This window comes from Saccostrea cucullata, unplaced genomic scaffold (genome assembly GCF_032062105.1).
Source record: "Saccostrea cucullata isolate Sc308-1 unplaced genomic scaffold, CSIRO_AGI_Scuc_v1 ctg48, whole genome shotgun sequence".
Taxonomy (NCBI): Eukaryota; Metazoa; Mollusca; class Bivalvia; order Ostreida; family Ostreidae; genus Saccostrea; species Saccostrea cuccullata.
This window is the reverse complement of record NW_026930219.1, coordinates 232,643-376,821: the sequence shown is the minus strand read 5'-3', so window position 1 is coordinate 376,821 and position 144,179 is coordinate 232,643. Positions and strand designations below refer to the sequence as shown.

General features: G+C 34.1%; 7 protein-coding genes across 11 annotated transcripts in view; 4 read left to right on the top strand and 3 right to left on the bottom strand.

The window, feature by feature from the left end:
• Nucleotides 1–16,202: 16,202 nt before the first annotated feature.
• Nucleotides 16,203–19,507, top strand: LOC134283281 (mammalian ependymin-related protein 1-like). Its single transcript, XM_062765725.1, has 4 exons — nt 16,203–16,417; nt 17,973–18,094; nt 18,204–18,409; nt 18,648–19,507. The coding sequence occupies exons 1-4, from the start codon at nt 16,325–16,327 to the stop codon at nt 18,854–18,856; spliced, it is 630 nt and encodes a 209-aa protein (XP_062621709.1). The 5' UTR covers nt 16,203–16,324; the 3' UTR covers nt 18,857–19,507.
• A 6,079-nt stretch (nt 19,508–25,586) lies between these two features.
• On the top strand, nt 25,587–68,072 carry LOC134283296 (uncharacterized). The gene is made up of 49 exons (XM_062765758.1): nt 25,587–25,623; nt 29,531–29,656; nt 29,955–30,120; nt 31,602–31,689; nt 32,091–32,218; nt 32,669–32,748; nt 33,041–33,114; nt 33,447–33,553; nt 34,839–34,956; nt 35,323–35,642; nt 35,914–35,980; nt 36,107–36,136; nt 36,387–36,704; nt 37,005–37,082; nt 37,439–37,591; nt 37,720–37,800; nt 37,899–38,008; nt 38,267–38,390; nt 38,561–38,683; nt 40,799–40,900; nt 41,101–41,190; nt 41,310–41,538; nt 42,096–42,196; nt 42,427–42,560; nt 44,186–44,296; nt 44,582–46,508; nt 47,144–47,283; nt 47,794–47,862; nt 48,539–48,644; nt 48,960–49,063; nt 49,240–49,342; nt 49,488–49,601; nt 49,770–49,974; nt 50,515–50,671; nt 51,084–51,240; nt 51,513–51,728; nt 52,952–53,021; nt 58,107–58,224; nt 58,549–58,738; nt 59,928–60,073; nt 61,620–61,743; nt 61,866–61,980; nt 62,264–62,553; nt 65,274–65,372; nt 66,063–66,231; nt 66,457–66,557; nt 66,857–67,012; nt 67,334–67,452; nt 67,753–68,072. The coding sequence occupies exons 1-49, from the start codon at nt 25,602–25,604 to the stop codon at nt 67,976–67,978; spliced, it is 8,301 nt and encodes a 2,766-aa protein (XP_062621742.1). The 5' UTR covers nt 25,587–25,601; the 3' UTR covers nt 67,979–68,072.
• Nucleotides 68,073–73,406: 5,334 nt separating this feature from the next.
• Nucleotides 73,407–89,655, bottom strand: LOC134283295 (abasic site processing protein HMCES-like). Its single transcript, XM_062765757.1, has 9 exons — nt 89,418–89,655; nt 86,326–86,463; nt 85,549–85,776; nt 83,827–84,239; nt 83,616–83,677; nt 83,089–83,169; nt 82,192–82,257; nt 78,642–78,751; nt 73,407–74,372 (listed from the first exon to the last, which is right to left on the bottom strand). Exons 1-9 carry the CDS (start codon nt 89,435–89,437, stop codon nt 74,258–74,260), a joined length of 1,233 nt encoding a protein of 410 aa, XP_062621741.1. The 5' UTR covers nt 89,438–89,655; the 3' UTR covers nt 73,407–74,257.
• Nucleotides 89,656–89,786: 131 nt separating this feature from the next.
• On the top strand, nt 89,787–106,786 carry LOC134283294 (serine/threonine-protein kinase N2-like). The gene is made up of 21 exons (XM_062765756.1): nt 89,787–90,034; nt 94,065–94,380; nt 95,793–95,878; nt 96,172–96,340; nt 96,767–96,921; nt 97,361–97,602; nt 98,081–98,235; nt 99,042–99,151; nt 99,982–100,125; nt 100,241–100,316; nt 100,409–100,540; nt 100,632–100,795; nt 102,075–102,283; nt 102,540–102,612; nt 102,934–103,113; nt 103,556–103,707; nt 104,504–104,723; nt 104,994–105,101; nt 105,204–105,284; nt 105,687–105,746; nt 105,921–106,786. Exons 1-21 carry the CDS (start codon nt 90,002–90,004, stop codon nt 106,062–106,064), a joined length of 3,009 nt encoding a protein of 1,002 aa, XP_062621740.1. The 5' UTR covers nt 89,787–90,001; the 3' UTR covers nt 106,065–106,786.
• A 6,809-nt stretch (nt 106,787–113,595) lies between these two features.
• LOC134283292 (large subunit GTPase 1 homolog) lies at nt 113,596–115,700 on the bottom strand. Its single transcript, XM_062765753.1, has one exon. It carries the CDS (start codon nt 115,624–115,626, stop codon nt 113,734–113,736), a length of 1,893 nt encoding a protein of 630 aa, XP_062621737.1. The 5' UTR covers nt 115,627–115,700; the 3' UTR covers nt 113,596–113,733.
• A 227-nt stretch (nt 115,701–115,927) lies between these two features.
• Nucleotides 115,928–132,519, top strand: LOC134283289 (hyaluronan mediated motility receptor-like). 4 transcript variants are annotated; one of them, XM_062765747.1, is made up of 20 exons: nt 115,928–116,066; nt 116,609–116,704; nt 118,567–118,643; nt 120,614–120,703; nt 120,919–121,107; nt 121,538–121,739; nt 121,991–122,109; nt 122,302–122,480; nt 122,933–123,019; nt 123,248–123,364; nt 124,987–125,057; nt 125,280–125,428; nt 126,566–128,550; nt 128,773–128,886; nt 129,177–129,311; nt 129,639–129,730; nt 130,530–130,663; nt 130,798–130,960; nt 131,437–131,541; nt 132,275–132,519. In XM_062765747.1, the coding sequence occupies exons 1-20, from the start codon at nt 116,021–116,023 to the stop codon at nt 132,286–132,288; spliced, it is 4,164 nt and encodes a 1,387-aa protein (XP_062621731.1). In that variant the 5' UTR covers nt 115,928–116,020; the 3' UTR covers nt 132,289–132,519. The 4 variants fall into 4 exon arrangements, with proteins under 4 accessions (XP_062621731.1, XP_062621729.1, XP_062621730.1 ...); XM_062765745.1 differs by having other exon boundaries at nt 121,988–122,109; XM_062765746.1 differs by having other exon boundaries at nt 121,988–122,109; nt 129,639–129,734; nt 130,534–130,663.
• Nucleotides 132,520–135,866: 3,347 nt separating this feature from the next.
• LOC134283290 (centromere protein J-like) overlaps nt 135,867–144,179 on the bottom strand; it is an 8,326-nt gene continuing 13 nt past the window's right edge. The window contains exons 1-2 of one of the 2 annotated variants that reach the window (XM_062765749.1): nt 144,086–144,179; nt 135,867–140,739 (exon numbers count right to left, since the gene is read on the bottom strand). The exon at nt 144,086–144,179 is cut by the window's right edge and continues 13 nt beyond it. In XM_062765749.1, the coding sequence (XP_062621733.1) occupies nt 136,530–140,633 (4,104 nt within the window). In that variant the 5' untranslated portion in view covers nt 140,634–140,739; nt 144,086–144,179 and the 3' untranslated portion in view covers nt 135,867–136,529. The remainder of the gene's footprint in view (nt 140,740–144,085) is intronic. The other variant, XM_062765750.1, reaches the window with a different exon arrangement.

The window sequence follows — 144,179 nt, the reverse complement described above, 5'->3', positions numbered from 1 at the left end:
TCATCAATTCAATGTTGTCTATTACTAAAATCTAAGTCCGGAAACTTTATTTGAAATATATTTTTTAAAATTGCGTTAAGTGCCTCCATGGTAAAAAATGTTGATGTAAACTTTTAACGCACTTTGAAAAATTTTTACAAAGTGCGTTAATGTTGTCCCAAATTTGACGCACTTTGCAAAAATTGTTCAAAGTGCGTAGATTTTGTCCCAATTTTAACTCACTTTGAAAATTTTTTTCAAAGTGCGTAATATTTTGTTGTATCTTATGAGAAGTTTGACGAGTCAAAAAAACAAGGACAAAGCGTACAGACAGTTACGTCTGGTAGATAGGAATCGATCTTGGTGCTGAGTATCGAAAATCTAGCATTTCCAAAATGTATTCTCTCTGGACTAGGATAAGATAGAATTATACAGTCCTAGCAGAATTCAGCATCGATTAGATTATGCAATTTATGTAGATACATATTCTAGTAAATACATCAAATTTCTATAGGACCCCATGGTAATGTTAGGTTACAATAGCACCTTTAGAGAGAATATTAGAGGCATTTTCGTCGATAATTTGATGTAGTTAATTCATCAGGATCCACTTCCCCAATTTTTTTTCGCTACCCAAAACAAGTCCACATGTGAATATTGTGAGATCGCCGAAGCCCTCAATTATTATATTTGGAAATCCTACTCACGCATATTATGGTGTAACATCGACACACCAAAGAGAAGTATATAAACATAATGATCTCAAAAAGTCTTGTTAAACATCAAAATTAATTTTTCTTGTATACATTGCATAATATACATATCATCTTTGTGGAATATTAAAATCATAATTTGCTGAATTTCTTTAGATAATCAAAGTTTATAGTACGAAAACTCACAGCCATAATTTCATGAAAATTCGCAACCCTGTTTGGGGCCTTGTATTTCGCAATAAAAATACTAGTAGTTGAAGTGGGTCACAATTAATAAAAAATGAACATATTTAAGTCGTTATTTTTATAAATGTGGTTGTCAGACCATCATCATTAAGTGTATCCCTTGTGCCCACTCCCCTAAGGTACGAAGTCCTCTGTCAAAAAAATGTTATAGTATAAATAGGAATGTTTATCCTTAGAGTAAATCGTAATTTTGTATGTTTTGTTGAAGGAAAAAATAGTCTGTTTAAAGTATAAAACCAACATTAAAATGGATTCTACCAAACCACTGAATACTGAAACTTGCTAAAATCATGAAGAAAATGGCCAATGGTCTACCTAAAATATTAAAAAACAAAAGAAATCTAAGAATAATTCATAAACATTGACCCCCGGAAAATTTAGAGGTGGAATCAAGGGTCTAGGAGGACTTTTAAAACATACCCAGTCACACCCGCCGTGAGTCCTAATATATATTGATCACGTACCGGTAACCGGAATACTAGTATTCCGTGGTAAAATTTACCCTTTAAAAAGCCTTCAAATTGCTATGAAACAAATACGACTCAACGATAGTTATATATTTGCCTACTAGGTCATTATAACGACCATAAAATTTGGGAAATGCTTACTTTGAATGAGATTGTTGAAATTCCTGTAACATAAATCTGTGATTAGCTTGGCTCGGTTTAAAATTGATCGTATACTTAGGACATGCTTAGATTAGTCCCTACCGAATAAGCTGGGAGATAAGCAAGCGATAGTGAAAATTTACTATACATAAATAAGGAAAAAATGACGATGGAAAAAAATTGAATTCATCTCGTTTGGGATTAAACTGAGTTGTTATTTTTCTTTCAAGTCCACTGAGACATATATAATCCAACTGCGAATGATAATAACTATTGTTAATTGATAATACATTGTCGATATATTTGAGTATATATCGAATTGACGGCTCCAACAAGTGTTTTCTTCTCTTGTATCCAAAAGCGTAACAGACGAACGGACGGACATCCCGATTACAATAAACCCTCCTGTTTTTTTTAAGCGGGGTACAATAATGGACTAACAATTCGTATGAAAAACGTCGGTAAGCAATTGACTCAATAATACTTGTAAATGGTAATTGCTAATCAAAGTACTGAAAGTACTGAAAAGCGGTTAGCATGCTTTCATCTAATATGTACCGAAAAAAGTGCATGAAATGATGATATTTAAGTATGCATATCTTTGTCCAATGTCATCAGAGAACAAAAAACAAAAACAAAAAAAAACAGACATTCTGTTTTTGTAATACTTTACTTAATAGTAAAACCAATAACATTCCAAACAGATGTCACAGATGGATGCAATCTAATTAAAATTAGATGTTCCGAATCAGCTACTGCTTCTCAAACATCTAACAACATCCTATTTGGGGTCATGTAAGAGTGAATCTTCGATTAGCCAAAGAAAATGGTTCCTCCGAAATCTTGGCTTATAGTTCAGATGGGTTTCTTGTTTTCACCACCGAACCAAAACACCCGAGGAGTTTTGTAGTAAACAAAATATGCATTGCAAAAGCTGTGTTATGTATGACGTGTGGGGTATCTTGTATAGTTTGTGCTCTTTCGTTTGCATTATTCACGTTCAGATGCCAGACTGCAGACTATACATGAAATTTATTCCAAAATTACTTTAATTCAACGTAAGACAGTATCAATAACGATGATATGTAGCCGTGGAATTAATTTGAGAATTGTTTACCGAGGGTTGAATCTACATGGCCAAAGTGTTTGTGTTTACTAGTACATGTATTCATAATCGAAAGGTCGCTCTGATGTGACCCCGAATGGGATGTTAGATGTTTGAGAAGCGGTAGCGGATTTGGAACATTTAAATAAATTTTAATTAGATTGAAATGCATGTTTCAAAATTTAAACATGAGATTTCTTCAGTTTGAAAGACAGGAAGTGCATTTTTAAAAGTTCTCTCTTGGTGGCATCCAATCGTTCTCTGGATGAAAACAATTATGTTGATGTTGAAAATTTAATTGTCTTTCATGCTCTATTGAATCTGAAATTAGGTAATTGTAAAGCCTACTATAGCAAACAACTAAAAAAATGACAAGTTAAATTCTTTAGATTAATGGATTTGGAGTAGTGTAGATCTACAGCTGGCTAGTCAGAGAAAAAAGGATGGCTGAGCAGAGACTTTGTAAATGAATTGATATCAGAGAGCTCCAGATGTGTAGGCTCACTGCGGGTGTAACCTGTCAACGAGGGATGCGGTTCATACTTCATGTAAGAAGTCACGAAATGAGATGAAATGGGTTGGTGGGTGGGGCAATTGTCCAAGACAGTGCTTCTGGTAGAGTCAGCGGCATTTAGCGGCATTTCTCCAAGACAGACCTTCTGGTAGAGTCAGCGGCATTTGTCCAATACAGACCTTCTGGTAGAGTCAGCGGCATTTAGCGGCATTTGTCCAAGACAGACCTTCTGGTAGAGTCAGCGGCATTTAGCGGCATTTGTCCAAGACAGACCTTCTGGTAGAGTCAGCGGCATTTAGCGGCATTTGTCCAATACAGACCTTCTGGTAGAGTCAGCGGCATTTAGCGGCATTTGTCCAAGACAGTGCTTCTGGTAGAGTCAGCGGCATTTGTCCAAGACAGACCCTCTGGTAGAGTCAGCGGCATTTAGCGGCATTTGTCCAAGACAGACCCTCTGGTAGAGTCAGCGGCATTTAGCGGCATTTGTCCAAGACAGACCCTCTGGTAGAGTCAGCGGCATTTAGCGGCATTTGTCCAAGACAGACCCTATGGTAGAGTCAGCGGCATTTAGCGGCATTTGTCCAAGACACACCCTCTGGTAGAGTCGGCGGCATTTAGCGGCATTTGTCCAAGAGAGACCCTCTGGTAGATTCAGCGGCATTTAGCGGCATTTGTCCAAGACAGACCCTCTGGTAGAGTCAGCGGCATTTAGCGGCATTTGTCCAAGACAGACCCTCTGGTAGAGTCAGCGGCATTTAGCGGCATTTGTCCAAGACAGACCCTCTGGTAGAGTCAGCGGCATTTAGCGGCATTTGTCCAAGACAGACCCTCTGGCAGAGTCAGCGGCATTTAGCGGCATTTGTCCAAGACAGACCCTCTGGTAGAATCAGCGGCATTTAGCGGCATTTGTCCAAGACAGACCTTCTGTTCTTTTTCCATGGATTTACTGATATACAGTAATTAATGGAGAGATGGTTTACAATTTTATGTATGAAAGATACTTAAATAGTATAATAATATTTGCTTTTCCTTAATGACAGGGACTTTCTCAATTAGTAATATATATATATATTTTTTTTCATTTGATTTGGTGGTATTTCCAGTATTATTAAAAAAATATTACCCCAGTAATTAAATATCAGTTTAAATTGTACAAAGAGCTCTTTGTACTTTGGTAGTATATTTGAAATAATTCAATTAACAGCTTTATCTTGGTCAACACTAGCCATAAGTATCATGCTAATTATCAATTTGCAGTTAATGATATCTTGCAGTCAGATACAGACAAAATTACCACCATTATAACAAAACAGAAGATGATTAGGGAAAAGGTGTCAAACATCTGGCTTCATGCATTTGATATTGCTCGATTATCTGATTATTACTTATAAATTAAAAGTACAACATGTATAACATATTAATTATTAAGTTATATTTATGAAAATATGTCAAATAAAATACAAATGTACTAAATAAAGAAAATAGTGTAATTACTCCATAAATTACAGTAACAGAAGAAGCTTTACTTTGAGAATGCTTCAATATTATCTCATTATAAGTAGGTGTGTCTTAATTTATTCAACAAATAAACTCTTTGAGCAATAAATAAAATCTACAAAACTATTGGTCAATCAGTGTAATTTTATCTACAACAATACCCAAATAAAAGTCGTGATAAAGGTTCAATTATCTCTTACTTCACATCATCGCCAATCTTCTTCAACCAATGACCCTTGTTTAAAATTTCTACGTATTACAGCAATTACTGTCAGTCAACACTATCATGTACAACTGTCAACTTTGCAGGATTTAAAACGAAAGTAGAATGGTAGATGAATACCGATCTCGATGAGAATTAAGACAAAGAAAAAAATCGAGGCAGGGTATAAATTCTAGGTGGGCAGGGATGAGAATCTAGAAATATATTTATTATGGCCAATATTCAGTAAAAGATATAAAATTCAGATAGGTTAAAATTCTGTAATCATGCAGTTTATTCCGTAAAAGATATAAAATGCAGCTTATTCCGTAAAAAAAGATAAGTATGCAGCTAATTCCATAAAAGATATAAAACTGGGATAGGTTAACATTTTGTACTCATGCAGCTTATTCCGCAAAAGATTAAAAATGCAGCTTATTCCGTGAAAGATATAAAACTGGAATAAGTGAACATTTTAAAATCAAACAGCTTATTCCATAAAAGATATAAAATGCAGCTTATTCCGTGAAAGATATAAAACTGGGATAGGTTAACGTTTTTTAAATCATGCAGTTTATTTCGTAAAAGATATAAAACTGGGATAGGTTAGCAATTTGTAATCATGCAGCTTATTCCGTAAAAGATTTTTTAAAAAATGCAGCTTATTCCGTAAAAGATATAAAACTGGGATAGGTTAACATTTTGTACTCATGCAGCTTATTCCGCAAAAGATGTAAAATACAGCTCATTCCGTAAAAAAGATAAAAAATGCAGCTTATTCCATAAAAGATATAAAACTGGGATAGGTTAGCAATTTGTAATCATGCAGCTTATTCCGTAAAAGATTTTTTAAAAATGCAGCTTATTCCGTAAAAGATATTAAAATGGGATACATTTTATTATCATGCAGCTTATTCCGTAAAAGATTTAAAATGCAGCTTGCAGCTTATTACATAAAAGATATAAGACTGGGATAGGTTAGCAATTTGTAATTATGCAGCTTATTCCGTAAAAGATTTTTTTAAAATGCAGCTTATTCCGTAAAAGATATTAAAATGGGATACATTTTATTATCATGCAGCTTATTCCGTATAAGATTTAAAATGCAGCTTATTCCGTGAAAGATATAAAACTGGAATAACTGAACATTTTAAAATCAAACAGCTTATTCCATAAAAGATATAAAATGCAGCTTATTCCGTGAAAGATATAAAACTGGGATAGGTTAACGTTTTATAAATCATGCAGTTTATTTCGTAAAAGATATAAAACTGGGATATGTTTGCAATTTGTAATCATGCAGCTTATTCCGTAAAAGATTTTTTAAAAATGCAGCTTATTCCGTAAAAGATATTAAAATGGGATACATTTTATTATCATGCAGCTTATTCCGTAAAAGATTAAAAATGCAGCTTATTCCGTGAAAGATATAAAACTGGAATAAGTGAACATTTTAAAATCATACAGCTTATTCCATAAAAGATATAAAATGCAGCTTATTCCGTGAAAGATATAAAACTGGGATAGGTTAACGTTTTATAAATCATGCAGTTTATTTTGTAAAAGATATAAAACTGGGATAGGTTAGCAATTTATAATCATGCAGCTTATTCCGTAAAAGATTTTTTAAAAATGCAGCTTATTCCGTAAAAGATATTAAAATGGGATACATTTTATTATCATGCAGCTTATTCCGTAAAAGATTAAAAATGCAGCTTATTCCGTAAAAGATATAAAACTGGAATAAGTGAACATTTTAAAATCATACAGCTTATTCCATAAAAGATATAAAATGCAGCTTATTCCGTGAAAGATATAAAACTGGGATAGGTTAACGTTTTATAAATCATGCAGTTTATTTCGTAAAAGATATAAAACTGGGATATGTTTGCAATTTGTAATCATGCAGCTTATTCCGTAAAAGATTTTTTAAAAATGCAGCTTATTCCGTAAAAGATATTAAAATGGGATACATTTTATTATCATGCAGCTTATTCCGTAAAAGATTAAAAATGCAGCTTATTCCGTGAAAGATATAAAACTGGAATAAGTGAACATTTTAAAATCATACAGCTTATTCCATAAAAGATATAAAATGCAGCTTATTCCGTGAAAGATATAAAACTGGGATAGGTTAACGTTTTATAAATCATGCAGTTTATTTTGTAAAAGATATAAAACTGGGATAGGTTAGCAATTTATAATCATGCAGCTTATTCCGTAAAAGATTTTTTAAAAATGCAGCTTATTCCGTAAAAGATATTAAAATGGGATACATTTTATTATCATGCAGCTTATTCCGTAAAAGATTAAAAATGCAGCTTATTCCGTAAAAGATATAAAACTGGAATAAGTGAACATTTTAAAATCATACAGCTTATTCCATAAAAGATATAAAATGCAGCTTATTCCGTGAAAGATATAAAACAGGGATAGGTTAACGTTTTATAAATCATGCAGTTTATTTTGTAAAAGATATAAAACTGGGATAGGTTAGCAATTTATAATCATGCAGCTTATTCCGTAAAAGGTTTTTTTAAAATGCAGCTTATTCCGTAAAAGATATTAAAATGGGATACATTTCATAATCATGCAGCTTATTCCGTAAAAGATTTAAAATGCATTTAAATTCTAACATTTAATCATTCATGAAATTTCCAGAGTTATAGCCCTCAATCACGTTCATATCAATATTCGGGAAATTGAAACAGTATCTATTTGGTTTTTCATTTATACGGCAAGCAAAAATTTCCGGTAGTGATTATATACAATTTATTTCACAAGAAGCGCTTCATACCGCTTTACACAACTTACTAGGCTAAGTATATTAATTCAATTTTCAATCAAAACTCACAAGAATGACTTTTAACAATATTGGTGTATACTATCTTTTAATTTTACTTCTCCAAGCAGATGAGCATGACCTACAATCATTCTCATAGGGAATGCTGCTGACTGTACCAGAGCAGAGGGTCTGTGTTGGACAAATGCCGAGATTTAATATGTATTAAATTCTAACATTTAATCATCCAGTGTTATAGCCCTCAAATCACGTTCTTATGAACTTCGGGGAATCGAAACAGTATGGTATTTGGTTTTTTCATTTATACAGCAATCAAACATATCCGGTAGTGATCAGGTCCAGTCCAAAGACTATTTCTACCTACGTAGCTATTAATAGCTACCTAGGTATTTAAAGCTACCAAAAGTAGCTATTTTTACCTACTTTATATAATTTCTGCATTTTGCGACCAAAAGACCAAACGGCGCAACATGTTAAATACCATATTTTTTGGTATGGTCACACTTATGATGAATATGACCAAATTTTTGCCAAAAAATGATTACTTCCTGAATCGGCAATTTTACATTAGTTTCTATGCAAAATTGATAATATACAAAGTTTTCATTTTTTGGCCAAATTTTTGTCATATTCATCATCATTGTGACTGTATCATGAAATTGTGTGCTCACCATGTTGCGCCGTTCCTGCATTTGGCCATAAAATGCAAGTAATGCAGAAAGTAGGTAAAAATAGCTACTTTGGGTAGCTTTAAATACCTACGTAGCTATTAATACCTACGTAGGTAGAAATAGTCTTTGGACTAGACCTGGTGATAATAGACATTTTTTTCACATGAAACGCTTATTTGTTTTTGTCAAACATTAAAAAAAACAAACATATTTGCTTGAGAAACTCTATAACTATGCCTCTAGGAACTGAATAATATTTATTTTTTTTCCATTTCTGGTTTGATGGTATATCCAGTATTCAAAAAATATTACCCCGGTAAATTTTAAATATCAGTTTAAATTGTAGGCCTACAAATAATGTTTTGTACTTTGGTAGTATCTTTAAAAATAATAAAATTAACAGCTTTATCTTGGTCAGCACTAGCCATACGCATCATGCTGATTAGCAATTTACAGTTATTGATATCTTGCAGTCAGATACAGACAAAATCACCACCATTATAACAAAACAGAAGATGATTAGGGAAAAGGTGTCAAACATCTGGTTTCATGCATTTAATATTGCTCGATTGTCTAATTATTATTAATAAATTAGAAGTACCCCATGTATAACATATTAATTATTAAGTTATACTTATAAAAAGTTGCAAAATAAAATACCAATTAAAGAAAATAATGTGTTTACTCCATCAATTACAGCAACATGCAGAAGAAGCTTTACTTTAGAATTATAAGTAGCCTTGTTTAATTTTTTCAACAAATATGAAGATCTGTCTTGGAAAAATGCTGCTGACTTTATCAGAACGTCTGTGTTGAACAAATGCCGCTGACTCTACCAGAGGGGTCTGTCTTGGACAAATGCCGCTAAATGCCGCTGACTCTACCAGAGGGTCTCTCTTGGACAAATGCCGCTGACTCTACCAGACGGTCTGTCTTGGACAAATGCTGCTAAATGCCGCTGACTCTACCAGAAGGTCTGTCTTGGACAAATGCCGCTAAATGCCGCTGACTCTGCCAGAAGGTCTCTCTTGGACAAATGCCGCTAAATGCCGCTGACTCTGCCAGAGGGTGTGTCTTGGACAAATGCCGCTAAATGCCGCTGACTCTACCAGAGAGTCTGTCTTGGACAAATGCCGCTAAATGCCGCTGACTCTACCAGAGAGTCTGTCTTGGACAAATGCCGCTAAATGCCGCTGACTCTACCAGAGGGTCTGTCTTGGACAAATGCCGCTAAATGCCGCTGACTCTGCCAGAAGGTCTCTCTTGGACAAATGCCGCTAAATGCTGCTGACTCTGCCAGAGGGTGTGTCTTGGACAAATGCCGCTAAATGCCGCTGACTCTACCAGAGAGTCTGTCTTGGACAAATGCCGCTAAATGCCGCTGACTCTACCAGAGGGTCTCTCTTGGACAAATGCCACTAAATGCCAATGACTCTACCAGAGGGTCTCTCTTGGACAAATGCCGCTAAATGCCGCTGACTCTACCAGAGGGTGTGTGTTTGACAAATGCCGCTAAATGCCGCTGACTCTACCAGAGGGTGTGTGTTTGACAAATGCTGCTAAATGCCGCTGACTCTACCAGAGGGTCTGTCTTGGACAAATGCCGCTAAATGCCGCTGACTCTGCCAGAAGGTCTCTCTTGGACAAATGCCGCTAAATGCCGCTGACTCTACCAGAGGGTGTGTGTTTGACAAATGCCGCTAAATGCCGCTGACTCTACCAGAGGCTGTGTGTTTGACAAATGCCGCTAAATGCCGCTGACTCTACCAGAGGGTCTGTCTTGGACAAATGCCGCTAAATGCCGCTGACTCTACCAGAGGGTCTGTCTTGGACAAATGCCGCTAAATGCCGCTGACTCTACCAGAGGGTCTGTCTTGGACAAATGCCGCTAAATGCCGCTGACTCTACCAGAGGGTCTGTCTTGGACAAATGCCGCTAAATGCCGCTGACTCTACCAGAGGGTCTGTCTTGGACAAATGCCGCTAAATGCCGCTGACTCTACCAGAGGGTCTCTCTTGGACAAATGCCGCTAAATGCCGCTGACTCTACCAGAGGGTGTGTGTTTGACAAATGCCGCTAAATGCCGCTGACTCTACCAGAGGGTCTCTCTTGGACAAATGCCGCTAAATGCCGCTGACTCTACCAGAGTGTCTGTCTTGGACAAATGCCGCTAAATGCCGCTGACTCTACCAGAGGGTCTGTCTTGGACAAATGCCGCTAAATGCCGCTGACTCTACCAGAGTGTCTGTCTTGGACAAATGCCGCTAAATGCCGCTGACTCTACCAGAGGGTCTGTCTTGGACAAATGCCGCTAAATGCCGCTGACTCTACCAGAGGGTCTGTCTTGGACAAATGCCGCTAAATGCCGCTGACTCTGCCAGAAGGTCTCTCTTGGACAAATGCCGCTGACTCTACCAGAGGGTGTGTCTTGGACAAATGCCGCTAAATGCCGCTGACTCTGCCAGAGGGCCTGTCTTGTAGAAATGCCGCTAAATGCCGCTGACTCTACCAGAAGGTCTGTGTTGGAAAAATGCCGCTATATGCCGCCGACTCTACCAGAGGGTCTGTGCTGGAGAAATGTCGTTAAATGCCGCTGACTCTACCAGAGGGTCTGTCTTGGACAAATGCCGCTAAATGCCGCTGACTCTACCAGAGGGCCTGTGCTGGACAAATGCCGCTAAATGCCGCTGACTCTACCAGAGGGTCTGTCTTGGACAAATGCCGCTAAATGCCGCTGACTCTACCAGAGGGTCTGTCTTGGACAAAGCCGCTGAGTTTATCAGAGAGTCTGCCTTGGACAAATGCTGCTAAATGCAGCTGACTCTACCAGTGAGTCTGTGCTGGACAAATGTGATGGTATGATGTTGTTTGCCATGATTTTCGTGACAACTTACATGAAGGAATAGCCAGGGATGCTTACTTCTTCTAGGCAACGGATCCCAACTCTTGAACTTTCAGGAGTCAGCTTTTTTTCTTAAATCGATCATTGATCATTCTGTATTTTGATACAGATACTGAATACTTCCGTTTAGTAATATTATGAACTAATACTTCTACGGGAAGACTGGCGAGTGAACAAGATTATCAAGCTTTATGAAATGTACTTTATTGACTTTTCAAACAAGTAAATGTTCGAATAAAGTAAATGGTATATGAGAATCATTTAAAAGAAGTCTTGCACAATATGTCTAGATAAGGACACATAATGTGTATTTGCCATATACTCTTCATGCAATATTGTTCTCAAATAAAACATGTGAAAAGGAAAGTTGTCTAATCAATCAATACTAGTATTTAAAAATTCAAATGTACACTAAAAGTCAGTGTAACTTAAGAAGTTATCAGTGTCACTTTCTTCAATATGTCGGTTAAAAATATACACTGATTTCTTTTCTATCAATGTGCATCTAAACACCTGTATTTTAATTTAATTCTTCTTAAACGCTCAAAATAATAATCGACAAATTGGACAAATTCAAATTTAAAAAGTATTTTCTCAGCTAATAATACGTTCCTTAGGAATTGATCAAATTTTCAAAACTTATAAATAAGCATTAAGTATATATTTTAAATTTTTGCTAATTGCCAAGATTTTTCATACCTTATTCATCTGTGAATAATAATATCGGTTGATTTTTAAAAGAGAATCACAATGCCGATTAAAATTAATATATATTTATCCATTTTTTTTTCAAAATTAATTTTACTACTTTAAGTGCTCCATTATTTTTTTCAAAACTAAAAGTAAGTGATCCCTTATGATCGTTTGTCATAAATTATCAAAGACGGAGTAGAGAATTTACCCCTGGGAGCAGAGCTTTTATAATCTGTTTATTAGACAGAGAAGAAAAGAGAAGAAAACAAACGTTTCATTGTGGAGGTAATCCTATTGTTTCCATAAAAACGTTACAAAAAGTGTAAAACGTACAGATGTATTCGGTGTTTTTATAAAAGCGTTTTTCAGGTATTACTTAACTTAATAAATGGTGTTTCTTAATACTTTTGCAAGGAAAATCAAACTCGATCGAGAGATTTGCTGATGTTTTTGCAGTCTGTAATAACCTTCAACCTGCTGTATAATTAACCGTATCGTTCAACTTTCAAAAATAAACTAACAGTTGCTATAAATCGCGATCGCACGATATACATGTAATAAGGACCAAATTCTCAGTTCTTTGAAGTTAGTGTTCTAAGTATTGTCAACGCTTTGGTAAATACTAATAAGAATTCGATATAATCGTTATAATAGCCACTCTTCACCCACAGCTTATTGTCAATCTCTCACCAGGGGGCGTATTACGCCAACAGTTTACAAATCATAGGAAGCGCTTTGCTGAAGTTACCGTTGTCGATAGGTAGCGCCTTGTGGAAGTTTCCGGTTTTGGTTGCAGAAGGATAAGGTTACGTGCCATAAAGCGATGTCGATAGGTAGCGCCTTATGGAAGTTTCCGGTTTTTGGAGGCCCATGCCATAAAGCGGTTAGCTAGCTAACCGCTTAAAAAGGTCTTGTATCGACCATAGAACTTACGATATGATGACTTTAAACGAGACTATTGATATTCTTGTTTCACCAACTTGTTTGTCAATAATTTACCTCGTTTTAGAAATTGTTCATACGTAGAGCATGCTGTATCGAATGAACTGAGATATATACAAGTAACAGCTTTTTAGAAAGCTTGCCTGACTAAATCAATCAATTTATCTGCATGAAGAGTGATAAACCTTTTGAGCTATACTTTGTAGGTTTAAAAAATATCCTAGGTTTAATAATTTGAGAACCTTATGTAATTGAAATCTTGATTTTACTGAACTTTTAGAATAATCATCTCTACACTGCATACTAAAGAACTTTGTAGTTGAAGGGGGGGGGGGGGGGGGGGGGTCTGCAAGTGGAGTGATCTGCCCTTGGATCTAAATTGATTTCAAGCTACATTGTAAAACCTATTATAAAATCTGTTATCAAATCACGCATTGTGAACATTTTAAAAGATGGATATAGTTAAAAACACATTTTGTTGGAGTGTATTTTCTCCTCTGAAGTAAACAGTTGTAATGTGTGTTCATTATTTTTTTTTCTTGAAAGGGGAGGGGGATGAAACTATCATATAATACATGATATATTGAGAATGAAATAAGTAAATTCAATAGTTAGGCTTTTCTTAGAAAGAAATATCCAAGATTATTCACATTGTGTGCATCTGAACAAAGACATATAATAGATCATGCATCTGGAGACGATGGCGTGAACTGCGTTGTTTATTATTATTGGACTCGTCCATTTATGGAATAAACCAACCGCGGGATCGGTAAACAAATTAGAAACATCTTTTCTTTAGTGTTACATGTCCATATACCATGTATACTGATGTATACGATATGTTGTTTTAAAGAGTGGTATAAAACTTGTAGATAGAATTTCTGAAGCATTAGAAGGAAGTTAAAAGAACAAACTTTATTTAATTCCATGGAAGTTAGCACACCCATTCATACAATAGAACAATCCAAGGAAAAGGCGCGAAGATAGCTTACTAGTGACATTTGGCGCGAAAAGAGCGATTCACCCCTTTTGTAGAATATAAATGGACTGATCCAGTAGTATAGAAATGCAGAAAAAAGGATACACGGACATGTTGAAACGGCAAATCATATGGAATAATCTATTCCATGCAAAAAGATTAAAGGAAGTAAACACTGCAGTATTTCGCATCAGTAATATCTTTCTTTTTCCTGAAAACTGTTTCTTTTAAAACGCAGGTAAAGAATTCCAATGTAAATCAGCTTGCACAAAATCTAGCTCTTTAGATATGGTCGCACATTTTCGGATCTTGGAAATATTAATCCTTATACTGCCTGACGCCGTGACGTCAGGCAATAAAGGTGATGAAGGTATATTGCTGCATAAGAAAGGGAAGCTGACGATTGAAAAGTTAAAGTCATCACGTTTATCATAGAGTTTGGTTGTTACTTGTTAGATTACGATTATAACGTCTTTTCCAAGTAAAATATCCAAATATGAAACAGATGTGTTAGACTCTGTGGTATCTTTTATATCAAACTCACTGGGATATAACATCAACATAAAAATGGTAATTACCATTGTTTTTTGACAATACGTCGTCGATATATCTAAATGTTGAGTTGAAGGCCACAGCAAGTGTTTTCTTCTTTTCGCGTGTAAGAGTTTGGACAAATTCTGATTCATATGAATACAAAAATGTCCCCTATTAACGGGACACAATTGGTGTCCATGGGAATTCCAACAGATTGTTAGAAGACCTTGTCTTCAAAAACAACATAGATATTGTCAATCAGAAACTCAAGCATCTTTTTAGGTCAACGTCAAATTACTTGTGTGTACAACCAGAATGTTTTTAACAAAATAATTTTGCAAATGACCAATGACAAGATAAGTAAATTTTCGAGTTCCATTTTTATTGAAAAAGCAGCTGTCCACGTTATCAAAAAGCCTGGACTTTTATTTATCGAGAGGAATGGTTGTATATAAAGTTGAAAAGTCGAAAGTTTTTAAGCTGTTGATTTTGGTAAGATCTTGTGATTTTATATATAACAAATTCTGCTTAATAGGAATATAAAAATTGGTCAGCTTAAAGAAGCACAATTAGTACCTTTCGGATTTTTCCAACAGTGATTTGGGATTAGGAAGGATTGGTGTCCGAAGACTACATAAATATTGTCGAGGAGGAACTCCAGAATCCTTTTTATATCAACTTAAAGAGTACTTGTACAATCAAAATGACTTTACACGGACCAGTTTTGGTGATACAGACCCGTAGGAAGCAATTTCAAAAAAGGGGGTGGGGGTGGGGGAGCACAGCCATATATTTTCAGTTGGGAGCACAACCTAAAAATCCTTGTCAAGCTGAAAAAGGTCATCAGACATTTTTATTGAGGGGGGACGAGTATATAGTATCTATTGTTTTCTTTAGTATACTTTATATCGGCAAAATTATTGGGGCCATATGAGGACCTATCATAAGATTTGAAAATTACCGACTTTGCTAGAAGTAGTTGTCCTTGGTATCAAAAAGGCTAGTTTTTTTATTTATGGTCGGGAATGATTGATAAAACATAGAAAAGTTGCATACGTTTTGATTTTATAGACTTCAGAAAAAAAATTTGTATTTTCAAGTTTCTAAAAGTTCCTAGAGTTTTTTAGGATCCAGGATGACTTAAATAAAATGCAGTGTAACTAAAAATAGACAAAAATGCCTTAACTTTCGGCATGATATCATTTTCGAAGATATAGAGTTACGCCAATGAAAAAGGGATACGATTGGTCTAATAAACATATGCTCAAACAGTTTTGTTTTGTTTTATAGTCTGTATGGAGATATTGACAAATGGGCAAGTAAAGACAAGTAAATAGATTCGTTATAAGCTATTCGGCTAATTAGCTTGTATAAATCCCTTATCATCCTATTTCTCTTGCTTTTAGGCATCGAAGTTTCATTATCTTTTTGAAAAATATATATTTGCAATTGTGAATCCTTGTCATTAAATTAACATCCAATTAAATACCAGGGAAAGTAAATAATTTTAATTATGAGTATTATATGGGTTAAAAGACACATTAGATATTAATACTAGACGAAAACACTTGCAATAAATGCGTAGTGTCAAATTTCACGAAACTTTGTACAGCGAAGGTCACATTCTACACAATGTTACCACACATCAGATCATACAAATCATTTCATGTCGATAACCACAGATTATCACAAACAGGTAGATAAATTCATTAAAGTAATAGTCCCATCTTTATAATTTGAAACACATAACGGAGAATAAAATCTGGAGATAACGTAAAATGTCGACTGAAGTCCTCGTGTTCTTGTCTTAGGCAATCAAAGGTCCCTTGTTATCATAAGTACCCCTATAACTGCTGATCACTGCTGAAGAACCTTGTTATATCCTGTCCTGTCACGCGAGGTTCTCCCCCAGTCACTCCCCCTGTACGTTTACAGAATGAAGGGGACATTGGTGTTCCTCTCACTCCTCGGTCTTCATCTTATAACGGCCCAGGAGCCAGGGAGATGTATTGTACCGCCTCAATTCCAGGTAGGCAAATTTTATCATGTAAAAAAAAATATCTCATAAATTAGATTAAATATAAAAGAAAATCATTATAAACTTGGCTTTAATCATGAGCATTTTTTGTTAATTTTGTCGTTTGAATAAAAAAATTATGATCTTCATAAGAGGTCCGCTTCTCAAAGAAGGATAACTCAAAATTACTAGTATTAAGGACAGATGATACAAACAATTTTTTTTCTTTGGAAGAGACTTAATATCATGTCACAAGTTTAGAAAAGTGGATAAATCTTAGAATTTTTTCTCTTAAGAACTGGAAAATGAAATAGACTTGGAAAATATTAGTAATATTTCAATATAATTACAAATATGGACAAAACACACTCAGTAAAGGTTTACAGATGAAAACAAATTTCAGAATATGTTACCTTGGTGCTAAAAGTGTAATTTAAACTTTAGAAAAATATACCAAGCCGGGTGAATTTTATTAAGAAAAGCAAAATCGTAAAAATCAGCCTATGGTTTATTGATGATTTTTTGTCATCTTTATTTCCTCATAAAATTCACCCGGCTTGGTATATTTTTCTTAAGTTTATATTGTACTTTTAGCACCAAGGTAACATATTCTGAAATTTGTTTTCACCTGTTAACCTTTACTGAGTATGCTTTGTCTATTTTTGGTTTTTTATTGAAATATTAGTAATATTTTCCAAGTCTATTTCATTTTCCAGTTCTCAGGAGTAAAAACGCTATGAATTATCCACTTTTCTAAACTTGTGACATGATATTAAATCTATTCCAAAGAGAAAATTTGTTTGTATCATCTGTCCTTAAATAAGGGAAATTTAAGGACAGATGATACAAACAAACTTTTGTCAAAAAATTTGAAAATAACAACTTGGTTCATGTTTTTATGAATGAAATGAATAAGTTTCATCAGGTATTTTTTTATTTTTTTTATTCAAAGTTGCACAAAAATGGAATTTGAAGTGAAAAATATTTGTATAGAATAATAAGGATGGTTTCAGAAGGGCAGCATTTTTAACATCACAGAAGGTTTACAAATTCTTTATACAGTGTATTCTAGAAATCTATTATTTGCATAATTTGCAATGACATTGGGTCAAAAAATATATACCAATCCAGGTATCCATTTTTTTATATCATCTGTCCTTAATGGGAGTAACCTTTATGTATATGGGAAATATGTGCTACAATAAAGTGTAAGCTTGTGGGCTCTTTTTCGTGTGCTACAATAAAACCTCATGCACTTAGTTTTTACATCACCTGAGCCGAAGGCTCAAGTTAGCTTTCCTCGGCGTCCATCAGTCATATAATCGTTCCACATTTTTGACTCCTCGAGAACCACTGGACCACTGCAGTTTCAACCAACTTGCCATAAAGCATCCATGGGGGAAGTGGAAAGTTTCTAGAAACGAAGGGACAGTCCTTTTCATGGGGAGATTATTATTAAGAATTAAAATTGAACGACATCTTTCAAAAGTCCTTCTAAAGAACCAAATGGGCCAATTAACCTCTTGGTATAATTATTGTAATATAGAATTTAATTCTTGTCCAATAGGCTAGGATTGCCCAGCTCAGCTATTATGAGAACCGAGTTAATAGGTTCATGTTTGTGTATGATGCTGTCAACAAGAGGGAGGCCATTTTTGAAGAGCTGAGCGAGTTTACACCTGGAAGAAGGTAATATAACTAAAAGAAGTTTGAGTTCGGGAGGAAAACTCGGTGTGTGGAGACCTTACAAATGTAACTTGATTCACTGAACTATATTTTTATTATCCTATTTCCCTAGATTTTACGAATACCTTATCTTCGACAAAGAAAGAGTGGAATACAAGATAGATCTAAGAACTAGGAACTGTACAAAAGCCCCGGCCAGGCCCTGGAGGGATATAGGCATCCCCCCGAACGCCACGTTCGTGAATGAGTACAACCTGGGTGGCCCAGGGGAGAGCATTACGATACAGGAATGGTCGGATGCTGTCCCTTTACGACGTAGTAAGCGTTGCTTCGTATAGTATCTGGGATGTTGTTTGAACTCTTTCTAGCCTCTTTATGACATTTTTATTTCTCGGAACGATTGCAAATAAAGAGAAATGTTTTACTCAGACATTTAAGGTGGTTTTGACTTTGAAATATGCTTTATTTTCTGTTTCTTGTGTTTATTTTTTCCAACAAAACTTTGCCATCCTCGTTTGAATTGATGTCATTCAGTTCTTCTTCCTCCATTTTTCAGATGCCCGCCTCTACATGTCATTTACACTGAATAACTGCGTCATTGTAAACGAGGATATCCTGGGAAACGGCGCCAATATCACGGACTCCGTGTCCAACCGGTTCTATGACTTTGTGGAAGGAATCGAGAATCCGAATGTCTTTGTTGTCCCCCCATCATGTACACAGACAAAATATCAACAGGCGGAACCATTCAGTCTATGGCCTTGAAATGTTGCAGGGTAGCTAGTATTGATAGGTAGTAAAAGGACGGTCCAGTAGATTTAGTATCATAAAAAAGTTTTTTAGATTATTATAGATTAAGATCGTAGATACCAGTAGAATTTATGGAATAAAAGAATTACATGTTAGAGATTACAAGTATAGTGTATAACTTTAATATCATTTAAATGTTCAAGTATTCTTGTGAAGACAATTTCACTCAGTGCATAAAAACTCGTGTTTAAAAGGGTAAATTTTGTGTATATATTTATACATGTATATAAAAGTATATTTATCAACTCTATATTTATCTATTTATAAATGTGATGCTATGTAACAGAGGCGTCATTATTGGACTGGGTTTAGTGCAATATAAAATTTCCTATAGGAGTGTAGGGAAGCTCATTTAAGCTAACTTACATGTGATATGTGCGTGGGTGCCAAAGGTGTGTGTGTCAGTTGTATATTATATGAATGTTTTGAATGCAAAAGTAATTTGTCTCTGACTTCATGTAATTGTGTTAGAGCATTTTAACCTGAGAATGTAGGTATGAAAGAGTATTTCTTTGTCCAGTTTTGTTGTACCTGCAAATACTCAGATAAATCACAATTGTATAAATCTCTGCACAAAAATGCAATTGTTTTATTTTCACGCCCCGTACGGAAGACTATAGGGTATGTATTTTTTTGCTTGGATACCAACAATCAGTCCCTTCGACCTTGACCTTAAAGTTTGATTTACTTTTGAAAAAGAAATACCTGGTCATAACTTAATTCTGAATAGCTGGTATTCACAGGTACATTTCTTGTGACAAGACCTTTCTTTTGATACCATAATTCCTGAGATTTGCTGAGATTTTGATGTGTATTTGATTAATGATAACTTTTTGACAGTTAGTGCTAGGACTTTCGTCCATCATTATATTTATTGTGGCAAGACCTTTCAATGGGTATAAATATTTTGATCTTGACCTTACAATTTGACCCACTTACAAAAAAAAATCAATCTTGGCCATAACTTTTAAACAGCTAGAACTAGCACTTTCATTCATATTTCACAGGTGTTTTCCTTGTGACAAGACCTTTCTTTGGATACCAAACATTTGACCTTATCCTGTTAGAGTTTGACTTAATTGCATTTATGACACTTTAACCCTCGTCATAATATGCCATAAAGAGGCAATAGTGTTTTACAAACACATCTTTTTTTAAGTTTCAAGCTTTCGGGATATTGAAAACGTTTCATTACTACATGTATTTTAGTTCTTATCAATCAGTGGCATATAGCAGGTGGAGCTTATTTATGTTTAGTATGCGAGTGTATTTTTATTCTTTAACAATGTATACGTAAAAACTAAAATCTTCTTCTCTGTCAACTCTTAAAATTGTAGCTCAGCAACTGCAAAGATTTTTCGAAGCTTGGCCTAGTCTATTTAATCCTACTTTCGAATGATAATTTGCACAAATAAATACAAGATGTGCTCCGTAAGCTTAAATTTAAAGTTTCTCAAATGCAATTCAAACTCCAAGGTCAACAAATGAATAGTGCTGTTCCTAAAGAAAGGGCTTATCTCATTAAATATACCTGAGAAATACGAAAGCCCAAGGTATGGTAACCGCTGAATCTGGCCCCTCATTTGATGTAAAAATTAGACCATAGTTAAAACTGTGATAGTTTGTAGGTAAGAACTTAAATTGGTGCATGTTTTAAACCTAGAACCAATTTTAATTCAAAGCATACATGGAGGCCACAAGAGGGAGCAGAAATAAGACGCTTTCCCGAATTTTCTCAATTCTGGTGGAATTTCGTCAAATTTGACTTTAATTTCGGAAAAAATAGAGCACAAGCTTGCCTATCTGAGATTTTTACACACAAGATGCATCTGATACTAGTTTATGAAATATATAAATTTGGTTGATAGGCAAGCTTGTGTTCTATGTTTTCTGAAAGAAAATGTGCTGTAAAATTGATTAAAATTTGCATTAAATTGAGAACATTTGGAAATTGACATATTTTCTGACCTTCCTGCGACTTCTGTGTATCCCATAACTTAGAACCAATACTGAGTATACTCATTTTGTGGCCGGGGTGATAAGTGGTTTTCAGTCTATAAACTGTTGCATCATTCCAAAAGACATCCCAAATCAGGGGCTAAAAGGAATCTTACCCTACCTTGTCCTTTTTTATGTGCGTCAAATTCCAGGGTCAAGGTCAAATTAAATGTACCTAAATGCAGGACTTGTCATAAGAAATAAATATTGGAATTGTTCAAAAGTTATGTCAAAGGGTTAAAGTTCCGTATGAGGATATATTATTTGTATCAAATGCCACTTCATTGCAAAATGACCCCAACATCAGCGTGTTTGTTGGTTTAGTTTGAATATATTTTATTAATTGTATAAATGATATACAGTGAAACAATTTTATGGAGATAACGAACAGTATTCAGCATCAAAAATCCACAAAACAATTCAAAACAGGAGCAGAGCAAACGCGAACTTCCAAAATATCAGAGGTGGGATCAGGTGCCATGGAGGAGGGAGCATCCCCTGCGGACCGGTCACACCCTCCATGTGCTCCTTCTCATGATCGGGAAATGACGGGAAAATCCGTCAATTCAGTGTATAAATAATGGACTAACAATTACTATGAAAAACGTCAGTCAGCAGTTGGCTCAGTGAATCGACCACAGAACTTACGAAATGATGACTTTAAACGAGACTGCTGAAATTCTTGTTTCATCAAATTGTTTGTCAATAATTTACCTCGTTTTAGAAATTGTTCAAACGTAGAGCATGCTCTTGCGTTTCGAATCAACTGAGATAAATAAACTCCGTATGCAGGTTATGAATGTATATTGCCGCATAAGTAGGGGAAGTTGACGATCATCACGTTTATCATAGAGATTACCATTGATTAACGTCTTTTTCAAGTAAAGGAACCAAATATATGAAACAGATATGTCAGACTTTGTGGTATCTCTTACCTCAAGTTCATCAGGATATATCGTATTGACATAATGGAAATTAGTTCAAATTACCTTAATTAATTGACAATATGTCGTCGATATCTAAATGTCGAGTTGAAGGCCACAGCAAGTGTTTTCTTCTTTTCACGCATAAAATTTTGCACAAATTCTACTTTATATGAATACAAAAATAGGTCTGGTAATAACAGGGCGCAATTGGTACCCATGGGAATTCCAACAGATTGCTGGAAGACATGGTCTCCAAAACAACATAGATATTCTCAATCAGAAACTCGATCGAGCATCTTTTTGATGTCGAACTTCAGAGTACTTGTGTGTACAATCAGAATGTTTTTAACAAAAAAAAATTTGCAAATGACCAATGACAAGGTAAGCAAATTTATGATCGAGTTCCATTTCTATTGAAAAAGCAGCTGTCAGTGATCGATATCAAAACGCCTGGATGATTCGAACTAAAGTTCTAACAACTTCCCAGGTTCTTACAATAAATGGCTACAACTGTTAATGTCTATACATAGAGGGCAAAAATTAATATGTATGTTTGTTTTAAATATACAATTTTACATGATAAATATATAACTAATTTAGTACATGTTGGGTCAGAAACTCATAATTTTTTTTACAGATTTTAAAAATATATATATACTGGTGTCTCATTATATCGCGGTACTTAAAAGCTTTTGCTTAAAAAGTGTAATTCCAATTTTTTACTTGAACTCTCATCAAATGATATTCATAAACCAGACTTTGGCCTAACTTTTCAGTGTCAAATTATTTCCCAAGCATGCATCGTTTAATTTGTAGTCTATTTTTAAAACATGAAGTCTTATTTGCCTCCTAAATTGGAGAGTCTCATAGAATCGCGGTATGGGAAAACATGGAAACTTGTGGTTGACAAGGAATTCAATCTTAATTCTTAAATTTGCGATGTAATTCTGCATAAAAATAAACAATTATACAAACTAAAGACTTTCAAAACATGAACTTTATTATGGATTTTTACTGTATTATAAATTCTGTGGTCTAAATAAAACAAGAGGCCCATGGGCCACATCGCTCACCTGAGAAGCTTTGACCATTCTGTTCTTTACCAGATTTCACCCTTGTTATACATAATGCATCCCCACCCTACCCCACTGATCATAATTTAGACATTTTGAAATCTACACTACCCCATGATCCTTCCATGGGCACATATGTTTCAGCTTTTTTGGCCCAGTGGTTCCTGAAAGAAGATTTTCAAAGATTTTTCCTATATATTTCTATGTAAAACTTTGATTCCCTAAATGATTCCTACAATTTAGAATTTACACTACCCCAGAATGCTTCCACATAAGCTTCACTTTTTCTGGCCCAGTGGTTCTTGAGAAGAAAATTTTCAAAGAATTTTCCTCTATATTTCTATATAAAACTTTGATTCCCCATTGTGGCCCCGCCCTTCCCCCGGGGGTCATTATTTGAACAATTTAGAATCTACACTATACCAGGATGCTTCCACATAAGTTTCAGCTTTTCTGGCCAGTGGTTCTTGAGAAGAAGATTTTCAAAGATTTTTCCTATATCTTTCTATGTAAAACTTTGATACCCCATTGTGGCCCCGCCCTTCCCCTGGGGGTCATGATTTGAACAATTTAGAATCTACACTATACCAGGATGCTTCCATATAAGTTTCAGCTTTTCTGGCCCAGTGGTTCTTGAGAAGAAGATTTTCAAAGATTTTTCCTATATATTTCTATATAGAACTTTGATTCCCCATTGTGGCCCCGCCCTTCCCCCGGGGGTCATGATTTGAACAATTTAGAATCTACATTATATCAGGATGCTTCCATATAAGTTTCAGCTATTCTGGCCCAGTGGTTCTTGAGAAGAAGATTTTCAAAGATTTTTCCTATATATTTCTATGTAAAACTTTGATTTCCCATTGTGGCCCTGCCCTTCCCCCCGGGGTCATGATTTGAACAATTTAGAATCTACATTATATCAGGATGCTTCCACATAAGTTTCAGCTTTTCTAGCTCAGTGGTTCTTGAGAAGAAGATTTTCAAAGATTTTTCCTATATATTTCTATGTAAAACTTTGATTTCCCATTGTGGCCCCGCCCTTCCCCCGGGGGTCATGATTTGAACAATTTAGAATCCACATTATATCAGGATGCTTCCATATAAGTTTCAGCTTTTCTGGCCCAGTGGTTCTTGAGAAGAAGATTTTTTAATGACCCCACCCTATTTTTGTCTTTTCTTGATTATTTTCCCTTGCGAGGGGATATGTCCCTTCATTTTAACAATTTAAATTTCCCTTTACCCAAGGATGCTTTGTACCAAGTTTGGTTAAAATTGGCTCAGTGGTTCTTGAGAAGAAGTCGAAAATGTGAAAAGTTTACAGACGGACAGACAGACGGACAGACGGACGGACGACGGACACAATGTGATCAGAAAAGCTCACTTGAGCCTTCGGCTCAGGTGAGCTAATAAAAACGAATGGAAATCTGTAAAAATTACGTTTTATATAAATACAAACTTTTCCGAAGCATGTTCCATTCATTTTAATCATCACAAAAATTTACATTTAGGTAACAGACAGATAGTTTTATCCACAAAAATCATATGGGCTATGTATCTAATTTTTTGGAATATACCGCGATACCATGGAACCCTAGTCTCGTTTTCCCCAGACTCTCGCTCTGGAGACTTCGCTCGGGCAAAGTCTCGAGAGTGAGAGTCTGGGGAAAACGAGACTAATGGAACCCGCGATATAATGAGAATTGAGTATAAATATATTTGAATGATTTCAACATTTTGTGATTCAAAAATGTTGAAATCAATAAACTTACAAGTTTACCTAGCTATCCATTCTTAAAATTATAGCTCAGCAGCTGCAAAGCTTTTTCAAAGCTTTGAAAAATACTTCAGTCAACTTTCAAGTGTTTGTGAAACGTACACTAATTATCCAGACAGCTAATGACACCCCTGCATTTGAAATATAAACTCACAGCCCACTCACTCGAAAGTTTTGGGCAAGGTTTAAGTTTTTGCGGATAAACAGACAGACAGACGGACAGGACAAAATAAAAACATGCACAGGTGAGTCAACAATAACTTAGACCCTATTTCATTTTACAGCATATTTATATATTTCTAATTTTTGTGACTAGTTAGAGTAAAGTGTGAGCCACAAGTCAACCCTTAACACCCACCCCACTTCCTTAAAACTGTGATAAATGTGAAATGTAAATTGCGTTTTCATGTATACAATGTGCGATATTTTCTGTCTTATACTTTGTTGTGACATGTCGAGGAAATTCGAACTGGTATTGATGCATGATTACTGTATAAATGCATATTATGTTTATTAATTTTATCATTTTACAGCATATATATATATATTTCTAATTTTTGTGACTAGTTAGAGTAAAGTGTGAAATCAAATATGTCCACAACCCTTCAAAATCTCTAGTCAACCCTTTGCCCTGGAACACCCACCCCACTTCCTTAAAACAAAAATCATAATTTGCCGCGCCTAAATGGTTATCACGTGGATCGGATGGATATTTCTAAAGGTATTCCGAACGCCGTAATATGATACGACGCCATATTTGAAATATTGCGTGTTTGAACTGAAGAACCATGAAAAGGAAGTAAATAGGAGACGACTGGTAGGTTATTCCCGGGGTAACAACTTTCGTTTTAGTTTCAGCGAATAGGTCAGTGGTGTCGGGGTCGTTTTGATGTTGAAAGAGCATAAGCAGCTTAGATCTCATTGTAGTTATGGAAATAAAATGTTTCTTATGTCAGTTATGATTATTTACTGTAAATTTGATCTGTTGACATCAGTTTATTTTAAAGAAAGTATGGAGACAAAGGGCATGTTGCAAAGGTTCAAATAAAGATAAAGAATAAAATAAATAATGATTAAGAGGTTACAATATCGGTGTCGTGGCTTTTTTGGTGTAGGGTCATCGACCACCACATTTAGTCCTACAGCCAAGGCCTGGCCAAGGTCAAAATGCCATGTGTTGACAGTGCTTCTTTGTATATGTTGTATAACTTTAATGAGAATAATTATTGTTTAAATAAATTTCTTTATATTACATATTTTAATAATTCATATAACATTAATATACTGTGCCCAATTGCTCGATTAAATTTTTATTTGATAAAAACATATTGCATGATGATTTTTTGCCACATGTCTGACAGAATCTACCAGGAAGTCTTTGGGCATACTGATAGGGGCATTTAAGCTTTATAATTTAATCATTGTCCCTGATTCTTATAAATTTTAATCAAGGATATAAATATATGTTCATTTCAAATATATAAGAAGACAGTACAAAGGTCCTTGTTTTAATTTACAAAATATATATATAGATCTATATCAAGTATATTTATTAATAAGGTTAAAAAGTTAAAGAATCTTTACTTTTTTCTTTCCCTTCACATTTGTGCATGCACCAATAAATCTCTTTGTTAAAATATTTGTTCTTTCTGCCATTAATGTTTGATAATTTATGTCTGCCGTTTTTAAGGGGGGGGTCTCCCTTAAAAATAAAACCATTAGTCAGCAGTATTTCAATGATCCAGCATATTTTCATTCTCAAGGTTGATAAATCTTTGAATCAACATGTTTACAAATAAATAGTTGAATTAAAGTTCCAAGCAGAACAAAATTTTATTAAGAATTTTTAGCTATTTTTTTTTCAGTTCACATTTGTCATTTATTTAGCCACTTTGATAATTATTTTTAAACTTGGGCAGTGTTCTAGTGCACATTAATGATTATTATATTTGCACATATGAAGTATGAGTTATTGTCAGTATAAGAAGGGAAAATTTTCCCCAGAACAGGGAAAAAAAGATTCTCATTTGAGCGATATTCGTGCGATACTTTGAGCTGTGGCTATTTATAGGTTTGGGGATTTTCAGACTGATAAACATATTCACCTATGATACTATGTATGTCTGCAGTACATGACCAAAAGGAAGAATATTTTGTGAGAAATATTAAAATAGTAAGTTGATTTCTTAAAAATTTTAAAAGTCACTGGTGAATACTGATTTCCCTTTGATTTTATGTATGTTCAATTTCATGGTTCAGTGGTATTACATGGCAACAACTACACAGTCCTCTGTTGTGCTTTTAATTGCTAGTTTATTCAATATTGAGATCTCTCAGTGTAAAGTTGATTGTAAGAAAAAAAAAAGAAAAATCAATTCAGAGTTCATATATATACATTTATATATGTATATGTACAGTCATCTTTCAAGTGTTGTATGTTTAATTTTGGATCATGTCTTCATTATTTTACATGTAATAAGTATTGCAATTTTATGACCTAAAGATTCACTGTCTTTTTTTTTTTATGTTAAACAGTCAATATGTATTATTAATCACATGATTACATATTTTAAATTTGAAGAGATAAAAGGAAAAAAGTTTTGGCTAAAATCGTCATGATCAATTTATAACATTTCTTTAAAATTAAATGTTTGGGATTTTTGTCATGATTTGTATAAATACACTATAATAGTGGAAATTTGTATCTTTCATCCTTATACATGTATTATGCATTGGCATCATTTTATTTGTTAGGAATCATTGATTTTTTTCACTTCACAGCAGGAAATGGTGATAATTAACTATAATAAAATGGTTACTAGGCAACGATGACAGATTCTGAACAAGTTGTCATCTTTTGCTAGCAAAGGGTGACAATCTGCTCCGAGCTCTTTTCTAGTGAAGATGGCTGACCTTTAACGATGTTAATTCTATTCATTACATGTATTGTTTTTCCAATATTTAGCTGTTTCTCGTTTATTCAGCTTGTTTCTTGCTGTTTCATCTTTTGATTTGGTGCAATTTAACAATATCGTGTTTCTGTTTTATTTAAGATGTGTTGAAAAAGATTAAAAGGCTAAGTACATATCATATATAACAATACTCCCTTAAAACAAATTATTGGTATTAAAGTAAAATTTTTAAAAAAGTACCTACATGCAGCAAACATTAAAAATTGATTTTTTTTTTATATGCTCCAATTGATCTGTCAAAACAACCCCTAAAAGATAACATGTTTTAGTACTTTAATTTTTTAGATTTCTGTGAAATATTGATCCGATTGTCTATATCATTGTTACAGCTCTAGGTTCATCAGTTTAATAACAATTTAAGCCTTTTTAGATTAAGAACAGCTGCAATAAATTGATCTAGTCTTTGGGTGTTTTATGACAACATCAGTCAATTTCTAAGCCTGGAATTTTTTTTTCAGGTTTTTCATTGTGTTAGATAATTTTAAAATTTTATTTTGAATTTGAAATGGTCATGAAATTTCTTAATTTTTTTTTTAAACACTTCAGTGGGTTCAATTTTAAGAGAATTAAAAGGAAAAGATAGTTGTTGCATATTTTATTAATTATACATCTTTAAATTAAGTGACTAAAATTGTTTTATTTGACATTCAATTTCTTTTTTTTGTTTCTTTCCACACTTTTGGCACAGTCACAATCATGTTTTCACATTAAGCAAATTTTTTATTGCAAACAATAAACTAAAAATTTTAAAGGAAAGAAATTGCCATTTTGTTTATTTGCTGGTTTAAAAAAAATAATTTTCCAAAAAAGAATACCTGCAAAGTTAGCCATCTTGTTAATGATTTTTTTTTTAACTGGCAGTGGGTTCATATTATAAAGAATTACACTGATGACCTCCTAGCATAGGATACCCCCCCCATATGTACATAGGATTTTAAATTCTTCTCAAAATTGTTTTAATTTTTGTGAAATTTTTTTTTTTTTTTTTTCCATATTATGTCAACTTTTTGGGTAAGTAAAAAAAAAGTGGCAATAGTGTGGTTTTACTTTCAAAAACATCATATACCTGTATACACCAAAGACTGAAGTCTCTCAACAGCCATAGTAAATATACAACAGTATTCTGTAAACATCTCTTGTACTTTGTCATGCAGTGTTCTAAAAATAGCTTTGTCAGTCTTCAGCATTATCATTTTATGCCAGAAGTTTAGTAAGTGGGAAGTGATTGATTTTATGATGAAGAGTTTTCCTCTCTACAAAGATAATAAATTGAATGGATAAAACAGATAGCGGGATTTTGTGACTTTTAAATTCTGTTGATATAAATGGTAACTACCGGTAAATACAATTTTTCCTTGTTTTTGCTTATAGTGAGTGCCTTGCCTTTCAGAGCTTGTACAATTACTTTGGAATATATCAAATAGACTGAAGGAGGCATGTCTCTTGAGTTTATTTATGTTTAAACTGAAATAATTATTAACTAATTAAAATTATTTTTTCCTTTGAAGTGTGTTTTCGTAGGCTTCAGATTAATTGTTTAAAGAATTTTTTTGATAAAAGTTCGTATTCTCAGTCCTAAAATTGAATAGATATATCATAGTCACAGAAAATTGTTTTGAAAAAGATAGGAGCATTATGAAAAGTCATTAAATAAGCCGCCCCCTGACTGTGAAAGTTTAACAAAATTTCCTGAAGAAAAAAATCTGACTTTTGCAATTGAGAATATACCTGATATGCATTAGACTCTGTGTAATTCAGAGTTAACCATTATGACCTTTAAAATTGACTCCTTCCCTTTAATTGTATGTTTACATGACTTTGCATTGCCTTATCTCCAAAGAAACTAAGGTCCACCTATGTAAGTAAATATTCATTCTGTGTTATAGTGAAAGAATTTTATATCGACCCTGCAGACAACATCATGTCAGACTCCGATAGTGAAGGTGTACCAGACCTGGTCGAGTCATCAGACGAGGACGTCACAAAGACAAGTCAACCCTCTAAACCTGCAAGTAAGTCAAATATCAACCCACTAAACCCGCAAGTATGTCAAATTGTATCAACTCACAAAACCCGCAAGTAAGTCAAATTGGATTAACCAACTAAACCTGCAAATAAGTCAAATTGTACCAACCCACTAAACCTGCAAGTAATTCAAATTGTATCAACCCATTAAATGTCAAGGAATCCAAAAGTTTGAGTATGCAGTTAACATGAACACATTCCTAGCTTAAAACAAATTCAATGTCCACTTTTTAATACTTGAAATTGCATTGAAAGTTATATTAATAGATTTTTTATGAATATCAGGTGAGTATATGGAGATCTGGTTGAAGAAGAGTGACCGTTTTCTGGACCGACAGGACAGCCAGATCCACGTCCTGTGTTTGGGACCTTTCCTGCTGGGACTGAATAACTTTGTCCAGAAGCCCTGGATTCAGGCACTAAAGGATGTTAAACTCCTGGAGGGAAATAGGTTGGTACATGTAAATAATGCACTTGGTAATTTCACTCCTTGCAAACAAAACTTTAGGGGTTCATACATGGCACACTAATATATAGAAATTCCTATTTTCATCTGAGTTACTATGTGGTTATATAATGTGATACCCCCCCCCCTCTTTTAGTACAAGTCCAGTTAATCCCCCCTTAGTACAAGTCCAGTTAATCCGGTGTGTTCCCCGAATGGCTACTCAAATAAAACAACAAGTAATTATCACACTCAATTAAGGGGCCCTCCCCCCTGTTTTAGGATACAATATTTGATAAATCAGATATATTTCCCCCCTTAAAAATAAATAAATAAATATAAAGTAGATAAAATGAAGATTTAAGAAAAATGAAATTTTTACTGAACCTTTAATTTAATTTATTTTCCCAAACTATTAATAGTATTGATTGAGAACTTACAAATTATTATCCCCCCCATTTTCAAACTCTTTTAGATAACTTAACACAGGTTTTTTTTCTTAAGATAATATTTATGTATGATAAATAAGTGTTTCTATAGAGTTTTGTTTAATTAATTTTATTTATTTATCATTTTTAATTATCAAAACATTCTATGAGTCATCATACAAATGAAGTTTATGAACTTCTTCACCTTGCATAGTAATCTTTTAGTAGCGAATAAATATATGGAGATGGACTAAATAAATTGTAAATATGTGTGATATGAAAGTGAAACAGTGCTTATCATATAAGATGTGAAAATCAGTGCTGCTAATGAATAGAACTTCAAGATAGTTTATGGTTTTTAATATGTTTTGTTATTTATATAAAAAGGTATGTATACAAAATATTTATTCATAATAGTGCTCAAATTTAAAAAAAATGAAATAAATATCAATTTTATGTTGTTTCTATTCTGGTAGATTATTCATACAGGTAAGTCTACCTGTACCCCTTAGAGGGCCCCTTAATTGAGTGTGATAATTACTTGTTGTTTTATTCGAGTAGCCATTCAGGGAATAAACCGTTAATCCCCCCCCCCTTTAGTACAAGTTCAGTTAGTCCCCCCCCTTTAGTACAAGTCCAGTTAATCCCCCCCCCCCTTTAGTACAAGTCCAGTTAACCCCCCCTTTAGTACAAGTCCAGTTAATCCCCCCTTTAGTACAAGTCCAGTTAATCCCCCCCTTTAGTACAAGTCCAGTTAATCCCCCCCCCTTTAGTACAAGTCCAGTTAATCCCCTCCCCCCTTTAGTACAAGTCCAGTTAATCCCCCCCCCTTTAGTACAAGTCCATTTAATCCCCCCCTTTAGTACAAGTCCAGTTAATCCTCCCCCTTTAGTACAAGTCCAGTTAGTACACATTTACAACCATACTCAGATTACTCTCATTAAAAATGAATTTAAAGAGTATGAATAATTGTACATACTCTTGCTTATGATTTTAATATCTATAAATTGTGTGAATGATTCAGTGTTCTAAGATTTGGATTATTTATTTTTAATACAGAGAGAGTGAGATAACCCCCTTGTCTTGGACAGAGTGGGACTCGGTAGATTTGGTGGAACAGGTTTTCTTAGTGATGCAGAGAAAACTAGTATGTTATTAATAAGCTATGCAAGTTCAGTTTTAAACTTTTAAAGGAATAACGTTTCAAGGTGTTGATTTGGATAGTAGAAATAATGTCACTTTTTTAAATAAATGATTTTTCTTTGTCTCTCAAGATTTCTGCATACCACTGAAGGCATGTAAAAGATTATGTATATATCCTTAAGTTTTTAGTGCTGTACAGAGGTTCAAGCTTTTAAATTTATTATGCTGTAAATTTGTCAAAAGATTAAGATTCAGCTTATTATGAAAAAGTCAAAGATTAAAATCAGAATAAGCATAAAGAGTTACGCATCATGTTATTTTGTCAGAATATAAGTTTTCCCGCTATCATTCTGCAGAAAATTTCCCTGATGCTCAAAATTCTGAAACAAGTTGATTTTATTTCAGAGGAAACAGTCTTACTTAATGGCCTGCCTTGATCTGGTAGACAAAGTGGAGGAAGGAATGAAGGAAAAAATCCAGGTGGAAGGCTGTATTAAACTGGTAGAAGACGCGGAAAAGATTGTGAAGATGTGGTATGTAAAGGCTGAAAGATAATGTTAGATTGTTGACTAAATTAATTTAAGATATTTTGATCAGGCAAAGGAGGTCAGCAATGGATAGAAAAACACATAAAAAAGTGAATTGTTGTTATTTTTGCAATGTAAGGAGTCCGTGTCTGCTGTTAGAAGTACATGTATTAGCACAATAAGGAGATCAGTAACTTGGGAGTGTGTGAATATTTTTGAATTATTTGACTTATCAGGTTCTCCCAGCTTGAAAAGTACTGCATAAACACCTAATAAAAACATCAATCCTTTAGAGTTTTTTATTTTAGGAAAGGAAGATAAATAAAAGTTCTTTCCTGTTATTTTCTCCAGATACTGTAATTTTGTTGCTGACTTTTATAACATTAAGCGGATATTTGCATGGAAGCAGGTCTTCCTTAAAAATGAGCTTATTATGAGTATTTCCTTTTCTTGTAGGAATAAAATGAACAAGTCCTCCTTGTGCAAAAAGAATGAGAAACAAACCAAATTTGCAATCATTTATGTTGCCAAAGTTTGTAAGTAGAACTGAGAGAAGTGCACTTGTAAAATTCAGATCACAATGATACAAATGTTTGTGGTTTTAAAGTTCATTTGTTAATTGCAATATGAAGTTATGAAGTTTTCATCAGGAAAAAGTGAATATTTTTTCCCCTGACTGATCCTGAATGTTAGTCTTTTCGATCTTAAACATAATGGTGATTGAAGACATCTTTAGTATTAATGAACATGTAATTTTTACTAAGTTAAGAAAATTTGTGTTGACATTCCTGGTACAGTTTGCATGTTACTGATTTATCTCCCTTGTAGATCATATTTTGATTCTTGGAGTCGGTAGAGATTCTAAGGACATGGGAGAGGAGTTCCGAAGGAATCGACGAAAGGTAAGACATTTTGAAAAACATAAGCTTTGTAAAGAGATGTAGATTAGTTTTGTTGCTTAGAAATGGTAGAGTGTTTCTCACACAACAAAGGAACTGGTTATATGCAGATGGGTAGGGACAAAAGTTTGTTCAAGTTCAAAATTGTTTTTTATCACCTACATATAACCTTGATCTTTGAGTGAATTCCAAGGGGATGCATATTTTATTGTACTCTAGTTGAACATGCCACAGCTCTTTCAACTTGTAGGCAAATATTACACAAATACCTACATGTATATATCAAAGAGATCTTAATGCACAATGAAATGAAAATAAGTAACTGTTTTTTGTAGAGTCATTCAGTTGATCCGTCTAAATATAAGGACACAGGGAACGAGCAATATCAGCGTGGTAAATTTGAGACCGCTGCTGACTACTACACCAAGGCAGCCAAGGCAGAGTAAGAATCTTAATTAGAGCAAAGCTCGTTGCAAAGCAACGAGTAGGTCTTCCGTCATGTTTGACCGGAAGTAGCTTTCATTTTTAACCAAAACTAAGAAATAATGCCTAAAAATGGTTTGAATCATCTAAAACTATATTCATTAATGCAGAAATAAGCAATTTTTGCTACTTCCGGTTAAACCAGAAGTGACAACGACAGACTGAAAATTAAGTTTTAGGCTTCCAGTGACATATGTTACCCCAAAACTTGTCAAGAATGGCATAAATATGCGTTTTTCGACTACTTCCGGTTTGGCCGGAAGTGACGACGCCGGCGGAAGTGACAACGACGGACGGAAAATTAAGTTTTAGGCTTCCAGTGACATATGTTACCCCAAAACTTGTCAAGAATGGCAAAAATACGCGTCTTTCGACTACTTCCGGTTTGGCTGGAAGTGACAACGCCGGACGTATTTTTACGGCTTCAATAGAATAATTTTGACATTTTGAACAAATTTACTTCTATGAGGTATTACAAATTCTCAATACTTTTTGAGATATAAACGAAAAACTTTTGGCCCCCTTTGGCCCTTAATTTTAGGGGCCATCCCTTTTTTCGAGATATCATTTGAAAGATCTTTAAATTCTACACTACTTTTGTTCTTCATGCTTTTACAAAATATTTCTAGGTAAAAAGTTATCGTAGAAAAGGTGTTTAATTTTTTGAAATTCTTGATAGGACTGTTTTCGGACCATAGCCAGCGTCGGCGCTTCGTACTTCCGGTGGTTGAGATATACCAAATACATGTCTCCAAAGGTTGCTCTATCAGCACTGAAAATTTGATGCTTCTGCGTTGAGTGCTTTTTGAGAAAACTGCCGGACAAAATGACCCTCTAAAACTCACTAAATCGCGAAAAACTCCGAACCGGAAGTGACGTCATCAAATTTAAAAAAAACGCCTTTAGTTCATATTATTTGTCATCAATGCTGAAAGTTTTATGAAAATCCATCGACGCATTTACGAGAAATCGCGTGCACAAAATTGGTAAGAATAATAATAATAAGAAAAGTTGAAAAGAAACAACAGAAAAATAAGAAGGTCTTCCGTTGAAACGGAAGACCTTAATTATAAGGAAATTTGTTTCTGACGGGGAGAAAAAATTCTCATCGTAAAAGTACCTTAGTAAATTATTTCAAAAGTGACATGCTCATTGTATCGTTGAAATATATGTATATATTGAAATTATGAAAATATTGACTCGCATGTGCTTGCTTATATGTGTAATTCAATATCTCGTTGCAGCCCATTTAATCACATTTACTTTGGAAATCGGGCACAGACTTACACAAAGTTGAAGAAACATGAGGATGCATTGGCAGATGGTCGAAGGGCTGTCACACTGAAACCAGACTACTGCAAAGTAAGTAGGATGCAGAGCTGTCCACTATAATTACAGAAATTGTGTATTTATCCTGTATTATAATGGATTAAGGATTAGACTCTGAAAATTACATTTCTGGACTTTGCTTCATTTTCTGATTTCTCTTATGTTATAGTTTTGCTGAAATGATGATAAGGATTTATGTTAAGACCTTGAAGACACTTTTTCTATCATAATTAATATTTTAAAAACATGCAGATAAATATTTGTGCACTGTAAAGCTGAATTTTACCTGATTGTAAAGCTACGATAAGTAAAATATACTGTGGTATTATTTTTAATGAAAATCTTAGCTAATCCCAAAATGTATGGATTTATAATTTTGTCATGCATCTTTCCTTCCAGGGACACTATAGGTATGCCCAAGCCTTTGCTGATCTGGATAAACTGGATTATGCCATAGCTGTCAACAAGAAAGGCTACATCTTATGTAAGAAGTCACGCAACAAGAATATCAGCGAAACCAATCTCAATGAACTAGAGCAACAAGGGAAGCGACTCCATACAGAGAGAGAACTAAAGATTCGAGAGGAGCGGGTTAGAATGGTACTGGAAGATAAAGAATTTGCTGATAATTACATCGATGAAGAGCTGCCTGCTGAACTGAGAAATCTTCCTGGAAGGAAACGAGTGATAAAGCTGACTGATGCCATCAAAGTCCTCAAGTAAGGACATTGCTCTTTTGCTACTAGAGATATTATTTAACATATTGATAGAGTAAGTCATTGACACAAGAAATTTCAGGGACTACATGTGTATTAGAGAGTTACTTTTGTTGCATCCAGGGTTTCTTTAATTTGAACATAGACATACATGTATTTCAGAGCATATAAATTATTATGACTTCATTATAAGCAGCTTTGCTCTGCATTCATATGTGTTCTGTAATTTTTTGTTTGCAAATTCTATAAGAAGTTATTCTTTTCTGTTTTTAAGTCAGAGCACTAAGTCCAACATAGAAATCCCTGATGTTCCTACCAGTGATTCCTCGGCTGATGAAGAGGTGAGTATCATTATTAAATAAGGCTCAGTAAGGTAACATTTTAGCAGTTGATGTTTGAAGTTTTAAGATAAACTTACAGAGGTACCTGTGATAGTGCTAGTTATTTATGTTCTTAAATATTTCTAGGAGCCTGTCAAGAAACTGCCAGAAAAGAAGGTACTTCATCCCAATCATAGATGTTGATTTTACAGTAAAACACACATTTAAAGAACCAACGGGGACAATATTCCTCTGTTTTAAGTATTACTTATTATGTTAAAGGAATGAAAATTACTCTGCTGTAACATCAATTCATTATAAGCATGTTTTGTATGGGCATGTTTTTCTGTATTTGATAAAATCTACTGGAAACAAGACAAGTCATTATTTGAATTTTGTATGTGAAATTTTTTTCTGCACAAAAAAGGGAAAGAATAAAGTGCAAGAAGAATGTGTAGCTACAATTGAGCCAGACCTAACTAGAGAGCTTAGAAGTTTTAGTGAAGAGCTGGAACAGAAGAAGAGAGATCTGTGTATGAGTATAGAGGTCCTGGAGAAGGAACAGGAGTTAAGGAACCTAGAGAAAGAACAAGAAATGAGGAGTCTAGTGAATAAGTTCCAGAGAGGAATTGAGGACAGTAAAGCTAACCTGGCAAGATTTGGCTTTGTGGTGGACGACAATGTGGCAGATGATGCTGACGATGACGAAGAAGATGGGGAAGGAAATAGTAATAATAACGCACAGGTAATTACTGATACCTGTGATACTGATACCTGGAAGGAAATAGTAATAATAATGCACAGGTAATTACTGATAGAACCACATCTAGATTGATACACAAGTAGAATTTATCAGACATTTTGATCAACAGTTAAAAATTTATTGCAAGTGAAATATGTGTACAAGGGTAAGCCCATAGATTCGGGGTGTGTTCAGAATGGTGCAGATACATAAAGCTAGTAACAAATGTGTAAAGAAAATTCATGTATCAAAACAGTGAAAATATTTTCATCATAGAAAAAATGTTGTCATGTTTACTTTTAGACTAAGAAAGAGAAGAAAAGAAAAGGGGATAAAAAGATCAAGAGACAAGGGGAGAGCCCTACTCCAGTTTTAAAACAGGTCAGTGTGCATCTTACTTATTTCAGATTGCTGTCTTTAAAACTTCAAAACGTGGTCAAAGTTGCAATTCAGACAAACCTTACAGTGACTCTATTTGATATTCTTGCTTCCAGAATTAAATACTCTGGTGAAATGGTATCACATTTCCATGGGTCAATAATGTTTTGATTTATCTTTAATATTTTGGAAAGGCTAGTGGACTTAACAACTTTGTCCATGGACAAATAATATGACAAAAAATTGTGTCTGTCTCTGCAAGCTTAAATAGAATTTCATATAAATAAATCTGCTCAGAATTTGTTTTAAACATTGTTGATGTTAATGTTCCACATTAATTTGATTTATTTTAACAGCAGAAGAGAGAAAAGGCCCCAGAAGTGAACAAAGAGGCTGCAGAGTTGAAGAGATACCTAAGAGATGGATATGAGAAGTACTCCAACGGAGACTCACAGAATGCCGTAACAGAATACAACAAAGCTCTTAAAATGATTAACAAGCACACACTCAAGGTAAGAAAGCACTAACCCAGAATTAAATGTAAAGTCAGCCATCGTGTCTTGTGCATCGGTTGTAAACTTTGAATAGAAAATTCTGGTGTACATGTATGTATAATAAAGCATGTTAATTTCTTTTTTAGCAATTGCTTATTGAGAAAGTGAATGTGGTGGCCACCAAATATGCCTATGGAATCTCAGCAGTAACAGCAGGAATTTATAAGGTATTTCATTCAGATCATTGCAAAAGAAAAAAATTGTTTACATGTAACAAAAGTTCAGTTTTGTGAAAAATTTTCAATGTGAGTTAATTTCCTTGTAGATGATCATGGAGGGAGTTGAGAAGTTTAACGACATTCGATCAAAGCATGCAGATGTTAGATTTCCTCTGGCATATTATGGACTAGGGAAAGCATACACATCTCTCAACAGGTATACATGTAGATGTTTTGTGTTATTTGTGTGATGTGGTTTTTAATTCTTTTATTGTGTGTGTCTACTTACATGTATCGCTTCACTGGAAATTTATTTTATTCACCAATTAGCTCCTTAATTTTAGATTATTTTCCTCCCTTTGAAATTTATTTTGACAATAAGTTGAACATTATCTCTGCCAGAATGTAAGCAATATAGGTTCACTTACTATGTACTGAAGCAGTGATCTTTTATGAAATGTAAATATTTTTGTAGATATGGGCAGGCAGTAGATTTTATAAAGCACGGCCTTCACATGGTAAAGAATGTCAAGTGTTTAGTCTTCTACTGGCCAGGAACAACCGTAACCATTGAGGAAAGTGTGCCAGAAACACTGCTTGTGAGTGTTAAAATGCATGTAATGTAGAAAATTTCACATAGAAAGTATTATACTTAATACAAACCTTATTGTAAGTTATTGCAGTGAGTTAGCAATACTGTGTGAGCCAATCTTATACTAGTTGATAAACCAATACAATTTGACAAGTTTAAAATGTTAACGTTTTACAGGCATTGCTGACAGATTTATTGCATTTGGCCCTGAACCCCCCTCCTCCGGATGCTACATGTAGAATACACTGTGACAGTGATGATGATCGAATTGTAATCTATCAATCAGACCATGATTATAAAGTAAGATCCATTTTTTTATTCTATTCGTGGTTTATGGACACTAACAACTACATGTATTTGAAAGATTTACATGTATGTTAATATTTTTGACAGAGTCTATTTAAATTGGTGTTATTTTTCTAAAAAATATATACTCAAACTTTTTAAATTTCTATCTTGAATGTGAAAAACACAGATGGTTGATGAATAAGTTCACCTTTTAAGCTTGGAAATGAATCCCACAACATGTTTTATAAAATTGCGTTTTAACTGCTAAAGTCATGATGATATAAAACTTCTTGTGTATGACTGCTTTAAAATAGTAAATTAAAACTAGTTTTAATAATGTGACACTGTATTTTATTCTTAATCTGGTGATAATTACCTTCATGCGGTTATCGATATTTTGTAATAATGATTTTATAATCTTTGAAATCCCTGTATGCTCTTGATTATTATTCAGATCAAGCTGTTGGCATTTACTCTGTTTTCTTCCATAGCTGTTTGTGTCCTTAGTAAACTTTGAATATCAGCAGTTTCTTCTTAAAGCTGAACACGACTCGTAAATAAGCACACACCATTTTCGATAGCATTATCAACGATACATCAATACTAGGGTATACTCGTTGCATTCGTTACACCTGACTGCTTTATTGTCATGGGAATTGGCTTGGAATTGCGACCCATGTTCGTGCTGGTTATCTTGCATTGCCTTTGTTTATATTTTATTGCAGTTACGTTTATCTGTGTTGTTATTATACTGCACTGATTTATACAACTATAATTGTAAATTTATTTGGTATCTTACTTTCCTGCATTAGACGAAGTATTACGTTATTATTCCCATTACCGAGTCCAGTATAGCATACGTCCGTCTACCATGGTGACGACTGATCACACTGACCAGTGACTAAGTTCTGCCCTATTTATAGGGGTTTGCAGAGCAGCGAGACTCGGGAACAAAAATGGCGGACATATTCCTTTTACGAATCGTGTTCAGCTTTAAGAACTACTTAAACCAATTCAAATAAATATCAATAAATATTTAACATACAAAGAAAGGGAAAGGAACAAGAACTATATATTTCATGGTCTCTAACTTCATGGGGTCATAGGAGTGGAACAATTTGTGAGCCCTCAGGGCCCAGGCTGGGAATAAGCTAGGTCATATGTTGAAATTAACATACCGGGTAATACCTTTCAAAAGTAACAGCTAGCCAGTTCACATGATTACTATGTAGACTTATCCCGTGACCAAAATTGTAAACTGGTTCAGACTTTAGTCTTGGGCTGATTTGGTTAAGTATTGAAGGTATTTTATAATGGATTAATTTAGGCTATCTAAATTTAATTCCCTGGTTCTCAGGCCTATTTTCTCCAAAACAGATGCGGGAGGGCGGTATTTTATTTTTCATTTTATTGGCAATAAAGTAGATGAGGGAGGTATTTTTTTAAATTTTAATTTCCGAATTTTCTTTAACATAAAGATATTTTTTTAATCACAGATATACTTTCCATTTCTGGTCAAAATTTCTGCTTTATCCACTGCTTAACAGCGTGTAAACATCGTAGGTAATGTCCTCGAATGTATTTTCAAACGAAGTAGCCAAAATCTCATTGTAAATGGCTACCGGAAGTGATATTTGAATACTAAACTACGAAACAAATGAGGTCGGAATTTTTTTTCCCGGATTGGTCTCCGCAATACCAACTTTTTATTTTATCAAAAATTCAATAAAATCGGCAATGCGGGTACCTCAAAACTGATGCGCGCGGGCCTGAGAACCAAGATTTCAATTTTATATGGTCTTAAGGATAATCCAATTTTTGCTTTCTTTTGTAAATTTTTTCTTAATGCTTCATGAAAACAGTTCTAGTTCAAGAAGAAGCTAAAGTAGTTATACCCTGAGAATCTCATAAGAGCAGAGTCAGGGTTTTGTTGATCCTGGCTATAAAGAATAGTCAGGGAAAGATATCTGTCAATATTCCAAACTTACAAGTATTAAGAAAAGAAAGTTAGTCCCTTAGAATTCAAAATCTTGTCTGTGGCAAAGCTCAAATTTCTTCAGAAAGCTTTGTCCATTTTCTAGTAAGAATATAAGCTTTGACTGTTCTACGTAAACATTCGTGTTTCAGGGATTTGTCAGAGTAATCTGTCAGGCCAAATGTAAAATAGAGTTCCATTATAACTGTTGGAGAGTCTTCAAATCCAAACAGGGAGAAAAAATTGGGGATAAGGTAAGAAATTATGGCATGTTTTAGGTACTGTACCACCCAAATGTGGGAAAGTTGGGCATTTTACCATTAATTTATCAGTTTCCGGTGTAATTTCCTTGTGAGACATGGACAATCCCATTAGTCAAGCTGTGTATAAGACTGGGACCATGTTAATGAATTAATTTATAATAACAGGTGTATTGAATTGTATTTGTTTTAAGGATATGTTGGAAAAACCATGTCCCACCCCTAACTGTGATACAGTCATTGTGAAAATATCGATCTTCAGACCAGACACTAATGAGAAAACTGTAAGTATTACAAAAGGTGTAAATCAGCATCAATTACTTCATTCCATCGGTAAATGTTAAGTTTGAAATACTGTGAATCACAGAGAATAATGACTCATCCAAAAGTTTACTTTTTCCAGTTTGAATCAGAGAAAATGGAAACAAATAAGAAGCAGGATAAAAAGAAGAAACCAGTATTGAAGATGCCTCCATCGAGTCAAGATAAAATTCAGAAAAAGATGGAGAAAAAAGAACAGAAAATGAAAAAGAAGATGGAGAATAAAGAGGAGAAATTGGACCTTGTGGAGGACATTGATCAGATGATTCAGGAGGATAAAGCTGAAAGCCAGAGGTCTTGTGTGGCAGCAGGTGGGACTCATAATGGTTTACATAAATTGGCGTATTACAAATTTGGCTCAATCACTGGGTATTGAGTAGTAATCATGAAATAGCGCTACACACGTCTGCGCTGTAAATTGTATAAAGTTATAAATTATTTTTTAGCAGTATTCATAAAATAGCGCACCATTCTCTGCGCTAAACCCACTAAAATTTGAAGCGAGCTTTTTTAAGTACACATACAGTATTCTGTTCTGCTGAACTTCTATTCAGTTTTATGAAAGGTGTTTGCTTTCTTAAGGTCGAACTTGTTATTGCCTTACATTCATTAGTTTGAATTCTCTTTAAATGGTAAAACGTTTACATATACTTGTACATGTTGTACTGGTGTATTTATTGTTACAAGCAGTATTGTTTTCAAAACGCCAACATACTGTAAGTTGTTAGAGTGATGTTTATATTTCATCATTTATGTATTCCTGTACGTGTACATGCATTATTATAGTGTTAATGAATAGCAAGCACACTGACCTATACAGAGTTTGGTGACATTCTCTTCTTTGTGTTGATTGTTAGTGATATTTTAGGAGGAGATGGGGAGAAAGGGGAAGTCATTCTCCCTGATCACACAAAGCCAGTCTCTGTTCTTCGCAAAGATGATGAGGATGTAAAACTCAACAAGTATAAGGTAAGATCTGTGGCCTAAAATTATACAACGTCCTGTGAGTGGCAAAATTAAATAATTTTTTTATAAAAGATTAAATTGAGGAACAAAGATTTGGAATTTGATGTATTACCTATGAAACAATTAATATGTTTCCCCCTGTGACAACAAATTTACAAACAGATTGATTGCTACATTTTAAATTCTAAGCTGGTGCAGTGCAATGGAATTTTAAAAAGAAAGGTGTGTTATAGGGAACAAAGAAACAGAAGAACAAGAAGAAGAAAGAGAAAGCTGCCAAACAGACAATCCCTTTGGAAGTGAACTTTACAGATGAAAAGGAGAAGACTTTGCTGAATGAACATTCCATTCCAGACTCTCCAACTAAGTAAAAATAATAAAGACTATACAAGTATTAACACCCCCTCCAAAATAAATAAATTAATTTTAAAAAGCTGCATAACAGATTGTTGGAAATATTTAAGTTAAGGATCAAGTACTAGTATATACTAGATCAGGACCATTACTACATGTACTAATTTGAGACTTGTTTTAGTACTCTGATACCACTCATTTTTGTGGGGGGTTAATTAGGGCCCCGCAAGGATTTGCGGGTGCCCTATAGTAATCACTCTGTCTGTCTGTCTGTCCGTCTGTCATTCTTCCGTCCACAAATTTTCTGTTTTTTCCTAATAACTTTTTTTATGGTAGCCAAATTAAGTTCAAATTTGGTATGGTAGTTCAGTAGGCAAAAAGACATATTTTGATGCTATGTTTGTTTCTCTATTCCTCTGGTTTGGAGCAGGGGTGGTGGGGTAGATTCCTTAACTTTATACAAGAATGAATTGGGAAAGAGAGATAACTTCTGAAAATGTTGTAAACTGAATACTGCAATGAATGAGCCCCTTGGGATTAATTAGCTTTCCTCCTGAAGAAAATCCAAAGCATTATCTTTATCTGTCACATTGAGATTAATTACCACCTCTGTCTGCAAATGAAGTTTGTTTTGAAGTTAAGTCCATTTGGAATGCTATGAACACTATGAAATGTGGATTGAAGTATAAATGTTTTTACTTTATTTTTGTTGAAATAGCCTACACGATGAGTTCTAATTTCATTGACTTCTAAAAAGAAGAAATAGATTAAAGAAGATATATTTTTTATTTTTATTTGTTTATTTTTTTTTCTTCATGAAAATTCAAGAATATTATTAATTTTTAAGGCAGTTGGATAAAAACCTCATTCTATCATTACTGAAAAAGTTCTTATTAAAAATTAAGAAGAAAATGATGAGAGAGAAGTACAATTAATCCCTTGGGATTAATTATCTAGCCTGCTGCAGAAAATTTAGAAGGCTTATCTTTATCTGTCACTTTAAGATTAATGAAAACCTTTGTCTGCAACTGCTGTTTGTTTTGAAGTTAAGGTCAAGCCTTCATGATATGTATTTGCATTCATTGAAGGCTGGCATTTTATATAACAAAAGCTTCACTATTATTTAGATATACATTCGGTGTTGAGTTGTTCTTTACTGCCTTATGTAAAATAAATACAAGGATATTATTTACAGGTTTTTGGATATTCAAATTATCTTGAAATTTTAAGAATATGGTTGCTGTTTCTTATTTGTCATATATTTCTTAAATCATTCCATAAGCTGCACCCTTATAATTCTACCTCATGGCGGGGCCCTTGCTGACTGGTCAGTTTTCTAGTTTTCTTTGCTTTCTGGATACAAAGAGACCAATAAATTCAAGTCCTTAAAAAATATTTAATTTCATATTTTAAAATTTTTAACTCCTCAACCACCAAACCTCCCTACAAATCAATATTTTTTTTCCTTTCAAAACCATGAAAATTTTACCCTATGAAAAAGAGTTATTTTACAGTATTTGACACACTTTGGTTGCAGAGGTAAAAGTTATGATTGTTCATAACTGCCTTAATTATATGAAATGGATGAATTTCGGCTTTAATGTTGTTGTATTTTATTTGTTTATTTATTCTTTTTAGAGACTTTTCTGTACCAACAAATATTCATGAAAAGGTTCAAGCTTTTGAAAACTCGTATGAATCCAAAATGGGGAAGACCTTATATGATGAAATAACAGAAAATCTTTTCTCGTAAGTATATAAATATATAGTCTTTGATTACTCTTTATATTAAAATGCTTGAAGTTTCTTCACATGTGTAGTAATCACCTCAGATCACTTCGTAGCTCAGGTGGTATAACCCATATAAAAAGAATGTAAGGAAAAGAGTACACTTTTAAATATTTAATACAGAAATTTTATTTTTGTTCAAATATTTAAAAATTTCTTCAGATGTATCTTTCAGATACATGTAATACTAGAGATATATGTGTAGCTACATAATTCTACACAAGTCATTACGATTTTCTTTTGTAGATTTTTTGAGGATCTTCTTAAGGCACATGGACCACTTCATATTGAGGATGGTAAACTTACCTCCATGATTGAAGATTTCCCAAAGGATGCTAAGGAAAAAATTGAGCAAGTGGGAGGACTAAGCAATTTCCTTAAACAGTCATTGAAATTTGCAATGATAGATGACATTGTGTGTTTGTTAAAGGATTCTGTTAAAGCTCGAGAAATATCACTGGCTCGTGGCCAAGCCAGGCAGACGTTAATATCAACTAACTCAAATAATGCGTGGAAAACTGTGGGAAAACATTCAAACTCTGCTAGTGATAAATTTTCTTCTTCCTCTTCTTTCAATTCATCTGCAAGTTGTGTGACAAGTGAAGAAAAAATCAAACCATATCACAGTCCTTATCCTGTTATAGCATCTGGTGTGGATTCATTAGACGACTTTGGTAGCGTAATAAAAAAAGGATCCATCGCAAGTTTGGACGATGATTTTGACTTGGGGCCAATAAGATCAGGCTCCAAAATGGACAGCATTGATGACATTCATTTAATATCACCAACAAAAAAGAAAAAAGGTAAAAATAAGATCAGTCTGAAGGAACTGGATGCTATAGATTCTCTGTCTTCATGCTCTGATAATGACAGTGATTCAGCAAGTGATGATGGGACAGAGAGCCTTAATTCTGATTTTTCTAGCACGAGATCAGGCAAAGCATCCTCCAGTGTCAAGCTTCAGAGTGAGAACGGAAGATTAGGGGACTTAAAACAAAACCTGGATGTATCCAGTCGGAGTAGTTCCAAGTCGGATCTGAGTGAAAAATCTGGAAGTGATTTATCTTATGATCTTATGGCAAAAGCTTACAGGAATTCTCCAGTTGCATCCACATTTGTGAAGGACAAATCTTTATTTTTGTCCAGTTCACCTACAGTGTCTGAGAATGGACGTGCTGCAGATAAAACTTGGCAAGGACTTGCTGTGCCACAGCCCCTGAAAATCCCTTCTCAGTTCTCTCAGAGACCCCCTGTTATGTCGCTCCAGTCAGAGGCAAGTATTGCTGCAGAAAAGGAGATTAATAGAATAGACACTGAAATGGTGAAGGAGATTGCAGATGACGTGGTTGAAAGACTCTTTTCTGGGAAGAACGTTTCTCCAGCTGAACGTCAGGAGACATATAACCGTGTCACACAAGACATATGGAAAGACTTCAAGAAAAAACAAACTTCAGCTTCCTCAGTTTGGCCATTAGACAACAAGTCTCTGTACTCACAAATGTCTATGACTGCTTTGGATAATAGACAGAAGAAAACTTATGCTGAACATTTCATGAAAAGTCATTACCAAAAAAATTTGACTGACCCTTTGCAACAAACACCAGCCGGTCCTCCATCCTCTTCCAGTTTCCCATATCCTAGCAAACCTCCTATCTCCACAGTGGACAACAGTTTTCCAGCTTTACACACAATGGACAGAATTCCCCCTCCCCTCTCTTTACCTGTATCTTTGTCATCGGCCAACAGTTACAATTCCAATGCACCACTCTCTACAGTGAACCGTAGTATCTGGTCCAGTTCATCAGGGACTAGTGTCAGTCAGGGAATTCCCAGTATTCCAAATATTTCAAATTTTTCTACACCCCCACCCCCTTTAAATCTTCCATCTTTTGCATCTGGACCATTTAGTAGTATATCTATAGGGACATCAGTAACTGAAACGTCTGTTTCGTCTACTTTGTCCTCTGTATTTGGGAGTCATGCTGATAAAGACAGTCAAACCTTTGTGGAAACCCGAGACTGTGAGATGAACACTGATCCATACGAGCCATACAGGATAGAATATTTACGTAGTCAAGAAGATTGTGAACAGATGAAGAACAGTGTGGCCAGATTGCAGTCTCAAGTCCAGGAACGAGATGCCATGCTAAGGGAATGGACCATCAAAGCTCAGGTAATATAGTAATGTTAATTATGCATTTTGAGTTAACTATATGTTTATAAATGTTTTAACCAAAAAATATTCCCAGAATTGTACATTTTTTCCTCAATGTTTAGAAATTTAGGGGCTTAAAATCGTAAAACTCTTTCCATGTTGACATTGGAAACATCTTCTATCAACATGGTTAGTGGAATGAGCAGGATATAGTGATCCACGTTAATATGAAATTTGATAGTGGTATCTCAAGATTTAGGATACTAAGATGCTTAGAATCATCTATTTTGTTAGTTGACTTGCTCAGGTCTGCGAATTGAGTCTCTCAAAATGTAGGTCATCTTGACTTAGTGACTCATGGAATATTGCTATATCTAAATATTTCAGATTTCCGATAATAAAGAAGCTTAGAATCATCAAATTTTATGAGTTTATACATCTTTGGTAGTAGGTCATGGTGACCTACTTTTTAAAAGGAAAAATTAGAAGTGAATTGATTGTATACCAGTAAGTATCGGAAGAGTGATTCTAGGCCCTTGAGCCTCTTGTATAAAACATGCTTTTCCGACTTGATAATGGTACTGTAAATACACTTCTGGTCAAATATGAGATATTTGTAATTTATGTGTAACTCTTGAGCTTACTTTCTTCAGTCCTTGGAAACAGACTTCAAAGGAAGATCACTTCAGCAGGAGATGGAGAAAAGAGAATTAGATGAAAAAGTTCGGATTTATGAACAAGAAATTTCCCACCTGAATACAGAGCTTACCAAACAAACCTCAGTTATTCTAGAGTAAGCCATAGATGAACTAGATTTTAAGCAATTTTTGTAAATTCATATATAAATACAGTGTTAAACAATGTAAGTGATGTTTAACTCATTCGATAAAAAGAATCTCCGATGATTTATGGATAGATTTGACTTTTATCGCACTCATGTTTTTATTCTCTTGCCAAGAATTAGGGGAAAAAAAAGAACTCTGATAAAAACTTATCCACTGATGAACCACAAATCATGGGAGATCCTATATACTGTATACAGGGAAATTTTCGCCCCCGTTTTATTTTTGCCCATTTCGCCCTCTTCTTTTTTGGGTGAATTTAAAACGGGGCGAATTTGAATTACACCAAACATAATTTCTTAAACAGAACTATGACTGGGCGAATTTAAAATGGGGCAAAATTGTTTGCATGTGCAAAAAAGGCGAATATAACACGGGGCGAAAATAACCCTGCATACAGTACAAGTATATTAATTAGTATACTTGTGAGAAATGTTTACATACCAAGATGTTGATTTTAGTTTACGGGAGAAGAAAAATCAAACAGACCAGAGATATCTTGATCTTCAAAAACAACAACATGATGAAAGGTAGGTACAAGTGATGTGTCAAAATCAAAACCCTTTTAGGACACTTACATGTACTTTCAAATGAAAAAAAATTAGTAACCTCCTAAAATGTACCTAATCTTTTGAATTTCTGAAAGAAATATTATTTTGGTTTTGGTTGAAAGCGTATTCTGTTCCTGTGTACAAGTTTTGATTGTAAGCACCCAAATATTTTGCTATTGATAGGTACAGGTACTTAATTTTAATTATACCCCATGCAAAAAGTTGCGTAAGGATATAACGTTTTTGACCTGTCCGTCATTGTGTCAGTAAGTCCTTTTTTTCTCAGCGCAACTCCTCATAAATCGCTGCACACAATTTCATCAAGCTTTGCAGATATTCAGGACACAATGTGTAGATGTGCATATTACCAGGAAATTCCGATTCCTTCATATTTCCCGGAATTTCGGCACTTTTCAACTTAGATTTTTGGCCATATCTTGAATATAGAGATGAACAGTTTGTAAGTGCAACTCCTCATAAACCGATGCACAGAATTTCGTCAAACTTTGCAGACATTTAGGACACAATGTGTAGATGTGCATATTACCAGGAAATTCCGATTCCTTTATTTTTTCCTGGAATTTCAGCACTTTGACTTTTGGGGGAGTGTGGGGAATGTGAGCTTGCTCACCTTTTCTTTCATTTTTTAATCCAGATATCGAACATCACAATTAGATCTAGAGAAGATAGAAGCTGTAAGACATAGAGAGGAACTTCGAAAACTCAGAGAAGAAGAAAGTGAGCGGGCAATAAGAGCAGAGGTAAATCTTATACTGTTGAATCGTCAAAACTTGTTGGGACCAGTTTTTTGGACTGCTTAAGATTTTACGTTGGGATACATTTAGGTTCATGGGGACGTAATTTCAAAAGGAAATATGATTTTGTAACCCTAGCACAATGATTTGTGGAGGATGTAAATTTGTTGATGAAGGGAACCTAAGAAATCAAAAAATATTTTGCGACCACAAGTCTATTGATTCCACTGTATCAGCATTTTGTATAATTGTTTCTTTAATTAATCCAGGAGAGTCAAACACTGATACAGTTTACCTTGTTAATGGTATCATGTTTTGTAGGTGGAATTGCTGCAAGTCAAGAAAAACTTCACATTACAAATGCTGGAGAGATCCAAGATGGAGTACATGGTGTATAAAAATAAAGTCTCTGTGATTGTCAAAAGGCAAGCAATACATTTTGTATAACATTTACAATTACTCAGAACTTAGACCTCTTGAATAGGAACTTGTGTAAACTTTTATGATTGTTTTTTCTTTGTTTATTAGGAACTTGTGTAAACTTTTATGTTTTTTCTTTGTTTATTAGGAACTTGTGTAAACTTTTATGATTGTTTTGTAGGAGGGAGGACGAAGGTAAAACACTACCTCTGGGCCTAAAGCAGCACCTTGATCAGTACGAAGGAATTATACAGAAATGTGACGAAACCATCAGCAGGCTTAAGGTAATGCCACAAAGTCTGACTCCTAGGGACTATTACTTCTCAAACCACAAAGATTTTAACCACCCCAAATAAGGGGTTTTACAGTATCTGATGCAGATTGTTAGTTGATTCATTAATCGATTCTGATCATCATCTCTTATTTCAGATTGACTTTGATGCCCATATACATCAGATCCAAGGAGGGAAGAGGATGAGTGAACTGCCTCAGATCTTCATCCCCCCTCCTCCCCCACAACCACAGATGCCTAATTTGGACTTGGTAATTCTTACATTGAAAATTAATATGAATGAATTAAAGGGATCAGTTTTATATCAGGGACAATTCTCAGTTGTTCAGTGTGACAACTGTTCCTTTAAAAAAAAATAAATAACCATTGTAAATTGTTCTTTTATCATGTTTATATTGAGCCATTGTATTGTTTTACAGCTAACAGGACAGACTATGACCAGCACAGCTAGTGCTCCTTCATTACTAGCCCTGGCCACTGGTTCCCTTTCTGGTGGTGCCATGTCCAAGTCCTCCCCCTCCCCTCCACTGAGTTCCTCTCAGTCTTCTGCCTCCAACATTCTACCTCCATCTATCCCCAGTGTACAAGCAGTTCCTCAGCCCAAGCCTCTTGGGTTACCCACAGGTAAACATAATATACCACTCGGAGTTTGTAAACCTTTTGAATAGACAGAGTATGTAGAGTCTAGGCTGCCTAATGTGACCTCTGCAAGATTTCAGTTTGAAAAAGTGTCATATGACAGAGTCTCTCGATTAAACTTCCTATAAATATCTAGGAATTGTATGATTGCTAAAATAGTCATCATTCTACTAGCCTCTAATGCTCACAAGATTAAATGAATCCCCTATGCTGCAAGAAATTTATCACAGGATTGTCTAAAATTTTCTTCAAGATTTTTAAATAAATTAGGAATGCACAATTTCTAAATTTCTAATCAGATATCTCATGTTAGTGTATCAAGTCAGTCACTTTATATAGAAAATAAAAGTTTATAGGTTGGATTAAATAGGGTTACATATGGCAGAGTCTCAAAATAAGTTTTCTTGGAAAGAGCAGATTAAGCGGAGAATAAATCTCAGTTTTGTTGTTAGGTGTTTTCTTTATGAATAGTTTGAAAATCATTTTTTATAACAATAGTAATGCACTAGTGACTTTTTACTGTAGGTGTGGCCGGCTTGTCTCAGCGCCCCCTTGTTACCCCACCTATCAGCTCCATGTTACCTCAGATGTCTCAGGGAGCAGGGCCCCAAATTCAGCACAAGACAAGTAACTTTGACAAACTGATCATCAAGCTGCAGGTGGCTTTCCCTAAATACAACAGGTATGTCTCATTACAGCAGGGTTCTGGATTGATGGTTCAAACTGGTGTTTTTGATTTGTCATAATAAATATAACAAAATAATGCTTTGTTTGAAACATTGTCTTATCTTAATTACATGTAATTAGGTATATTTTGAAATATACCAGTTTTATACTTAATCATTTTTTTATCATCTATAAAGTGGCAATTTCAAAAGATCACAATTATGACTAATTATTTTTCGATAAATTGAATGTAACATGAATATTGTATTAAAACTTATTTATACAAGCATATAAATATTCCTGTAGATATCTCATGATTGTTTACTGTAGTTTGTGCCTATTTTATACTGTGATTCACTTCGTAGAGCTATATAACAAGTGTGAATCTTTTTGCAGAGCGTATTTCACAAATGTGACTCTCTTTGTAGAGCTATTTTCACCCAGTTGATTCAGGAGCTGAGGACAAACAGAGGAGGGTCCTTGTCTGGTATGACTCTGGATGAGATTGTGTCCCAGATAACGGACCTGATACATCACCACGAGAGACAGCAGGGCAGGAAGCCTTCTGTAGTGGCCACACAACAGGTCAGTCTTATAGCTGTGTTAATAAATTCTGTCTTTGTTACAATGATTGTAAATACAAATAAAACTTTATTTAGCATTAGCTGTACAGAATATGTTGCTAAATATAAATAGGTTAAAAAAATTTTTAAATGGTTTTATTGCTTACATTTTCGACTCATGTGCTTATCGGTACTCTTTTGGGTAGAACCTTTCCTTATAATTTTACAATATACATGTATGTCAAAATTCCAAAGTCTCTTTAGATCATGCATGTTTAAAACATTTTTCTACAGGATACAATAACTCCTGGATTTCCTGATGACCGTAATAGATCCCTGGTACCCCCTGGCCTCTCTCCCTCCTGGGGCCTCCCTGGGACTGACCTGTCCAGTCTGGGGGTCACCAGTGAGGTGTTTGAGGAGGAGGAGGACCCCTGTGTGATCTGTCATGAGGAGATGACCGTCGACACTACTGTCATGCTGGAGTGTAAACACAGATTCCATGATGAGGTACGAGGGGTTCAGAAAGTACTAACAAAAAACAGTAAACACAGATTTTTCATGATGAGGTACAAGGGTTCAGAAAGTACAATAAAAGTCGCAAACACAAATCTCATGATGAGGTACAAGGGGCTCTAAAAGTATGAACAAAAAACATTAAACAGGGATTTAATCACTGTCATTCACTGAGGTGCAAGGGGTTTAGAATTACTAGCAAAAACAGTTCAGTGTAGCATGTATCAGTCCAAATGGACAGAAATGGTATTGAAAAAATAAGCAATTTATAATACACAGTATAAATTCTCTAAGCTTTCAAGAAATTTCAAAATTTTGATAAACACAGTGGTCAGTCTTCAGTTATGAAAAAAAATTGAAATAATGGAAATCTTAATAGACATCACAACAGAACTCCTACTTTGTCAACGAATATTCGAATATTCGAATATTCAAAATATTCGAATATAGAATGATTAAAGTGAACAAGCATTAAAATGAAGAAAAACTTAGAAAGAAAGTAGAAATTGAATCAAGTTTGTACAAAATTGAAAGACACTGACCTCTTGGATTATCTTAAAGGTATATATATAATTTATTCATTTTTTCACTTAATTAGTGGTATAAGGGTGTCCAGTACTTACAATCAGCTTGTATTGTTGTAAGCTCTTATTTATGTAGGCCACTGAGCAGACTACTTGCTGTCTGAGTTTTACATGGATCCCTTGTTTATATAAATATAATTGAAATCATTATCATGAAATTAATAAGCCAAAATTAATTGCTTTTAATATTTTTCTGCTAGATAATTGTTCTGCTTGGTATATTTATAGGAGTTATCATGTATACTTTTGTAAGACGATCAATTAATCTGAAATATACTGGAGAACCTTTTGAATTTTCAAAACAAAAAATTACATTTTGGATGTATACTCTTCATATAATTGATAACTAGAAAAAAAATAATTGAGGTGCATTTACCAAACTCTACATGAGTTCTTATTCAAAATAATGGCATAAAACCTATACTGCTTGACAGGAGATTGAATACATATATTTTATAATGAAAATGTATTTATTTTATCGAATATTCGAATATATTCGAATACTTCCATCGAATATTCGAATATCAATTACTGACAATTTTGACATCCCTAATCACAACAGAACTCCTACTTTGTCAATAACAAGAAATTAAACAAAGAACATGTATGTATATATATTTTTTTCTTTTACAGTGTATCAGGAAATGGTTGAGAGAACAGAGCACCTGTCCAAACTGCCGAATCATGCCCTTCTACCAGACGAGTTCCCAAGTCTGAGATAGGCAATAGAGATGGCAAAAAATTAATTTTTGAAAAACTTTTTTTGTGGTGTTAGTATTAGAACTTGATGAGTTCTATTATATGATGATATTAATCAGTGTTTGTTAGTTTTATATTGTTTTTCTTGATTGGATTTGGTAAAATTGACTTAAATTGTGAGCAAAGACTCTTTACTTAGATGTAAATGAAGATAACGAGGAATAAGACAGAGAACAATAATAAAAGGACAAGTATTTTTATTTGAACTTAACTTTAATATTTCTGTTTGATGTGATTATTAAGTTTTATGAAGAAAGTTCAGCTTGTACCATTACTTTTGTTGTCTCTGAACAAAAAAAAATAAACAAAGAAATTGATATTTTTAGTTTAGTTTACTCTTATTTATGTAGGCCACTGAGCAGACTACTTGCTGTCTGATCTTGTTTTTCATCATTGGATCCCTTATCTAAGCTCCTCATACTGAATGTAATTTGCAAAAAAGACATTTACAAAATTCTAATTACATAGTGGCAAAGTATCTCCTATTTTAATTTGATCAGACCCATGTATTAGGTTTCGCATAGCAAAACTTTGCCATTACCATTCTTTCTATGATATTTTGTGTTCAACAAATTAAAGCCTTAATCTTGAACCCCCACCCAATCCTTACAAAAATTTAAAAACAAAAAAGATGTGTTTGTAGACACTGATACTGCCATATAACAGCTTTTGTTAGTATCTCAAATGCATGAAAAATGTTGCTTCCAATGAAACGATTTGCTCTCAACAAAGATACCTGTAAGATATGACAACCAAGCAGTGTTATGGCCAAAGTTTATTTTTTTAAATGTGGGTGAAACATCAAGGTCATATGATTAAATTAAAGGAATCCAACAGAGGGCCTTGTTATAAGACTTAAAATATCCCTTATCACATGATATGAAGCTCGCCCTGACAAATGTTATCAGTATGATTGATGCCAAATTGCCAATCTCATTTTTCGGCTCCCATTATCCAAGATTCTGGGGTTAACGTTGTTGCCCTGTCTGTCTGTCCACAAAAACTTTAAGCTGGCCCATAACTTTTGACTGGGTGCTGGCTTTTATATTTCACAGGTGTATTCTTTGTAAAAGACCCCTCTTTGGGTACCACCAAATTTGACCTTGGAGTTTGACACACTTTACAAAAATACCAAAATCTCCAGGGTCAAAGTTGTTGGTATGCAATGAAAGGTCTTGTCACAAGGATTACATATGTGAAAAATGAAAGCCCTAACCATTCAAAAGTCATGTTCAAGGTTAAAGTATTTTAAAAGTAGGTCAAATGCCAAAGTCAGGGTTACAGGGTCAAAGTTGTTGGTATCCAATGAAAGGTCTTGTCACAAGGATTACATATGTGAAGTATTAAAGTCCTAGTCTTTACCGTTCAATGTTAAAGTTTTTTTAAAGAAGGTCAATCTCCAAGGTCAAACTTGTTGTATCCAGTGAAAGGTCTTGTCACAAACAATATACAAAGTGTAAAAGTTCTAGCACCAACTGTTCAAATGTTATGGCCTAAGTAAAAGTTTGGTATTTTTGTATAAAAGTGTTATGGTCCTAAAAGGTAAATTTAGTTTCTTGTCACAAGGAATTTTTGTATAAAAGTGTGTCATGGTTAACGAACAAACAAACAGAAAGTCAATGATTACGATAAAATATAGGGGTGTTCAACATTTCATGGCCATAATTTTAGCTGTTTATACTGTGGAATCATTTTAGGTCACAAGTGTGTGCGGGAGGGGGGGGGGGGGGCGTCAGTGTATATGGGCAAGCAAAATTTTACTTGTTCATGCGGATGTAATTTCAGAAGATATGCCTGTTTATATATGAATTCAATGGTCTAATGTGTTTACAAAGTAAATGTTTAGAAGGATGTCAATTTGTGGAGCATCGTTTTTTAAATGTGAAGGGGGGGGGGGGAAATCAACTTACCTCAAAAACTTCACAAGCAAAAAAAAAAAAAAAAAAAAAAAAAAAGAGAGAAAGGTTAAACTCGAATTTCTTGTCTGTAGGAGGGGGGGGGGGGGCATTGGTAACAAGTTTTTTACTCATACATACTACCAGGCCAACAAAATATATACTTTTTGTAATAATACTGATTAATTATATGATTACATGTACTTGTTTGCTATTATCCGTCTGGTCATTGCAGTATAAAGCAGCTTGTTTGTTTTTTTCTTTATATATTACATTATATCAGTATGTGATGCTTATATTTCATTGTGAACTATACCAGTATTTCAAATCTGAGAACTTTTGCAAGTGAGGATCAAGCCAATTTTGCACCTGATGCAACCATTACCTGTTAATGTTGTTATAATCATGATTACATTGTTTGTTTTTTTTTTAATTGTATATGCCCCTTGAGGGTCTTGATTGGTGAATAAATAAAAAAAAATAAACATACTATGTACATATCCCTTATTTGACTGTACTGCAACAAAAATGGGGGGGGGGGGGGGTAAAGACAATCAGTCTTTCACTGAGCATTTTCTATGGCAATAGTTATGTCTGAAAGGGGGGGGGGCTGGTCCCTCCTGATACTACATGCCTGCTTTGTACATTTTGAATTCCACACAGTAAATCTGACTTTTTCAGTCTGATATACGTTTTTCTCATGCATGTTGATTACTATTTAATCAAAGACCATCATGGTCCGTAAGTTTACGCTGAGTGCAAGTTTGCATAGAATTTGGCCTTCATTTGTCCAGCTTTGCCCTTAGTGCAAGCTATGCTAAAATGTTTAAATTTTAGTATTAAATGCATTTTTTTTAAATATTGCAATCATTAAATTGCCATTTTATATAATTGAGCATATACATGAAGGATTAATAAAACTTATTTTCTGTGTTTGTTTAATTAATTGTTTCTTTTCATTTATTGAAAAGGGGGTGTTATTGATTATGCAGTGAAAATGCACAATTAAAAAAAAAACTTCCTCTTTAGGAGAAATGGATTACTTTTTGAGAATCTTTTTTTTTTGTGCTCTTGGGTTTGACAAAGTGCAAAATTCAGTGAAAGGAACAATTAAGGGTTATGCCCGCCTCCCCCTCCCCTCCCCCCCCCTTCGGGTCAGGAGTTCTGATGTTATTAGATACGATATTATATTTTTATTTTTTAATTAATATACATTCATTCTTTGAAAATCTTCATTTCTGTTCCTTGGTACTTATAAATTTAGCAGATAAACTATGTGCATCAGTGGGGGTTATATGTGCATGTAAACGTGTTTCTCACAGAGTTATGAAACTTAATTATAATAGCTCTGGGATCAGTGGTTCTGGTTGTGGTTCTATTGATTATATGGTGAAAATGCATCAATACCTTGAAAATCTCATCTGCTGTTGAGTGTTAAGAAAAAAGCCAAATGAAAAAAGAAAGTTGTGCTTAGAACTTCCAAAATATAGTAGTAAATTTCGTGAGCCCTTAATTGATATTGTCCTTAAAGATCCCTTAATTGTTTGTAATTCAGATCGGGCAATTTCTTGTTATCGTAAATTTTATCAAAATGTGTGTAAGAATAGCATGGTACTACCAGAAATTTTTTTTTTTACAAGTTTTCTTATATTATCAATCTTTTGTAAATAAATACTAATACTTTAGACTCATAGGTGTGTATTGGTCAGTAGACTAGTTAAATAGATTGACCAATTCCTCAGTTTGATTTAATCCGGTTTCTTATCGACATTATTTACATGTTTATTATTCATTTGTTATTTATTAGCAGGATTAATTCATTTATTCCTTGCCGCGAAAAACTAGCATTCTATAGGGACAATCCCAAGATATTCCGAAGAGCATCACATGACATTTGTTGTCGATTTTGGACTATTCCATATTGAAAAAGAAGGTTGTACAAGGTTATCAAAGTCATAAAAATAAAACATAGGTCTTTAGCTGGTAAACTAAATCATATTAAACGAAGTTAATTTTTAATTTTATTGCTTATTTAACTTAAAGATATTGATTTAAAGAGATAAAGTAATATATCAGAAAAATCTGCTAGCCTGCTCAACACCTCACAAAGTTGGTATACCACATGGGCAGATGGGTTTCGTGAAGGACAAAGACTGGTCCAATATGGCCACTGAAAAATAACCAAGGATTGTGAATTTCTGTGATATCTGATAAAAAATGGCAGAATTATTGTCAGTCCAAGTACATTTACCACCCAATTCTAAACTTTTGATCGAAAAATCTAGCAAGAAGTCTTCCCTGGACAGTGTAAATCGTGTTGGGCGAGATAGACAGTTTGATCATGGAACTTTTGCACAACTTCCAAAAAGAAGGGCTGCGAATGTGGAGTTTAAGGATCTTGTGTACAAGGTCCGCGAGGGAGGAAGGCATAAAGGTGAGTTTGTACAGAGCAGCACCTGTTGAAGTTGTTTATGTGCCATGTCAATTGGTGACTTAACGCTTTCATCATCTGGCTAAATCAGCTGTTCACCAATCCACGTATTTTTTGCCAGAGCTGGGGTTCTCAAGAGGGAGTATTAATCCCCAAAGCTTACACCTTAAACATTCAAAACATATTCTTTTTTAATGCAATGGTTTATATTTTAATATAAATTAAGTATACTAAAATAATTTCAACTCTCAAATTTCATGATTTTGGTCAATAAATAATTTTTATACTATCAATTTACTATCAGTGTATCAATAACTGTTTTTATCATATGCAGACTTAGTATTGAAAAACATTTCGTAATCACCCCCCGTGCAAATTCTGCTGTCAGTGGAGCTTGAAGGCAAAATGTAATGAAAAGCACAAACTAATGTACAAGTGTGTAACACCCACAGCATTTAGCTGTTAATACTTGTGGATTTACGATATTTAATATATAACAACATAATCATTGTCAGATATGAAGAGCAATTATGAATGCTTACTCCTGATTCTCATGTATGTGTTTGAACTAAATTAAATTATTCATATTCCTTGTGTAAGTTACTAAAAGAATTCATAGATTTAATCCACTCATTAGTACACCGTACCATCAGATTGTCATTTGATACAATTTGATACATGTTCTGTCTTTTTCTTTGTGCAGGACCAAAGGTCATCCTGAAGTCCATATCTGGAGAGTTTCGATCAGGGGAGTTAACTGCTATAATGGGGCCATCAGGAGCAGGAAAATCTTCTCTGATGAATATATTAGCAGGATACAGGTAGATTACTTTTTTACGTAGTATCCAGAAGTTATTTTAAATTGCTTTGTTCTACAGTGATCAGTGTTTTAAAATTTTCAAAATGTCCTTTCTAACCAAGACGAATATGTTGAGGTATTGTTTCTTTACTATTTTTTAAACTGTGTCCATAATTGAATTGCAATTGTTTTGTAAAGAATTGATGAAGACAGCACAGTCAAGAAATTGAATGCTTAGATCATGAATTTCTGTTAAGAGCAACTAAAGAGTGTAAAATTAAAATAATAAAATGATTTTACATCATTATTTGAAATGATGCTAGTTTTATTGTTCTTCCTAATATAGAACCTTAAATGTGACTGGAAAGATCCATGTCAAGGGTAAAGACCGAGACTTACGGACGTTTCGGAAGATGTCGTGTTACATCATGCAGGACGACCACCTGCTTCCTCATCTAACGGTCGAGGAGTCCATGATGTGCTCAGCCAATCTAAAACTCACCGAGAAAATGTCCACCAAAGAGAAAGAAGACAGGGTAAGTAGGGATTCTTAAATTCAGAGTTTGTTCATTGTTTTGGTAGCTTTCTAAGATAAATATTTTAAACCAACTGTAGATATTTAATTTCCATCAGTTTTTTGTTTAATTTGAGAGTAATATAGTTTTTATTTTAGATTCAAAATTAATGAAATTTCAAAGCATATACACTTAATTTTCAATATTAAAGATATTTCTGATTTTGTACAGTATTTCGACTTAAACTAAAAGATCTTCAACTACCTTACCTGCAAAAAGAATCTATAGAAAATATAAAACATAAAGTATATTTGCAACTATTCTTATATATTGAATGTAAGATTAGTTTTCTTAATCCTCATCACAATTGTTTTACAACTTTAAAGGTATGAAATCTTGGTAAACTGCGTTTGAAAACTAAGCAGGGACTATATTTATCTTGGCGGAATGATGGTGTATGAAAATATCTTCTTTTCTGTTCTCAAAATTATAATAGAACAATGAATTTAGTTATAATTTTTACACAATAACAAAGTCTTGGAGAAATTTTGGTGTAAGTTAGATTAATAATGAGGGACTAAACTTTCAAAATATATCAAATAAATATGATTTTTCAAACAAACTAGAACTTCATTAGCTTTTAACACAATGCTTCCTATCAAAGTGCAGATTTGATCCAAAAATCCATAAAAAGTATTTTTTCTTACTTAAACGATCAAAACTTTTTGTTTTTGTATCATTTTGTACAACATCATTTATAAGACTACTTTATTATATGTGAAAATAAGAAAAAGTTAAATATAGGACAGCATATGAAAATAACTAATATATCCTAAAAAATTAAGAAAAACAAGAAAATCCATTATGCCAATATCCAGTTAAGTTAAATTATTTGTGTAAATTTGGTAATATCATGCTATAGATAGGATATAGGTATATGTTTTTATGCAAAAAGAACAATCATTAAACTATATTGAAATAGAAGTAGGTATCACATGATGAACAGTTATTTTTTATTGTTAATGTCAAGGAAAAAGATTTAATGACCTTGACAACCTTGCCTCTAATATAAAACGACAATTTACTTACTGATCTATCACTTACTGGTATTGTCTTCTTGATTCTGTGAAAATTTCATTAATTTTTAAATATTACAAATTAATATTGATAATCCTGCAGACTTAAACATGATTTGTTTTAAATTTTGAAGGTGGATGAAATCTTGGAAACTCTGGGACTCCTGGAAACCAAGAAGACGAGAACCAGTAATTTATCTGGGGGCCAGAGGAAGCGACTGTCCATCGCCCTGGAGCTGGTTAACAACCCTCCCCTCATGTTCTTTGATGAGCCCACAAGGTAAGGATTATGTATCTAGCCAATAACAAAGGCCTAGTGACATGATGGTGTGATAGATTGACTAGTAAACATACTTTCTGTCCAATTTATTGAAAGGAATGTTGGTTTACCCAAAGAAGTGACATCTTCTTGAGTTAACACAATGCTTTGTTTGATTTTATCTCGTATATGAATTGATCAGTTGATGTGATAGGAAGAGTGCATTACATAACAGTAAGAGCTATTTTACATGAACCTAATCAACTTAAAACCAAAGAGTTAGCAACATCAGTTGACTTGCTGAAATTTTAGTGTACTAGTTGTATTCACTGACAAGGAAACATAGATATATTTTTCAGCTTAAGAAATCCATAATGCTCTATCCATTCAATATCAGACATTTTTCAGCTCTTTCCCCCTGCTATAATAGGGAAATGGTACCACTCTTTGGGAATTTAAATTGATCATTATACAGGCTATATTGAACTAAGTTTAAATGGCTTTTCACACTACATGATACAGTATCTTCATATTGTGTTGCATTGGACCCAAACCTTTATGTGTAATCTACCAGTTTACAACTCCACATAATACAAGAGACAATGACTTTGTCAGCAATATTCTTTCTTGTCAGCATTCTTTGATATTTTGAAATATCATCTTGTTTTCTGAGATATCATCTTTTTAAATTCTATATCATCATGATCATTGTGTTTAGATATTTTAATCTAATACAAGTATGTCTTCATTATTGTAGACAGTTTCTTTGGCAGTTTTCAGACTCTTTTTTTTTTTTTTTGACCAAACTTGGTACAAAGCATCCTTGGGTGACTTTTTTGAAAATCTCCTTTTGAAGAACCACTGGGCCAGAAAAGCTGAAATTTATGTGGAAGCATCCTGCATGTGGTAGTGTAGATTCGCTTAGACACATCGAAGCATTCTGGGGTATTGTAGATTTCAAAATGTCTAAATCATGATCAGTGCGGTAGGGTGAGGTCGCAATATGTATTAAAAGGGGGAAATCTGGTAAAGAACAGAATGGTCAAAGCTACTCAGGTGAGCGATGTGGCCCATGGGCCTCTTGTTTTTTTTTACTTTTTGATCTTTTAATATTGGTTAAGTCCGAATAGATATTATTTACACTATACTTATATTAACAATATTTTTCATAGTTTAATAGTTTTTGGAAGGAGTCTGTGTCCTAATATTCAATAAAAAAAATTAAGATATTGAACTGTAAGTACAATATTAAAAATGATGTATAAAAACATAATAATCATTGACTTCCCCATTAGTGTATGACCTACATTTCTACTAAACTATAAGTATGCATATTAAAAACACATCAAGTCTAAAACGTTTAACCTATATGACATTTCTTTAATAATTGGTTGTACATACTACATATTCTACAATTGATGTGAGTTTCAGTGGGCTGGACTTATTAGCATAATTGATATTCCCTCAGTGGTTGTACTACAATTGACGTGTTTCAGGTGAAAACCTACCCCGGTATAAAAATATCTGCTTAACCAATTCTACATATTTTACAATTGATGTGTTTCAGTGGATTGGACAGTGCCTCCTGTTTCCAGTGTGTGTCCCTCCTCAAGTCTCTGGCCGCGGGGGGACGCACCATCATCTGTACCATTCACCAGCCCAGCGCTAAACTGTTTGAAATGTTTGACCATGTAAGAGTCTTAAATATTAAATCATAACTTAAAAAAATCAAACTGTTTTAAAAAACACAACATTTTTGATCAGAAATAAGAAGTGACAACCATTCTGTGACATTTTTATTTTCATGTTACAGCTGTACATGTTGGCTGAGGGTAACTGTATATACAGAGGGACCATTAAGGATCTTATCCCCTACTTTGCCTCACAGTCTTTGATGTGTCCTCAGTACCACAACCCAGCTGATTATGGTAATTCTTTTCTCTAGATCTTATCTTCATGTTTTTAGAATAATAAAGATTTTCATTGATAAAATCAGAGATCTTTTGAAGAATATAACACAGCTGTATATGAGAAATGCTGTCTTATACGAACATCATCATGACGTGATATGTGCTTATTCTCATTAAGTTTATACATGGTGTTGAGCTTTTAGCTCTAAAATAATTATATTTGATTTGTTAAAGTATAGAGGATGGACATGTTGTCAAAATAATGATATTTCAAGTTTGCATATGTCAATTGTTTCAACAGCAATGGAGGTTGCCTCTGGAGAATATGGTGAAGAAAAAGTGATCAAGTTGATTTCCTCTATACACAATGGAAAATGTGAGGAGATAGCCCAGAGGAATGCTAAGCTTGGGGAAGGCAGCAGGACCCCCTCCCCACCGGCCACACCTAACAACAACTCTCAGGGTAATGGGGTCATTCCCACCACCCCTCAGGAATCGGAAAAACAGAGTCTGCTAGGGGAGGAGTGTGAAAAATTTACCAATGGAAAAGTCTTACAATCCAATGGTTCCCTCAAGTCTAAAAAGGACCAGGTAAGTGATTCAATGCCTGTTGTTGTTTTAAGCGCTTCATGTTGAAGTGATTTTGAATTCAGCTTCAAAAATTGAATTTAATACTAGATGATCTGGAGCATTGTCATCTAAGAACTCACTTGGTGATGGGTTTTTATTTTTAAAGGAATGAATTCTGCTAATACAGTTTAGAGGATGTGTTACAATGAAGCGCATTGAAGTGGTAAAATTTTCCGTTTGGATGGAACGTTTTGAGTGATCTTTAGACACGCCCATTTCTTTAGAAATGAAAACTCGGTCAAATGATTCAATCGAATACCTGTAGAACAGATATTCCATAAATATAATAGCCAATCAAATTGACGGTCTACATAAACACCGAGTAAGCACGTGTTCAACTGATACATGTGTTATGCTAACTCTAATAAACATAACACCATAATTATGTACATATTCGTTGCAATGCATGTTTTACAGAAGCGAGGGCTATATATATAGCTCTTCCTTATTTGAAAATCTTTATTTCAGTGAAACTCATGTTGCTTGTCGCGGAAAGTGGGGTGTCCTAAAACATTACGACGAATATTTCTTTCTCGTTTCTAAAGAAATGGGCGTGTCATTATGTTATAATTGACGTTCAAAACATGACTCAGAACGTTTCATCCAAATGGAAAATTTTACCACTTCAATGCGCTTCATTGTAAATGAAATAATCATTTACTTTTTTCATGCTCTTGCAATTAAAAATACTGATACATGTACTTCAAAAGGATTTGACTTATTTTACCTTACTGTTCAAATTAACTGCTTGAACTGAGAGTGTATGTTATTGTAAACATTTGCAGGACTCTGATTCCTTGGAGGTTTGTACACACTTGCTAGAGCTTGGTGCTGGTGTAGTCATATTAATCCTACTAAACTCTTTAAAATTTAATCAGAGTCCTTGATCGGTTGTTGGTATTTATTTCATATGAGAAATGATGAGTTTTTACCTCCAAGGATATTTTTTTCAACATAATTATGTGAAATAAAGTAGAAACAGATTGACAATGAAAACTACTGTTCAGATAATTACAAAAAAATTTTGCTGATATCAACTACATGTGTAAAAAAAAAAAACAACAAATTTTAGATTTTACTTTTGTTTTAAAAGAAAAAAATAGATTTAAAAGGTTTGCTTATCTAAGTGATAAAATGAAATGAGGATGATTTTCCATTGACATATATTCTATATGGTTTTGGAATGTGGTCATTTCCTAGCATCAAGAATATACTGACATGTTAACATTGATGGTTAAACAAAAACCCATGTTAGTTTTGTTTTGGCTGCTGAATTTGACCTCTGTCTTCCTGGATGGTTAAACAGGATAACATATTGGGAGCTGCAAGACCTGTAATTAATGTCCCATACTGTCCAAAATTGCATGGATCATGCACACTGCACCTGATGGTAATATTCCCATCAAATATCTAACTGTCCTTTTGAATTAACAAATTGAAAACCTAATACACTTTACTGGAAATCCACATGAATGTTGGATTGATGAATGCACTTTACTGAAAATTATAAATTTAGTGGTTTTTCAAAGTTAGTTTGCCAGATTTCATTGTGTTGTTGGAATCGATTTATTTATTCTTTGTATCATGAAATGCAAAATGATCATGTTGGAGTTCAGAACTTGAACATGTTGAAGGTTTGGGTGTAAAACATGCATACACAAATAAGATTCTCTTTGAATTGGATAAAGCTAGACAGAACTGTTAATTTTTTGCTATACACAACATTTTGTTGTAAATTTGATAGATGTTTGTTTTATAAAGAAGAATTTGTGAAGAAAAAAACCAAGTAATGCATTAATTGTGATTCTCTAAATTTTTCTAATAATACATGTTTATAGAGCGTTGTGTGTTTAAATGCACAGGCTTTATATAAAAATGTTAAATATATAAAATTAAAGACAAGATTTGTTCTCCTTAATCCCTTTCCTCCGTGGAAGAGCACAATACTTTTCTATTTTGTCTATCTTATGCTAGCTCTTCAAATGTTTTAAATATTAGGCCAAATGGTTGGAGGGTTGGAATTCTTTATTTCCTTTTTTTCCTTTGAGGGGCTGGTATTGTTATTTTTGTCCTTCCTGAATGTTAGTTTGGGCTTTGTAGTAATCTGTTGAAAAACCAGGCCTCACTTAATTAGGTTAATACTTATTGTGTATTGATTTCACTCGCAGTATGAAGCCATTGTTGTTAGCAGCATGACCCTGTATTGTCATCGCTATCAATGTTAAGTTGTTACAGCTGATGTCTTGTTCAGTATCTTATAAGTTGTAGATGTAAAGCTCATGACAAAGATTCTGAATTCAGTACATCATTGTTACCACAGCTAGAAAGGACCACTTATTTTCTACAAGCTGCATTATTATTGACAGGAAATAAAACTCTTGTAGACGGGAAACAGTAGATGAAAGTTTAACTTTTGCTTGTGAATGATTAGGTCATACCACTTGTTTTGGGGTTATCATTTTATCATTGGTCCAAAGTACAGATTGATTAAATTAACAGTGGAGTGGATCTCTATATTTTATTGTTCTACATGCTTCATTAAGGTTAAGAATATATTTGTTACTTCAAAGACATTTAGAATAAATATGGTTAAGTATGTGTATTTAAGAGAATATTTTAAATATTAGAAATAATAACTTCACCATTTACAGTGTTTAATTAAGTGTGTTATGTCTTTTTAGGATGTACAGGATCAGGAGTGTCACACGTTTGCCACCAGTTGCTTTACACAGTTCAGGATTCTGTTTGTTAGAACTCTGCTCTCCATACTCAGGGACACGGTCAGTTACTAATAATAGCATCAACAACTCAATTCAATTACTAAAAATAGCATCAACAACTCATTGCTGCATCAAATTCAATTACTAAATATAGCAACATCAACTCAATGTAACAGTTGTACTCAAATTCAGTTACTAAATATAGCAACATACTCTAATTCAGTTACTAAATATAGCAACATCAGTTCAATGTTGAACTCAGACTCATTTTACTCAAAAATTTACTGAACAAGACAAAGGAACTAGATAAATAGCATCATCAGCTCAATATTATATTAAACTAAATATAGAATCAGAACTCTCCTGTGTCTATGATCAGAGATACTAACTGTAAAAAAGAGTATCGGTCAATGTTTCTTATCATCAGGGATACTCACTACCGTACATTGGCACAAAAATGCCCACAGACACTATCATGTGTCATATGAGGTGTGTTCAACAATACAAGAACAAGCAAGTGCTTGTCAAAATTCCCTTTTTCTGTAACAGAAACGTCTGCAAGCATCTGCTCTGTTAAACAAACTTCTGGCTGAATTTGAATGAATCAAGGACATAAAAACATATACCGTATTCATCTTTAGGCTGAAACTAACTTAGAAACATAGGTTTTTGCATGCATATATTCTGTGTGTTTAAGCATAACATTCTTCTGTGAGTTTTTGTTATTGTAATTCTGTATTTCTGTTGCAGACTCTGACACGTCTCCGTCTGATTTCTCACCTGACCGTGGGGATCCTGATTGGTTTGCTGTACCTAGGGATTGGGAATGAAGCCAGTAAATGGCTGAACAATGCCAGCTTCCTATTCTTCTGCATGCTGTTCCTCATGTTCACTGCTCTCATGCCCACGGTCATGACTTGTAAGTAAAAGTTAAAATAATTTGAGTAAATGAAGGAAAAAATAATTGCTGTTTTATGGCATCAGTAAAAATTTCAGTTAAAAATTCAGGAGATTGAATGGATTTCTTTAAATGAAGGAAATCATTGATGATAGAAGAGCTGTCTAATACAGTAGAATTGTTTTAGGGAGTTTAACTGCTTCTTATACAACTTAAGCAGTAATTCTTGTTTATTCTGTACTCTAGTTCCAATAGAGATGGCTGTATTTGTGAGAGAACACTTAAACTACTGGTACAGTGTAAAGGCTTACTACTTGGCAAAGACCATGGCAGACATGCCATTCCAGGTTTGTCAAATAGTTTAAAATGGTACATGTAATAAAATTCTTACTTAAACTTGACAAAATATTCTGGAGTGTTTCATTGAAGTGAACATTAGTGATTATCTCATTAATATACAGGCACCATGCTTTCATCATTCTGGTGACCCAATTAGCACTGGCAAATGCAGTTGCTGTTTCTCTTTAATTAGTGTATACACCTTGTTTCACTACAACTAAGTGATAATGATACATATGAATGGTGACAAAGTGGAACATTTTTGTATAAATGAGTAAGTGTACAATGTTCTCTTGTTTCTATGTAGATAATTTTCCCACTGGTGTATGGTAGTATAGTGTATTGGATGACATCACAGCCCAATGATTTCTCCAGGTTTGTGATGTTCCTTACCCTGGCTACACAGACGTCACTGGTGGCTCAGTCCTTGGGACTCCTCATAGGGGCTGCAACGTCACTACAGGTAAGGAGAGTTCCCCTACAAATCGTAAAAAAGTGTGATTTTCCAGTCAATCTGATAGTTAAAGATGATAACAATTGCAGTTACTTGTAGTTCACTCTTTAGAGAGTTTGTCATTTAAAGAAAAAAAGGATTTGAACTTAATACACCAAAGTCAATAGTACAAAGTACTGTGTACATATATGTACGTGTTTGCCCTGCTCCTATTTTGTATTGTTGTATGGACTTTGATATTGAATACCGTTCGTTATCTCCATATCCTTCATATGGTTCAGAAAATTGTAGATGAAGTTTTTATGATTGATATTAAATCTACTTTTGTAGGTGTCTGTGTTCCTGGGACCAGTGACAGCCATTCCTATCCTGTTATTCAGTGGATTCTTTGTCAACTTTGACACAATACCTGTGTATCTACAGTGGCTTTCTTATATATCTTATGTCAGGTAACACCACTACTAATACCGTAATCTGTTTTAAGCAAATTAAGATACATGTATTTGCCAAATAAAATTTTTTTTATAGAATCACCCAAAAATATTGCCTTTCACCATGACTCTATTATTTAGTCACTTTAATGCAGAAATGATAAATTTATAATTTTGGTTTCTTTGCCAAAGCAATATTTTGAGGAATGTGCCCCCCCCCCCATCCTTCTGTTAGTTATCTCCCATGTGAATTTTATCAAGGGTTGAAACAGGTGAAATTGCTCTATATATGTATTTACATGTTATTTGAATTTTCAGGTACTCCTTTGAGGGAGTTCTACAAGCTATATACGGCTTTGGCAGGGACACCTTAGAGTGTGATAAGCAGCCATGTTACTTCAGTAAACCAGAGGAAATTCTGGAACAGATGGATGTACAAAATGCCAAATTCTACATCGACTTCATTGTCCTGTGTGCTTTCTTTATTATCCTCCGAGTCGGTTGTTATTTTGTCCTAAGGTGGAGAGTCAAAGCAGAGCGTTGATTACTTAAAAAAAATATTTGAAAGAAATTGCTATGAAAACACAGCAATTTGTAACTGTACGTGCACTTGAATTTGAAATGTCATTATACTCATTTTCTTTGGGTGTTGCTAAAACGCGGAACGGAAAACGGAACGGAAAGCGGAACGGAACGGAAAACGGAATATATTATTTTGGATTAAATCACTTAAAATACACAGATTTTATCATAAACGATATATCTTGTACACATTCAACCCCCACTATTAAATACAAGTTGATTTTGTCATGCTCAGTCTCTTACAAAAGTCGCTAACATAGCAGTCACATAGAATCGAATTTGAAAGAGAGAGAGGGGGGGGGGGGGTAAACGAACTTGAAAAGTATTTGACAAGCAAAAAATACAAAAAGAAGACAATTGTTTGATTCGGGAGGGGAGATAAAACACAAAAAGAAAACAATTGTTTGATTCGGGAGGGGGGGATAACTTCCAACTCCCAACATCTTTCAGTACTATTCTTTTAAACTAACTTACTACATTTATTATATTCACAAAAAAGGTGAGAATGTGAACTTGAACGAACATTTCCGTAGTAAAATGGTTATGAACGGGGGAGGGGGGCAAATTTGATATCTAAATGAACCATGGAAAGAGAAAAAAAAATGTTTAAAAAATTATTAATAGGGCAAACTTTTGCGGCAAGCTCGAATCAACATCTCTATACACTGGTTGTTAAAATTTTATTCAAAAATAGAGTACTTTTGTGGATAGACAAAGTTGTGGTAGATATAATGCAGACTGCAGAATCTTTGTATTCATTGAAATTAAATTTTGTTTGTTTGCGGCACATCCTTTGCCCAAACACGAAAATCCTATTTCGTGTGTGAGGGGGGGGGGGGGGGGCATTTCTTTCAATAGCATTTTTTCCACGGAGGGTGTGTATGACTCACGAATATATAATAGTTTACAATTAATTTTTATTAGAAATGACTTTTACAACAATAATATTGCTCTTTTATCTGATTTACTAGTATATTGAATCTATGTTATTTGTTTGACAAAAGATTTTCCGTTTTCCGTTCCGTTCCGCTTTCCGTTCCGTTCCGTTTTCCGTTCCGCGTTTTAGCAACACCCATTTTCTTTTATGGAAAAGTGAGAATTTTTTCTTCTCATATTAAGTATGTGACAGTTGTTTAGTTAACATTCAAATTGTTTCACATCTATTTTCTGTTATCTTTTGAGAGTTATTTATTACTTATCTATTTTTCTCTGAAATCATTTCTATTATGTTGCATGAAATTTTTAATGAATATAATATGACTGTGGAATGTAAATGCTTTATTTATTTTTAAAATGCAGTCTATTTTTGTTGTAAAAATTAGTGGATGCTGAAAATTTAAAATGATGGAAAAATCAATTAACTTGAAATTTACAATTAAAATACATTATCATTTAAGAAAAATGGTTGATAAGAAGATTTTGCCTTTAATATGGTAAATTAAACAAAGCTACAGCTATGCCGTATACCAGTTGGTTTTAAAGTATAAAACTGATATTAAAAGTTACACTGCATGTTCTGTAACCACTTCATATATATGCACAAATAATATATGAAATTTATGGATTGTATTTTTGTGTGAAAATGTTTGCTTCTATGCTGCTATTCAGCACTGCTGATATTGTGCATGATGTCTGTATCACTTGTCAATCAAGGGCATTTCAAAATGTCTCCTCATTTTCACAATGTGTGGAATCTTAGATTAATTTTGTTACAATACTAGTCATGTGGTTTATCGTATATTCTAATGTCTCTGAAACCCGACAGAAAATCAAAGTTGACTAGCATGGAGATGCATTGTATGTTTACGAGGGGTTATCAAAAAGTTCGTGGACTGAGGCCATAAAATTAGCACTATGTAGTCTGCGCTTTCAAAATTGATATGGAACATAAAGCAACACAAACTAAAGAAATGTTGAAAATTTTAGCCTGATATGTTCATTATTTGCCAAATTATTATAAAATGAAAACAACATTATATGATCACCCGGCGCTGTCGTCGTTTATTTTCATGACGTCCGATAACGTCATTGTTTTTTAAATGTCCTCTTCTTATACCTCATACACTTTTTGGATGAGATTTCCTGGAGCTGAGCAAGGACTTAAACCCGCCTTGTTTATATGACTTTACACTGTCATGAACAGTGGCATTCAATGAATATAACATTCCAGATGGATTAACACATTGGGAGAGATGCGCGCTTGATTGTGCTGGAATATTTTGCTTTTGGGAGTTCAATATCTACAACACATGATCAACGTCATTTTTGACGGGATTGATTTTTCCCACAATGACTGCAAATCGACATTAACTGTGTATCCCTTTTTTCTCTGAATCTATTTTGACATTAAAAGACAAGTACTCTGGATGCATTTTATTTCTCTGTTGCCAGTTTCAACATATTTCAGGTCTATACTATTTTTTCAGGGGCAAAACTTTACAGAATGTTGGAAACGGAAACCCCGCCCCCCTTTTGACGTCATTTTGTTTGGACATTCCGTGTAAAATTTACGATAAAATTTCATAGAACTTCAAGAATGAAGTGAAAATTTCACATTTTATAGAACAATTGTGTCCCGACACATACCTGAATTAACGGAATTATTAGATGTCAAATAATCATGTCAAATGAGTTTTTCTCAGTTACACATAGGTCGAAAAAATGTCGTTTTCGAGGTTGCGCCGCCTGGACATACCATTGCTTACAAAAACCTTACTAATTAATCAAAAAATAAAATTCATGATTTGTGGTTTATTCTTTTGATTGAAAAGATGATGCTAACTAGATATTTCAAAATTCATAGATGTACCTTAAGCGGTTTTAATTTTATGGCGCTAGTCCACGAACTTTTTGATAACCCCTCGTAATTATAACAAAGGATTTGTAAATTTGTGAAAAATTAATGATGTCCTGTATATTTAAATGTTATGTTTCAGTGTTGTATGTTTAGATGGATTTTGTAGAATGTATTCTGTGAATTCTTTATTTACCGAGAGAGTAGAGAGTAAATGGTTGTTATTCTGTCAATTACACTTAAATTATAGATATTTACATTGTTGAAACAAAATCTTACAAATAAGTTTCATATAAATGAGCCAATTGGAGTATAAGGTTGTCATAATTTTATGCATATAATCATATTTCAGAAAGAAGTTTCTACAAAAAAATGACCAAATATCCATGAAAATCAGCTACATTTAAATACATGTATCAGTAAATCATCTCAAAAATTAAGTATAGTAGATTTCATAATTAGATCCACGAAAATCAAGCTACACTGGCATCATTTCACATAGTAGATTTATGATTTAACAGTCTTTGTGTACTCTCATTGTATTTATTAACACGTTTATTTATGTATGTGTAATTATCTGATTTTGTAGTCAGCAGGCTGGACTACGGTTTTGTTTTATTCATCAGATGAATCAACTCTCATGATTCTCCACACATGTTGTACATGACATTGTTCAGTATTAGCCTCGCCTTCCTACCCCAGATACAAATCATACTCCATATTGTTGTATTTTATAATCATTGTAAAATACATTATGGTAACATTTGCATATTTATTGTAAATTTAAGAGTTTTTGTTCACCAGTCTTAGGGCAGTTTACCTGTATTGGGAGATTCTTTTTATTTTTCTTGTTGGAGAGTACATGTAAATGCAGTTATAATTTCATGAAAATTAATTATTAATTTCTCAGGTCTTTTTTTCATCCAATTATATTCAAAATGTAGTAATCTCCTAGAATTATAATATTCAGATGAGATTTTAGTCATTTTTACTCTCAAATTCTTTTATTTTTGAACTGAATCATGTTTATACAGAGTAATTGGAGCAATTGTTATGTTGGATTGATGTACAACTTGTAACATTAAATTTATGTTTATTTCGTGATATTTCTGGAAGGTATATAACAAATCACTTGTGCTTGATAATGGAAGTATTTTCAGAGATGCACAGGTACTTGTGATAAAGTTTTTTGTGCACTCTCCTTCTCATTTTGTCTGTGATTGGGTTACAACTGAGATGCTTTTTAATACTGTATACTTAGTGCAATGTTAAAATGACTCACTTCATCTGTTTGTCTGATTTACTAATGAAATCAATATTCAAACTTTGTTGTTGATATTTTTGTTGAATTTTCTTTTTTATGGTCATACTTTTCAAAAGTGCTTTGGAATTTAGAAAATTTATTTTAACTAGCAATGTGTTTTGTCTTTCCTACAATAAAGCAATCAGAGATTCAATTTTTTTTTTTGTATTTCTATAGATTTACTGGATTATGAAATTAGGCACCAAACAGCATTACTGCTATTGAAGGGTGTTTCATAGGTTCATATATATTACATGTAAGATTAAGCCACATATCCAATCTTAACATTTACATGTAACAGAAGGCCTATGCTTACCCCATGTCCTAGTCTCTTCAAGGCATGAATATGCTGTGTACATCAAACCCCTAAAATTATGTGCATTGTAAATAAAAAATACCCTACTTTAATATTGTACATTTCATTATAGTATGTTGAACTTCACAAAATGTGTCTGTGTATTTGCTTCCCAGGTACAGTCTCTCAGACCATGCTTTGAACTAACTTGAATCTACTTTACTATTGGATGATAAATATATGGGGTAACAATAGTTGCAGTTCTGCCTTTAGCTCACCCGAGCATAAAGCCTGAATGCAAATAAAGATACCCCCTGCCTCCCATATGATTATAATGGCAAAGTCCATGTTTTGCTAACGCCGGGAAACCTGAAATATGCGTCGGGTCAAAAAATAAAATAGGAGGTGCACAATGGCAATATGTAATAAAGATTCTGTGAAAGTTTCATTAAATTTCACTCAGTGGTATAAGAGGAGTTGCGGATAAGAGATGGGTTCCCCAAAGCGTAACAGACGGACGGACATACCAATTACAGTATACCCTCCCACTTTTCAAGCGGGGGGTATAATGAGCTTTTCTGATAAGATTTAATATATCACATCCATCCTTTGAATTTACTAATTGACGATAAAGGTAGAAATTGCCTTGCATAAGAAAATATATGGATCTGTAAACATTTTAATTATCATAAAGACATAACTAAAATTATTCAAATAAACCAGAAGTCTCTGATGAGACCATATTTATATGACTAATCAAGGTGTTTTGGGCAAAAGATTTTTATAGTTTTCATATAAAATTACATGTACACTGTTTTCCCATATGACTTTGATTTGACCAATCCTACATCAGGCAGTCATTATTTGAAGTTGAATCTACTCTACCTGATGATGCTTCTATTTTATTATGACCAATCTTAGCACTGGTGGTCATGAGAATATTTTTTTTATCAAAAACTTTATACATATTTCTGGATTAACCTTGATCCCCTGTTGTGCCCCATTCCCCAAGGGCCATGAGTTGAACACATCTATTCCTTTTCACTGTTTACTATAAAAGTAATATGGAATTCGAATAAGTTCAAATTTACACAAGATAAGCAAAACATAGGAAATAGTTGATTTATTATGAAGACTTAGAAATAGCTATAGGACTACATTTGTCCACTTTGTAAAAAAAGTTTTCATGGGGAAAAAATAAACGATAAACAAAAACATATGATCTTTGCAACAGTATGTTTCAAACAACAGGTACAACCTAGCTGCATCAACAATTGGTACATTATCTGGAAACAACTGTGAGTCTTTCTGACTTCTCTGTCCATACAATGCTTTATTAAGCAAGATAATTAATGTTAAAACAATTAGTCAAAGTACTGCTTTTAAACTACAGGGGTATAACTATAAACTATCCACAATGTACTTACTCGTAAATGTATGAATATTTCATTATGAAACACTCATGTACGATATGTAAACATTTAGAGAATATGTGGCACCTAGTACAAAAAGCTGCATTGTTTAGTTATGAGATACAATGTATAATTCTATACAAGTTAAGCTTCACACGATTGACATACATGTATGCACTTATTTGTCCTGTTAAAGACACTTTAGAGATATACATGTGTATTTACAATATTTGTAAAACCATCTTAATGTGTGTCTTAGTCTTATTTTGTACATTTTTTGTTTGTTGTTCCTCTTTTCAGGCTGATTAATGCCCAACACTGTCTCTATTCTCTCTGCTTTAGGGTTTAACCCAGTTTTGACCAGTTTGATGGTGGTTTGTTAATTTGTTTCCATTTTGACCTGTTTGATGCCTTATACTGTCTCTGTTTTCTCTGTGTTAGTCTGTCTCGGTTTTGACCCGTTTTGCTGGCGGTTGATCCCCGGACTTCTCTCGTTTACCCTTAGACAGCCACTTCATCATCAGGTTACTGCTGGGGGTCGTCTTTGGTTTCCTGCAATTTGAGAAAGGTACAAGGATATAATTAAATATTCCACTAGCAAAACAAGAGATATTTGTAAAACACTTATGCCCCCCTCCCCCCAAATTGGAATTTTTCCAAGTCCAAGGGGCATAACTCTGTGAAAAATGGTGCGATCGTACCCAAAACAGAACTTGTCCTAGATATTCATCTGATAAATCTGTATACTAAATTTCATCTCAGTATGTGCAAATGAACGGAAACTGCAAATAATTGGAATTTTTCTAAGTCCAAGGGGCATAACTCTGTCAAAAATGGTGCAGAAAACCAGAACTTGTCCTAGATATTCATGTGATATATCTATATACTAAATTTTATCTCAGTATGTGCAACGGTTGTGAAGAAAATGAACGGAAACTGCAAATAATTGAAATTTTACATCTAAAAACAGAACTTGGCCTAGATATTCATGTGATATATCAACGGTTTCATAAGTAAAAGAAAATGAACGGAAACTGCAAATAATTGGAATTTTTCTAAGTCCAAGGGGCATAAACTCTGTCAAAAATGGCGCGATCGTACCCGAAACAGAACTTGCCCTAGATATTCATGTGATATATCTTTATACCAAATTTCATTTCAGTATGTGCAATGGTTGCGAAGAAAATGAAGAGAAACTAAGTGGACCGACAGACCGATGGACCGACAGACCAACTGACAGACAGCAGCAAAGCAATATGCCCTCCCTTCTTCGAAGGGGGGCATAATAATAACCACTGGGCAAAAAACTTATACATGTATGTATATTGGAGAGTCAATAGTTCCTAGAATATGACACACAAAAGATAGAGGCCTGACACCCTTGAATCAGAAATGCTCACTTAGATTTTGATTTAAGTGAGCTAATAAAATTAAGTTTATATTTTGGAGATATGAATTTAATTTCATTTACTCTAGCCACAGATAAGTAAATGTGTATGAGAATCAACAGTTTTTTCTTTTTAATTATCTAGTATGACCCCTCTGGTGAGGTTTATACTTGCATTTTTCATTATTATACATATAATATTACATAATTCCAGTGCTGCTTCATTTAGACTGACTTTTTCAATTTGATTATTTCTCTATCTCATGACACAAGTTATAAAATGAACAAACCATGGTTAATCTTGATTAACTCTTAGTAAAATCAATATACATCAATCTTTATTAGCTGAAGAGATGATGTGAACTTGCCTTTAATTACAGAGTCTACTATGCTGTACAATTAATTATAGCAAAATCTTCAATCAAGCACAATCTATTTTAATAATCAAATAAGTGACTGAATTTGTCTTTCAAAAAACATATGCCATACATGTGTTTCCATAATAAAAATAAGAAAATTTTTGGATTTTTCACTCATTATTATGAAGGATCTATGGGTTTGTACAGTCTGGATGTTTTTTCTTGATTTTTTAAAACACTTTCATGGGATCTATGGGTTTTGTATAGTCTGGATTTTTTAACACTTATGTGGGATCTATGGATTTGAACAGTCTGAATGTTTTTAACACTTATGTGGGACCTATGGGTTTGTACAGTCTGGATGTTTTCCAAACACTTGTGTGGGATCTATGGGTTTTGTACAGTCTGGATTCTTGTAGCACTTATGTGGGATCTATGGCTTTTGAACAGTCTGGATTCTCGTAACACTTACATGAGATCTATAATAATAATAATAATAATAATAAAACTTTATTTAAAGAAGGTAACCTGGTTAGTGCATGCACTATTCTTCCCCAGGGCCCTCTATACATCAATTACAAAAAGATACAAGATACAATTCATCATATATAATAGGAAATACAATCACAAATTATGAATACAGTGTCCATGTACACAAATATGACAATACAGAAATATGACGATCATAAACATATGCTCAAATAATTGAGCGACGGCTGATAATGTAATTTTCTACATTACGTTTAAATGCTTGTAAAGATTGAGAGAGTCTAATGTATTGTGGAAGTTTATTCCATAGATGTACACCTGAGTACTGAAAAGAGGTCTTGAATAAGTTTGTATGAAATTTTGGTAATTTAAGATCGTAATTAGTTTCAGATCGCAGGTTATAGGAAGTTGAAGAATGAAATTCAAATAAATTATGAAGATATTCGGGAGTCATTCCGCTGAAAATTTTGTATAATAATATGTATTTGTACAGATCAACTAGCTCATAAATAGTTAACCATCCAAGTTTCTCAAATAGTGGTTTAGATGAAGAATCAGGACTTGCATCAAGAATAATCCTTGCTGCCCTTTTTTGTAGTTTAAATAGTCTGTCCATGTCCTTCTTAGGGGCATTACCCAAACAGTCAAACAATAGTTAATAGATGGTAAAATATAAGCATTGTAATATAGCTTCCTGGTATGAAGAGGGAGAAATTTTTAATCTTACGAAGAGTAAATAACTTATAATTTAAAGTTTTACAGACCGAATCAATATGATTCGCATACTGCAACTTATCATCAATATGTACACCAAGAATTTTTTCAGTTTCAACCATTTCAATTGTTTTGTCTGAGGCATAAAGTTGTAAATTTGGATTTTCTAGTTTTGATTTTCTTTGTTGTGTTCCCATTAACATACATTTCGTTTTATCTACATTTAATACCATTTGATTTTGAGCACACCATTTCTCAATTTCACAAACATCTGAATTTAGTGTATTTTCTAAACATCTTGCATTATGATTATTAGAGTACAAAGTAATATCATCAGCAAACATATCAATATTTGAATTGTTTACATGTAAAGGAAGGTCGTTTATGTACAATAAAAATAAAAGTGGACCTAAAATTGACCCTTGTGGTACTCCTGCTGTGACGGGTAGAGTATTGGAGACACATGTTCCAAATTTAACACACTGGGTCCTATTGTAAAGATATGATTTAAACCACTTTATAGCTGTTTGGTCAAATTTGTAATGGGTTAATTTCTCTAGAAGAATGTCATGATTCACCAAGTCAAATGCTTTACTAAAATCTATAAATGTAATTCCAATTAGTTCACCACGATCCATTGCATTAAGCCAACTTTCTGTTAGTTTTGTAAGGGAAGTTTGACAAGAATGGAGTGCCCTAAATCCCGACTGGGATTGTGTTAGAAGATCGAATTCATTAGTGAAATTTTGTATTAGCTTAGCTACATGTTTTTCTATCAATTTAGATACAGTTGGTAGAATAGAAATAGGACGATAATTATTCGGGTCAGCTTTGTCACCTTTCTTAAAAATAGGTGTTACTTTGGCTTGTTTTAAATTTGTTGGGAAAATACCACTTACTATGCTAGCATTAACAAGATGAGTTATAGGTTTACATATATATTTAGATGCGACTTTCAAAAGACGCGGCCCAATAAAGTCAATGCCAGCTGATTTATTGACATTTAGAGAATTTAACATGTTAAAAACTTCACTTTCCTCAATTTGATGAATAGTAAAGAAGGTTTCCTCATCAAGCTTAGTCCTAACAAAATTACATAATATATTAGGATCATAATCATGTTTTGGCATTTCCAAAAGAAGCTTGTTAGAGACATCTGTGAAGTGGGTATTAAAAGTATTTGCAATATCCTGTAGATTATCAACAATTTCCCCATCAGAAAATACATGAGATGGAGTTATGTTCTTTGAATTACATGTTAATTGATTAAGATAGTTCCACATTTCTTTGGGATTTGAACTCTGTTCAATCGCTGTTTTATAGTAAGAAGATTTTGATTTGTCTATAAGAAGTCTAACTTTGTTTCGATAGAGTCGATAGTTCTCCATATCTCCTTCTTTGTGGTAAGAGTCACGTAAGTGTCTAGCATTGTTTATTTCTTGTGTCAACCATTTAGGACGAATTTCACTCTTTACTCGTTTGGTTTTAATCTGAGCATGCTGGTCAAGTACGCTATTGAATAATTCATAGAATTCAGTTAGTATTTCATTAGGGTCATGCAACTGGAGGAGAACGCTAAAGTCTACATCTTTTAAGTCTTGGAGGAATTTATTTTCATCAAACTTTTTGAAGTCTCTATACTGAATTTCTATGTGTTTTCCTTTTTGTTGCATGCATTTTGTTTTTCTAGTGGCACATATTGGGTAGTGATCAGAGATGGCTATAAAAGGTACATTTACTTCACACATGTTATCTGGTTTATTGGTGTAGAAGTGATCTATTAGGGTACTTGAGGTATTAGTTACTGTACAGTCAGTATTTATCACTTACGTGGGATCTATGGGTTTTGTACAGTCAGTATTTATCACTTACGTGGGATCTATGGGTTTCGTACAGTCTGGACTCTTGTTTCTGGCATTGTTCACGGTATCAGACACAGGGTGCTTCTGGATCTCTTCAGTGGCCCGTATGTGCTTAATGGCCTAAAATAGATTTAAAGACAAAATTATCATATGGATAAGTTGTACCCCTCTTTAAGGACCTTACAAATTGCAAAGGACTTTATGCAGTAATGGCCAATATTAATTTTGCCCCCCCCCTTCCAAATCAACCTTTGAAGGAGAAATATATAATTATGTTTTAAAACAGGGGGATACCTATAGACTTCAAAGCACTGAATATTTTCATAAGTCATGATGTCACATGTTTCATTTGACGTCAGGAAAATGATGTAAGCTTAAAATTTCCATGATTTCTACAGAAAATGGTGTATATTACATCAATATTTTGAGCAAAATTCACTTAGCGCAGGTCTGCTCAAGCTCAATATTTTGATATAATGTGTAGAGTGATAATATCAATGAAATATGTAAATATTGTTCTTGATCAAACATGCACTCTATAAATTTTATAGCAAAAATAGCTGCAGAACTGTAGCGTTATGGTTTTATGTATCAGTCTTTGACCATAATGCTACAGATCCCGTAATGCAAAAAAGGTGCAATTTACGGCACAAGATTTTTTGCGCACTTTTTGGGAGAATTTCTTCACTTTCCAGCATTGGTCAACCAACAACCTTTCACTCCCTAATACTAGACACATTCTGTATTATCATTTTGTATATCTTATTCACCTTACAAACCTTTATATTCCTCTCTACAGACGATAAACTGGCTTGTAGTGAATTTTCAGCAATCCAACAAATAATTCTAATAGAGCGAGTTTATCACCTGTAGAGACGACTATAAAGAGTTGCAAGGTGGATAAAATATACACATTGGTTACAGAATGTGTCTAGAGTTAGGGAGTGATTGACCAATGCTGGAAAGTGGAGAAATTCTCCCCAAAAGTGCGCAAAAAATCTTGCGCCATAAATTGCACCTTTTTGCATTATGGGATCTGTAGCGTTATGGTCAAAGACTAATATATAAAACCAAAACGGCTACAGTTCTGCAGCTATAGTAAAAATTGAGCAAATTGTGTATATTTTTTCCACTTTCTGAAAATTAAAACATGACATTTGTCAATAACCTACTTTGAAACCATAATATTTTTTGTTATACAATATATATAATTTAGCACATTTCATGAAATTTTCAAAATATGACTTTTCTGGGGGCAAAAGGATGCAATATACTGCATATAGTTCATTATTTAATTAGTTTGCAGTTCATAAAACACATAAACAAGAGGCCCATGGGCCACATTGCTCACCTGAGAAGCTTTGACCATTCTGTTCTTTACCAGTTTTTCCCCTTGTAATACATTATGTATCCCCACCCTACCCCACTGATCATAATTAAGACATTTTGAAATCAACTACCCCAGGATCCTTCCATGTGAAAATAAGTTTCAGCTTTTCTGGCCTAGTGGTTCTTAAGAAGAAGATTTTCAAAGATTTTTCCTATATATTCTTATGTAAAACTTTGATCCCCCCATTGTGGCTCCACCCTTCCCCTGGGGGTCATGATTTGAACAATTTAAAATCTACATTACCCAAGAATGCTTCCACATAAGTTTCAACTTTTCTGGCCCGGTGGTTCTTGAGAAGAAGATTTTCAAAGATTTTTCCTATATATTTCTATGTAAAACTTTGATTACCAATTGTGGCCCCACCCTTTCCCTGGGGGTCATGATTTCATTTAGAATCTACACTATACCAGGATGCTTCCACCTAAGTTTCAGCTTTTCTGGCCCAGTGGTTCTTGAGAAGAAGATTTTCAAAGATTTTTCCTATATATTTCTATGTAAAACTTTGATTCCCCATTGTGGCCTCGCTCTTTCCCCGGGGGTCATGATTTCAATAATTAAGAATCTACACTACCCAAGAATGCTTCCACATAAGTTTCAACTTTTCTGGCCCAGTGGTTCTTGAGAAAAAGATTTTCAAAGATTTTTTCCTGTATATTTCTATTTTTATTATTATTATTGATTCCCCATTGTGGCCCCACCCTTCCCCCGGGGGTCATGATATGAACAATTTAGAATCAACAGTACCCCAGGATGCTTCCACATTAGTTTCAGCTTTCCTGGCCCAGTAGTTCTTGAGAAGAAGATTTTCAAATTTTTCCTATATATTTCTATGTAAAACTTTGATTCCCCATTGTGGCCCCGCCCTTCCCCCGGGGATCATGATTTGAACAATTTAATATCTACACTACCCTAGGATGCTTTCACATAAGTTTGAGCTTTTGAGGCCCAGTAGTTCTTGAGAAGAAAATTTTCAAAGATTTTTCCTATATATTTCTATGTAAAACTTTGATTCCCCATTGTGGCCCCGCCCTTCCCCCGGGGGTCATGATTTGAACAATTTTATATCTACACTACCCTAGGATGCTTTCACATAAGTTTCAGCGTTTCTGGCCCAGTAGTTCTTGAGAAGAAGATTTTCAAAGATTTTTCCTATATATTTCTATGTAAAACTTTGATTCCCCATTGTGGCCCCGCCCTTCCCCCGGGGGTCATGATTTGAACAATTTAATATCTACACTACCCTAGGATGCTTTCACATAAGTTTCAGCTTTTCTGGCCCAGTAGTTCTTGAGAAGAAGATTTTCAAAGATTTTTCCTATATATTTCTATGTAAAACTTTGATTCCCCATTGTGGCCCCGCCCTTCCCCCGGGGGTCATGATTTGAACAATTTAATATCTACACTACCCTAGGATGCTTTCACATAAGTTTCAGCTTTTCTGGCCCAGTAGTTCTTGAGAAGAAGATTTTCAAAGATTTTTCCTATATATTTCTATGTAAAACTTTGATTTCCCATTGTGGCCCCGCCCTTCCCCCAGGGGTCATAATTTGAACAATTTAATATCTACACTACCCTAGGATGCTTTCACATAAGTTTCAGCTTTTCTGGCCCAGTGGTTCTTGAGAAGAAGATTTTTTAATGACCCCACCCTATTTTTGTCTTTTCTTGATTATCTCCCCTTGCGAGGGGATATGTTTCTTCATTTCAACAATTTCAATTCCCCTTCACCCAAGGATGCTTTGTACCAAGTTTGGTCAAAATTGGCCCAGTGGTTCTTGAGAAGAAGTCGAAAATGTGAAAAGTTTACAGACGGACGGACGGACGGACAGACAGACGGACGGACGACGGACAAAATGTGATCAGAAAAGCTCACGTGAGCCTTCACCTCAGGTGAGCTAAAAAGTGAAAAGTTTACAAATGGCATAAGAAGGCAGACATAAACAGGAGAAATTTGTGAAACACTAATGCTCACCTCCCCCTAGGCAAAGAAAATGAGCGGAAACTTGGTGGACCAACAGACAGACCGACCGAACGACTGACCAACAGCAGCAAAGCAATGTGCCCTCCATTCCTCGAAGGGTGGCATAAGAATGATAGATAGGAATAATGTTGAGTAATGTAGAATTTTGAATATACATGTTACTAAGAAATAACTTTAAAATGAAAGTACCTTTTCCAGTGGAATGTTTTCATAGTCCAGCCATTCTTGTACTTCCTTGTCATTAAGTAGGAGAGCCTTAATAACAAAAAAATAAAATAAATATTTTAGAGCCTTTTCCTTAAGACAAGAAGTTTTTAAAGGTTTTTAACCCTACATATTCCAATTTAAAAAATGTACCGGTACTCTCCAAAAGTGGCCCCACCCTACTATCAACTGGGGAGATAATTTCACATCATAAGTGGCCAGTGGTCCTTGAAAAAGATTTTTTTTTTTTTATGAATTTTCCCAATTTTTGCCCTTTTGGAATACTGTAAACCAACTTTTATTCGCCACGACATTATTTCGCAATTTACCAGGGGTAAAATAGTTCGCAACGATTAATTTTCATGACCAAGCCTTTTTGGTTCTGTTTTTCATAGTCACAGAGACTTTAAGGACCGGTTCGTGGCAAGTAATATTCACAACGAGGAGGCTCCAACTAACCTCACGAAAATTTCTAGCACGCGAATAAAGTTGGTTTACAAGATCCTTCTTGAAAAAAAAAGGCATGGTCCTTCATTTTTGATTTTTAACAATTTTAAATCCCCTTAGTCTTGGGCCACTTTGTGCCAAGTTAGTTAAAATTTACCTATTATATACAAAATGTGTAGAATACTGACAAAATAGATAGTTTTCAGCTGAGGTGAGCTAAAAACTTTTGAACAAAACTGTATCTTGTTTGAAGAATTTTACCCCCTAAAAGGGCCATGGACACATTTTCTGTTTTGTTTACAATTTTGAATTTCTTTTTGTATTTAAAAGCTTGAAATCCTTCAAAAAAATTGAAAAAATTAAACCTCAAATTTGTGTCCATTTCCCTATAGAAGCAACTGAAACTCAATGAAGAAACGAATAGGGAATACCTACTGGCATTCTGTGGTGAACTTTCATCATGGCGGGGGACGATTCCACAGTGATGACACTGTAGGACAGGACTGGAGGGGAACCCTACAACAAATTTATAGCTCCTAATTAACGCAGGATATGTTTTATATAAAGTATTTATGTATGATTTAAATATGATTTAAATACAGTCACTGACTGAAACAAGCTGGATCTTTTTCATAAGATTCTTTGAAGTGATCACAACTTATGCTCAAGACCTTGGTTTAAATGCTTACTGATGGAAGCTCGAAGATTAGCAAATGTCAAAATAAAATTCTACCAGATGCTGTATAGAGCAACATAACTGGTGTCTTCACAAACACAAGATATGTGTTTCTTATGCATAGACATACATGTACACAAAAGAGGGAAGTTTAGCTAAAATTTAGAGTCTTAATACAAACATTTAAAACCTTTAACACATCAACATGATCAACAGGGAGACTTGTCCAGTAAACATACACAGAAGATCATACAGAGATATTGAATGAAATGAAGATAAGACTTACATCACTGGGTTTCCACACATCAAATACACCAGCCATTGTCATAAGTCTCTTGGTCATCCCTTCTGAAGAAAAAAATATCATTACATTCACTTGCGCATTGAATTCTAATTTTTTAACGTTGTTTGTTGTATATTTAATTAATTGAAGCAATTAAATATGTCAGAAGCATTGAAACACAAAAAATTGAAATCAATGGCTATCACACACTAACCTTCTTTTATTTTGTTTTCTCTATCACAGCCATTTGTTTCTGATTTTACAGACTCAGTCTTCACAGCATCTGTTCCTGACCTGCCCTCCTCCGTTTTTATTTCCTGCTTTACTTTCACTTTCTCTTCTTTATCATTGTCTTGTTTTACAGACTCGGTCCTGGGAGCACCTGTTCCTGACCTGTCCTCTTCCGTTCCTATTTCCTGTTTTAGTTTCACTTTCTCTTCTTTAATCTCTTCTTCTTTCATGTCTCCTGTTGTGCCTAACTCATGTTTAACTACAGTTTCATTTTCCTCTGCCTCCTCTTTCTTCACTTTGGCAAGATTAGTATTACCTTCTCTTGGTGTATTATTGTCAGGAAAATATATAAAGTATGGCTGTTTTTTGGCTTGATCCCTCTTCCACTCAAAAAACCTTTGTAACCAAAAAGATGACTGTTAGTATATGATCAGATATGTAGTCATTCACCTATACTTTTTACAGAATTGACTTTTTATCTTGATAATTTAGGGCAAGCAAGTGGCCTAAGGGTCACATTGCACACCTAAGTCTCCACTGCCTTTTTTTTTTTATGACATTAACTCTCTCTTATCCCCAGGGACCGTGATATGAAAAAATGTGAATCCAAACCCTGCAGATGCTTAAGGAATCACTGTCTCATTAGTAGAGTTTCGCCCCTTATTCAAATTATCCTACCTTTCCAACTTTCATTGATGCCCTGGCATACTCTACTAACTTGTCAGTGATTCCTTATATTTCCATTTCATTGTCAAATAAAATTGTAAATTTAGATTTTGAAAATGTATACCACTGAAAAGATTTAAAAACTAAAAAGGCCCTCTTATGTCAATTTCAGTAGTCCTAGCCCACTGACATCAAACACAAAGACAGACGTGCATAAGATTTACATGCATATTAGGCTTCCTTAACTCCTGACCTATCGCTTTGCCTAATTTCCGGTAGAATTATCAAGAAATCAACTCAACTTACTTTCAAAGAGTTATCACAGAGAAAACAAATAGAAATGGAAATATTTGCATATTGATACTTTGTGACTAAACATGACTATTTTTTTTTTTCAAGAAGATTATAAAAATTTCTTTAATTCTCTTTAATGCTCTATTAAACATTTTTTCCTACCTATTCCCATGTAAATCTTTTAACCCCACCCCCTCGCCAAAGGCCATGATTTTTTTCTAACAAATTTGAATTTGCACTACCTGCTACCTAAGGATGTTTGTATTTTAATATCAACAATCAATGTCCTGACTATCTTGAGAAGACTTTTAACGAAATCCTCCATATACTCCAATGTTAATGCTTGATCCCCTATCATGGACAAAGCAAAACCCCCAGAGGGCAGTGGTTTGAACAAATTTGAATATACTCTATGTCAAGAAGGCTTTAATAAAATTTTATCTTTTTGGACTAAGGGGTTCATGAAAAGATTTTTTTTATGACGCCACCCTAATTTTGCCTTTTTTTCATTATCTCCCCTTCAAATAAGTTGTTTCCCTTTATCTGATAACCTTCACCTAAGGTTACTATATGTCAAGATTGGCTGAATTGACCCAATGATTTTGGAGAAGAAGAAATTGTGAAAGGTTTATGTCAGCGAAAGATAACAGACCAATTTCAAAGCTAACTTCTGTTCAGGTGAACTAACAAAAGTCAAATTAAATAATCTTTACTCTTCTTCCGATCCAAATTCACGAACTCTTACCCGTCTGCCACCACCACACAACGGCGACCTTTCTGTAAAGGAACCTTGTAGGTGGGTTTTTCCAGCATGCTCTCTGACCGACAGTTATTGGTTTCGTAGCTGACTTTTTTAGGGGAGCCCTTGTGCCAGGAAGGGACCAGTCCCCACTGCATGGGCTGAATGACACGCTCTGTTGGGATGCTCTCTTCTTCAAACCCAAACTTATGGTGACTGGAGATAATTACAGGACTGCAAAAAATAAAATTCCTTTAAATTCATGACCATCTCAGACTAAATCTGATGACCATTTAAGTCTACTAAACATTTATTACCATGTAAAGAACAGTGTCATCAGGATCATTTTATAAATAATCTTTCTAACAACTGTAAATATCAGACCCATTTATCCAATTTAAATATTTTGTGCCACCAGATTTAACACTTACATATAGGCATTTGGTGTGATATTGTAGCAGGGATAGTTAACTCTTATGTGTAATGACTTGCTTGATGCAATATTGTGGCGGATATAGTAAACTCTTATGTGTAGGCACTTGGTGCAATATTGTGGCAGGAGTAGTAAACTCATACATGTAGGCACTTGGTGCAATATTGTGGCAGGAATAGTAAACTCATACATGTAGGCACTTAGTGCAATATTGTGGCAAGGATAGTAAACTCTTACAATTACATCATGTACATGTAGGCACTTTGTGGGATATTGTGGCAGGGATAGTAAACTCTTGCATGTAATGACTATCTTGGTATGATATTTTGGCAGGGATAGACAAGTCTTACGTGTAGGCACTTGGTGCGATATTGTGGCAGGGATAGTATTTCTGTCCCCTGGGGGGATCTCTCCATTTTGGTTCCTCCTTATCCCCTGTGTGACTTCTGTAGGAACAGGATCTGCAAATATCGTCTGGAGCCAAGGTGCTGTAGTAAGAAAAGGAAAATCAAATGGGTTCACAAACATATTTAAGCAAATGTTTTTTTCAACTTACTGTAATATTTTATTTCATTAATATTTTTGAACTGTTGTTTAACAACAACACTTACAGCACACTTATTAATAACTGGTCAAAATTGATAAGCTTAAATTTTATTTACATGGTCATTTGGAAGAATTTAATTATATATACACAATAAAATGAACTTAAGTTGTATTATACCCCCCGCATGAAAAGCGGGAGGGTATAATAATCGGGATGTCCGTCCGTCTGTCTACCCGTTCGTCCGTCTGTTACACTTTGGGGTACCCATCTCTTATCCGCAACTCTTCTCATACCAGTGAATGGAATTTAATGAAACTTTCACAGAATCTTTATTCCATATTCTGCCATTGTGCACCTCCTATTTTACATTTTGATCTGACACATATTTTAGGTTTCCCATAGAAAAACATGGACAATGCCATTTTATACATATGGGAGGTGGGGTATCATTTATGAGCTCATTGCTCACAGTACCTCTAGTTTTTCAATAATTTGGTGGTTCTTACGAAAAAGATGATTTTCAGTTGGGACAAGCAAGAAATTTTGCTCATTATACTGATTTGTAGGTTTCAAAAAGGAGAACTCTAAGTTTTCAATATGCTCAGTGCAGGAGAATTCCATGTTAAATCTGCTGCTGCAGAAAACTTGCAATTTTAAAACTGAACTAGAGGTACCCAAAGGGTAATGGATGGAAACCCCAATCTGGCATCAATATATACCCCCTGCTTCACAAGAGAGGGTATAAAAATTGTATTGTTTGCAGAAAGAAACTGAAAGCCTTTTCTTTTGAACAATGTTTTAAGGCCCCTGCAATTGAAAATATAGTTTTATAAATCTTATATAGTGTTTGCACTGTCTGTCCGTGTGTTAAAACTTTAACCTTTCCCATAACTTTTGATTGGGTGCAGCTATCATGGCTTTCATATTTCACATGTGTATTCCTTGTGACAAGGCCTATTTCTGGGTTCCAATACATCTTACATCATGACCCTCACCTTGGAGTTTGGCCCAATTTTGCAAAATTTTACTAAACTTTCATTTGAAATGTTGCTGTTAGAGTTTTCATACTTCTGAATCACATGTTTATTCATTGTGACAAGACCTTTTGGAAAGGTCTTGTCCTTGACCTCCAAGTTTGACCCACATTTTAAAATACTTAAAACTTTGGCTATAACTTTTGAATGGTTTATGTAGAGGCTTTCATATTTTACATGTATATGTATTGAGACAAGTCCTTTCTTAGGGTAATAACAACATTTTTGATCTCTTGACCTTGAACTTGGAGTTTGACTTGCATTAGAAAAACTTTATCCTTTGCCAAAACTGCCATACTGTTGCATCAGTGTTTCACAAACACATCTTGTTTCTTTTTTTTTCAATGAGAAGCATACTCTTGTAAGTTGTCATACTGGCCTATCTTCTATTCAGTCTAAAAAACACTGCTAGATTTAATGAGCTCCATCAACAGTAATTTGTATCTACTTCCCCCAATCTAAGCATTCATCCCTAGAGCACTTCCCTGTCAAAAAATCCCAGGGAGAAAGGATCTGTGTCTTATATCTGTGTAATGGAAAACCAATGTAAGCTGTGGGGATAATTCTACTCAGAAGGGGAGATTTATGTCCGATTAGAACAGGAAATATATTCACATCTATTTCCACAGAGCCAAGATAAGCCATTCCATTCCTCTGTATAGTGTATACAGAGTATCTTCAGATTGTTGTTACTCCCCTTGGTTCAACTATCAATATCACTGGCTTTAGTGGCTTATGATCTCATTTTCAAAACAAAGTCTTTTTGAAATTAGCATACAAATGAGGTATATATATGTGCATGAATTATTCTTGTACATTTAATCATTCAATTATGAAATAATGTTACTACAGTAAAACTTGCTTACAGAAAACACAGTTCTAATGAATTGATCATGCTTACAGTGAATTGATTTTCACTCCCAGTGACTTTAAAAGTTATTAGAAACTCAGAAATTTAATGGACAGAGCAAATTATGTTTGTATCATGGCAAAATCATTCATCCCTAGCACTTCTTAAAAAGTTTGTTGTACTGTACTTCCTTTGGAGCAAATTATCCTTTGTAAAGTATATTTAAAATACCCACTCTTTTAAATTTCTGACAACTTAGATACTTTCAAAACATCTTTTATGATTGGGGCTTGATGCATTGTCACAACCTGATATTTTGCAATCACCATCTCCCCCTTCTGACAGATTTCATTTGTGTACTCTACTACTCTTGCTAGATAATAGGAAAAATACTGAGTACTTTTTATTTAAACATGTTAAAATGGAGAAAAAATTAAAAATATTTATAATTATGTTCTTTGCATTTTCCCTTCCATCATGCATGAATCATTGCATGTTTGCAGGCAAGAGTAACTGACAAAAAATGCCAAAAGAAAGAGTTAAAATTAAAGGTAAATAAATTAACACAAGTTTACAGAAGGAGAAAATTATTTTTTAAAATGAATACTAAGTCTAAGATGAGAGGAATACATGTAATTTACATTACACAGTATGATACCAAAACTTTGAAGATAAGGTGTCACTATAAATTACTTAATTTTTACAAATACAGAGAAATGGGTGGAATAACTGGAATTATAGCTATCCAATTTTATCATTTTTAAAATTCCCATTTCTGCTTTTCTCCGGTAGGTGGGGTTTTAGAGTTTGTAACATAACAATTGCTCTTCACAATGCCTCAGCTTAAGATATCAATATTTCATTAATTAAAGTGGAATGTCATGTTCAAACGTCATATGGCGTTGTGATGTCATTTCTTGGTCTAGCTACTGCATAATAAATTCTAGCTTTTTAAATCATTAACATGCCATGACGTATCGTACACACGTAAAATATTTAATGACAAAATACCATGCAGTCCGCCCGCACATGATACTCTCTACAGTGTAGGCCAGTGATTAGTCATGGAAGTCAATGAATCATCATCAATCCATTTGAGTGTGAAATTTTCCCGCCAATATCACTATCTGTAAACTGGGCAAGGCTGCTTTGATGACAACATTAACGCTTTCTTACGATTCCTTGCTTTCTTATTTACCGCGTAACAAAACTGATGTTGAAAACTTAAAAAAAGACACAATGATTTTCGCAAACTTTTACTTTGTTTTGTTGACTCGGTCCACGTGCGAAAAATCCGAAACCGAAGCTGTTTTGTAAGATTTACTACGATTGGTGTATTTAATTTGTGACAACGTCACGTGGTTTCTCATGTCGGATTGTTGGGAAAAAAATGTCGACCAAGAGGCATAGAAGAAGATGAAATACATTTTGCGTCCATAATTTATTAGACTTATATTACATGAAAATTATGCATGAACTGAAAAATATAGTATTGACAGTTTCTTGAAAAAAATCCGACATCGAGAAAGGAGGTTTCGTTGCGTAAGATAATTCCCATCTCGGAAACTCATTTCCTTGTCAAAAAAACAACAAAGATGGCGACAGACTCGGGCACCTCCTACTATCAGGTAAGAAATCACTAAATCTGTAATTATTGTTTTGATTAAGAAGTAATTAAACAATGTAAGTAAGAGAGTAACACTCAAATGTACGTGTAATTTCCCAGGCCCTGATTTTGATTGAGTAGCAATGCCAGACAAAAATTTTAAAATGAAAATTTTAAAATTTTTTTGTTGTGGGTGCTTCCAACAGCCTATTTAAAAGTCAAAACAGAAAAAATTAACTTGATACAACAATTTTTAACAAAATGAAAGACGTTTTAGTACGGCACCCCTGTGAAATATGAAAAACAGATAAATTACAAAAACCAGCAAAACACAACCCCACTCCAGCTGACCATTAAAAAAATCAAATTTCTACATTTTATGACTTCTAGGTGAAAGATATATGTCTCTACTAATAATTAAGACAAAAAATGAAAATTACTCATCAATTATGGGACAGTCAATACCATGATAAATAGGATGATTTCAATAAAGTGTAAAACAAAAAGAAACCAAATTTAAGCTTAAAATCGTATTTAAAATTTCAGCTACTTTTTCACAGTATTAATAAGTTTTGTGTTGTATTTCAACATGATCAATGTATAGAATGTGCCTTTATATCCATGAAATCTTATTCTACTTGTGGCATATGAGCATGACATAGATAAGCCCAACGAGTTGTATTAATTACATTTAGTGTATGAGTTGATTTATAGGGTTTTTTCCCTTCTCAATTAAAAGGTGATAAAATTGAGAAGATTTTTAAAGCAATAAATGTTGCAGTTACTTAATATTTGAATAACAAGGAACAGAAAAAAAGTTTATTAACCAAAAACACCACCCCAGTACTCCGAAGCTGAAACAACGTTGAAAATCAACATACCAAAATTCGAAATTTTAAGCTTTTTCTCCAAGTTAAAAACTGTTTAGCATACCAGCTTATAGCTAACACCCCCTATTCATACACCATATGAGATTACTGAGCAATTCCAAGTCATTTATAAAATAAAATGGTGTTGTTATTTAAATGAATCTATGCTGAAAATTGAAACAAAATGATCAAATGCAATCACTCAGAAAGAATGAAAATTAAGAAAACTGTATCCACTATGTTTCAAAGAACTACTAGTTTCAAAGAATTCTGAACAGAATTTTTAATGAAAACTTACAAAAAAAATAAACTATCAGTAAGTAAGTCACTAAGTGCCATCTTTTAAAGCATTTCAAAATTTTTGGTCTAAAAATTCTTGTACTGTAACATTATTTAGTTTTATAAATACGTACATAACATACAAATACAAATACATGGAATTACTTATGACAATGTGCACATAGTTACATCACTCGTATCTAGGAATTATGTTAGAGAATTTTTAGATGATCAACTTATTTTTAAAGTTTTCAGAGAGATTACTTTCATATATAGCCTTATTATTTGCATAGTGTATATTGTATTTCTTTAGTGGTACTGACGGTCTTTCTTAGCACTGACACTCAGTGACAGTCGTGATTTTTCTTACAGATAATATTAAAAATATGTCTTCACATGTGTAATACAGCAAAATATACATTGCAATACTTTCTACACATTGTTTGGGGCTTTAAACTTCATTGACGAGTCTAATTTTGCCACGAAGATTTACAAACGAATTTCCTCTGACCCAACTTCCGGTTAAGGGTACATGAGATTATCGAATGTTTTCAAGTATATTACGTGGGCATACTTGAATGAAATCTTTTGATATCTGTAGTTTATACAATAAACTTGTGGAATATCACCCCTTTTTTCGCGTACTCGATCGTTAAAGCTGAAAAGGGCAGTTGACAAAAATTCAATTGCGCTTACTAACAATGCCTCATGAGATTTTCCCGATAAAATGTTGTTATACACTTAGTTCAAGGTCATAACTTTCAGAATATCCACCAATCAAAACATCAAAGAAGGCAGGGAAGGTTTTTGTAATATAACATGATGTGCATCGGGGTCGAAATTCCTTGTGTTTACAAAATTATGCGCGCGCAGCGCCACCTATACCGCTGGCATTGCTAGATTGAGGCGACTCCACCCTTTGACCATTCCTTTTTACATGGCTGTTTATTGCTCTAGTAACCTTTAAACAGGTCCAGCATTCAAAAGTGCATGTTGTTACTTGATGCATATCTCAAACCAGAATCAAGTTTTAGACAGGAAACATTGCAAGTAAAATTGAAGTTATATTAGAAACACATCCATGAATGTAAGTGCCAGAAGATGCTTTTATATACTTCAAAAGATTTTTTAATCTTCTTGATGCAGTTTTTGAGCAGAAAGCTTATTGAAGTGTTGGATGCTCTCTTCTTAACTCCGTTTCTTCCCCAGTATTTTAATTTGCATGACACAAGGTTGGGTAACCTATCAAGCAACTGATTTAAACCAAACAAGTATCTTTTGGGTCACTAAAAGAGAATGACCTGTAAGAGATGAGTCAAGTGAATTTCAACAGAAATGGGGCAAGGCATACATATTGAGTCACTTAAAATAAGACATAAGGTGCAACTTTTGCAGAGTAAGGTTTAAAAGATAAAAGTGACAGTCAGATTATCAGAGAAGTCCCAATCACTGTGTATACAATGTTGTTGACAGGTTTTTAACCTCTGATAATGTTAAATTTATGATAAACAGTCTTAAGTTACAGTTATTATTGACTGAGTTTGATTGTTTAATCATTGTTAATGCAAGAAAAATGTGCAGCAATTAACTAGTAATAACAATACACTTTAAAAAAAAAGATTTGAATTGTTTTTTATGTGTAATTTAGAATGAGGAAGCAGAAAACACTAGATATTAAGGCAGATTTGAAAAGAAAATTTTAAAGCTTATTTAAGTAACGTTATAGTATTTAGACTCGTGTCTTCATTTTATAATGCGATAAAGAACTGTTTGTTGAAATATTTACATTATGACAAGGAAGTGGCACTATCAGATGAAGTATTATTGGACATTGTCAGATACATGTAAAGAGGGGTTTTTTTTCTCAGTATTACACAACAGTTTAATAAATATCAGATTCAATTTTATTTACACATTTAAACATCATAATGTTAGAGCAGGAAAATATAAAATGGTAGAAGTAAAGAAGTAAATATACTGTATATAGGTTATCAATTTTCTGTAATATTTCCTTGATATTACTGTACACATGCCTAAATATATGTATAATTTATAATAAGCCCAGTCTTAATCATGTTAAAACAAACAAGAGAGATGGGCAATTCAAAGCCAATGATTCCCTTTTTAGGTACTTATTTGTTCTTGTTAATAAATTGTTTGTTCCTTTTTCCAATATAATTATAAATTATTATCTTAATGTTTTAAGGGGATCTTCATGCATAGTAACTCTATACAGTAATCAAATAATAAAATTTCTGCATGCTATTAATTACATTAATTTATTGGATATTGGAATTTAACTGTGAATTTGTATCCACAGTGCCCACAATCTTCACTGGGATCTACAAAGCAGAGAAACTGCTACAATGAGAATATTTATATGCAATGTTTCTTTACAAGAAGAAAGATTATGGAATAAACTCAGTGCATAAATTTCTACATTAACAATTTAGTCTAAGACAAATTTTATTTAACTGATTTGGACATTATCATAAATTAATGTGTCCAACTGTAGTCAGACTGCTGAGAATCCAAGAATGATATTAGATTTGAGAATAGAAAATGGCCGAGTAGAGGAACGAATAACATAACATGATGAAGAAAAAAGAAAATTAAATCTTAATTATTGTTAGTATCACACTCTAGCTACCTTTTTGTAGATATGGGTGGTGATGGAGAGGAGATCAAAATTGCAATGTAATATATTTAAGAATTCAGAAAACAGATTCTTGTATGATTTAAAATAGACTTTTAATAATCAGTTGTTCAAAGTGTTAAATGATAAATTTTATTTCCATTATGTCATAAATCACACCTGTTTGCTGAAGGAAATCCAGAATGCTTTAATATTTTTTTCATCTTGATACTTTTAAGCTGAACCTTCTTTAATTTTTGGCTATACAGGGAGGTGCCATGGTCAACTCCTACACAGAGATCGGCAAGAGATTTGGGTTTGATCCAAACTTAAGCGAAAATGATCTACAACAAAGACTTGATGAAATGCGGGAACATCTGAAAAAGGAGATTAGAAAAGAAATGAAGATCAAAGAGGGGGCAGAGAAATTGAGGGAAGTGACAACGGACAAGAAAAGTATGTCAGACGTTCAGAGTATCGTGAAGAAGTCCAATAACAAACTGAAGGAACTGCAGAATGATCTCCAGGAAATTAATGCTTATCTGCTGGTGTCCAATAGTACTAGTGTTCATGATGCATTGTCAGGTAATCTCAATGTGGAAAGTGATTAGTTTTATTCCTATATAGGCTATATATGAAGAAAAGAATGGGATACAACTCTTTGTTCAATTGAAAACATTGAAATTCAATAGTTGAGCCACAAAAGCTCACCTGTAAAGATGAGAGAATGTAAAAATGAGAGAAGAGATAGGGAATTTTACAAATTTGGATTTAACAAGAACTTTGTAAACTATTTTATAATTGTGAACATGGTAAATGCTCTTTGTTTTGCTAAGGATTGCTAACACTAGGCCTCTGAAAAAATATGTAGTTTCTGTTGCGGCAGAAAAAAAACATTGGTTAGGGAGTTAGGTATGTAAAAATTCAAAAAACAAAGCATGTACGCAACAATAATGACAAAAGAAATGGTGGTTGAAAGCATATCTTTGACTTAAAGTTTAAGTAAAAGTTTTTGTACACTAGAGAAAAAATTCTAGTCTTCAATGAAGAAACACAAAGAAAAAATTCAATTGGCACTATGAAATTGAATAACGATGACATGGAATACTGAAAACAAGCATTGTTTATTAGGCCTTCCAGGACTCTGTCATGTTTGATATTTGCATTGAAAGAATTAGAATAAAATTTTTACATGTTCTGTTTATTAATGTAGAAAATGTGATTTCAAATGTAGTGTTATTCATGTTCATGGTATTTGACCAATAAGATGCCATCTATTTCCCAGTCAGATATAGAGATTGCAAGATTTCTTTTTTTGTTGACAAAATTTCTTATTCTAACATCTTATTCTACTATCATATATATTTGTACAAACTAGATGACACTAAAACAAATGAAAACTACTTGAAGGTCCTTGAAACATTTACCACATCCCCCTAAGTGTTTTAGATATACTACTTCCAGTTTTTACGGCTACTTGAACTACTTAAAGTCTGAGTGTGTTCCCCTACCGCCAGGAACATAAACCACCCGTAAATAATTCTCCTGAATCGTACCCCTTGTCAACAACAAATATGAATGGCTTATCTATATGAGATACACCTATTGGATCTGTCAGTTTGGCCCGTGTTTATTGATTAACTGGGAACTTTGGAGCATTACTTAGTCTTGGTATTGATGGAACTGTCATCTTACTCTATATGTAGATGACTTTAATTGTATTTAAGCAACAACTTTCTTCCTGTTTGTGACATTAAGAAAATTAAATCCTAATAGACATATGATTCTTTATGAGTTACTTAAATGATAATGCATTAATACAGAATAGGATCATTTACTTTTCCTCATAAAGTACAAGTGTCAAATGGAACTAAAAAAAAAATATCACACTGTAAGCAATACTGATCAAGCACCTGTATACATACTATATCCTATAATAAAATGTTAAAATTCCCTTGTCCCTTCTGTGAATTAATGTGTGATGTATATATTTCCAGATGACAGAGATAAGGATGCTGTAGACATGGACCCCGTGTCTCAGAGACTTACCTCTCTAGAAAAGCAATACGAGATTGAGAACAAGGTACTTGTATTGACACTTGCAGAAACTCACAGATCAACAAAGACTTCCATTTGTCTAGAATACATGTATTTCTAAGAAGATTTAAATTTCAAAATCTTTTAAATCTTTAATTTTGAATATTTTGCCCTGAAATATTATCTTTTCATTATAAAAACATTTATTCACATAAAAGGGTTGCTGATTTCTGTATTTAATAAGCATTTGCAATTGGAATCCTCAGAAGTTGAGGGTATCAAGAAAGAAATTCAATGAAACACTGAGATTAAGATTCTGGTGACCGATGATTTCTCCAGGTAAAGCAGGGAGCAGAGAACATGATCAACATGTACAGCAGCGGAAATTTCCGTGACAAGAAGATGCTCGCCGAGGCTCAGCAGATGTTGTCAGACGCCAAAACAAAGATGGAGATCATCAGAATGCAGATGCTGAAGGTCACTCAAGATGCTACAAATATGGATGATGGTAAAATATTACATCTTATGGTATAATGAGAAAATAAGTGCACTTTTGAAACATTTAAACAGTTGGTCGTGTTCTGTAACTAATCCCCTTTGCTTATTTAAGCACATCAAAATTTAGCACAAGAATCGATCAGGGATATATTAGTACCATGAGAACAACTTTGTCATGTAATAAATTTATACAAGTATTGCACCAAAAATACCAAAGTATGAATCCTCTTAAATTACATACACAGTAAGTTGTTGACAACTGTGAAGGTTTTCCCTTAATGTCATGCTAATTCATGTTTTTGTTTTTGTTTTTTTTTGTTTTTTATGTACACTATTGTGTTTGTTGTAAACATGGTAAAGTAAAGGCTATATGACTGCTGATATGAATACATACTTATGAAATGGATTTTGAAAAAAGCCTGAAATTTCCTTGTAGCAACCCAACGTTGTGAGGTTTTATCTCCCTTGGAGCTGAGAATAGAGGAGTTGCGTCATCATCTAAAAATAGAGTCGGCTGTACAGGATGGAGCCAAGAATGTCCTGAAACTTCTTCAGAATTCTAAATCTCCTGACAGCAAAGCTTTGAAAGAGGTATTGCTTGATTTTCCTATTTGAAATCTGATTCTTCAAATACTTTTTTGGGGATATATACAAGTAGAATGATTTTATAGTATTGTATTGGAGGAAAATATCTCTTCATGTGTTGAATTTTCCTTGCATAAATGCTCTCAGGAAAGAAAATAAATGTATGTCAGAATTCCATTGAATAAACATGTGTAATGTGTAATTATAATTTTCAACAATGCAAATACCTACTAAAAGGTGCAAAAGAAAAAAATGGTGAAAAGAAGTGTGAAATAAACTTCTTTTCAGTATATTTTAGTGTATGTATTCATATATGTATTTCAAATAATAAATTGATTATTAATAAAAGAAAAAAAAGTTCACATTTTACTTACATATGCTGCATAGGAAGAATTGCTTTTGAATATTTAATTATTATTATTTTTATTATTATATTCTTATTAAGGCAACACTGAAGTTGACAGAATCAAGTCAGAAACTAGAGCTGTTACGAATCTCACTGGAAAATCGGTGCAATGAACTTGAACCTAAGTCTAAAAAAATAGAAATGTTGAAGAAAGAGTTGGATGCTGTGACTATGTCTCCTGGATATGCTTCTAGGGAGGATTCATTAAACCGAGACTCGAAATCACAAAATTCTTCTCCCTTCTCCAAATCAGCAGCCATTACAGGCAAACTGGAGGTCAGGTGAGTGAGAAGCAAGGTCAAGGTCAATAGTTACCATGGAAACTAAAGAAAACCAAAGTTCCCAGTTAATCAATAAACACGGGCCAAATTTTGAAGTAACCACAGTTATTAGTTGGTGATACTGTTTGCTGATTAGGATGTACATTTTGAGTTTATGAATTGTTACTTGTTTGTGTTAATCACCAACTTCCTTGTAAATTAATTAATAATTTGTGTCAGTTACTGGAACACGTATGAAAGTATTGGATGCCAGGACCTTTAGCATGATTCTGTGGAATTCAAGTAGAGTCAATTATATTTTGCTGTTCATCTACATATTATGAAAACAAAAAAATAAAACCAAGAAAGAAAAGTTAAGAATTAAAGCTATCATATTTACTTATCTCTCAGGCAAAGCTGCTTTGAGAGATACAGATATAGAGTGAAGCCAAGATTATGATAAAAGTATGAGGCATAGAGTATACTTTTCTTTGTTTAGACTTGTTGGGTGCCAAGGTTTACTAGAAGACATTCCTGGAAGAAAAAAAGATAATCTGCAGCTGCTCTTGTCCAGTCCTGGTGAGAGTAAGAGTCTACTCAGGGGATCAAAGCGAAGCAGTACAAAGACGTACACCGTCAAGGAGGAACTTTCCAGTAAGTAGACGTAGATCATGCAAGCAATAAGTGAAGCTTGCTCTGATTTAAACTTCCTTAAGCGTGTAATATATACTCTAGTATTACAGGGGACAGTGGGTGGATCCTAGGTATCAAGTGTAGACAACTGTTAGAGAAGGAAGTTTTTAGATATTTGAGCATGTGCCAGTGTTAAATACATGTATGTTGTGAAGTGGGTACCAAGGTTGCTTGTAATGAGGGTCAATAAATTTAGAATTGGTACCTAACCAATCAAGTGTTAGGTTTGAAGATAACAGATCACAAGTCATGTATTTCATCTGAGAATAATAGCTTATGAATTTTTTTAAAGCAATTTTATAAGGAACTAAATTTAAAGAAGAAAAGTCATAGGATATGTCTTACCATATTTTATAAATAAAATGAAGTGAGTGAATTTCAAATACTGAAAATAAACATGAAGTGGATTTCTAACGTGTTTTAAGAATTCTGATAAACTTTCATACAACTCATTAAAATTGCACCATTAAATACTTGTACAATACTTGGAGTTATTCAGAAAAAATTGTCAGAAGAGGAAGTGTTTTGAAAGCCTATAAGCCTATTCACTTTTCCCTAGGAGTTTGTTTATGTTTGACAAATTTTTTTCGGGGGGAGGGGGGGGCAAGGTGAATTTTCCTTTTTTTTTCTTGTGAGATTGGAGATGGTTCTAGAGTATTGGGTACAGAAAATTTTGAATGGAATTGTTGTTGGAAAAACATTAAATGCATTCTTGCAGGACAACTTACATATATTACAAGTTACAAAGTCTAGTTGAAATATTTTAGATGAGGTGATGGCGGTGGTAAAACTGGACAACATGCAGCAGTCTCAGACGAGCTGGAAGTCTCTAAGTCAACAGTGCTGGGATCATCGATTTAGTATAGAACTGGACAGAGTAAGATTTAGATTCAGATAGAGATATATAGCATGCTAATATAGAACTGGACAGAATGAGTCACTTAAAGTCAGAGATATAACAAGTTTATCAGAGAACTGGATGGAGTAAGTCACATAGATTCAGTAAGAGATATATAGAATGTAAAATATAGAACAGGACAGAGTAAGTCATATAAATTCAGATAGAGATTATATAGCATAAAGGTAAAGCGAGTTTATTATAAAACTAAGGAATGCACACAGAGTCAGATAACGGTTTAACAAGTCTATTTTAGACATAGGAAGTAACACAAAGTCAGATAGTGGTTTGATACATGTAAGTTTGTTTTAGAACTAGGCAAAGTATGTCATATAGATTCACATAGGGGTATAACAAGTATAACAAGGAGAAGAACTAGTAAGTTGTTAGAACTTGTTTCTTATCCTTTTGCGTGTCAATAAAATATGTTCAAAACAAAACAAGTTTATTATAGAACTGTACCAAGATGTTCACACAGATTCACAGAATAATTTAACAAGTTGTTTATAGAACAGAACAGCATAAAGTTACACAGATAAATTTGAGTTAACTTTTTAGCAACAAGTGTGTAATAAATACAATCAAAATTGAATTTGAGTAAATTAGAAGCTCTCTAAGTCTTTACAACTTTAAGTCACTGGCATCTTATACAAACTTTGCTTACAGTGATTACATTCTAAATGTCCCTTGGAAAAATTATGAAAAGTATCCACCTGGTGCAAGTACCTGCATGTGCTTGAAAATACATAAATATTACATGTTTTAATGTGTTTCCTGTGGAAATATAATGTTTTTAAATGTTTACACAGTCTAGGGAACTGGAAATAGCAATATACTGGCGAGATTGGAGACAGATGGCAGCTATCAAATTCCTAAGATTGGAGGATTTCCTGGATAACCAGCGACATGGCATGGCCATTCATCTGGAACCACAGGGAATACTGTTTGCTGAGGTAAGAATAGCTTTAACGTATTCCTTGTGTTGGTCATAATACCATGTCCATGTATTTGTGTGACTTGCATTTTATTGTGCTGCTTCATATGCATGTATTTACATTATTATTTCAGATTACATTTTTAAATCCTACTTTGTCGAGAAAGCCAAGACTTCAAAGACAGAGAAAAATATTCCCAAAACACAAAGGTAGATTACATGGAGAGACTTAAATTATTGTTGGTAGCTGACTCAGATGCACAGCTTGTTGTAATTTGTTTCGTTTAATTTACTTTTTTCAGGAAAGGACATTTTGAGAGCTAAGCAGGTCAACATCAATGTTGCTACATGGGGTCGTCTCATGAAAAGGTCACTGCCACAGCAATGCACAGACTCCAACGCACTCTCCCCACCTACTCAAATTACATCCCCAGGTTCGACAAGTTGCAGTATGTTTCTCAGAGATTATGAAACAGAATCACTGTATACCAATATATCTTGCATCATTTTATTTAACCTTTGTAGGTATAATGTCTTCAGACAGGGGACCCCCTATTCATCAGATCAATTTTGAGCCCATGTCCCCTGGGGAGCGACCACCACGAATACCAGATTCCTCCCCACCTTCCATTCTTTATGCAAAAAATGAATTTACAACACCCCCTCACCAGCGAGAAACTGCTGTGCAGGTAGACAAAGTGACTAGTCTGTCAAATGATTTGGATGCTCTTAATATAATTTTGTCTTTGCTAAACATGATTATAACTTGTACGTACATATATTTTATCAACTATGATCATGGTCAAAGCTTTATGCAAGGTTTATTAAGCTTTATTAAAAATACTGTCAAATAATACCTGAATTTTTAGCTCTACTGGTCAGAGACCAGAAGAGCTTATGCGATAGTAATGCGTCCGTCATCCGTCCGTCTGTCTAGCTGTCTAGCTGTCCGTCTGTCTGTCTGTCTGTAAACAATTTTTCAAAATGCTACTCCTCCTACAGTTTTGGTCTGATTTCAATATAACTTTGCACACAAGTAGACTACGTACATAATTCTGTATATCTTTTTGTCTGTGTTGCCGTGTAAACAATTCTTTCAAAATGATACTCCTCCTACAGTTTTAGTCTGATTTCAATATAACTTTGCACACAAGTAGACTACGCTAAGATACAAAACTCTGTGTATAGGTTTTTGATTAATGGTGTTGCCTTGGTTACTAAAAATAGAAGTATCTGTGAAATTCCTTTAAAATGCTACTCCTCCTACAGTTTTGGTCTGATTTCAATATATCTTGGCACACAAGTATACTAAACCAAGATACATAATTCTGTGTATTGGTTTTTGATTTCGATGAACGGTGTTGCCGTGGTTACTAAAAATAGAAATTTCTGTGAAATTCTTTCAAAATGCTACTCCTTCTACAGTTTTAGTCTGATTTCAATATAACTTGGCACACAAGTAGACTACAATAAGATACATAATTCTATATATCGGTTTTTGATTTTAATGAACGGTGTTGCTGTGGTTACTAAAAATAGAAATTTCTGTGAAATTCTTTCAAAATGCTACTCCTTCTAGAGTTTTGGTCCGAATTCAATATACCGGTAACTTGGCACACAAGTAGACTACACTACGTAACTCTGTGTATCGGTTTTTGATTTTTGATGAATGGTGTTGCCATGGTTACTAAAAATAGAAATTTCTGTGAAATTCTTTCAAAATGCTACTCCAAATACAATTTTAGTCTGATTATAATATAAATGTGGCATGCAAGTAGACTGCACTAAGAACATAAAGAGACTTAATCAAGGATCATTATACTATTTATTGCTGTTGAAAAGTTTCAATTTCCAACTGCTTAAGTACTTTTCTCTTCCTTTGCTATAAGTACAAACCAGTAGAGCTTCAGTCTCGACAGAGACTTCTGGTTTAAAATAGATTTTATTAAATTCACTTTCTGTGTATAGGATGCCTTGAAGTCGTTTGACTTCCTGCCAGATGACCAGTCTAATGTGATAGACCTTGACAACATGGAGCCGGCCCCAGCCAACGCTCGACCTGTGTCTTACAAGGACTACCGCGCCCCCTCACCCCCAGTTCAGCCCCGCCTGCCTCCACAGTCATCAGTAGAAACACCCAAGTCTTCCAGACAACAGTCTTATGCAATGGAAACTGAGTAGGTTTTTTAAAGCTTCTTTTTTGTCCTTTTATTGTATTTCTGGAGTATTTATCCCATTATCAGTTTATATTCTTCTTTCCTTGATGCTTCACTTCCTTTATATTCTTAGTTTGGAACCAAGTTTCCTTGCATGAAGGTTTTCACTCCTTTCTTTGTGGTGTTAAGTCCCTTGTTTTTGTTCTTTGATCCTATTATTGTGAGGTTACGTTTTACTTGTGAGCACAGACTTATCTTTGCTACTTTTTTTATGCAGCTATTCAAGCCAGCATGTGAACATGGATGAGTTCAGGCCCATAAGTGTACTGGGAAGAGGGCATTTCGGAAAAGTAGGAGTCTTTGCTACTGAATGCTTTCTTATGTGTTTATGAATGTTATATTAGACTATGATGCTTAATAGATATATACACATGTATGTCTGTGATATTTTATTAGCCTTTTTATATTTAAAAACTTTTTGAGAAAAAAAAAAAGAATTTAAGAAGTGAGTTTTTTAAGTTTTGCTGATTTTATTGACCCCCAAAAGTCAAAAAATAAAACAGAAACGGAAAAAAATGAAAAATCAAAGGTACTTTGAAATTTATTGAAAATGTTGGCCTAGTTTTGACCATTGTATGTTTATTGATATGACACAATACTATTACCTACAGGTTATCTTGGCGGAGTACAAAAATACCAATGAATATTATGCCTTGAAAGCTCTGAAAAAGCCAGACATTATTGCTCGAGATGAGGTGGAAAGCTTGATGTCTGAAAAGAGAATCTTTGAAGTTATTAATTCCATGCGACATCCATTCCTTGTTAATTTATTTGCTTGTTTTCAAACTGAGGTAAGTGTATAAAGTCTTTATTAAAAGTTAACTTGTATATTAGCTGTATGAAAAGAGATGTCAGTTAGATCCTGTTGCAGTGAAATTTATTACATATACAGTTGAAGTCTGGTATCTTGAACACAGACATTTATTTATTATGGAAATGCTGCAATGAATTGAAAGACCCAATCGCTTACTCTTAAAGTATTTTATCCTTGATACCAAATCATTGGATATCTCATGGTTCCATTAAGTTTGAAATAATGAGGTTTAACTGTACTTGAAACTTTTATGGGAAATAAATGGAGATTTTAATACTCTAATCCAATTTTCTAAACATTTTAATTTGATTCAAGGACTCAGAGCAGTGATAAGGAACTGATTTTTAAAAAATCAGCAAAATATTTAACCCATTATATTTTGTGTTTTTGAGTGACTAATGCTTATTTTGTAATTTCAGGCTCATGTTATATTTGTTATGGAGTACGCTTGTGGAGGTGATTTAATGATGCACATCCACAGCGACGTTTTCTCCGAGCCTCGTACTGTGTTCTACTCTGGTTGTGTAGTGTTAGGTCTCCAGTATTTACATGAACATGATATAGTTTATAGGTAAGAAAAATAACAACTTTCTTTTGCTAGTTTAAAATGAATTTTATCCATTAACACTATAATTCATAAAACTAAGAATGCACCTTAGGCTCATAAATTCAAAAGAATAAAAGAACTTTATTTTGTAATAACCAATATTTGCCCCCCAAAATCAAAACTTTGACGGAGAAATATTTAATTATGTTCTTAAACAGGGGAATATATGCTGACTTCAAAACACTGAATATTTTCATTAGCAATGACGTCATATGTTTGAAATGACGTCAAGAAAATGGCGTAAGTTTAAAATTTCATGATTTGTACAGAAAAATGTATGTTTTACGTTGATATTTTGAGTAAAAGTCACCGAGCGCAGATCAGATCAGGCTCAATATCCTGATATTATGTGTAGAATGATAATATCATTATCAATGAAATATGTAAATATTGTTCCTGAGCAAACTTACACTCTATAAGTTTTAAAGCTAAAATTGTTGAAATTTTGTCCTCTTTCTAAAAAATGACATAAAATTGAACTAGTTTTTGAGGTCATAAAAACAAAAATTGTCAGTTAACTACTTTGAAACTATAATATGATCTGTTCATTTATATTTCTCATAAAATTTATAAAATTCAGCACATTTCAAGAATTTTTCCAAATTTGACTTTTGTGGGGGCAAAGATGTGCAATGTACCGCATATAGTTCTTGGACTTTGCTTTGTTACAGTATTTATAAGAAATATTTGTGATAATAGTATTGATGTCTAAAACTTTGAAAGGAAATTTAAATTAAAGGTACTATGTTTTTTTTTCCAGGGACTTGAAGTTAGATAATTTATTGCTAGACCAAGAGGGTTATTTGAAAATAGCCGACTTTGGGTTGTGTAAAGAGGGGATGGGCTATGGTGACAGAACGAGCACATTCTGTGGGACCCCTGAGTTCCTGGCACCAGAGGTTCTGACAGAGACGTCTTACACCAGATCAGTGGACTGGTGGGGCCTCGGAGTACTTATCTTTGAGATGTTGGTGGGAGAGGTAAATATAGAGCATTTATATTAAAGAAATGTCAGGTGAACAGATCTGTGAATGCATTCATAGAATGCAAGTTTGGTATGAGGTTGGCTTGAATTTGGCAAGTACCTGTGAGAAACCTCGAAAGGAAGTAATTATAGAGCATCAAGTCACTCCTGATACAGTAGGAGGTCCTGGTATTCTTACTATTGTTACTCAGAAGAAGGTACTATTACAATGTGTATATGAGTACTAAATAATACACTGTTTCTAAACTGCTTGATTCTTTTTCAGTCTCCTTTCCCTGGTGATGATGAGGAGGAAGTTTTTGATAGCATCGTCAATGAAGAGGTCCGGTATCCCCGCTTCTTGTCCACAGAAGCCATAGCTATCATGAGGAGGGTATGTGTCATTGTTTAGTGTTTCAAGAAAAAAAATTGATGCAAAGCCTTTTAAGCAACTTTATTTTGCTTTAATCTGTTAATTTATTTGATGCGTTTGTAGCTTTTGAGGAGGAATCCTGATCGCAGGTTGGGGTCCAGTGAAAGAGATGCTGATGATGTCAAGAAACAGGCATTCTTTAGGGTCAGTCTAGTTTGTTTATTGTCTCACTGAAGTACTGTCAACTGAATCAAAGCTATTCTGCAATGTCTTGGAATTTAAATGAATTTAGTCTAGTTCATAGCCATGATAATGCAGAGATTTTGTCAAATGTGCAGACAAGTTACCCTTTATACTATTTGTCAGATGCAATAGTAATACATTATACATTACATGAAGTTCCAAGAAGGATACATGTTTGTTTCTGGTTCAAAACACAAGTATATAATTAGGAATATTACTATTCTTGAGTATTTACAATGAAAAAAAAGTTTTGCTTATCTGCAGGTTGTAGCAAATTTGTCTCATTATGTTTAGTTATAGGCTTGCATTTGCATGTAAAATTATTAAAACTTTTTGACATGTGAGTTTGATATTCTTTTACAGAATTTGGCCTGGGATGACTTGCTCATGAAGAAAGTTAAGCCTCCATTTGTTCCTACAGTGGTATGTATTTGGAAAAAAATAATTCAAAAAAAAAAAATGACAAAATTTGTGATAACAATACTTGTGTAATTCATTTCAAACTACACAAAACTTTCTTCAAATAATTTTTTACAGAATTTGAAATATTTGTGGAAAGGGGTATGTTAAAACATATTTGGGTCCTTTTTATTGTAGAAACATTCTGAAGATGTGAGCAATTTCGATGAGGAATTCACTCAAGAGAGGGCCGTGCTAACTCCTGCCAAAGACCGTAAATCATTAGCTCCTGAGGATCAGTCACTGTTTAGAGACTTTAACTACATTGCTGATTGGTGCTAGCAGTGGGTCACAAAGTTCAAAGGTCAACTGACCAGAGACAGTCTGCATCAGTATTCTTCCAGTTTCCATGTTGCCAGCATTTTTCACTGGCATTGATCAAGCAAGCAGAAAATTCAGTGAGGATTGAATGTTGCTAACTTACAAATATATTGCTTGGATCAAATGTCAAGAAGTATTATATGTTAGAACACACTGCTTTTATGTTGAAGGTTAAAATAACATTTATGCACTTTCACCATACCTGCTCACGTAGCAAGAACAAAGTCACATTGATTTCTCCATTTCATTATCATTAGTACTGGAGCAGGGATGAGAATCATTAGTTAATGTTCATGTCAGTCTACTACAGTACAGGGATAGACTCCTGCAAAGAGTTGTGCAAATCTACAAGGTTAAATGTTGGTGCATTCAGTCATAATATTGTACAAATGTGTGCAAGGGCACCTGCTGTCTGAGCGGAGGCCCGTGTTGACTGGTTAATATGAGAATATCTTCCCCTCAACTGTGATATTTCTGTGGTCTTTATGGAGGAGATGTGTGAATCACAGCATCTATTTATAAGGGAGTCGATTAGTAAATATTATGTGAATATTTGGAAAGTTATGAATAAATTAGTGCATTAATAGCTTTGTACACATTTCTTATTGATTGTTGCTACTGAGGGAATTCATTGCCCAGTCATTTTATTGGGAGTTATAATGAATAAACATGAAATAAGCTGATTGTTTGTTTTATTACTTAATATTTGGCTTTTAAATACTAAGTACTGTATAAGCAGAATTTTCAGCAAGGATTCTATTTTGGCATTATTAGCAAGGGTTTTGAGATCGCTAAGATTGAATTGCTAACGATTTATTCCATATCAGTTGTTTAGCTTTTTTGGACATTATGAAATCGCTAAAATTACTTCTCCCTAAAATTAACAATTTTTAGCTCACCTGAGCTGAAAGTGAGCTTATCTGATCACTTATTGTCCCTCATCCTTCTGTCTGTAAACTTTTCACATTTCAACTTCTGCTCAAGAACCACTGATATAAACAAATTTTCATCTGCACTATCTAGGATCTTGCTTGTCAAGATCAAATGTGGCATTGTCGTATGTTCTGTAGAATACTTTTAAAAAGATTTTTCCTATATGACATATGTCTTGATCATGATCTAGTATAAATTTTAAGAAATTGACTTCCGTTGTCTAGGTGGTTTTTGAAAAGGTTGTTTTAACAGCCACTATTTTCTAGAGACAATAAAGGACAGGCATGTGATTAGGAAGTTCATGGGAACATTCGATGAGCAATACTAAAATTATTTCAAAGGTCTTTGAGGAAGGAAACAGTTAACTAACAGACAAACTGCTCTTCGGAGAAATAAAACGGACAGGCGCCTACATCTTGCATGGATGTAGGCGAAAGCCTGTCCATTTCTCATTAAATTGAAAAAAAATACAATGTTTTACTGCAAATCAAGGCGTTTTCGATCGTCATCTAGATTAAAACTATTACTTGACTTTTTTTTAATGAATATGTGATGATTTAATTCTAAAAAAAAAAAGGAAAAAAAAAACAAAAAACAGATATTTAAATGACCGATAAGAGCAAGCACCCCCGTTTACAAACTTTTTTTTATTCGCCCGGGTCGATAGAACGATGGGCGTATATTGTTTTGTCCTGTCAGGGCGCGCTTGATTTGTCTACACCTTACTACACCCGGTGTAGACGATTTACACCTAATAATCAAGTGAAATTGGGTGTAGTTTTAAAAACAAAACATGTTATGAAAAGGCAAAGAATTTTTTATCAAAAAATTTCCTAGCTACCCATAATTATCCCTATAACTAAATATCTAGCCATAGTCAAAAATATCTAGAGACTTTATCACCCAAACTTGCCAAACTTGCTTATTTTTTTTTTTATTTTACAAATTATGAAATTTGTCATTTTCCATAAAATGCACAAAAAGGCGGCCTTCATTAAAATTACTAAAATCAGTTCACCACAATCAACCTACCAAATACTTGACAATAAACTCAAATACAGAAAAAGAAATTCTGCAGTTTTACCATTTCGGCATTTGTCAGCCATATTGAATTTACGGTGCAATTCCCTACACATGCCCTGCACAGGATGTAGATGGTGTACACCTAAAGTGTACTTTTGCACGTGATTATGGAAAAGTGTACACCGGGTGTAAGGTGTAGACAAATCAAGCGCGCCCACATGTCTGTCTGTTTTTCTCGTTGTTGTCAACTTTAACCTTCGCCATAACTTTTGAACCATGAGAGATAGAGATTTCACATTTAGTATGCATACTCCATCACTTATGCTCTTTCAAATGACACCAAGGTCAATGAACTTGTGACCTTGACTGTGACATATATGCTAAATATAGCCTTTTTGAACCTTCGCCATAACTTTTGAACCGCCCATAAGAGATAGAGACTTCATATTTGTTATGCATACGTCGTACTCCACTTATTAATTAAGTTCTTTCAAATGACACCAAGGTCAATGACCTTGTGACTTTGACTGTGACCACAAATAAACACATCTTGTTTCAAATACGATATTTGACCAATCGGCACATATTTGCAACTTTACAGCAAGTATGTTACACAGCGTACATTTCGTTGGGTTAATACTGGAGGGGAAACAATCTGAATTAATTTTTTAAGCTTTAACTCTATTCTAATCATGCTTACGACCTCAAAGTCTGGTGAAAATTAATTGAGCTTCAGAGCTGAAATAATTTCACTCGCACTTTCAGGATGAAGTCACTCTCATGGAAGAATACGAAATACCACAGGCACATATTTCGGTAATTTTTTTTTACCTCATAGACTAAGTTTCACATTTGTGTTTAAGGTAGTCCAATCCTCTGGTTTATAGAATTAGCAGTTAATTTTTTAAGTAAACAAAAATATTCATAAAAGATTCTCTGAATCCACAAAGTTAATATGTAAATTTATCCACAGTATTTCTTTCAAGTTATAGATTAAAGTTAATCATATTATATAGGGAAAATTGTAAAATCTCCAATATTTTTGCAGAAAAAGCGAATTGGAATATCAGCAATGTATTTTCTAATTGCAAATTGATCAACAAATATATTTTAGGTTAAAAAACGATAGGTATCCAGACATTCAGAGATTTTTATACTTATTTGGTATTTTTTTGTCTTTTATTTCCATCATGTATTCTATAATACATAGTGTAAAAGGCTTTTGCTATCATTGCAAGACACCACAAATCACTTCTTATTTCATATTAAAGATTATTTTGTCTTTCTGTCTTCGAATATGATTGAAGGTTACGGAAGTTTTACGGTTAGTTTTGGGTTAAAAAAGCTTCTCATTTTTCTTCATTATATATAATGCTTATAAGCTTTGGTATCGAAGGCTGGATTCAAGAAAATCTTATTATTCTAAAACCGTATTAAATTTTTTCCTTTATAGGGTACAAATGTCAACTTTTATAAGATCCTTTCCAAGACTTCCAAAAACCTTAATTGAATCTTATAAAGATGAATACTATGAAAATTGTTGCATGAAAAAAAAATAATTTTCAAGCTTCATTTGATGCATTTCAAATTAATAAATGTTAATTTTTGGAGCTATCCTTCCTTGCTGAGGATCGGATATTCTTAAAGTGGCATATAGGCCCGATGGGCCGGGTGTTGATTGTTATTTTATACAGTCTGCAAACAAAAGAATTTAATTATGTACACAGTCATGTCACTAATAGTATAAATAAATTACTTACTTATATATGTTATTATGATACTTAAGGTGAAAAAAATAATACCGAAAGAAGTGTCTGTGCGAAATACATATGCTATTATATATATTTGCGCATCATTTGACACCATTTCATTAGTTCGACTAAAAGAATAAGATTAACCTAAAGTTATTACAAAGTGTAAATAATGAAGATTTTCAAAATTACAAATACTATGTACAAGTAGCAGGTATAAATGTCATTATACCAGATTTACCCCAGTGGGTGATCAGTTCACCTCGCTGTGGGACCCCAGGGGGTGGACCAGTCTGTCTTACAACTTTTGGTCCAGGTATTACCCGTATTCCTGCGAAAATATATTTTACACCTGTATGTTACGTCTGGTCTCCGGGTAAATTGTACTTCGATTCTGGTCAAGGGTATCAAATTCCGCTTTAAAGACAACATAAATTTCTAAGAAATAATTGACACTAGTATCTAAAGGAAAGGGGACTTATAAACAAACATATGTTCAATGAAGTTTTGTCTTAATATTTTTAGCAAACAATTGCATGTATAGGTGTTAATAGGTGCATGTATTCAGATTAACATTTCTGACAAGTCTAAAATAACATCTGACGACCAAAAAAATTAAAAATAAAAAAAAAAAATGAATAAAAAAATAAGAAAAAGAAATTACTTCCAAAGGGCCTATAGTCTATTTTCTATGGAATGCCATATACGACAGCCAACTGCTGACTGCTAACTGCCAACTGTCAGCTGCTTACTGCTAACTGCCACACATATTTGAATAAATTTTATTTTTATATTGATATTTATGTGAATTTTCAAAAAAAAAAAAAAAAAAAAAAAAAAAAAAAAAAAAAAAGGCGCGGATCTAGAACATTTTTGCCAAGAGGGTCACTCATGTTAAAAAAAATCCAACCCAGAAATTTCTTGACAAGAAAAAAAAAACAACGCATTTTTAGTCCTTTCCTTAATGTGAAAATTTATTTCGGCCGAGGAGAGGGGGTTCTCATGCGTCATACCTTCATGTCTATGACATTTTTTATACCAACTTAACACAAATCCGCGTTTTCGGGGGGGGGGGGGAGTTCTAAGGTCCCATTTAGTTGATTTATTTTATACATTGAATAACTTTAAGTTGGTTTAGTTTGTGCATTAAATAACTTTACAAATTTCAGAGGGGTGGTCCGGACCTCTCTCTCTCTCTCATCTATGCATGTAAAACATCTCTTATTTGTAAAAACAAAGAGATATAAATGTTTGATCGGCGTTTTCTACGTGGAGGGTCCAAGTTCAGTTTTAGTTCGTTTAGGTCATATATTAACCCATGACTGTACAAATTTTAAATGCCCCCCAGCCTACCCCCAAAGATCTTTGCATGTGAAACATTATAACACACAGAGATATACATCTTTAATTCGAGGAAATTTTTAACTATAGAATATAATGGAAAATGTAAATTTATTTTCAAAACATCTTTATCTTCGAAACGACAAATCTTTTTTTTTTTTTTTTCAAATTTCTCTCTTCAAAGGTTTTGTTGTCTCCGGGGGGAGGGGGTTGTATTACTAGTACTTCTTTAAAGATTAAAAGCAGAAAATAGTCATTTTATTACCTACTACTATTTCAGATAAGAAAATAAATATAAAAATAAACAATGTACTTTATCAATGGCATATATAGAATATTACATATAAATTAAAATATAATGGTCAATTTAATTTTACCAGGGTAACCTCTTGGAAAAAATGTCCTGGATCCGCACCTGTTTTTTTTTTTTTTTTTTGAAAATTCATATAAATATCCATATAAATATAAAATTTATTCAAATATGTGTGGCAGTTAGCAGTAAGCAGCTGACAGTTGGCAGTAAGCAGTCAGCATTTGGCAGTAAGCAGTTGGCTGTCGTATATGGCATTCCATAATTTCCTGATAATCACATATACTTTTAGATTTTAATCATTTTTTTTATAGATCGAGAACATTATCGTAAATTTAGGACAATGGTTGCTTTACAAGTAATCACATTTCAATCCAGTAGTCAATATAAGTTAAGCAAATATCGAATTTATCTACGAAAATGAATTTAAATTAATTTAAAAAATAATTTATTGTTATGCTGTAGCTTATTCAATATCATGTCAGGATAATGATATGGGGAGCTTTTTTTTTTTGGTCTTATATATTAAATTGTAAGGACTGATGATACAAACAACAAGAGGCCCAGGGGCCACAGCGCTCACCTGAGCACATCAGCTAGAAAAAAACACATATCAGATCAGAACTGTAAGTTAACTTAAGTGGGGGGGGGGGGGGGGCTTGAATTTTAACCCCCAAGGGGATCATAATTTGAACGAACTAGAATCTACATTACCTGAGGATGATTCCATATAAATATTACTAATCATGGCTTTGAAGTGCTTGAAAAGAACATTTAAAAAGGTTTCCCTATATATTTCTATGTAAAACTTTGGTCGGCCATTTTGGCCACACCCTTACCCCCTGGGGGTAATGACTTGAACAACCTTGAATCTACATTACCTGAGGATAATTTCACATTACTTTCATCTTTCATGATTCAATGTTTCTTGAGAAGAAGATTTTTTAAGATTTTTCCTACATATTCCTATGTAAAACTTGATCGGCCATTTTGGCCCCGCCCTACCCCCGGGGGGTCATGACTTGAACAAACTTGAATCTACATTACCTGAGGATGATTCGACATGAGTTTCATTTTTCCTGGCCCAGTGGTTCTTGAGAAGAAGATTTTTAAAGATTTTTCCTATATATTCCTATGTAAAACTTTGGTCCGCCATTTTGGCCCCGCCCTACCCTCAGGTGAGCTAAAAATATGGATGCCTGGATGGTGTATATTTTTTTTTATGTTCAAAATTCAGCCTTTCTGCAATAAGTCCAATAAAACTAATCCAGATATTGTGAATTTTTAAGTGAATAAAAAAAATCTGTGCGGTTAATTTTATTCATTTTACTCACATAAAAACTTATTTTTAGACATTTTGATAAGGTTTGTTTGCATCACCTGTCCTTAAATTCCTGTTATTTACTCACCACCCCCCCCCACCCCCCAAAAAACTGCTTATTATAATAAAGGCTTGACTCTACATACTTGTGTAGACCTAAATGCTTCTACATTATAATTGAGATATTAGAGACAGTTAATATGATCAGAGCAAGAAAATTACATAGAAACCTTTATCAATTACCAAGTAACTTTGGTCCAAATCAGTCAGATTCATGTTCTGGACACAGGTGTCTCTTTTGTGTAAAAATAATCTAAATTTTTGTTTCAGTTGTATAACCAAGATGAAATCCAAAATAAATGGACATGAGAAATGATTGTTGGTTTCAAATTATTTGTTTATTGTTTTACCTTCACATGAGAATGTTTCACTCATAGAGTTGACAGACACCACCACTTGTCGGTGGAGGGCTACAAATTTATACCTATAGCTGTGAGAGATCTTTTTTGTGCCAGCACCTACTGGGACACAGGACCTCGGTTTATAGTGTTTCGTCCAAAGGACTGGTATCCATGTTCCGCGGTGGATTCAAACCCATGAAGCAAGAATCAGCTCCTCTCCAGAGCAGATGCTCTAACTGCGCTATGCAAGCAACTCTTGGGAAATAAGTAGAATCATTGAAGCTCACATTCAGAACTGAATGATTCAATGAAACACAAAGCCACATTTACACCACCAAATTATGAATGTACCGGTAATAATTCTCTTTGCCTTGTATCAAGATATAAAAATTATAAGCCAATAGAAGCAAGATATCTTTAGATATGTTTATTTCATATAATCATGATAATATATATACATGTATTTTTTTTCAATTTAATATAAGGAATATTTTGGAAGTTATTCATCACATGATATTTTTCTTTTAAATATTGACTCTTCCACAACACATCACTCCCCGTCTTTGTAAAGTCTGCGTAATTTTTCCCGTTTCCCTTTGTTGTGGTGTTTCTTCCATGGTTTTCCAGCCACTGACATCATACTGCTACTCGCACTGCTCCCCCCATAGGTGGCCCCTCCTGATTGTTTGGCACTGACCATTCCTTTAGAATGCATACCAACATTTAATTTCTGAAAAAAGTCCTTATCAAGCTTGCTTTGCTGTGCGGGGGCCTCTTTTGGTTTCTTTCTTGACAAAACAGTTTGTTTATCTCTTAGATCCTTAGGAACTATTCCTCCTGACTGGAAATCTTTTTCATCCACATCAGGTGGTGGGTGACAGTAGAGTAAGCGTCCATTCACAAAGTCCTTGAGGATATACCTGGCCGTCCGCGGGCAGTCTGGGATACCATTTACAGACATATATCCCCTCATACTGCCATAGGTTGTCAGAAGTTCCTCTGCAGTTGGAGGACGATTTGGGTCCTCCCCCTCCTGAGGTGGTGGGAGGTTTATTCCATACAAAGCCTCCAGGGTCTCCCTCTGGATGTAACTACACACAAGATTCACTGGGGGCCAATGGTCCCTCATCTGGTCAATCGGTAAAATTCCATTCACAATCAACTCTGCTTTTGTTGATACAAATGATGGGAAGACAAGTCCAGGACAATCACACAGCATCAAGTCACTCTCCACATAAAGGGTCTGGAAGTGTTTGGTTCTCCCTGGGGTTGAGGACACTGGTACTTTCTTGGTTTTTAGGATTGCATTTATTGTTGAGCTTTTCCCAACATTAGGATACCCGATCATGCCCACTGTTGTCTGTCCCTCTGTCACTTTTTTCCCCTGGTGAACACTTCTGAAATAATCCAGCAATTCTTCTGCATTCAGAACTTTAACACTGTTATTCATTTTTGCACTTCCAGAAGCCTCACTTCCACTGTTTTGAGTTTCCGTATTATCAGAAGGAGATTTGTGTGTTGAACAAGAAGTTTCTTCTGTTATGATGTCTGTATGATCATCAATGCTGATTTTATCTGAACTAGCTACTTTTTCCTCAATTTTGTCACTGTCAATATTTCCCTCTTCCTCACTTCCTTCCTCCTCCTCCTCCTCACTATCCGACTCTAATAACATCTCCTCCTCCTCTTCCTCCCTCTCAGCTCTCTCATGCCTCTCAGATTCCTCTAGTGCCGACCAAAATGCCACCCGAGTTCCAACTTTATCGAAATACTCCTTCCACATCTGTCTTTGACTGTTACTGAGAAAATCAGCTTTATTGATGATTAAGATATTAACTTTGCTTGTATCGACTTCCTTGACATATTGCTCTAAGTCATTACACTGGTACAACAAGGGATTCCGAGCGTCCACCACTTGGACGATGATGTCACTACGTTCTATCACTCTCCACAGTTGTCGCCAAAACTCAAGATTCTTTTCATACGGAGTCATGATTATCCCCTCAATCTCTTGTAAAGCAGATAGACCTCTCCTCCACTGCAGAAAGCTCTCCCTTTCCATCTGATCTAACTGTTCAGCAGTGGTTGTCTCATCCCAAAGGGGTCTTCTGGGAATCCTTAGCAATGTCTCATGCTCTTTGTGTAACTGTTTAATATGGTCCAACTCCTCAGGTTTTAATCCTGTATGTTTCTGGGGGTCGACAAACTGTATATTTAGTTTCTCGGCTGTAAACTCGGTCCCTGCGAGTTCTGCTGTGGCCAGAAAGTCGTCCAAGTTACTCTGTTCTGTGACAGACTGGAGATTCAGTCTCCCCCAGTCATAACCGTCCTGAAGTTCACTGGTGTGAAGGAACGAGTCATCCCTCTTGACAATGTTTTTCTTGCCAAAACGATCCTTTATTAAGGTTTTCCCTAAATTTCCACCAGTTTTCTTTCTCCCCATTTTCAAGATGATTTCACAACGTGCTCATGTCAACACTGAAGATGGCTTCTTCCAAGAGGAATAACTCTGATAAAAGATTTCTATTATTTTTAATTTTATCACTTGTTTGATTCTAAAAATAAGTAAGTTTGTCTGTATTGTGCATATTGTTTCAAAATAAATATTTGCCCATCAATCTGATTAGCACATATTTACAGGGGGCATTACCTATTTACTATTTCGTTTATTTTTCCGGAAATTGTCATTCTTCGACTTTGGCTTTAGCCTTTAGGTTTTTCATATTTCCTGGACGCACCTGATTGGTTAGATTCTTCAAAGAAATAAATAGCAGGCTGCATTTGAACATTGGCGGCGAAAGGGATCAGTAGATGACAAAGTAAAGATCATAACAACAATGTCTTTTCCGAAGGCAAACTTCAAAAGATTCAATGAAGTGTCGGGTAAGTCTACAGATCAATCTGTATCACACACATTTTAAAAGTTTAAAATTCTGCAAGGCGTTATCATAGCCCTAAATTATGTTTTCTCCTAAGTCAGTCCTTGATGTAAAATTGCAAGGCATTTTGTAGTGATCAACAAAAATATTTATTTAAATTTTTTATATTGAACAACATGTATCATATAAGATTGGACAATCTAAATGTAACTTTTAGAGGGAGAGATTTTCCTATTATGATTATTTATCGATTCATCATCATGATCATGTCCATGGTTATTAAAATCACAGGCATTTGTGAATTGTGTACAACACCCCTTTTTTCTTTCTACAAGGTATCCAACTCAATTTCACACACCCCTTACACTCCTTCTGATAGACAGCACTATTAGTACTGCCTGGTCTTAGTGAATAAAAATATACTCTGCCTCCTCCCTCCCTCCCCCCGTGGGGGATATTTTTATGTGGAACCTACCTTCAAAGATTTTTCTTAACATAATGTATTTTTCAACTGTATAATTTGTGTATTTCTATTTTATCTTGCAGGGTGTGCTCCCCCTGTTGGAGCGTATGACCCCAAACTTTCTTCCAAACAGGCAGGAGGCCTTATAGATAAATCAGAGAGGTTCAAGGCTCCACAAGGTAAAGACACAATGAACAGAGACAACTTATAATATTTTGTTTGGAATGAAGATAAAAAGATTAATGCTTTAGAACCTAATATGACATATTTGAGAAAATTGTACCAGTTATTATTCAGTGAGGCATATATCTGTAGATGCAGAAATGTAGCAATTTGATTTTATATATAAGTTTTTGACCATAATACTACAGTTCCTGTAATGCAAAAAGTATGGAAATTATGGCGCAAGATTTTCTCTGTGCTGTTGGGTAGAAAGTCGCCACATTCCAGCATGGGTCAGTCAAACACCTTTAACTTGCTAATTTGACACATTCTTTTATCAATTTGTATATTTGATTCACCTCTCAACCCTTCATAGTCGTATCTACAAACCAATAAACTAGGTTGTTTTCATTTTTTTATCGGTGGGTAGGAAATTCAAATAAGCGAGTTTTTTTTGGTCTATAGACATGATAGATACAATCGAGTCTAAAGGGTTGGGAGGTGGATAAAAAAAACATAGATTTTAAAATGTTCCTACTAGGAGTAGGGAGAGAAAGATGGTTTATTGCCGGAATGCTGGAAAGGGAAAAATTTCTCCCCGACAGTGCATAGAAAATCTCGCTGAAAATTGCGCATAGTTTGCATAACAGGGTCTGTAGCATTATGGTCAAAGAATTTTAATCTTGCAATTTAGATGAATTTTACTTTGGACCAATTCTCGTATTTAATCGTATTTTCTTGTATTTAATCTAGTACTTATATACTTGTCAAAATTTCTAAGTCCCCACTTTTATTTTTTCAAAAAGTTCAAAACCTTAACATCAATGTACTAGTTGCTTACAATTTTGCCTTTAATTTGCAATACTTACCTGTCAAGGCCAAAAAAAATTGTAATCGAATGTGTAATTACTCGACCGTGACCGTTTTTGTTAAAAAGCATGAAGTTCGAGTTCCATATGTTTTTCGGGTGTATTCTTTATATTTTTTACTTCCATGTGTTTTACATCTTTAATTGATAAAGAAAAACGGAAAAAAGTTTGATTAAAATGTGATGTATGTCCCCACAACAATGTGAAAGTGAAGTTGAAATGGCCCAAGCTGGTCGTAGTTAACGAGAGTTCTGTTTCCTTTCACTGTATGACTTTATTTTACTTAAAACCTTTATAATTATTGCCCGAAAAACCTACAAAGCATACCTGAATTCGTTCTAATCATTAGAAAATAGAAATCGCTAGATTTTCAACAAACACAACAAAATCATCCTAGAGGGTACACATGTAATAAGACATTATGTAACTTTTGTAAGCAAGGCACAGGCACTTTCGGCTAATCTCAACCCTAACTAACATGTATGGAAGAAGATAAACCGGAGTTTGAGACAGCCTTTCCAGCAGCAGAATCTAGCGGAACTAGAGGACGACCTATTCTCCACACGGAAAAACATTCAATAAAAGAATTTTTCTTAAACATGTTAAATAGTGTTAACTCTTTGAGGAACGGTTGTCTTGCTGTGAATTCGTTTGAATGGTGGATAATGCGGTATTTAACGTTGTGAACTTTTAATTTTAGGGTGCCTTAACATTTCTGCATATTGTGTTAAAGTGCTTCAATAAAATAAATTAAGTGAAAAAATTGTATTGCTACTTTTTTATCTTGTATATTTATTAAATTATACTGTCAAAATAATTCAATATAAGAGCGGTGTAAAGCAAAAACTTGCCTGGGGACTTAGAAATTTTGACTAGTATAGTAATAACATTTAACCAAGAGTACTAATTAGATTATCATCTTCAGTTTGTTTGGTGCATCTTTAGACTTGTTTTTGAACATTGTAATACTGTATTAAAGGTATAACAATTGATTTCTTTATCTTAATTAGATGTAGGGTCAGATGTTTTGGATACACCATCAAAGAAAAGGATTCCTAGTGACTCTGTGTGTGGAAACACTTCAGTTGTAAGTAAAATCAGTCTAAAGCCAGTGATTTTTCTACATTTTTTAAAAGCGGCCTGGGCCTTTTCAATTGGGAAAAATTGTCGACATATGTGTCAAATTGGAAAAAACAATAAGATTTGTAATTAACCTTCATATTGACAAGTAAAATTAAAATATATAAGTACGAGGGTTGCCCGGTAAAATCGTGGACAACGCGTTTTTCTCGAAAAGTTGTGGACGCACTAAGCTGAAATTTTCATTAAATGTTTATTTATCATATTTAAGTGAATCATAATGTTTTTGATAATATATATTCAAAAATTAAGATTTAATTCTGCTTGAATGTGCACAAGGTACGGTCCTACGGCGCACGGTAAAAATAACAAGGTTATATTAGATAAGACATAAGAATTAATTCGTAATAAAAGTTTTCAATACATAAGATTAGGATGAAAATTATCCTAATTCCATTCCTTAATCGATTCTGTCGTCTTTTTAAAAATTTCAAGGCATTTGGTTAATTTTTGGCAGTTTCCCCAGCATTTGAAATGGGAAAGTAATAAACACAATACACGAAAAATTTTTTATGACGTTACGGCGCACCGGAGAGCAGTTCAGATAGATTAGGATGTTGTAATGACGCCTTAAGAGACTTTAAATGAATACAGACGAAAGAAAATATGAAAAATATCACCAGATCTTTAGTATATAAATGAAATGAAAGTTCTCTTAGTGAAGTCTTCGTGGTCGAGTCCCCAGATAGTACAAACCATATGGACAGACTGCCATTTGTAATAGCAAAGGAAGCTGTCACTGTTGACCGTCCATGTGAGATTCTCTTTTAGTTGAATGATGGTGAGAATACTGTCTGTAACTTGCTAATAAATATTCATCAGATCGCATGAGTGTGCCACATTGGTTTCTTAACTGGTTATAGATACTCACATATGTAAATCAATAAAATTTCTAAATTTAAGTGGGGCTTATCCAACTTGTAAGTTTAGCAAAGATGAAACATGACGCTTTTTTAAAGACTTTGACGTTATCATCCGTGCGCCGTAGGGCGATACAGTACATTACATAAAATATCACAATTTGTTTACCTATGCATATATCTATTTGAAATTTGCTATGTATATTCATAATTTATCTACTAAAAAATGGTGAAAATTTCAGAACGCAGTGATGTTTATTTTTCACACTAGACAACTTGTCCACGATTTTACGGGACAACCCTCGTAAATGTAACATTTTTTATTAAATTTATTTGCTACAAAATTTTTCAACAAAATGGACACGGTTCTACATTTTAAATTTTCTTTCATTTTTGTTCTTCGATTGTCCTATATTCCATTTTTTGCCATAATGGTAGACATAATTGAGAAAAAATCATTCCCGATTTCTCAGTATTGCTCGCATTGGAGATGGAATAATCTTGACACGATTTACAAGCATGTGATTGCTGTATTTTTCTGCAATGCAAGTATCTGCAGGATGAAGAAACAGTTTAATTTTAGTGAAATCAAGAAAGCTTGTTGTAGAACTACGTGTACTAGTACTTGCAATTTACAAATTCAGCTATATTTAACCGATTCACATGCATATTAAATTTCTTACGATGTAGTGACACACAAGTTTGACATCCACATGATTGATGTGTTTAAATCCAAGTCTTGCAAACACACAAATAAACTGCTCTTTTTTGCCATTATTTTAAGCGTCCGATTGACCAAAAACAATAGCGTTCCATTTTAGATAAATCGTACATAAAATATTCAATATAACCAAACAATACGTTTTGATTTTTGGAAAACAGCAGTTGAAAATTGGGAAAATATCGGTAATTTTTGAGAGGGGAAAGGGCCGATATTCGGACCTAAATTGAGTGTAGAAAAATCACTGAAAGCAGGTTCTTGGAGTTTTGTAAAAATAGCTTTTAACTCCTCACAATGAAATTGTAGCATGTGATATTCTTGTCCTCTCTCCTTTAGTTTGACAGCAGTATCCTTAAACCAAAAACCAAGAAAGCAGAACAGACTCCGTCAGCTGATTCTATCAAGATCAAGGAGCTGGAGAGAGAGGTAATAGAACAGGAATAGATTACAACGATGTCTGATATTTACATGTATGTACATATAATTATTTGTATTCCTAGAGATCACACCACAAAAAAACCTACCTGCATTTTGTTAGATCAATTTTGAAGAAACTGTTGATATTTTTAAGATATCTCATGTACTGAAATTATTGGTTGTGTCCAAAAAAATTTGTAACTTTATATTTTTTATGTTTTCAGATCCGTATGCTTTTACAAGAGAGAACAAATCGAGACAAGGTTTTAAGTCATCGAGAGGAAGAAATAACAAAATTGGAGGGTCGCTTGGCAAATGCTCAGACTGACCGAAGCTCTCTAATTGCAAAAGTAGCCACACTGGAGAAGTCCATGAAAGATGCCAACAAAAGCAATGACCTGTTGAAAAATAAGGTAAAAATAAATTGGGGAATTTCAGACTATTTTTTACTGTAAATATTTATTTGCAAGATATTTATTTTGCATAACTGGTAATTATATAAGATTTTCTACCTATAGAATTTTTTTTATTGCATCTTTTTGTAAAGTATTAAAGATAATTTATGTGTAAATAATGTCCAAATTCTTTGAAAAAAGTTCTTGCCTATATTAAAACACTAAATAACTGTTTAACAATGAAAAGTGTTATAAAGAATTGATTTCTACAGTAGATTCACTACACAAAATATTGAGATTACCCTCAATTTACTCAGACAAATTTACAATTAGATTAGTATACTTGCCACATTGTATATATAAATAAACCCATAGTAACATAAAACCTAAATTTGGTATTGAGAGACGTTGATGACATACATGTATTCATTAAATGTGAATCTTTTAGATCTCAGCAGCAGAAAATGCAGGGAAGAGAAATGAAGCCACACTGGTGGAACTTTCCAATCTCAAACATCAACTAGAACTGAAAGACAAAGAAATCCACAGACTTGATCAGGAAATAGATACATTGAAAAAATCTCAGCTGTCTGATTTCACATTGTTTGAATCTATTATAGTCTCCTTGGAAAATAGAGTTGATAATTTTGGTAAGCATATGGAATAAAACCTCTGATTTTTCATGCAGTTTATAATTTAATGATCTCTTTGGAAATCAGTTGGTAATTTTAGTAAGCATGTTGTTAAAAGAAAATATTTTGTAGAATATTTTGGTGTTTTAACTATTGTTCATTAAAACAATATTCTTGCTGCAAGGGTATTCTTAATAAATGCAAAGAAGTTAAAAAGAGTATTAGTTTTAAAGATGAATTTATACATTTTTACCTGTATGTTGTAGCAGAAGATGGTAAACTTTATGGATCTCCTCAGAAAACTGAATCAGTAAAAACAGAGACAACCAAAACAGGGGAACCAGGTCAGGCCAGTGGAAAACCAGGCACATCAAAGAAAAACGTGGAGGTACAGTGCACTGTAGTTAACTACAGAGAATTATCCGTTTTCAGTTACTTTCACTCACTATTTCAAGTTTCAAGATGCAGAAAATGAGAATCTTCATTTCACAATGTAGTCTTTCTTTTGAGTTCCCAAGACTGGAAAGCATTGTTGCATACAAAGGAAATTTTATTTATTGTATTCATTTGCATATTTCAGAAACTGAAGAATCGATTTGAGAAGGTCATTCAGATGTACAGCAGTAAGGTCGATGATATGAGACAAGCCATGCAGGAGAAGTGTAACACAGCAAGACAACAACAGGAAAGTCTGGTAGCCACACTGAGACAAACAGAGGAAAACATGTTACAGCAGGCTAAGGAGATACAGGCAGAGAGGTGAGAATCTTAGGATACACTGTCAGAGGGGTGAGCAGTCATCGTCAGTACAACTCTAAAGTCAGTACAACTCGTAGATCATTACATCTCATAGGGAACTAAGTGATGGTTCATTGGTGCGTTACAGTTGCTCAAAAAATGGTATACGTTAGGGGGAGTTTAAGAACATTGTTAAAACATGAATGGTTTAAGGAATTGCATTCATCATAGTCATAGGGGTGAGGGGTCATTGATTAGTTTAGAACTACACTCTCAGAACAATCATTGAAATGTGGTAATATTTAGGAGTTACAGTAGTCTTGGGATACATAATCTCGAGGAAGGGATGAGGGGTTATAAATAAACAGACAGGTTTCAGTTATATGGTACAGTATACAGAGATGCAGGTACTAAACAAGACAAGAGAATCAGAAAAATGCATACTAGTTTAAAACTTTTTTTCATGCATGCAGGGAAAAGACCAAAGACCAGAGGAAGCTGCTGTACAGTAAGATCAGGAGTCTAACAGATAAGAACTGGAGCAAGGAGGACGAAGTCAGGTAAACAGTAGATTCCACTTCACTAGGGGGCTCAGAAGTCCCCGGTCACAGAGGTTCTGGTTCTAGCCTCAAGTTTAAAAAAAATCCCTCTGCAATGGTAAATTCAGCTGAAACTCATAAAACAGTGACAAATCTTATAACATGCTGGGGACAAAGCTTAACTAGATAAATGTGATTACAAAAATTGAAAATAAATCAGAGACTGTTTACGTCTTATGTTTTTTAAAGGTTTCTGAAGGGGGAGGTGTCGGCCGTGTGTGATCTGGCTGGGGAGATGGACCAGGAGACCTTTGAGCTGGAGGCAGAGGTAGCTGTACTGACAGAGAAAATGGATCAGTTAGAAGAGTAGGTGTTTCTATTGTAAAACCAGCAATAAGTTGCTCTTTATTGGTTTTATTTTTAATTGACACAAAGGAAGTCTCCAAAGTATTAGAGCTCTCGTTCTCACCAACTAAGCTTAATACAAACCAGCACTCCGGCAGAGTTTTATTCTCATGTGTTGCTTCTGGTCCTTTTATTATTTGAAATGTTAATAAGCAGAGGAACAATTTTTATACGCCCGTCCTAAGACGGGACGTATTATGTTATAGGCTTCGTGTCCATCCGTCTGTCTGTTAGCTTTTTCGTTTCCGGCTCATAACTTTAATACTACTAGGCCTAGGATTATCAAACTTTGTCATCTGATGCATCTTGGGTAGAAGGTGTGTCGCGCACAAAAAGTAGGTCGCTCTGACCTTTATTTAAGAAGTTATAGCCAAATATGGAAAAATCCTTTCCGGCCCATAACTAGAAAACCATAAGACCTACAATCATCAAACTTGGCCAGTTTATGCATCTTAGGTAGAAGGTGTGTCGCGACCTATTTCAAGGTCACTGTGACCTTTAATTTAAGTGAATTTTTAAAAAAAACATGTGTCTTTTTACTATTCATTTACACATCCCAAATAATGTAAGAGTATTGCACTGTTCTTATTAAAAAAGTGTTAAATCAAGAAAATACTTATTTTTTTTAAGCATATACTTGACAGCAATCTATAACAAATATAATGTATGTCAGAGAAATCCTGCCTCTCCCATGAGTGTAATTATCAAGCACTGGTCAAGAAGAATTTTGATAACAGAAAGTTGCATGTCAAATTAGAGAGAAATTAATGGGTTTTGAATGCGAGGAGCTAGCATTGGTGTTATCTATATCCCTTGAGTATTGGGCAAATGGGTAAGCCTGTTTGATTAAAAATAGCTCTTGTTGACTAGCTTAAGTTTTAAAATGAATATGATTAAAAGTAATTAAAACTAATTTGATATTGCATGATAGACTAATCTGATATTATGTAATATTATTAATTTAAAAACTAATTTTTTGGGGTGGGGTGGAATCAGCATGTCCATATGAATTACATATTAAAACCTGTCGGACATTAAATCTCAACCAAAAAAAAAATCTTTGAGTATTTTATTAAATTTATAGTAGATAGTGCAGACCCATTCATCTCTTGATAGTAATGATTAGACAAGCATCCAGTTAAAGATTAATTAATGAGTTCAATGTAGGAAGGCTAGCTGTCTCAGTCGCTCTGATTAAGCAGTGACCTTATCTGTACCCTTTGGGGATTAGACAGAAGAACTGCTGGTCAGTTTATAACATATGTCATTTGATGGCCAGCCTTTTCTTTTCAAAATTAATTTGGTATAGATTAAAGCTTAAGTTGTTAAGACTAATTTGATGATGGGCATTTGACAAGGTCTAACACAACCAGCACAGAAATCTATCAGTGATGTAATATTTATTAAAATTGATGCCTACATCACAGAGGATGGATAAATATTTTAAGGAATGGAAAAATCATCGAAATCTTAGAATCAAGGTTGATGTGATTTCCTTGCACCTAAACTGTTCAAGAAAATTGTAATTTTTTGACGGGCGTATCATGCTGTGGTGCGGCACTTTATTCTTTTTTGCTTTCTAGGGAGAAAAATACTTTGAATGAAAACATAAAGATTCTAATGGAGAAATTTCAGATTCTGGAGAAAAATCATGGTATGTATTTACATGTACAAGTATAGTCTAACTCTTAATCTGAATCAGCCAGATATGTTATCTTAATACAATTATTGAATAAGCAATTAACTGAACAAGATAATTTTAGAAACCATATTACAGATGTAATTAAAGTGATATTGCACAGATGTTTACTTGCAAGTACATGTATCTGATTTACTTTTACGCATGTAAACCAACCTTAAATTTATGTGTTTGTAGGACATGAGAGAAAGTCCAGTGGGGAGATTATAAAGAACCTGAAATACCAGCTAGGAATCGCTCAGACTAGTCTCGCTGACATCCAGAGGGAGAAATGCTGTCTGGAGGAAAAAAATAATGAGCTTATTAGGAAAATGCATGACCAGTTGGTAAGCAGAGAGAACACTTATCATTTACACTATAGTGTAAACCACCTAAGTTTTGTTTAATACATGTAAGAATTATCTGCAAGTTTTTCACCCTTCTTTTACTTTGAAATATATTTCCAACTAAGAACTCTTTAAATTTACATTTTGATTATGTACTTGTGTAAAATATTTACTTGCAAATATTAAGGGGTCACAGAAAGATTTTTTATTGTGAATGAAAGTTGTTGCAAATAATAGTTGGTTTACAATAATCCAAAATCACCAAGAAAATCATGTTTGTAAGTTTGCAAACATACATTATTGGGTTGAAGCAATTCACTTCAACAGTCCGGGGCATGATGGAATCAAGTTATTTTCTAAAATAACTTGTTTATGTTACTTCACTTATTTATTACTAAACAAAAAAGTAACTCATTTGAGTTAATGCTTAAAAAGTAGAATGCCTATTAGTTTAGCAAAAAAAAACATTAATATTTTGTGTTTGCTGCTGATTTAAGATGATTTAAGGCTGAGAAAGTTGTAAATATATGTACTTCTTCTAATAAACTTAACAAACATAATATCTACTGAGCACAAATGATGATATGAAAATAACATAATATTTTTCAATTCCATTTCATTAACATTTCAGAGGTCAATTACACATCTTCCGCCAATTTTGCCAACATTGAGACTAATTTTTCTAAAATCTTTGGATATTACTTTACAATCTCTATGTCTTACATTTTTTGTGCAAAGCTGTAGATTTTTGTGCAAGAGTTTTAAAGTGCGATGGGTTAAGGATGAAATAATTGAAATAAGTGATAATTTGTTGGATTTCAGTGTGTTCCCGTAGATTACTTTTCCTGTCATGAACCATCTACCAGTACTTAATAACCCAAGCACAGCATGAATAAAGCTATTCAGATGCCAGTAGGTTTACAATAATGAGTAGTAAAGTATCAATAACTGGAATAAGTTACTGAAGAAAAGCATAATCAGGGGAAGATAACCCAAAATGTTGACATTAAATAACTGAAACAAATTATTTCAAAAATAACTTGTTTCCATGATGCCCTTGACTGTTCAATATATTTTATACTGGCTTAATTAAAAAAAAATGCATTGTTTAAAAACATTTGATTTTTCTGCTTACAGGAAGAAATAGAAACCCTTGCATCACAGCTGGAGGATAAAGAAATAAAATCTGATGAAATGACAGAGCTTATTAAGGACAAAGAGAACATGATCACAGACTTGGATGTTCAACTGGTCGGGGCAAGGATTGAAATGGAGCACCTGAAAGAGAAAGCCGAGATCCAGGAGAAAGAGATTGAAACGCTGAAGGTAGAAATTCAGAAAGAAGTGGATTCAATAAGGAAGCAGCTACAGGAAGAAGAGGAGATTCACCAGAGAACAGCCAGAGGCCATGCTGATCAAATCATTGACCTGGAGAAAAGAGAGCTAAGTTTAATAGAAGAAAATGAGAAACACAAAAAGGAAGTTGAAGAGTCAACACAAAAATGTATGGAGTTGAAAAATATGGTAGAAAATCTGAATACTGAAATTGCCAACCTTACTGAGCAGTCTGAAAAGGAGTTAAAACGCTTGTTGGATACTAAAGAAAATGAGATGAAGTCAATGGAAGAAAACTTACAGAAAGTCAAAGAAGAAAATGAAAAACTTGAACGCACCATTACCGAGAAAGAGGACTGTTTGTTAAACTGTCAAGCCACAATATCAAATCTGGAGGAAAAGATAGCGATTCTGAGGGCTGATGCTGAATCTTTAGAGAGAGAATATGAGGAATTAAAACAGAGTCAAGGAAACGCCATGGAATCTATCATGAAGAGGGCAGAGAAAACGAAGGAGGAAAATGTTAAGTTGAAAGGAGATTTAGAGTGTGTCATCAAAGAGAAACATGAACTGTTCTGTAAAGTGGCTGAATTGCAAGTCAGCTCCACTGAGACAGACTCTTCTCTAGCTGAGAAACAACAACTGATAGAGACTTTGTCAGAAAAGAATGGTAACCTGGAAGAACAAGTTAGAATTATATCTGAAGAGAAGGAGAAATTAGACCTCGTTGTTACAGAGCTGAATGTTAAGCTGAAGGAAACAGCAGAGGATATTGTGAGTGAAAAGAGTTTACTGGTAGTGACAGAATCCACACTGAAGGCTCAGCTTGAACAGTTACAGCAGGAAGTGGAGAGGAACAAAGACGAATGTGTCAAGAAAGAGAAAGATGTCACAAGTCTGTTAGTGGAAAACAGTCAGCTTATGAAGGAGATCGACTATCTTAACGCTTTGAAAGAACAAGACCTTGACCAGATGTCAGAACAATTGGTTGGTTTTGAGGAAAGAGTGAAACACTTAATAGAGGAGAAAGCAAGTCTGTACCAAAAGACAGCAGACATTGCTACAGAAAAAGAACGACTGGAAGTGGAGAATCTGAGGCTGAAGAACCAGGCAGAGCAAGCGGCCGATGATCTGGAGAAAGAAAAGTTAATGTTAACAGAGAGGGAGGAGTCCATATCCACACAGCTCAATAAGCTTCAGGAACAAAAGCTTTCTTACGAACAAGTGATCACAGCATTGCAAAGACAGTTGAAGGAGTCACAGGAAACAATGTTAGATCTACAGAATGAATGTGAACAGTTAACTAAGGAGTCCAAATCTGAACAGGCTGATAAAGAAAGTCGTATTCAGGCACTGGAGTTAAAACTAAATTCTGTTACGGAGGAGAATTCTTGTTTGACAGATCAAATGGGACAAGCTGAGCAAGTTAAATGTAAACTGAAAGCAGAAGTTGAAGATCTGAAAACAAAGATCACAAATATAACAAAATCCCATGATGCTGAAGTGCAAAAACATTTAGACAATATTCAAGAACTTCAGAAATCTCTCTACATATCCACCAACTCCAACCAGAAGGAGCTGAACCAGCTACAGAGTGAGCTGTCTAATGTTGTGAAGAAGAAGATGGAGGACAACAAACTGTTCACGGAGAAGATCAGTAAGGCTAAGTCAGAGTTACAGAGTGAGAGGCAGATAAGACAGACATTGGAGGAGGACTTCAACCTTCTACAGGGCAGGTGTAGGGACCAGGAGGTGGCTAGGCTGGCTCTCACCAAGGCGGTAGACAAGTAAGTGATGATTGCTATTATTTAAGTGGCTCCAACATGTACATGTAAATGTAAAACCAAATAGTGCAAAATTTTAGTTTTTGAGATCTAACATCTATCTGTTAGATGGCTAAGCTTTTGGGAAATGAAAGGTGAACCAATTTATTAATCATGTTCATTGATTTGATTGTAAAATACTAGCAAGTACAAATGAAAAGTATTCTCTAATTACATTGTATGTAGATTGGAGGAAGAAAGAGATCATTTGAAGTCACAGAACCAGGATCTTGGTGAACAGATTTCCCAGAAAGAAGTCAAAGAGCAAGAATTGTTGCTTGAAATCCAAAAACTACAGAGGTAAGAACTGTGCTTCTACATTAATTGTACATATTATGTTACAATTAGATATGCATTGTAGGAAGTCTGTGCTGTTATTCTATAAACCAAATTGGCCTTTAAAAAAAAAAACCCACTTAAATATGGCTTGTGTTTGTTGACATGTTGATAGAGTTTTCTAGCATAGCTGCTGTGGAAATGACAGAGATCATAGATATACAGTTGTAGATAGAGAATTTATCACTACTGTATATATATATATATATATATAGATATCCCTGTCTCATTCCTGATAACTTGGTGTTTTACAGTGCTTTGAGAGATGCTGAAGCTGAGAGGTTGGAGGAGAAAGAGAGACACAGACAAGAAATAGCTGTCCTCAGTGAGTCTGTACAAGCTCAGGCTAATCAGGAGGAACTGGATAATATGACAGCTGAGGCTGAAAAGTAATAAATTAATACTCATTACTTTAACAGTTAAAATTAGAGGTTCTAATAGTTAAGTTTTGTTGATTGAATTTTATAATACATGTATTTACCTGTGAAAAGTAAGGCATTGATACTCATACATAAATAGTTAAAGTTAGAGGCTCTGATAGTCAAGTTTTGTTGATTGGATTTTATAATATTTACCTGTACAGACATGGTATCAGAAAGTAAAAATATACCTGTACCTGTAGATGAAACTGTTCAATGAATTTTTGTCTTCATTGTCCAGATACTAGAATAAACCATCTATAAACATGATAAATATAATTATATATTTCATTTAAGGTGGCAGAAACTATTTGAGGATCTTCAGACTAAAGTGGAGCCTTTTATGGAGCAGTTGGATGCTTTTGAATTAGAAAAACAAGCTCTGTTGGGTAGGTACATGTACTGATCGGTCATGCAGTGGTCAGGTCCATCCATTGTTTTACTTTTCATCATTTGATGTAGTAAGAACTAATGTCTTGAATACCATGAATGTCTGAAAGTAAATTTCCAAGCACATATTTAAATGTTTAGCAAAGTAATAGTTCTACCAACTTTTCATAAACATAAAGATGAATATTTTAACATAGAGAGCAGAGAAACTTGATGAATCGTATACATGATAACGTGTAAAGTTCAAACTTTCAATTTTCTGTACAAGAAGTAAGATATGTATAATTTTTATGAGTAAACTGAAAATTAAAAGAAAGATCTTGAATAAATTACACACCATCTGAATACCTTTCAATCTATATATTGCGAAAGGATTCATAAACCCCTTTAATGAGTTAATGTTCCTGAATGTTTTCAATGTTTATGAATATCAAAATCTTTTCTAAAATGACAAGTCATAAAGACATGGGACCAACTGCAATAGATCTATTGACCCTTGACCTTGAAATTCAGGTCAAGGTCAAAGGTTAAGGTCATTCCAAAATCTCTTTTGCATTTCAAGATATATAATCTGCCTTTCCATCTTGAATATGTACTCTTAAAACCATTTTCAAAGGTTTCATTCTTGTCCCTTAAGATTGGCCCCTCTAAAAGTTTTTTTTTTCATTTTTGTTATTTTAACTGAAATTTACCAGACATTGATTTTCATGAAAAACCAGAAGTAATATGTTATCTTGATAGTTTTTATGTGTCACAAAATCAGTAAAGTAAGTAAAGTAAAAACATCTGTCATTGTAGGCAGGAGTAATCATGCCCAGGCTGAAATGGACAAACTCTCAAGTCAGTATGCCAAACTTCTAGGACATCAAAATCAGAAACAGAAAATCCATCATGTGGCCAAAATCAAGGAGGAAAATAACACTCTGAAAAGGGTAATTTAAAGTCTCATCAAAAAAATACAACCCAAAGATGTTTTTCAAAGACATTGTATTGAGTATACTAACTTCCCAACCACAAAACATGATAAAAGATTGTCTATTTTGGTATGTTGGTCTTTTGTTTTTAGGAGATGACCATGCTTAAAGAGCAGTTAACCAAGCAAAAGAGAACCATCCAAAAACTGGAAGAAAAGGCAGGGACGACTGATGGCAAGAAAAAGTTTGACCCCAGCATGGCCTTCAAACACAGCAAAGAAAATCTAGCCCCCACGTCTTCACCACTCAGAGATGGTGAGTTCTAGTTAAACTCGACTTCTGGTTGTTTTGTTAATTATGGTACATGTATTTTGATAATTTTCATTTTGGTATTACCTATAGCATGATTTTATGCAAAAATTATATGCTCGGTTCATAGTGTTTTGTTCTAATTCTTCAAAATATATCCCACTTTTTTCATAAATTTTTCTATATCATATGCAGATTTTGCACTGGCTTTGCTATCTGATTGATATTTTTATACAATGTATGGAGCTTTGGACTTTATTATATATTATTATAAAAACATCTTATTTGAGACTTGGATATATGGAAATCTCAATTATAAAGAAGTTACAGCTTTTCCTCATTTCTCATAACACTCTTAATTAATGAATAAAAGAAAATTTGTAATAAGGAACTAAAACTCTGTGTCTCAGGATTTCCTTGTTTGTAGGTTTTGCTGTATAATTCTTTGTTGCGGTTATCTTGATGTATAAAAACTATTTCAGACTTGTGCAGCATTCAACAGCATGTTGAAGCTTCAGAGGCTAGTTCTGTGCCCTTCAGAAAACACAAATATTGTCACTCTTGTGGCAAACGTAAATTATCAAAGGGTAAAAACTAAACTGTTCAGCAGCATGGTTCGAGTCTCCTATCTCTGCTTCTCATTTGACATGATTGAAACACCTTTTTTCTGAATCTGAGATACATAAAAAAGAAGTTTGTAAAATATCCACTTCTCTTGATTTTGCTTTATGGATGATGCCACTTAAGTAGTGAAATACATTTTGCCTTCAAGATGCATTTTATTTCTCCTTTTCAGATTTCCTATGTTATAACTATTATCTGGTTTTGAACTTTATCTACACCTAAATAATTTTCCAAATCATTTTCAAAACTCTGCCTGCATAGAGCATGGACCTTATATTTCCTTCAATTTTCTTTTCATTGCATGTCTTCTTAGATTTTATTTTAGGGATAAAAAGATGAAACACTAGAGATTATAGGATCAGAAAGCATATTTAAAATGAAGTTTTCATAAAGCTACTTGTATCTATGTTATAAAAATTGAGCAAATAAATGTACAAGTGAAGAGAACATGTATTCCTGAACCAAGAAAGGCCAAAATGCTGTCACATTGTATCAAAATAAAGTTATGTACATGTAGCTAACAAATGCAAGTAAACAAACATTATTGATTTTACATATATTTACCATTAACTTGCTAGAAATTTTCTTTAAAATGTCATTGTTATTTGTAGACGCAAGTCTTTGTAGTTCCATTGTGTTTGCATCACAGAAATATTTTAAATGTCATATAATTGAGTTTCTTTTCTTCATTTTCAGGCAACAGAAAATAAGGAGTATGATAGAGCTAGTACAGAGAGGAGATAGGCAGCTTATAACTCAGGATATATTTTTAAAAATCCATTTTTCTCACTTTTAACTATTTTTGCTATCAAGTTGTATTAGATTTTAGGTAATTTTATCATAGCCATTGATAGATTTACAGGCAGTCTGTAGTTTAGTGTTGCTGATTGTCAAATTTGAACACATATCAGTTATGTATTCAATAAACTATAAAAGATTATTTTATTGAGTTATAAATGTTAATTCTATACAGTGGACATTAATTGCTCCAAACACTGTGTGACACTGTTATCAGGTGGTAGCAGCTCATCTTTACATTTGAGGAAAGCTAAAAAGATGGTCACTGTGACCTAGTTTTGTATTGACACTTCCAGGGCCCAATGATGCATTAACTATTAGGCTTGATGACCCTGCAGGTCAAAGTGTATCATAGAGGTCACTGACCTTCTTAGTTGAAAGACCCAAGAGCTCTAAGTACATAAATTGACATGGTTTGAAAATCTTAGCCTGTAAGTGAATAGCTGTAAAATTCAGAAAGTAGGTTACTGCCTTCTCTAAGCCTGACACACCCATATGATCCAATATGCATCGACAAGATTTAATGATTCAAGGCTTTAAAGATTCCTAGAGCTATAAACATCTAAAGAAATTTAAAAATGAATAGCTTTCACACTTTTGAGACATCTTGTGACCAATTCGCCAACATTTCAAAAACAGTGCAAAATATATCTTTGATATTTCAGCTTTTTTAATATATTTAATATATAGTAGTGACTTGATTCTAAGAACCATATCATCTTGAGTTTACAGGTGTGGATCATCACATCAAATGAGATGCAAACGATCTGTGTCTGTCAACAAGACATTATACAGCTCTTTGAATTTTGTTCATGTTATAATGATAATATTAGAATAAATACATATGTTGAGCTCAAGTCCTTGGGATGTTCCAAAAACTAAGTCACTAAACTTTTTGGGAAACTTTACACTTTTAAGGCTACAAAGCTTAGAATCATCAAACTTGGTTGGTAATCTAATTTTTGTCCTCAAATTGTACCAAACAAGAGTTGTAATTACCTGCTTTTGGAATATGTCCAAATTCTTAAGATAAGCTTGGAATCACCTTGATCAGTTGATGTATCTTTAGTGCAGTTACCACCCGTAGACTTGCAGGTGAAAGTCCTTCCAGGGGATAAGTTAGGTTGTGTCTTTGAAGACCAAGACAATTCAAGGAGGGTGGAATGTAATGGTTTGGGCCGTGAATATTGGCCTGGATAGCTCAGTCTGTAGAGCACCTGACTATTGAGGCAGGGGTCCCTGGTTTGATTCTGGGTCTAGCTCTCCATTTTCTCCTTTCCTGTGACACAATGTTTAAGTTTTTGTGGATATATAGAGTTACAGACAGATGGACATATCTTCAACTACACATGTCCCCAAATCTTCAAATATGGGGTATGAATTTATATATCTTCCATAGAGGGACCTTAATTAAAAACCTTTTTAAATTAATAAGAACTCGGAATATTAAATTGGAAATATTTTAATTAACAGAATTATAGCAACTATAAGCATGTATTTTTGTACTCTTATAAGCATGAAATAAAAAAAATGCTCAGATCTCTATTTAAAAATATGATGAACAAAACTTAAGTATGAATATGGGGAAATTTATCAGTTGTGTAGCAAAAGCTTCAATAAACTTATAAGATACAACCATGTGTAATTGTTTACAATTGTACAGATTTATACATATATTTAACCTAGGTATATTTCTACTGATCAATTGCACTTTCCATCATGAATAAGCCACAACTTGGGCAGAAAGCTGTGCTGGGAAACTATTCATTGGCTTTAAGACCAGTATCGGTCAAGTTGTATAATTTAAAGCAAAATAAATCTCAAAATGTACAGTGACAAAAAAATCCCTCTGTGACACCTGAGAAGACAGATTCATATTGACAGGACGGTAACACCCCCCCTCCTCCCCCCCAATTCTGACTTAAATTTCAGAAAATGGAAAATTACTGAGAATACTGAAACTAGAGCAATTCTGGAGAGGAAATTTTGGAGTGCAATAAAAACTTCAAATAAGAAATAGGAATAAACTTTATTGCAGCCAGAATGAATCAAATATTGTGAGCATATTTTATATATTAAAAAAAAAACTGGATTTCTTGGAAACGAATGTATGGAATGCCATACACGACAGCCAACTGCTTACTGGCAACTGCTGACTGCTTACTGCCAACTGTCAGCTGCTTACTGCCAACTGCCACACATATTTGAATAAATTTTATTTTCATATTAATATTTATGTAAATTTTAAAAAAAAAGGCGCGGATCTATAGGACATTTTTTCAAAGAGGGTAACTCTGGTAAAAAAAATCCAACCCAGAAATTTCTTGACAAGAAAAAAATACGTAAAGTCCTTTTCTAAATTTGAAAAATTTATTTCGGCCGGGGAGAGGGGATTCTTATGCGTCATACCTTCATGTGTATGACATTTTTCATACCAACTTAACACGAATCCACATTTTCGGTTGGGGAGGGGGGGGTCCCTTTTAGTTGATTTATTTTATACGTTAAATAACTTTTAGTTGGTTTAGTTTGTGCATTAAATAACTTTACAAATTTCAGAGGGGTGTTCCGGACCCCTCTCTCTAGATCTATGCATGTAAAACATATTTTATTTGTACAAACAAAGAGATATAAATGTTTGATCGGCGATTTCTAAGTGGAGGGACCAAGGTCAGTTATACCGGTAGTTCGTTTAGTTTATTTAACGTATGACTGTACAAATTTTAAATGCCCCCCCCCCCCCCCCCCCCCCCGATCTATGCATGTGAAACATAACAGGGACGTAGCAACATTGGGGGGCTCGGGGGGCCTCCCCCCCCACTTTTTTTCCCAACATTACCTTTACTATTGAAAATGTATATTGAAAGGATGGTTGCCCCCTCCTCCCCCCACTCCTTACCATAGCAGAATGATATCAAGGATATGTATTATTGTGTGGAAAAAAATGTAAGTGAAAGGTAGTTGGCCTTATAAAAAAAGTTAGCCACTTACCCCTCCCCCTTCCCCCACGAAATAGGATTTTCGAGTTTGGGCTATTTCCTTTTTTTGGCTTGTCAGCTTTTTCAGGTAAGTAAAAAAAAAATTTTTGGTTGCCCCCCCCCCCCCCCCCCCCCCCCCCAATTTCAAAAACGATGCTACGTGCCTGCATTATATCATACAGAGATATACATCTTGAATTTGAGGAAATTTTAAACTATAGAATATAATGGAAAACGGAAATTTATTTTCAAAACATCTTTCTCTGCGAAACGACAAATCTTTTTTATTATTATTCTCTCTTCAAGGGTGACCCCCTTGGAAAAAATGTCCTGGATCCGTGCCTTTTTTTCCCTTTTTTGTGAAAATTCATATAAATATCAATACAAATATAAAATTTATTCAAATATGTGTGGCAGTTGGCAGTAAGCAGCTGACAGTTGGCAGTAAGCAGTCAGCAGTTGGCAGTAAGCGGTTGGCTGTCGTATATGGCATTCCATACGAATGGGTGCAATTGGAAAACAAAACTCTGAAAATTGGATGTCATAAATTTGAAGTACATTAATAAAGAAAAAAAATACATATCTTAAAGTAGCACATAAATCTGATAATATCTGGTAAAATATGAAACACATGCTTAAAGTACTACACATAGTGCAGTTCAATAGTTTAATTTACAACAAGAACTCAGCAGTACTAGTTCCTTACAGAGAAGCACATTTTATCAAAGATGACAGAATTCCACTTGAATGTCATGCTAAATGTCAAGTTCATTCTCAGTAAACATTGATGAAAAAGCCTAAGATAATAAATGTACTACTAAGGCATTATCAATTTGAAGTTCAAAATAAATATTTCCCAAGCATATCAACACTAAGCCCTGAAATGTTGAATGCACTAAATAACTATTTCATACAATGCCGGGTAATTAAAATAAAATTTAAGAATATAAATAATAGTGGAGAATTTACAACCATATCTACATCTACAGATATTTATACTTTACACATAATAATCTGTCATGACTAATACATGTACATGTATTTCCTTTCTTTTAAACAATAGGAGATACATGTATTTTAAATCAAATATAAACTAAGCTGTACATAATGTATAAATATAAAACAGAAATATCTAGTAAAGAAAAAAAAATTACAAATATTTTTAGTACAATACACTATGATCTTCTATCTACAATAACATTGCCATCTCGATCTTTCACTCGGATCCTCCCATTAGAATACTTGGTTTCCTGTCGTCCATCTGGATACACTGTCTTCACAGTCCCGTCTGGATATTCTCTCCTCTTGTATTCCTGAGTGTGAATCTCCTTCTGTCCATTCGGAAACTCCATAGTCTTGGTCCCATCTCGGTCCACACGGATCACTGTTCCATCCGGAAAGATGCTCTCTTCAGATCCATTCAAGAACAGGTATTTAATTGTCTGATCCGGGAATATGATTTCTTTTGTGCCTTCTGGATAGTGTTTCTCCACTTGGTTGTTTGGAAACTGAATGATTTCAAGTCCATCTGGATAGGTGCTGTGGGTTGTTTGAACTTCAGCATAATAATATATAACTCTCTGATCTGCAGTAATCTGTTTCACATCCCCATTACAGAAAGACACAACCACAGATTTTCCATCTGCAGAAATTTCTTTTCTTGTTCCATTTGGAAACAGGATTTCACGAACTCCTGTGCTGTAAGTTTTTTCGACTTTTCCGTCAGGATGTTGAATTTCTCGGAACCTTTTGTCCCCCTTGTCAATGACGGAGCGATCAATGGAATATTTCTGGGCTGTCTTTCTGGGAACACATTCCAGGTATGAACCATCCATGCCACCTTCCGTATACATACTTGTGTCCTGAGGAACTGCAGAGACGATAGGATCACCTCGTGGTACATCCTCCTTCAGGGTTTGGGAGTTTTCACTCAGTCTACTTTGGGGATTTTGTGTGTTTTCTGGCTGTGCTATGTAGAAATTCCCAGAACCTGTCACAGGTCTTTGCCTTGAGGCAGCTAATCTTTCATCAAATTGTGGCCTGCTTGAATCTGTCGTGTGTGAGAATTGAGAAGACATAGAACTAGCTGGTCTGTTGATGGGAATATCTCTAACTGGATCTTTCTCTTCATCAGAGTCTGTCATTTGAAAATCAGCCGATGATGAAATACCCTGCCTCGCAGAAGATTTAGACACAGCACCTTTTCCTTGTGTATTCTTTTCTTGTTGTGAATTCTTTTCCTTCTGCAGCCACTCCAGACGTTTCCTTTCCATTGCTTTGATTTCTTCCTTCAGTTGTAAATTTTCCTGCTCCATCTGTTTAAGTTTTTCCTTTGTCCTAGCATCATTAGACGCCCACCTCAACTCCTTTCTTTTCATTTCTTCCTGGAGTTCCCTCAGCTGAGTTTTTAACATCTCTATTTCCTCTCTCTCTTTCTTGTCTGGGTTATTTCTTTTAGCTTTTTGTAACTGTTCAAACACCTTCTTCTCATGTCTCAGTTTCTTCATCTCTTCTGTTTTATATTCTTGGATTCTTTTCAACTCCTCAGATTTCTCTTTTTCAAAATCAGAAACTTCCTTCTTCAGCTTAGATAAACCTTCCTCTCTTTCTTTCCTTAGCTTCTGAAGATTCACATTTTCATTCCTAAACCTCTCTATCTCTTTATCTAACTCGGCCAGTTTCTCCCGTAACAACTTTGACTGAACACCTTCTGATGGCAAAACATTATTTACTTGAAAATTGGCCTGGTTCTTTGTCTCCTTTGGTTCTTCCTTTTTTAATTTTGGGAAAAGTTTTGTCATCAGTTTTGAGGTTGGTGGGGTGTCACTCTCATCCGTTTTGGTTTTCTGACTAGAGGCCTGGGGTGAGTGGGACGTCAGTGTTGTTTCTCCCCACTCCTCCTCATCGTCATACTCAAGAACATTTGTTTTCTTAACTGTTGCTTTGTCCATAGTCTCCTCCTTGTTTTTCTTAATGTTTAAGTCTGAATAAGACACCAAGCTTCCCTCACTGTCGCTATCTTCATTACTTCTAGTAAGCAGTTTACTATGCATTTGAAAGTCTTTTTCACTGTCATCAGTTTCACTTAGTTCATCACTATTGTTTATATGGTCAGTTTTAATTTCAATGGTTTTCTCAACACCTGAACTCTTAAACAAATGGAGAATGTTTCTTTCTCTTGTGAGCTGAGGAACAGGGCTTGATTTATCTTTCTGCGCTATCTTCCTCTTCATTAACTTTGATGGAGATACGATCCTCTCTTCTTCAGCATTCTGATTGTTGTCCTCTTCCTCGGTGTCCTTGACATTTTCTTGATCAAGGTAACTTTCTTCTTCTTGTTCACTCGTTTCTGTATCAGAGTCACTTGTCTCGGATTCATCAGATTCTGTTTCTTCATCACTACCTACAGCTTCACTCTCTGGTTTTTCCATGGTTGTCTTAGGTTGTTCTTTGTTAGCTAACACAGGAGATTCTGATCTTGCTGCTGTGGTTGAAGCTGTCGGAATTGATTCCGTTTTTGTCTTCTCTGTTTGCTCATTTTTCTGTAGTTTTGGTTTTACAGTTTGTTTGAGAGGTTTTAATGACAATGTCATCTGCCTTTTCTTTGTCTCCTTAATCTTCTCTTCCATTCTGTGAACCATTACAGATGTGTTACTACAGTAAGACATGTTGTCAGCTAAATTTTCCAGAAGTTCAAATTCTTCAAGGTCCCCTTTCTCAAACTCTTCCTTGATCTCTCTTTCTCTGAGTTTACCCACAAAGGATTCATCATCTGGAAAGGAATCTCTTCTCTGAACATTTTTCTTCTTGGCAGCATTTCCCCCTTGTTTCATGTTGTTTTCCAGGCTGTTCTTATTAGACATTTGACTATGGGAGTAAGAAGATTTAATATTTTTCGAGGCATCACTTGTGTTTTTAGATGCTGTTGGTTTGGTCACTATGGGTTGGGCACCTTTTAGTGTCTTTTCACCTTTTTTCTTTTCATTTTGTTTTTGTAAGTTTGTCTTTGATGATTTTGTATTTGTTTGAAGTGATGCATTCTTAGTTGCAACCTTTTCTGGCTGCTTACTATTATTTGATTTCAAAACCAGATTCTTTTCAGGTTGGGGTCTAGGAGGAGGTCTGATATTGCCTTTCCTTTCTTTTGCAGACCCGTATCTTGCAGTACCCTCTCCTTTCTTTAAGAACTGGTGTTTTGGACTGTCCAAACTTCTCTGATTTTCTGAATTTCTCTTCTCACTTTCAGCTCTTAATTGTTCCTCCAACAGCTCCTCAAACGTTTTGGTGACTAGAATAGGTCTCTCATCCGGGTCAGTTATCTCCCTTTCAGTTTCATCCTGCTCCTCAAAATCGCCCTCCTCTAAATCAGAATCAGATGGATTATCTATCTGATCTTCATCTAATTCATCATCATTGTCGTCATCATCCACCTCCTCTGCATCATCGTCATCATCATCATCATCATTGTGATCATCTTCATCATCAACTTCTGGTGACTCCACTCTCCTCTGAATCATTTCTTCCATGTAAAGTCTTTCTTCCGTCATTTCACTTGTGCGAGAATTTGTGTCACTGAACAAATCAGGGTTAGTGTTTATTTCATCATTATCATCATTAAATGGAACATACATCACAGGAACTGGGAGCTGCCCACTACTTGATGTTTGTTCCTGCTGTGGTACTGTTCTGGAATTGTACATGTCTGCTGCTCTAGGATTGTGTTCCACTTCCCTGGGTCTTGTGAATCTCTGGGAATGTGGTGGAGTCCTTGTAAGTGCCTCATCACTCAATGCCATTCCCCCTTTCTTAGAGTCCTTGTTTTTACTTATCACAGACTTCACTACCATCTGTTCTTTGCGTAATAGTTCTAACTGCTGTTTCTGTTGGTTCATCAGGGACTCCTGTTGCTGCATTTGCCATTGCCTGAGCTCCTTGAATCGCTGTAACAGAAGGGCTTGTTCCATCACCTGTTGTCTCTCCAAAGGATTAACCTCAGAATCTTCTCCATCATCTTCTTGGTCATCATTCACGACTCCTGAACCATTCCCTCTCAAACCCAGTTGTTGGAAAGCTGCGTCAAAATTGATCGTCTGTAAGAACATGTTGGGGAGCATCCTGGAATAGTCAGCCATTGTCTGGCTTTGTAAGGGATTCTGGAGAGACACTGGTGTAGAATAATGTCCATTTGGATTCACTGATGAGTTTTTTCCACTGGGTTTTGTTTTTAAGTCTACCAAAACTCCAGATCTCTGTGCACTTTCCTTCTGCTTAGAATTCATTTTGAAGGAAGCCTTGAATTGAATTTTTAAATGACTCTGAATTCCTCACCTAGGATGTGATTTGGTGACATCTTCTTTTACCCATCCAATTTCTCAATCTTTATCCCTGCAAAACAGATTAAAAAACAATTATTGAAAATAGTTTTCACCCATGTTCATCCAAATATTCGATTAAATTTGCAAAATGAGAAAAAAAATTAGTAACCAACTGCAGGTGTCTGGTGAGAATTACAAATCATTAACATTGGTGACCTTTCGATGATTTTGTCATCCTTTTATACAGTGTTCGTTATTATTAATATGGTTGAAATTCCTAAACATTTTTAAAACCAGAAGTCTCTGTCGAGACTGAAGCTCTACTGGTTTGTACTTATAGCAAAGCAAGAGAAAAGTACTTAAGCAGTTGGGAATTGAAACTGTACAACAGCAATAAATAGAATAATGATCCTTGATTGAGTCTCTTTATGTTCTTAGTGTAGTCTACTTATATGCCACATTATATTATAATCAGACTAAAACTGTATTTGGAGTAGCATTTTGAGAGTATTTAACTGAAATTTCTATTTTTAGTAACCCAGGCAATAATGTTCATCCAAGTCAAAAACTGACATACAGAATTGTGTATCTTAGTGTAGTATACTTGTCTGCCAAGTTATATTGAAATCAGACCAAAACTGTAGGAGGAGTAGCATTTTGAAAGAATTTCAAAGAAATTTCTATTTTTAGTAACCACGGTAACACCGTTCATCGAAATCAAAAACCGATATACAGAATTATGAACCTTAGTGTAGTCTACTTGTGTGCCAAGTTAAATTGAAATCAGACCAAAACTGTAGGAGGAGGAGCATTTTGAGAGTATTTAACAGAAATTTCTATTTTTAGTAACAATGGCAATATTGTTCATCGAAATCAAAAACCTATATACAGAATTATGTACCTTACTGTAGTCTACTTGTGTGCCAAGTTATATTGAAATTAAACTAAAACTGGAGTAGCATTTTGAAAGAATGTCACAGAAATTTCTATTTTTAGTAACAATGGCAACACCATTCATCGAAATCAAAATCCGATATATAGAATTATGTATCTTAGTGTAGTCTATTTGTGTGCCAAGTTAAATGGAAATCAGATTAAAACTGTAGGAGGAGTAGCATTTTAAAAGAATTTCACAGAAATTTCTATTTTTTACTAGTGTGCCAAGTTATATTGAAATCAAACCAAAACTGTAGGAGGAGTAGCATTTTAAAAGAATTTCACAGAAATTTCTATTTTTAGTAACAACGGCAACACCGTTCATCGAAATCAAAAACTGATAAACAGAATTATGTATCTTAGTGTAGTCTACTTGTGTGCCAAGTTATATTGAAATCAGACCAAAACTGTAGGAGGAGTAGCATTTTGAAAAATTGTTTACAGACAGACAGACAGACGGACAGATGGGCGGACGGACGGACGCTGGACACATTACTATCGCATAAGCTCTTCTGGTCTCTGACCAGTAGAGCTAAAAATCAAAAAGAGGTATTTTAAAGAATGTGTATCTATTCAAGTTGACACTTCAGAATGTTCCTGACAGATTTCTTTGATACAATATTAATAGCCTTCCTACGGCTTATATTAATAAAGAAAATTTTGTCAGTTTATAATGCCAGTTAATATTGTTTTAATATTTATCAATATTTCATTAATTTAATCTTGCCAAAATTTCATATTGTTTTACAAGTTGATATTCAGTTTACTTGAACCAAATCAACTTTTTTTAAAGGTGTAAATCAGATAACTTTAATAAGACTTTCTTTAAAAGACTTTTACTTTGCAAGCATTAGACCACCAGAATGGAAAGTGGATTGGAAATTTTTTAAACCAACTTTCCAAAACTGTACCATAAAGGGCTGTTTGGACCATTGAGAGGTAAATATAGTATTAAAAATAAGAAATATATTATTAGTTACACAGTCAGTTAGTGACCTAATACGGAGTCATACAGGGTGTGAAATGGAAATCCGTAATGGGCAAGGCGAAGCCGAGTCCCACACCCTACGGATTTGTGTTACAAATTTCACACCCTGTATGATTGACACCTCGTATTAGGTCAAACAGAAATATAATATTTTAATTAAATATATTTATTATTTATGCTGTTATATATCTATGAAATGCTTAACTGACTGTGCAAGACGGATACATTTGCAATTACAAATTTATCCCACTGAAGACCTTCTTAAATAAAATAATTTTTAAAAAATTTAAAAATCTATGTGCATATTATGAAAATATCAAGTTTTAATCCAATAACAATGAACACCAAATATTGTAATAAGAAATTTAAGTAAACTACCTACGCAAACCATTTCTTAGCCGCCATTATTATTTACAATAACATCGCTTCGAACGGAATCACGTGCTTGATTTTCATATTACTTCTTGAAGGTGATGTAATACGGAAAATTTCAGGGCGTCATGTGATTAGCTTTTATCCAATCAGTAATCTACAAATTTGTCAGAAGCGGGATAAAGTTAATCAACGAATACAGGTTCTTTAAAAGGAAGAGGAAAGCAAAATTATAAGAAATAATACCACAGTGAGTGACCAAAAAAAAAAGCAGTGGCATAAATCGCCGATTTTAAGTTTAACAACACTTGGATCTGTAGATCTCTCCTTTATCTGTCTGAATTTTCTCAAAAGACTGGTGAGAGCTACAATGTTGCAGCTTAAGCTGATTCATGCCACATTACATTAGATTTTATGTTATATACTAACGTTAACTTGGTTAGGCCAAAAATAAAAATAGTCTTGTTTCCTGCTACCCGACCTACCCTATTTTTTTGCACCCGACCCTAAAGTTTTTTTTTTTAATTTTGGGGAAAAAATTACGAATTTTCGGAATTCATGTTCCAAAACTATAAAAAAATATATATATATATTTAAGTGGTATTTCAAAAAATCTATGTTTTAAATAAGGACTTTCATAAAATACCACTTGAGTTGTGCATCAAAAGACATGAAATTTTAAAAGGCAATATTGACCTATGGCATGTTTAAAACATATCCAAAGAAACACTCTCGGAAAAAATAAAATAAAAAAGAAAAATAAAAGAATTTCCCTACCTACTTTAGTACCTACCCTATTTTTTTCAAGCTGGTAGCAGGAAACGAGACTAAAATATTTTTTTTTGGCCTTAAGCCTAGAACTAAAAAATTCAAATAATTCGAAAAATCAGTCCTAGCTTTCACAAAATACTTGATCAAAGAAAACATTCGTAAATTTCTGGAAGAGGGACATTAATACTTATAAATAAAGCCATGCAATAATCTAAACACTGATTTTTTTGCAAAATTTATGACAGAACCTGGTCGATTGTTTACATAACAACACTCATATACTTGTGTTATAAATCTCTCTAATCAAACGGTGTCCTTTATTTTACAATAAAACGTACTAAATACTTACAAAAATCCAAAATTTCCTTAATCACAAAGTACTAAATAAACATGAAAGCACATGAGATCAAAACTTGTTCGTATCGGTTTGTTGATGCCGCCAT

Coding starts and splice junctions, on each gene's coding strand:
- LOC134283295 (XM_062765757.1), bottom strand. CDS start 89,437: ATGTGCGGGCGGACTGCATG. Junction 86,464..89,417: donor ATGTGCGGGCGGACTGCATG/GTATTTTGTCAT, acceptor TTCTTACTACAG/CACCTTGGCTCCAGACGATA. Junction 74,373..78,641: donor ACGAAACCCATAGATCCCAC/GTAAGTGATAAA, acceptor CTCAAATTGCAG/GAAACCAAAGACGACCCCCA.
- LOC134283289 (XM_062765745.1), top strand. CDS start 116,021: ATGTCTTTTCCGAAGGCAAACTTCAAAAGATTCAATGAAGTGTCGG. Junction 116,705..118,566: donor GAGGTTCAAGGCTCCACAAG/GTAAAGACACAA, acceptor TATCTTAATTAG/ATGTAGGGTCAGATGTTTTG. Junction 120,704..120,918: donor TCAAGGAGCTGGAGAGAGAG/GTAATAGAACAG, acceptor TTATGTTTTCAG/ATCCGTATGCTTTTACAAGA.
- LOC134283294 (XM_062765756.1), top strand. CDS start 90,002: ATGGCGACAGACTCGGGCACCTCCTACTATCAG. Junction 100,317..100,408: donor AATATTCCCAAAACACAAAG/GTAGATTACATG, acceptor TACTTTTTTCAG/GAAAGGACATTTTGAGAGCT. Junction 100,796..102,074: donor AGCGAGAAACTGCTGTGCAG/GTAGACAAAGTG, acceptor TTCTGTGTATAG/GATGCCTTGAAGTCGTTTGA.
- LOC134283281 (XM_062765725.1), top strand. CDS start 16,325: ATGAAGGGGACATTGGTGTTCCTCTCACTCCTCGGTCTTCATCTTATA. Junction 16,418..17,972: donor TTGTACCGCCTCAATTCCAG/GTAGGCAAATTT, acceptor CTTGTCCAATAG/GCTAGGATTGCCCAGCTCAG. Junction 18,095..18,203: donor GAGTTTACACCTGGAAGAAG/GTAATATAACTA, acceptor CTATTTCCCTAG/ATTTTACGAATACCTTATCT.
- LOC134283292 (XM_062765753.1), bottom strand. CDS start 115,626: ATGGGGAGAAAGAAAACTGGTGGAAATTTAGGGAAAACCTTAATAAAG.
- LOC134283296 (XM_062765758.1), top strand. CDS start 25,602: ATGGAAATAAAATGTTTCTTAT. Junction 37,801..37,898: donor TAACAGCAGGAATTTATAAG/GTATTTCATTCA, acceptor ATTTCCTTGTAG/ATGATCATGGAGGGAGTTGA. Junction 41,191..41,309: donor CAGACACTAATGAGAAAACT/GTAAGTATTACA, acceptor TACTTTTTCCAG/TTTGAATCAGAGAAAATGGA.